The following is a 112,321-nucleotide window of genomic DNA, read 5'->3' on the forward strand; positions in this document are numbered from 1 at the left end:
TCATTATAAATGTATCAATTTTTTGTTTTAGTCGTCATTTTTTTTTTTTTTTTTACTTTTAGTCCTTTAGAAATTCTCCGTCACCACTTTTGGTCCATAATTTTAAGTCAATTCATGTGTAGTTTTTATATTTTTGAATATTTTTTTGGTTTACATGTGTCATTGGTCCCTGCACTTTCATCAGATTTTGGCATTGGTCCCTGCACTTTGTAAAAATATTGGTATTGGTCCCTCTGTTAATTTTCTGTTAAAAAAAAAAAACACAAAACCAACGGAGTGCCACGTGGCCCAATCATTTCGCGCCACGTGGCACCAATATCAATATTTTTACAAAGCGCAGGGACCAATACCAATATTTTTACAAAGTGCAGGGACCAATACCAATAGTTTTGTGTTTTTTTTAACAAAAAGTTAATAGAGGGACCAATACCAATATTTTTACAAAGTGCAGGGACCAATTCCAAACAAAAAAAAGTGTAGGGACCAATGCCAAAATCTGATGAAAGTGCAAGGACTAAATGCATATTTAAACCTATTTTTTTTAGAATATTATAAGATTCTATCATAAATTTTTTTTATAATTTTTTAACTGAACATGAATTTAAAGTAAAAAATTATATATATTTTTTAAAAAAATTCATATTTAATTCATGTTTTGTTAAAAAAAAATGGAGAGATTGTTATAATATTCCGCATCAAACTTTCATTATAAAATATGAAGGCTGCACATGAGTTGACTTAAAAGTATGGACCACAAGTGTTAAAAAAAACTTTTAGAAAAATAAAAGTTCAAGAAATTTTGAGGAGGGTCTAAAATGAAAAATCCTGTATTTTTTAAAACCAAAAACATATTTTTTAAAAGGAAATTTCACGGAATGTCAAATTCTCGTGCATTTTAAAATTTCTTATCCAAATACATTAGGTGAAAAAATTATTGTTAATAAGGAATATGTAAAAATGATTTCACATTAGGAATATTTTTCTTCATCTCACTTTTTTATTGTTATAGATTAATAAAAAAGAAGGATTGCAATCGACAATAATTGAGTTTAGTCGAATGTGTTAGACTCTCACAACATGGTGAATCAAGATTCAAATCTCAATTGAGATATCAATCTTAATGTTTGACACAAATAAGATTACATTAAGTAAAAGAATTTATGGAAAGAAAGAAAAAAAAAAAAGAGGATTACCTCAAAATATACTTGATTCTTTTGTCACGTTTCTCTACTTTTGTTAATTTGTTGCTACTCTAGACTCAAAGTCAATTATAAACATTATTCAACCTCTCAGAAATGAATGCACGTTATTTAATGCTATTATTCTCAAAATGTACTTTATGGAACAAGTTCTAATACGAATTTAAATGAAAAGAAATTATATTATAGGAAATGAAATTAACCATTATTCATATATGTGCATACTAAGATACTTTCACTTCGTCCCTGTGAGCTTAGTTGATCTTGCATACATCAATTGATCAATGCATTAACTTCTCTATCATATTGTCTTATAGTTTCCAGTATATTTTTAACTTGTGCAACACGCCAGCTACCACTCCCCAAAAAGTGATTTCTGCAAAGATGACATATAAGAGAGTTCCCACTCTCTCTGAGTGCCAAACATTGACAAACACATGCTTCTTAATCCAATGTACCTGATTTATATTTTCATGTACAAAACTAAAACATATTAGAAAAATATACTCTAAAACTATTATATAATTAAGACAGACTATATACATATCCAATGGAAATAAATTAAAAAAAAAAAAAAACGCTGCTTCTTACTAGTGAGTTATTTGGATTTTCATAATACCATCCATTTATAAATCCTGCAAAAATTCCCTCAGCTGCCATCACAAACACTAACATAGAATTCATTCCTATCCATTCCAAGAACAAGAATGGAGTACGAATCCCCCAAACATCAATCTGTGTTATTATAAAGAATATTTATTAAAGAACCACAAAGTGAAAAAAATAAAGAAAAAAATACTTGAATATATTTGGTGCTTTAATTACCAATATGTAGAGGGCAGAGAAGACAATTCCAGCTATTCCAGCTGTGAAACAAACATAGCTGATACTATACAGTTGCTTATTAATTGGGACAGCTGAAATATTCCATAAATATTTTTGTTAAGATTTATCTTGAACTCAAATTTTATCTTTTTTTAGATGGATTTTGACTTTTGAGAAGTGGTTGTCACACTAGCTTACCATTTGTAAAATGAAGGATAATTGCTATTGTGAGTAACACAAATCCCATTGAGACCCATTGTTTGAGCCTATCCCAATGACCCTGCCAAAGATTTCTTCTGTTTTAGGCCTTTCACTAGTAAAATTCAATTTATAAAATAAATGTTTGTTTTGTGTATTTGTATAATATAATATATGGTAAGATTTTGTAACCTTGAAATGAATCAAGACATGCCCATAATGGATGCCGATGGTTCCCGAGAGGATTGCCGATATGGAACTAGTTAAAAAACGAGTTATGTTGTTTAGATACACTAAAATCAACATCGTATCAGACACTATATAGATGCACATTGAATAAGTACTGATGTTGTGAAGAGATAAACTCAACTTCCATAGATGAAAGAATAGAGAAACTAATATGAACAAAGTATAGAATGATGAGAAGAATTAATATTCACAAATCTAAAATGTACATTGTGATCACACACATACTTATACTATCCATAGCTCTATACAAATCTAACTATGGTTAGTTAACCACCTATAACTAACTATGATAACTGTTTTAACTATCAAACCAGTTAGTTAGTTGTCTAACTACTCAGTTACTTATGAAGCAAGTAACTGCCTGATCTATCATATTTTCACACTTAACAGATGTTGGACCCGAAAAAGAGCTATATAGAAAGCGAAAACCGTATAAAAATATGACATTGATGTCAAATTGTGTGCGAAAGAAACTTTTCTCTATTACTATTTACTCTGCATATAGGATTTATTTATTTATTTATTTTTGTATGGAACATTTTGATGCATACTCTAGTACCAATAGGTAGAAAGGAAAGGAAACATGAAGGCAAACCTCAACAAGCCCTCTGGTTCAAATGGAGCACGACACCAACTTGGAGCATCTTCGCGAATTGGACCTTCGCCTGGAGAACTGAATGTGCATTCCTATAAAAGAAATATACGAAATATCTTTAGAAGGAAAACTGCAGGGTATTTTTGCCGAATTCATTTAGAACAATTAATACTTTTTTCTTTCTTTCTGTGATTGGTTTTATAATTGCGTAGTTTTTTATATTTTATTATTAGTCAGTCGAATTTACAACACTCACACACCAACCAATTGCGCTAGATCTCAACTGCTATTATGTAATAAAAGTTACAATTCGTTACTAGTTACCTTCAAGTGTCTCCAAACAGGATGTATATAAAAGTGGTTAACCCCCCAAACTTGCCTATCGACATATCCAACAGCGTTACATGCAGGGCCTCTGTGTCCTCTCATCCCACATATCACCTAATAAATGAAAAGAAGAACAAAATATAAAAAAGTTAAAAGCTTCAACTAACAATTTAGACATTGGAGAGTGAATATACCGTGTATCTTTTTGGTTCGTCACCGTTAGTATGATCTACGAAACTCCAATCAGGAACGTAGAGGGTGAAAGTTGTGATCATGTAAATGAGAAATGCCAAAAAGCCTCCAAACCTAGCTCATGTATATTATTGTACATTAGTAAATGAAAGTTCAGACTTTCAATTAGTATATTTGAAATTTGAAATTAAATGAGTGTTGTGTTATCTCACCATTGCCATTTATAGGCAGTGAAAATGGCTATGCGTCCAGGCCTCAAGGTAGTGGGTCTAAGCTTGGTGGTAAATGTCTCTATTAGAGCCACAATACAATATACTAGTGCTATTCTCTGCACACACAAATTCAAAAATGTGGTCAATCAAAACTGCGTTCAAATGTGATTATTTTGCATTAGGCCTCGCGTAACATTTTTCAATTCGTTTGATTTTTTACCTGTAGAATGCCACACCATCTAATAAATTTCATGTCGACTCCATATGAGAGCTTATCCTCTAGTGCATGAGAGTATCCACCTGTATTATGTTACATAATTAAATTTATCAATGAATTTAGGTAGTATTAATCTTGTTATTTATGCAACTCTTTTTTTGCTTGAAATTTGGAAGTGATTTCTACTTAGTATATCTAGAAGGATGCTTAAAAAAATGTATATATAGTGAGTTTGAGGAGTTTTGTTTACCTTGCAATAGTATACCCCAAAAGAGAAGCTTCAATGTCCTAAGTATTATCTTTTTCACAGCATATTTTATCTTGTGTATTCTCTGCATTATTACAATCAAATTTTGTTCATAATTTAAAGGACATAGAGGATACTATAGTACTGGTTCAGAATTGAAAATGTACCTTTAATGCAAGGGCTATGGCAACACCAACAATGAAAAGAAAGAAAGGCATTACAAAATCAGCCAAAGTACATCCATCCCACGGGGCATGATCAATGCGTGGATAAGCTCCACCAGCTTTGTCTACCAGTATCATTATCTACACATAAATATAGTAGCAGCCCAAAAAACACCATATAGGTTTTTCTTTAAGGAACCATATTGATTAATTAATTCAAGTAAAGGAATATATATTTTAGACGATTAATTTATTTAAATTGCAAACATTTGTATTTTGTACCACTTTTTTTTATAATGGTTTTTTTTTTTTTTTTGTCAAGTAGTCTACTAACCGGTACTCACACATTTTAGATGTGAAGAAGTGGGGAGTCTAAGTTCGAACTCCGACCCCTAAAAATATGTTTTGAAATTGGAAGACACTAACTAATTAATTACCACAATGGTGAGACCCCTAAATGCATCAAGTGTAGCAACCCTCTTTGTCTTTTGCTTAACCAGTTCAGGCTGCTGATCCACAGGCTTAGCCATTGTGTATGTGCCATGCTGATCAACATTTGAATCTACAATATTAATGGTTTCTTGCTCCTTCAACTCATCTTTAGCATCTTCATGATCCAATTGTAATTTGAGGCCTTCTTCCATTCTCTTAGCTTCATCCATGAATAGAATAGTGATGAATGATATTCAACAAATTTTTCAAACGTATATATCCTTTTTTCTCTCTCTCTCTCTCTCTCTCTCTCTCTCGGTTGGTATATATATATATATGAGAGTGAGAGAGTTCTAATTCTATATGAATGAACGACGAGACCGGCTGAGAGGTCAATATCTAGAAACATAGCAGCTACATTACAAATATAAGAGACATGTATTAAAAACTTTGGATAAATAGAGAGTGGTGATTAATTCCGCCAATTAGCTGTTTCTTGTTGCTCAATCAATATTAATACACTAAACTAATAATTTGAGTATGTAGAATTGTTTTGTCTGTCTTTGACAATTGACACCAATGTAACACTCCCCAATTGATGCCATAAATACGTATTGATGAGAGAATAAGATAACCCTTAAAAAGATAAAATTTTATTCAAAAAAATATGTATCCATCAACAGGGTCGATCCTAACATTTTAGACTCCTTAAGTGACCAAAAAAAAAAGATACTCTCAAATTTTTTATCTTAGTATTTTCTTTTTTTTAACACTTTCTATTACAAATGTGTTATCAAGTAGAATTTTGAAGGATAAAAGGACATGAAGCATTTGGGCACCACGACTGCCGCAAGAATGAAAAACAAACCCGTGGAAAAACTACAAACGGTGTTTATAAAAAGAAATTAGAGAGTAATTTGCAATTCAAAAATCAACAAAAATAAAATAAAATAAAATTGTGAGCATGTTTGAAATAGTTTTTGTTTTGAGTTTTTGAAATATATAAATCTTCTTCTCACAATAGTTATCCTTTTACATGTTTTAGTTTTAGTCCCTAAAATAAAAAAAAAATCAAAATAATTTCCAAATATGTAATTTTAAAAATAGTTTAGAAAAAAAGTTTTTAATTTTCAAATTTTTAAAAATTAAAAAAGAATTTTTGGGAAGTGTTTCAAACAGGCTCAATCTTCAAGTTCTAACGGAAAAAGGACTTTGGCAATTTAAAAGTCTGATCAAATATAATGCAAGCCCACTATTGATCTAGAGGGTGGAGTCACTTATGATCCATTTAAATTTAGAGTAAATTTTATTTGTAACCTCATCTCATAAGTTGAAATGAATTAGAATTGTTCTCTTAATGGGAGTGGTGAGCGAGTTAGATCTCATCTTTAACTTCTTTGATTAGAATTAATTGAATTTTATCAATGACATCCTTATTATGACAATTACACTTTGACTTATTAATCATTCATGGTTGTGGTGCTTCTTCATATCTGACTTTTTAAATATCTTGGTCCATTTTATATATAGATGTCACCAAAATACCTTTGGTTTATATTTGTGTCAAACTCCAACTTTTTATCTCACAGACCAATTCTTTTAAGCAAATAAGATGTAGAAAGATCAGCAGCATGCTAAGTAGATTGAAATAAAAAGGAAAAGTACAAAGATCGGGAACATAAAATCTAATCTAGTGTAATAAAAAAATAAAAAAAATGGGTGATACAAAATAACACTATAAATTAGCCACAAATTCTAATCAAGAGCAATCAAGCGAAGCCGCATACGAACCTAAAACCAAATTAAAAAAAAAATATAAAATAAGGTGTGAGAGCTGGCGAGCACCAGAGTTGAATCTTTGATAGCGACAATTGAACCCTACCGTTAACACGTTTACGAGTCCATACACCAACAATTCATTGTTACAACAGCAACAACAACAAAATAAAGGCCATTTCTAGCCAATCTATTCAAATTCAATCACAAAGGATTGAAACGGGTTTAAGATCATGCTCAAATTCTCCGATGCGGCGGACGCAAACCCATAAGCTTTGAAACCTGCTGATGTCAACATATATGAAATCGAATTAGGAAATCAAAACTAGAAAAGCAAACCAATAATAAAATCCAACACAATCTGACAGTGTGAGGGCTCAATCAAGTTATCACCAACGAAGCATATTAAATAAGTTTTTGGTCCATATAATTAAAATCAATTTTGTTTTTTGTCCACATAAAAAAAAGTGATATTCTTTGACCTTATAAAATGTTTCAACACACAGATTTAGTCCTTATTAAATTAAACTTTGTTTAATTATACTTAAACTTATAAATTTTTGAATGATTTTTTATAAATATGTTAAAAATATTATATAAATATTAATTTTTTTTAACATGTTATGAATTAAATTTGAATTTCAAGATAAAAGTAATGAAAATTTGAACCTAAAAAACAAATTTTGAGCTAATTTTTTGTGGAGGAACTTTGTATAATGTTCTAAATAAGTATGTAAATATTAACCATACATAGGACTTTAAATATCCCTCCGTTTTTTTTTTTTTTTTTGCAATATAAAATATCCCTCCATTACGAACAATGGATTGGTTCAAGCAGTAAGGGGCTTGAGCCCCTCAAGCATGTGGTCATTGGTTTGATTTTTGGTTCATGTGTATGGAAAAAATTCGGTTGGAGGAGAGAACTCGTCTTTTGTGTTCCACATATTTCCAGACGAATATTAGTCGAAGCTAAGCGATGGTGGAAACTTTGTACGAATATCATGATAACATAAGGAAAAAAAATATCCCTCCAATAATTTCAAGGGGAAGTAAATATTTAATATATGTATGTATCAAGACCATGAATCTGAGTTTGAGTTTTATTTCCAAACATTTTAAATTCATTCTTTTTTCGGTTAATATAGTATTGATACGAAGTTTTCACCACCGTTTAACATTGACTAATATCCGTCGGAGAGTCTGCAGGATACACATAGTGGATTCTTCCCTTTCATTCGGATTTTTTTCATACACATGCGCCAGAAATTGAACTCTTGACCACATGATTAAAGGATCAAGTCTTTTACCACTTGAACTAATTCATTGTTGGTCATTTTAATTTCATTCTATCTTTAAATATTATAGGCTTAATTGGACATTTGGTCCTCTAAATAATTATGCGTTTACATTTTGGTCCCATAAATTGTAAAACTCACATTTTGGTCCTCTTGGTTTTGCTCCGTCAATCAAAAAGGTCCTAACTGTTAACTTTAACCCCCAAATGTCTATGGTGGACCGACTTTAAAAATGGTCCACCATAGATCCTATTAATTATTCTAATTTAAACCGTTTGATATTTTTTTAAAAGGAGGGTCGTTGGATTACGCATATGTATTTTATCTTACGGTGAGTCAACAACACTTAATTATTTCTCCTTTCTTCATCTTCTTCCTCACTTTTCTTCATCATATTCATATCATTTTCACCAACATTCATGAACAAAAATCCAAAAGAAAAAAAAAAACATAATTTTTTCCTCTCTTTACAAAATCTACTCCACTCTTCTTTCATTTCCTTTTCTTTCTTCCTCTCTCTACAAAACAAAGTCATACTCTCCCTCTCCTCCTTTCCAACCGAATTTTCGGGCCATCCACCGTGGTGTTTCCGGCCATCTTTTGTCAAACAAAATACATAATCTACATACTCTCTTCTTTCTCTATCTCATTCTGAAATTTATTTTTCGATCGGAGACATATTTTAGTCTCCAAACCGTCACTTTCATTATTAGATCTAGACCACCACAAATTGTTTCATGACAAACCACCACCATAAACATACTCTCCTTCATATTCTCTACAAAACCCACAAAGAAAAACCACGAACCGGTGAATTTTCTCGGCGACCACCACACCGAAAAACGACCCCACCACCGCGCCGGACAATGGACAATAACAGATTTGGATTGGTTTTGTTTACCGCACCGGACAACGACCCCACCACCGCGCCGCACCGGAATTTTCTTAGATGTGTTGTGTTTTGTTTTGCTGGATTGGTTTTGTGAAATAGATTTGGATTTGATTTGAAGAAAGCTCAGATTGATGGAGAAATGGGAACTGATTGTTGTTGTGGTTTATTTCCAGAATCTGAAGAAGAAAAAAATAGATATGTGTGTTTCCAAGTTTTTATTAATTTTTTGGGTTTAAATTCTTCTTTTTTATGGGTTGTTGTGAATTGTGATGAATGTATGAATATTTGATGATGAACAAGAGTGAGGGAGAAGAAGAGAGAAGATGATAGTGCTGAAAAAATTAGGTGCCGATGGCTCACTATAGGTATAATGGACATGCAATCAAACGGTTAATATCACATCAAAAAATTTAAACATTAAAAATCTAACGGAGGGGATCAATTTGACTGACGGAGTAAAATCAAGGGGACCAAAATGTGAGTTTTACAATTTATAGGACCAAAATGTAAACTCATAATTATTTAGGGGACCAAATGTCCAATTAAGCCAATATTATATCATAACAATCATTAGGGATGACAAAGTGGGTCGGCCTTCCCCGTTTAGACCCGCCCCATTTAAACCCGCCTAAAATAGGATGAGATGGGCATAGTAAATTTAGGTGACCGAGTTCAAAATCTCACTCCGTCCCGCTTAACGGCGAGTTGGTGGGTTAACCCGCCAAACAAAAAATAATAATTTTTAATGAATTTTTTTGACAATTTGTTTTAATAAAAATAATATGGTGTTTTTATTTAAACAAATAAAATTGGCAGCAAATAAATTTGTTGTAAAAATAAAGTTTATGAGACAAATTTGAGTTATGATAGATTATTGGGTCGCTCCCATTTAAATTTTATCAAACGCGTTGAATGAAAAAAAATTAATAAATAACAAATTGACAAGTTAGGGGGCCAGCCCTCCCTGTCCATATCCGGAACAGTTTTTTAAACAAGCTAAACGGAGTGGACCAATTGAAAGAGACGAGTTCAAAACTTCAACTCAGTCCGTAAAAAATAACGGACTAAACGAACTGTCCCAACAGGTTGGACCCTTTTTCCAACCCTTAACAATCATTAACCCTGTTTAAAGAGACGTGACAGGAGTCAACAGCCAAAGACTACGAAGATCAATTTGTTGTAGGCCTCAAGCTCACATAAGTGGAGATATATGAACCATACATAGAACTTCTCTTATGAGTGGAGATATATCCCCACTTTTCCACTTTAGTACCTGATTGATAAACACCACGTAGTGCTCGTCATTTTCTCCATTCATATCATTGTACATGTTATATCATATGGCATGCGACTATGAAGCTATTTATTTTTAAAAAGATTTAGCGAAATTCACGCACACTAAACATTGAGAAGTTGCGATTTAGAGGTTTAAATCTATATTTCGATGTATCAAATGTCTTTGTAACTAACATATGATGAATTGTATTTACTATCACTATATTCACGCACACTAAATATTGAGAAGTTGCAATTTAGAGGTTTAAATCAATATTCGGATGCATCTATATTCTGATTGATAAACTATCACTTTTTTTTTTGGGTACAAATGACATTATTTTTCTATTCATGATATATTTGTCTGCAGTATTAAAAAAAATTGATTGATAATTCTTTCTAACTGCACTGGCCATGTTTTCCTTAACCATGGTGTTTGGATGTCAATTTTCACATGTATCTTGGGATGTATATTCACTAAAGAAACTACCCAATTCTAGAGGACAAGGGAGATAAAAATATTCTATGTAGAAACGGTGGGAAAAATTCCTCAAAAAATATTGTCTAAGGAATTCAAATAAAAAATGTTAGCAATGCATTTTCCTAAAAAATATATAAAACATTTCATTTATTCCCTCAAAAAAATTATAAATATATCATATACTATCTATCAGCATTTATAGGCTAAATTACATCGGATGTTTTTTTTTTTGTCTAATAGCCTAGTGGTTAAAGCTCACACAATTAAATGTGGAGAAGTGGGGTGTCCGGAATTCGAACCCCGACCCCTGCATAAATTATGCAATGTCCCTGCCAACTGAGCTAAGCTCACGGCTTTAAGTTATTTAATTGTAACAAGTTAGTAGTTTAAATATTTTTCATAGCACTTAGGTCTTTAAGTTATTTAATTATAACTTTTAGGTATCGAATAACTTCAATTTTTAGGATCTAGAATCCCCAAAATTGTTACGGTTAAATAACTTAAATGACCTCATTGGTACATGAAAAACTTAAAGAACCAACTTGTTATAATTTATTAACTTAAATGAGCTAGGTGGTACGAGAAAAACTTAAATGATCAATTTATTACAATTAAATAACTTAAATGACTTATGATATAATTTAGCCATATATATATATGGCTTTTCTATCATGTGCAAATTTGCACATGATAAGAAATTTAAAGTAGTAACTTTGACTTGGAACTTGTGCATTTTATATTAAATATGTAGGTTTTTAATGAAAAGTTACTATTTTTAGTAGCCTTAACATTTGCACAGGTTAGACAAACCCACACACACACACACATATATATATATATATATATATATATATATATATATATATATATATATATATATATATAAACCCTAAACCCCATATATATATATATATATGGCAAGTTTTATGGTACACCTAACAATTTGAGTGTATTGGTACACCAAATCCTTAAATCAATAGTTAAATGAGTTATTTTTTGTAGGAAAAAATTATTTTATATATATATATATATGTGTGACAATTTAACACGAAAAATATTAGCAATGCATTTCTTTCTCAAAAAAAAAAAACAATGCATTTCTTTCAACACCTTCAATAATTGAGTACAATTTATATTATCTCTCTAATTGTATGCATGGGTTTTTATTGCATTTGGAGAACCATTTCTGAAGTGACGTGACTCATCCAATAACAAATAATATTCGCATGACAAACAATTCATTGGTTGTAGTTATCTGTTTTCTCATTGCATAGATTTTGTCAGACGAAAAAAACGGAGAAAAAGATAACTACAACCATTACATAAACAATCTTATAATGAATGTTCCAAACATCTTTAAAGATTTTAAAATTCAAATATTTCAATTTACAATACAATAATTACACAATTACTTCAAAAAAAATAATACAATAATTACATAAATATTCATAAAAGTTACCTATTCAAAGGGTTTGAATGTCCTCAGAACATTTCGTTAGCATTTACAATACATAAAAGTGCAAGAAAATACAAAAATGGAAGAGACAGAAGAAAACATATTTACTGAAATATACAACCTAAAGAAAAAGCACTATAATATTAAATGAAGGTTTATGCTAACAAATATTACAAGGACACTTGTTAATGATCTAAAAAAGAAAATAATTTATAAATTTTATATAAATAAAGTTCTTTATTAAAGTTTCAAAATGTTAAATATACAATTCATTTAGAAGTGTTCCAAGAACACTTGCTATCATTTCCTTTAAATGAATACAAACTCGTTTCAATTCTTAAGAAAAAATTCTGAAATTCAACTTAGTTTACGTAGAAAACAAATATCCTGTGATACATTACTCCATTTGGCAAAAATAGTTTTAGGTATTCAATTTTAGAAGTTTAATTTTGATACATGGTTCCGATAAGAGTTTTATACCGTCAATAATTCACAACCAACTAATGTGTAATCTTTTTTTTGGGGTGCAATCTTAGAAGTAAATATGATGTCCAAACATTTTTAATAATTTAACGATTATAATTGATTGACGCAATAATTTTTTTACATTTGTGTATATAAATATAAGTCCAAAACTTATCATCTTAGACTAATATGTCTCAAATTGATAATTTTAAGAAGATATTAATTTCTATATACTAATGTAATGATGTATAAATATTACTCAAATAAGATAAAGAAATAAAACAAAAATATTCATAGATATTTATGATATGTTCCTTATGGTAACTGAGTTCATGAATTATGATCAACAAATAATCCGAGCTGCAAGATACATTGGTTATGTATAAACTTTTTTTTATTGTAAAGAAAATGTATAAACTTTTTCCTTTTTGTAATAAAAGGGGGTCAAAGATCCTTAAAAAAAAGAGAGGTCCATGACTTTATAAAAATAAAATAAAAGAAAGACGGTCAAGACCCAATTATATATAAACTTTTATTTTAAAAACTACTAATAGAGGTATGTTGATAAAAAATAATTAATGTATTTGAAAATACCAAAAGAGTTTTATAAAAAGGGATAAAAAAATTCTTTATAATTAGGGACGGAGTAGTTTAGATTTGTATTTTTCTCTCAAATACTACTTTTTACTCTAAATTAAAAATGATGAGTCTTATCCATAAAATCCATACTCATTTTCCCCCTATATACCCACACCACACACCCCATATATACACTGTCCTTCATATATAGTATCATCCCATTGAATCACTGATCCACAAAGTGTCAGAAACAGAACATAGTAGCAAAATGGTGGCTACAGATCACACCACCAATGGTGTCCTCAATAGTTGGAAAGGAACAAAAACCTTCACATATCAACTTCTCACAGGTCGTTGGTTCATGTTATTTGCATCATCATTAATCATGTCTGTAGCAGGTGCAACATACATGTTTGGTCTATACTCAAACCAAATCAAAACCTCTTTATCCTATGACCAAACAACTCTAAACCTCCTTAGTTTCTTCAAAGACCTCGGTGCCAACGTTGGCGTCATCTCCGGTTTAATCAATGAAATCACACCACCTTGGGTTGTTCTCTTAACCGGTACCATCATGAATTTCTTTGGTTACTTCATGATATGGCTTTCCGTTACTAAAAAAATTCATACACCTAAAGTTTGGCAAATGTGTCTTTATATTTGCATTGGTGCAAATTCTCAAACTTTTACTAACACAGGTGCTTTAGTTACTTGTGTTAAGAATTTCCCTAATAGTCGTGGTAGTGTTTTAGGTCTTTTAAAAGGTTATGTTGGTTTAAGTGGTGCTATTATTACACAAATTTATCATAGTTTATATTATGGTGATAGTAATAATACTCAATCTCTTATTTTACTTATTGCTTGGCTTCCTGCTGCTGTTTCTTTTCTTTTTCTTCCAACTATTAGAATTTTGAAATTGAACAACATACAACAACAAAAGGAATATAAAGTTTTCTATAATCTTCTTTATATTTCACTTGGTCTTGCTTGTTTTCTCATGGTTTTGATCATACTCCAAAACATGTTAACTTTCTCAAGGATTGAGTATATTGGTGATGGAGTTTTTGTAATTTTGTTACTACTTCTTCCACTTGTTGTGGTATTTAGAGAAGAAATCAAATTCAACACCCTTTTGAAGGATACTTCAATATCTCAATTGAAAGTAGTCACTGATGTCCCACTTCAGAACATGTCATCACACGAACAAGAAGCGGAAGTATCATCATCGTCAACAACTACAAATTCAGACAAGAAAAGTAGTTCTTGTTGGAGGACGATATTCAAACCTCCGAATAGAGGTGAAGACTACACAATTTTACAAGCTTTGTTTAGTATTGACATGTTAATTCTTTTCCTAGCAACAACTTTTGGTGTTGGTGGGACATTAACAGCGATCGATAATTTGGGACAAATTGGTCATTCATTAGGGTACCCAAATAAAAGTACTACAACTTTTGTGTCGCTGGTAAGTATATGGAACTATCTAGGACGGGTTGCGTCGGGTTATATCTCAGAGATTTTATTAACCAGATATAAAATCCCTCGTCCGTATCTGCTCACTTTTGTCATGCTTCTCTCTTGTGTTGGCCACATTCTAATCGCGCTAGGTATTTCAAACTCTCTTTACTTTGCATCGGTGATTATTGGTTTTTGTTTTGGAGCTCAATGGCCATTGATGTTTGCAATCATATCCGAAATTTTTGGATTGAAATACTATTCAACTTTGTACAATTTTGGAGCTGTGGCAAGTCCTGTGGGATCTTATATATTCAATGTGAGAGTGGCTGGTTATTTATATGATAAAGAAGCTTTGAAACAATTGGAGGCCAAGGGACTTAGAAGACAAAAAGGGAAGGACTTAACTTGTGTTGGAGTAGAGTGTTATAGGATGGCTTTTATTATAATTACAGCATCAACTTTAATTGGATGTTTTATTTCTTTTATTTTGGTGCTTAGGACTAGAAAATTTTACAAAGGGGATATATATGAAAAGTATAGGGAGGAATTTGAAGCAGCAGAGACTCAAATGAGGATTGTAAAAACTGGTGATGGTGTGTCTGAAAGTGAAGACCCCGGCAACGCAACGTTAGGCGCTGTCGGGGTTACTCGTAGTCTCCCAGGGTAAGGACATGTTAGTGTAAAGAATTGATCCGATCAAAGTTTAAAATATGGTTAAAGACATGTATGATTTGTCTCAATTTTGTGTTCGCCCCTTGCCTAGATCTGAAAGAGAAATGTACTTCGGTCGTAATATTTATACATTGGTGTATGCCCCTTTTTAAAAAACAATAGAATAAAGTGTGTTTTCTTGGATGATTGGTTTAATTTGCGATATATATAGTGAAATTATGATATATAGTCGGATGTCATGATCGGGGTTCGAACTCCGGTACCTTCATTTTGTGTGTGTGAGTTCGTCTATCTAAAAAAAATTATGATATATAGTTATGTGCTTTTTTTGTAAAAAAAAAGTTATTTGTATTTTTTATTTTTTTTTTACTGTTATGTGGTGATTGAATTAGTGTAACTTTTAGTGGCACCCAAGATATATAAGTATTTAAAATATTTTTTGAGGAAAAATATCGTATTTAGAAACTACTAAGAAATTATGGCTGAAGTTAAGTTATACCATTGTCTAAGAAACTCAATTATAGGCTTAAGAATCAACTCTCTTTTATTGAAGTCAAACATAATTCTTTGCAACGTGCAATCAAACAGATATTTAATCATGAGTTAAGATTCTCCATTTTCATTTTGAGATCAATAATGTCGATTAAGAAAGCTAAAAACATGTTAAAGTTGCGGTGAGGTCTATCTTACCCTCTCTTGTTTAGAGGGTAATTTATCCTCTCATGATATCAATCAATCAAAATGTAATATACATAGGTAATATTAAATGTCAAATAAATGAGTAGATTTTTTCTAAAAATAAAAGAGTTAATCTTAATTTTTTTTTTGAAGGAGAGTAAATCTTAATCATAAGGTAACTTTTAATACTTTTAATTTTTATTCAATTTTTTTTTTAAACAACAAATGATTTTTTTTTTATATTAAGGTGTTCAATCTTAATTAATTTACACTACAAGACTTATAACAATTAAAATTTTACATCAAATTTCTTTCATCTGGATGTCCTTAAATTTATCATTTACATTCATAAAATTTTTTTCCATTTCAGAACCCCAAACGTGAGAACAAAAACATCTCATTCTTTCAAATTTCTTGTTCTTTATTCTTCCATATTGATCAATTTTTGTTTCTTTTTCATTCTACTTCCCATTTTGATTGTTCAATTTTGTCGTTCAAAATTGCCGTAATTTCCAATTATCGTGAGAATTGTCGTTGTTTCTAGAACCGCGTCAGATATCGTGACTTATTTTTTTATTTAAGCAGCCAACCTAATAAAATCTGTTAACACGCATAGATCTGTCTCACTATCAACAAAAGCCTTTAAGTCAAAATAAAAGAACAAAAACCTCATCACATAACCATTTCAGCAACAACCAACAAAAAATGTTAGCAAACTCCCACAACATCACAGCGGCAACACCTGCTAGAAGCCCTCAAAGTACAACAGATGATTTACTCAATTGTTATAATTAACTACCTCACAACCAAGAAAAATCAAATCAAAAAGAAAAATCAAGTCATCATACCTGACGTTGTACTAGAAATAAAGACAATTCTCACGATATTTGAAATCATGACGATTCTCACGAAAATTGAAAAATGCGACAGTTGTAAACGACAAAATTGAACAATCAAAATGGGAGGAATAAATTTTATGAATATAACTGATAAATTTAAGGACATTCAGATGAAAGAAATTTGATGTGAAATTTTAATTGTTCTAAGCCAGTCTTGTAGTGTAAATTAATTAAGATTGAACACCTAAATATAATTAAGACAATATTACATTATGAGTCCTTTATCTTATTTATTTGTAACACTTTGGTCCTTTGTCTTTATTTTTTCCCATTTAGGTCCTTTATCTCTCTTAAAAGAACATATACATCTTTTTTCGCATTTTTTTTTATTAAAAAATACATAATTTTATTTTTAAAAATATATTTTTATTAAAACTGAAACAAAATCCAAAAATATGATGAAGATGTTCATCATCTTCATCTTCTTCCTTTGAATCTTCATCATCTTCTTTAAATAAAAAAAATTCTACTAAAATATATCTCCAAATATCGTGAATTAATGTTATATTCACCTCAAATCTTATTTTAAACACAAAAATCAAAACCTTAATTTCACAAATGTTGCAAGGCGGATGATGGAGGCTTAGTCTCTAGCGGAAGGGTTAGGCTTTACGAAAGTTAAGATTGTTCTGGAAACAACAAAATTGATGTGCAAATCTGCTATCAATTTTGGGGTAAGTTTTATGTCGGGCTTGAATATTGAGTTAGAAAATAATAATAATAATAATAATAATAATAATAATAATAATAATAATAATAATATACAGCGTGACAATTTATATAACTAATTTTTTTTTTATGAAACTAAATCTCTTTCTCTATAGGGGTTTGATTTTTGTGTTTAAAAGAAGATTTGAGGTGAATATAACATTAATTCATGATATTTGGAGATATATTTGTGTAGAAATTTTTTTGATTCAAAGGAAGAAGATGAAGATGATGAACATCTTCATCATATTTCTGGATTTGTTTCATTTTTAATAAAAAGATATTTTAAAAAATAAAATTATGTATTTTTTTTAATAAAAAAAAGGATGTATATGTGCTTTTATAAGAGATAAAAGACTTAAGCGGAAAAAAATAAAGATAAAGGACCCAAGTGTAACAAATAAATAAGATAAAGGATCTCTAATGTAATCATGTCTATAATTAAATAAAAATTAAAAGTTTTAAAAGTTACCTTATGATTATAATTGATTCTTTTTTTAGAAAAAATTGACTCATTTATGACATTTAATGTTGCTAATGTATATTACATTTTGATTGGTTGATATCATGAGAAGGTAAAATACCCTCTAAATAAGAGAGGGTAATCTAGAAAAAACCTTACATAAATATTTCAGAAGTCAATGAGAAATAACAAGCCAAAATTGTAATTCTACCAACTAAACAATTTTTTTTTTCACATGTGGCCAATGGTTAAGAATAAATGCAAGATCAACAATCTTTAATCTCATCTATATATAGAAAATGAAAAAGAAATTATAATATTTGTTGATTTTAGAACCATATAATGTGAAATTCGAGTTCGACCAATGAAGGAAATTAAAATTTGGCCAAATATTATTCCTACGCTATTAGCTATCAAACTTCTAACACATTTTTCACGTTCACACATGTTGAAATTTGCACAATGCGCAACAATGACATGAAAATTTTGCTGGACTTCTCTATAGATCTTAGTGGAATTGGAGAAGACATAACCGTTATTTGCAAACAAAAGTAGGTTGGTTCACAAGATCATTCATTCATAGAAAAAAAAATCCAAATTTTGACGACTTTGGGGCGTAATATGTCTAGCAACCTAAGGTGTTGTTTTTCAAGGCTTGGAAACAAGGTTAAAGATCTACATCAAGATCTAAGTTGTGACCAGATTCTTTTTCAAATAAATAAGATCAACATTTTTTAAAATATATTTGAGGCTTGAGCCCTCCCTCTTTGTGAAGATATTTTTTTTTTTAACAAACCAAAATGAAATTATATAACCAAATCAAAAAGCAGTTCACACGCATAAGGTGTGCCTAGGAATCTACTTCGGTACAACAGAGTATGCCAGTAATGAAAAGTAAAAACACAAGAGCTTAGTCAATGCCCAAACAAGTTAAAGAGCTTGACCACCACATATGCGTGCCAAAAACAAACATGACATTGTTGGCTTTCAGCCACCCTAGAGATAACAATTTAACCTTGTCTAACAGGCAAGGAACTAAAGTTACAACATTATTGAACAACCGGTTGTTTCGTTCGTTCCAGACAACCCAAATACACATAAGCCAAATTAGCTGTAGGAATGAACATTTAGCTTTACCAGGACCTGTCATCAAAGTAAATTGTAAAAAATGATCGGAAATATTATCAGAATCGACCCCCACAAAACCAATCCATTCACGCACATGCTGCCATAACGATGCAAAAGTTGTGCAATTAAGAAATATGTGTTCGGCCGTTTCAACGTGGTCACAACCTGAAACACAATAAGATGCTGATGTTGGTATAACTCCGCGAATAGCCAGGTTGGTTTTCATTGGTAAGCGATCCTGAATGAGCCGCCAAGCAAAAACCGATACCTTCAAAGGAACCTGATGATGTCACACCAACTCCAAATGTGTGTTCATACTGGGAGTAGCACCGTTTGTCAACAAATCATAAGCACCACTCACAGTGTAACCCCCACCAGGATCCGGGGTCCACACCCATTTATCTGAAACATGAGGAAAAACAGAGACATCAAATAGTAAAGTCCTACACTCCTCTAATAATTCCTCCTCCCACGCCCACAACCTGCATCGCCACCTCCACCCCTCCCCACCATGCATAAGACCAAGGGAGAACAAATTAGCCACTGTGGCATTTTTGTTCTCAACTAACGTAAATAACCGAGGAAACTGCACGCAAAGCAGGGAACCCCCAATCCACCTATGAGTCCAAAACAACGTTTCATCCCCATCTCCCACCCTCCTCAACACACTATTACCGAACCAGCCATCACCCATGTCGCCATCCCCATCACGAATCCTCCCTACCTCCTGCCAACAATAAGAACCACTTCGTCCCCCAACCTCCAAACCTCCAACCTCCCACCTACCTCGCCATATCGGGCGACTAAAACATGGTACCACAAACCTTCTCTATCCACTAACATCCTCCAACACCATTTCCCTAGTAAAGCAAAATTAAACTCCTTCAACTTCCTGACCCCAACCCTCCTTTCTCCTCTTTAGAACATACAGTATTCCAACCTATCCAAGTAATTTTTCTAAGGTCCTCACTCACCCCCCCCCCCCCCCAAAAAAAAAAAAAAATTATTAAATAAAGATTCAATGGAAGAGATTATACCTTACGAAGCTTTGAAGAAGGAAAGGGCATAGACATACAGAGAAGTCAGAACCGATTTAAGGAGGATCAAGCGACCACCAAAGGAGAGAAATCGGCTATTTCAACCCGACAATCTAGATTTAATGCGATTCACCAATATCTGTTGAATCTTAAAACTTGTTCCTCTAAAAGGAAATTTGATAAGCCGGGTTGATTGGTGCATGTTTAGAATCACGATAAATTTAATTTTTTTTAGAGAATGATAAGTTTAAAATTTAATTTTGTTCAAATAAGATTTTGTCAAGATCATTTATCACAATTTATGTTAAACTCACGGTCAATGCAAACAAACACTAATTTTCCTTTGTATTATCGTGGAAGCTGAATTTGATATTTATTTTTTATGTGTATCCACGTGAGGCACAATCAAAATTCCTCGCCATTACCTCAATTTAATTATTTAAACTTCCAGTAATGTGCTATTTGCACAAACCATGTGTGTGTCTGTGTATTGATTTGTTTTGTTAGATGGAGAATTGCTCTTCTCCCATCTGTTTTTGTTCATTTTTATTATATGTGAGTTAACTTACGCTGCTGAAATATACATATATGTGAGTTAACTCACGTGAAAAATACATTTACCTGAGTTAACTCACGTTCAACTATTTGATGGAAATGAGAAAAAACATGGGAGAAGAGCAATTACCTATCTGGTAAGTAATGGTTGGGAAAGAGGTCCGTACGTTGTCCAAACGAAAATGGTCGTAACTTGCTTCACATGGGGAACAAAACAAACACTATAACAGGACTGACAGACATGATGAAACACACCATCCAACCAAGTCCATATGTCATGTTCAGAAACAAACCCCTCGTTTCCACTTAGGAGTAGAAGTTGCATTCCATGACCATCGTGTACACCCCTCCAAGTATAACTAGGTTTGTTTCTTATAATGGCATTATTAAGAATATCTTTGTTTGCATATTATCTAGTCTCTAAATTTGCTTGGCCATTGGCCAACATATCTTTGTTGAAAGGCTCATTTACATGATAATATGACAATAGTTCTTATTAGATGACACTGTAAAATAGTTTCATGCCACGAGTATAAATTATAAAACTTATTTATAACCCGATAGTTATAATGTTCATTAAACTCATCCAAAGCATCAAGTTAATTAGGTGAGAGAATGAACCTAACATTTTAAGTTGGCAAAGATCAGTTTTAAGCCACATGAGAATATGGTAGTGATCAATTAGGATTTGTGCACAAGATATATATTTTGGTAGGGACCAAAATGTGAGTGTGATCATAATGATGTTGATAACTTATTTATGTCGTCTTCAAAACAAAGAACTCATTTATATCAAACCTTACGTGTTAAAAGTAGAATTCTAGTTCAATTTGGACATGCTCATATTTGGGTCAATTTGATATTGATCGCTTAGATTAGATTCAATTGGATCAAATTCATTTTCAAAAGAATGTACCGAAACAAAAGTTGCCTAATGCCCCGTATGAAAAATAATCTTAATAACATTAACTTGTTGAAAATAATTTATATATACAGGCTGTTACCAAAAAAAATAACAATATTTTGACCCTCTAAGAAAAAAAAATTGGCAAAAAACCAAAAATATACATAGGCAATCATATTTTCATTATTTTCAGAAATATATATTTCATATTTTCTCCATCATAATTATTCACTTGAAAAGACTCATATCTTTTTTTAAAGAAATGTTAACTTGTGCCCTAAGGCACATGTTAAGGTTCTAAAGATAAAAATTATATATCGTAAATTGTGCCAATTTATTTTTCACAAAATTGTAATTTAATGCTTGATCTTTATAAAAAATTAGAAACCCTAACATATCTCATAAATGCACAAGTTAGCATGACTTATCCTCTTAGGGCAATATAAATGAACATGCAGTAAATGAATCAATCTCATTTGTTTTACCTCTATTAAAGTGAGAAATAAATCAACTAATTAAAATAAGAAAAATGTGCATTCAATACGTTGTCAAATTTTCTATTTTGTGATACAAGCATTGAATCCTTTTTTCTTTTTTTCTTTTTTAAAACAATTCATAAAAAATTCACGGAGGTTCGAAAGAAAAAAAATGATTCATAAAAAATTTACGGAAAAAAGAAAATTCATTTGAGTAAAATTCACGTGAAAATAATACAGTTCTCTTTTATTTTAATTAGTTGAATTATTTAAAGGAAAAGAAATCATATTTTTAATAGGATAAGGAAGTAAAATCCGCGTGAAAAAAAAAGTACCAAAACTAAAATCACAAGAAAAATAAAGGAAAGAAAATTTGATATAATATTAAATACAACTCTCTTTTATTTTAATTAATTGACTTATTTATCACTTTAATTAAGATAAATTAAATGTAATATATTCATTTATTACTTCTTAACCAGTGCCCATGAGCACCGGTTAGCAGCACCCATCTTCTTATTAGCACGTTAAAATGAACATAAATCTTTGAAAATAAAACTAAAATGTTTTCGCAAAGTAAAGGAGAGTTAAAGGAATCTAATTTGGACAACTTAATGATCTTAAAATTTTAGTAAACTCTTTTTCGAGAAACTTGAATTCGGACAAATCGGTGATCTTGAACTTCATCAACCAAAAATCTAAATTTTTTAAGATTAACTTAAAACCATATACATCTTTAATGTGAAGACTTTCACGTGTATTATTTTATGTGATCATATGTGCCGCTGTAATGTAATGCATCCAATGCAAGAACAACAATTGAATACACCTCTTGGTGAATTGTCTTTATACTTAACTTCTTCTTGCCAAAAGTTAAAACAGAATGAAAATTATGTTACCACATCAACTAAGGTATCATTTAGTCAGACTTTTTTTCGGTCTAAAAACTACTTTAAAACAAAGTTAAAATAAAGCTCTTTAAGGAAAAAGCTAAAGTTGTTTTGTTTCTTTATTTTGTTTTAGTTCTAAAGTTATTTTTAAGTTAAATGTTGTTTGGCAAAATATTGTACAAAACTTTGAATTTATTATTTTTTTTTCTGGTGTCCGGGATTCGAACCCGCAACCTTGCATATATTTATACATTGTCTATATCAACTGAGCTAAGCTAAGGAATAGTTTGTTTTTTCTTTTCCAATTATACTGTATAACAAATTTTGTTATAAGAATATCATATTTTTGGTGTCATTTAAAAATATAAAAATTAATATTATATGATATTATATTTGTTACATTGTTGGTGTCATTGAAAAAGATATGTTTAGTTTTTTCAATAAGAAAAATATATGCATAGTTTGTTACAATATAAATGTGTAAAATATATATATAAGTATAATTTTTTTAGGCATCTATAGTAGTACTTTTAATTAGTACACATTGCGCAATACTGAAAAAATTATACGCATTAGCGTAACAAAAAAAACAGACATTCAGACATAAAATATTACTCTAAACGCTAATGTGTGTGTGTGTATTTGTGAGGTTGAAGAAAGGGAATAAAAATATTTGGTGTCATTCAATGACAACATGAATAAAAATATTTGTGAGGTTGTGATAATTAAACGATATTAAAATTAAATATATAAGTGATAAAAAGATAATAAAATTCCTTCAAAAATAGATAATAAAATTAAATTGATTCTCCTTTAAAAAAAATTATATGGACCGGTTAAAAAAATTAAATGGAAGAAAAAAAACAAATTGAAATATAATATTAAAAAATAAAAGATAAGGTTGCATGCGTGAGTTGAAGAGAAGTGCTTGTGAAATAAATCACAGAGAAGTAGTTTTTTGAAATAGCATTCAATAACTTTTGGTTAAAGCTCATTTCATTCAATTTTATGTATTTTAAAAAAAGTACTTTTATTCGAAGATACTTTATTGATATTGTGTTTGACCTAACTTCTCCTTAAAAATGTAAAAAAGCTGAAAAAAAGTCGGGTCAAACGATACCTAAGGAATGAAGTCGAATATCGTTGTAAAGTCCTAAAAGAGACTTCTTGAATGTATTTATGATGATGTGAAGAAATTAGTTCGCTTAACACTATTCTTGTACTTCGATTTTATGTGGCATAATAAAATAAAATAACCTGGTCATAATATATATGATTTTAAAAAGCTTGCCATTTTTTAAATTTTTCTTTAAAAAGTCAAAAAAATATCAAAGATGAGATGCATTCATTTAGCCCATTAACTTGGCTCATCCCTCGCATTTACCCAGTTGCATTATAATAAAATGGTTTAAATATAATAATCGTTCATATAATTTAATCCAGTTTTAATTTTCATCTTGTAAAAAAAAAATTGAAATTCATCCCTGTAAAAAAAAAAATTGTATGAAAAAGGTCTCTGGCTCTACTTCATGTATGACTTGGCAGTTGCTGTCTGTGCAACTTTTGCCATGTGGCGCTGACGTAACAGTCCACACAATTAAAAAAAAATTCTGAAAATTATTTTTTAAAATTTAGAAAATCTGTAAATAAATTTAAAAATTATAAAAAATTTCCGAAAAAAAACTTTGAAAATTAAAATTCTCGAAAACTTAACTTTTTGACAAAAAAAACTATTAAAATTAAAAATTGTGAAAATTAAATTTTTGAAAAATAGATTTTTTTAATTTGAAAATAATGACAATTATATTTTCAAAATTTATAATTTTTGATAATAAATTATAAATTTTAAAAAAAAATTCTAATTTCTTGTTCTTTTACCAAAATTTAATTTTTTTTTAAAAAAATATTCAGATAAAATCAAAGTACAACAATAGTGTTAAGCGAACTAATTTCTTTTGAAAAAATTAATTTTATTATGCCAGATAAAAATAGTGTTAAATGTACTTCAAAAAAATTAATTTTATTTTGAAAATTATACAAAAAAAAAATCAGAAAATTATTTTAATATTTCAAAATTTATTTTCAGAATTTTTATATTGTTTTTTAAATTTATTTTCATATTTTTTAAATTTAATATTATGTGGCACGCCACGTGGCCAAAACCATGCCAAATCAGCTGAATAGTGGGGCCAGAGACCTTTTTCAAACAAAAAAGATTTTTACAGGGATGTATTTAAAAAAAAATTAAGGGACGAAAATCAAAACTGGACCAAATTATAGGGACGATTATCATATTTAAGCCTAAAAAAATCATAAAATACAAAAATAGAAAAGAGGAAATGCACTCAAATCGGATTACTCATGGTCAAAATGTTTTACGTATTTACGCAAATCAATACGACCATGATCGTTGAATCGAGATCGAACAGTCCAAATTTTAATAAATATATATTTTATTAATAAAAAATACCAAACATAAAATATGATATGTTTGATCTCAGTCTAACAATGCGTTTTTACATTTTGAACATCCTCCAATTTATTCTTTCTCATTTGCTTTTTCAAGTTTCCATTTTTGCTTAAAACATCATCCATTGCATGCATCTCTACATTTTCTGCTATTACAAACCTTACAATTTTGGCACCACCACTGTAGTTCTGTATCAGAAGGCACAGTTTGTTGTTGACCACAATTTTGGCACCATCTCAACGATTTGTTATAAGTATAAATATGAACGCAGAAGAAGAGATGCACTTTAAAATTTATGGAGAAGGATGATAGATCATAAAGAAACACAAAATCTTGTTTTTTCACAATTACTCTATAGTCTCGTCATTTTTATCTCACATATATATCTTTCATCCATTTAACACCCTTCAACCTCACAACCCAAAAATAATACTCACAGCTATGAATAAATGGTCACTTGATTCCCTAAGCCTTCGTCCATCTTTCTCTATGCGAGGACAAAGGAAACAACACCTCTATTTTCTTGTTTTCTTTATGCTACGTATTGTTGATTGTTTTAGATCTTCTATATAAAAGATATTTCTATTTTATTAGTTTTTTTTAGCTAATTTGAGATTTAACGCCTGCCTACTTAATCTATATGTAGATGAGTTTATCATATGACGAATTTTGTTTTTTGTCCTTGTGGAAAAAAGCGACATGTTAATGGTTTTTCATTTTCTTTCTTATAAATAATGGGTTAAATTCGAATCACCAAAGGAAAAAAAGATAAATAAGTTTTTAATCCGTAAATATATTAAATTTTGTGTTTAGTACCTCTAAATTTTTTCTTTGAATAATGGTCCTGCAGATGTTTTTCTATCACTATTTTTCGTTCTTGTACTTTTTTTTCTTCTTCATAAAATGGAAAATAAAACACAAACAAGGGGACAAGAAAGAAAACTATATGTTTCGTAGACAAGCAACACCTATAACATCGTCCATCAACACGAGACCGAGTTGAGGAGGACAACTATTCCAAATCTACAAGGTATCATTTGAAGAAACTTTAGTCTTCGTAAGCCAATAATGGCACATTCACTGTCCTCTCTAAGAGTATGTTGAAAAGAGACGTACAATCCCCCTTGTGGAGATGACGAATTTGTTTCTTGGAGCCAATAGAGAACAGAGTGAGGAAGGAATTTGAACGCATGAGAGGATGAACGAAACAATGAGAAATCTAAATTGAGTCGAAGAGAGAATAACGATGCAACGAGAACTGATATTTAAGTCGAAGAGAGTGGATGTGGTTTTTCAAAAGGCAGTTCTTTGTCTTAGGAACGCAAGAGCGACAAATCCAAGAGCGACGAAAGGCAAGAAGTAATTTGTTTACAATTTAAAAATATAAGATTGGAAGGTCGAAATCAAGCTTCCAGTTGATATCATAATCAACGAGTTCATCTTTGCTTCATTTAGCAAGCCTCCATTTATCCCTGTTTATTTTGTAGATGTCTGACATGTGGCAAATATTAAATCAAGGGCTGAGATTAAAAAATTTAACATAAACACTTGTTTAATGAAAAATAAAACACACTCTTTTCTTCTTTCTCTGAATCAGCACTGCGCCTCCTTCTTCCCCCTTGTTCCTCATGTCATCATCACTGCCTCTCCCTCTGCTAGTGCCGTCGTCCCTCTCCCTTCATCCACCAGCGACCTTCTCCCTCTTCTATTCCACACACCGCCTTAGAACTCAATTTTGTCGCTCCTTCCTCCTTCAAATAACTGATTGATTGCAGATTTAAATCAAATTATGAGAAATATGTATTGATTTATAAAAGTTCAATTCATAGATGAATCGAAAGTTCGACGATGAGTTAATTGAAAAGGGTGTATTTAACCTCAATTATGTATCATTCATCTTCAATTTTTGTTTTTTTTTTTTCAATTTTATATTGTTCATGTACCATGTTTGGGTGAAAGAAAATATCTCATGTTCATGGCAATTTTAATTTTGTAAATGATGGTTGGGAGGGAAGAAGAAGATGGAAAAAGGGCGGCTCCGACGAGAGGAAGCAGATGGAACGACGTAGGATATTTGAGAGAAGAAGCGTTTTTCTTTTCTTTCTATTTTTTATCAAGTGGAGGAAGGAGTAAATGGAGTAAATCTACCTTAGCCATTAGATTTTTTTTTTCCACATGTCAAACATCCATACATTCAAAAGGATTAAATGGAGTAAGGTTAAATGAAGCAAAGATGAACTCATAATCAACATAGTCAAATTTATTCTACATATACATCGAAAAAAAACTAATTTTTTTAAACCTTTCACCTTTTAAAACATTATATAGAATTATGAATGTATATGTATCCATATGGAGGCAACCAAAAGATTATACTTCCAAAATTATGTATTATTGTGTAGAAATGTGTGAGATTTATAAAGTATTTCCTTGTTCGATTTATGTAAAATAAATTAATATCGTTCATTACGACATCAATTGCTATTTGATTTCCACTAAATTTCAATTCTATATTTTTTCTGCTTTAAATAAATTGTTTCTTTTCTTTCGTCTTTCTTACAATCCTAGCATGTTACATTGTTTTATTATAAATCACATTTGTTGTATTTGTCTTAAATACAAGACTCATTGTTTCGTTTCTCTCTCTTCGACTCATTTCTAATTGTGTGCTCCTTCTCATTTGCATTCAAATCTACTATGTTCTTTTCACTCCAACAGGAAACGAAAATACACCCTCACAGGAGTTGAACCAGAGTACACAAGTACAACATCTCCAAAATTTACCACTCGGGCACACCTTTAATTTTGTTAATGCTACAATGTTATCAGTATATATTATATTTTCAGTGCATTATATTATAAAAAAAAAATAAAAAAAAATTGGGCCCCAAAATTGGAGAGGTCCAGCTCAGTAAAAACAAAAGTATATTAAAAAAAGTTGATGTATTTGATTTAAATTTCAAACAAAAATATATCATTTTTTTTGGGTTAAATGTTGAAATAGTCTTATAATATATGCGAAGTCTAAAAATAACCATTCTAAAAAAATAAAAAACAACCAAGTCACACAAGATACACTCATGTGAGATAGAATCATATGATTTTTTGATGATGTGGCATTTTGTTGCCTCAAAATTTTCCTCCCGCAATTTTTTTCTAACATTAATTGAAGGGTTGAAATAAATAAATAAAAAAAAACCAATTTATTTTCTATAGATATAAAGTCTAGAAAAAGGCCCTAGAGGACGATTTTCATGATTTTATTTAGACATGTCTATGATGTTAAAATAAGGTCTTCCTCATAAAATTAAGATTTTTTAACATTGGACAGATTAATTATGATATTTTGAACCATCTAAAACTAAAACAACGAAAACTTTGACCTAGAAATCAAATTATGTTTTTCTGACATATTTATTTTTCGACCAAAACATACAAAATTGCAATTTTATTTCGAGTAAGCGTATATTTATAGGTCAAATTTTGTTCCTCAATTTTTTCCGGAAAGTTTATAACATCATACGAACCACCACCAAAGAATTTGGGAGTTTTTAAATGAGTGATGAATTAAAAATATCTTGTATTGTACATTTGAAAATTTAAATTTTATTTACATAATTATACTTTTAAACTTGGTCCCTCTCTAGGTTCAATTCCTGGCTATGTCCATGTTTACACTCGTTCACGAACTCAACATCCCAAACAAAAAAATACCTAACATTTTTTTTCACCAACTCAAACTACCTCCCTCAACACCAATGCCCAATACCATATAATGCACATTAACATATTTCTCCGTCGCTATATTAAACTACCTAAGAAAATGATCTTTTACCCAACTCCTTGTTGAACCACGAGTCTTAAGGGTACCCGCGGATAAAATCTATCATGAATATGAGACGGATAGCTAAACGAATATCCACAGGTATAATAGAGGGGTATTTAACTACTCGTTACTTTATGGATACAAACATAAATTTGATGATATTCGTGGTCGTGGGTACCTGTACCCGATAATAAATTAAATAAATTACTAAAATATTTTTGTGTATATATAAGAAACCTTAGTTTACTGTACAACAACCATTCTCTTCTAAGTTCTATCCAAAAAAACTCTTTTATTCAAAGTGAAATTATTGAAGCTTGGAATGCATATGAAATTTGGATGTTTTTATGATTTTATTTTACTTCAAGAATTTTAATGGATTAGGCAAGAATCCTAAATTTTATATGAATTATGGTATGATGAATTTGTATGGATTATGTAAGAATCATGAATTTCGTTTGGATTATGATATGATTTATGAAATGTGAATGAATTGTGTATGGATGTCTAAAAATTGAAGTTTTTTAGTAATTAAAAATTTGTTATTTTTTGTACCAAAAAAAAAATAAAATTAAAAACTCATCAGTATTCATTTATCCAAGAGGACATGGATATCCAAAGCGGACATAAGTATCATGTTTATCCAACAGAACGTGCATGGGTATCATACTACCCATATTCATGGATACTAATTAACATTCTTCGTGCCAAAACAACCGCTCACTCTCATTATCCAATCTCTTATAAACATTATCGAGAAACCGTCTCTCTCCACTCACCTCATCACTTCTTGCAATAGTAAAAATATGGAAAATGTTAACACGTGCCTTTAAGACACAAGTTAAGGAGTTAAATGTAGAAATTTTTTGTTAAAATTCGTGTATTGCATTTAATTTATTAACTTTTAATTAGTTGAATGCATAAATATTAATGAAATATTTTTATTTTTGATTTGCTTAACATATGCCCTTAGAGCACAAGTTAACATTACCTTAAAAATATATACCAAATTGAATCTATGCCACTCCCCAACCAGTTCGCCAATTATTAACTCATACTTTAAAAGTTAAAACTTGACAATTATTTGAAGACATAGAAAATATGTTAATGCCATAACATATGGTAGTTTTAGCAACTATCGGCAAAGTTCGCGTGTAAATATTTCATACAAATTATATAGCAATGGACTCTACAAAAAAGTGAGTATATTATTCCACCTATCATTTGTCAAAAAGTAAATAAAAAAAGTTGAAATTCATAATTTTTCCTAGTCGTAATTGTAAATTTATAATGCATTATCCATTGATATTGATATTATCCTTTGCACAAATATGCACCTCTTTAATCATCACCTCAATTTTACTCCAAAACACAAACACACCCTCTCTCTATAATTTACCACTCATTTCATCGCCGGAAAACACATCTCCGATCATTCACCACTCCGATCCACCGTTTTTTAACCTGAGATGCGACGTCGCAGCTTTCACCTTCCAAATTCATTAGCTTAGGGTTAGGGTTCTCAAAATGTTCAAGAAATTAATGAAAGGAGGGCAGAAGAAGCCCTCCAAATCCGATTCAACAGACGGATTTGGTCCACCGGCGAACACCACCGTTGATTCATCGGCGGTCGTCATACCACCACCGTCAGGAACAATCGAAGCGCTTCCATTGTTTCGCGACGTACCGGTATCCGAGAGACAGAATTTATTTCTCCGGAAGCTTCAGATTTGTTGCCACACTTTAGATTTCACCGATACGTTGAAATCGGTTCGAGAGAAAGAAATCAAGAGACAAACTTTGATGGAATTGGTTGAATTTATTCAATCTGGTTCGAGTAAGATATCGGAGATTTGTCAAGAAGAGATGATCAAAATGGTTTCGATGAATATTTTCCGGTGTCTTCCTCCGGCGTATCATGAGAATACTGGACAAGATGCTGCCGATCCAGAAGAGGAGGAGCCGTGTTTGGAACCGGCCTGGCCGCATTTGCAGCTTGTTTATGAGCTTCTGCTTAGATATGTGGTTTCATCTGATACTGATACGAAGGTAGCGAAACGTTACATTGATCATTCATTTGTGCTTAAATTGCTTGATTTGTTTGATTCTGAGGATCCCAGAGAGCGTGAATATGTTAAAACGATATTGCACCGTGTTTATGGAAAATTTATGGTTCATAGACCCTTTATTAGGAAGGCTATTAATAACATATTTTATCGGTTTATTTATGAAACTGAGCGACATAGTGGAATTATGGAGCTTCTTGAGATTCTTGGGAGTATAATTAATGGGTTTGCGTTGCCGATGAAGGAGGAGCACAAGTTGTTTCTTGTGCGAGCGTTGTTGCCTTTGCATAAACCGAAACCGGTTGCTGTGTACCATCAGCAGTTGTCTTACTGCATTTCGCAGTTTGTTGAGAAGGATTTTAAGCTGGCGGATACGGTTATTAGGGGTTTGTTGAAGTATTGGCCGGTGACTAATTGTCAAAAGGAAGTTCTTTTTCTCGGGGAACTGGAGGAAGTGCTGGAGGCTACCCAAGCTGCGGAGTTCCAACGCTGCATGGTTCTTCTTTTTAGACAGATTGCTCGCTGCCTCAATAGTCCACATTTCCAGGTTTGTCGAAAATGGTTTTTCATTATGTTGATTGAGTAGGATTAATACAAGTGTTTTTTTAATTACCATTTTCCTTTGAATATTGTGTTATAAATATGCATTGCTTCTTATTGAACTGTTACTCTCTTTGTAAGGTAGATCTATACTTGGCCCTTATTTGGTATAATATTTATAACCTGATGTTAATATAAGATATAAGGTTTGGTTGCCTAGTTAGTAAACTTCAACTGACATATCCTTCCAAGTACCAAACTCGGTAACCTAGGTTTTTCTAGTTTTGTGGACAGGTACCTAGGTTTTTTTGTTTTGTTTTGTGGATAGTTCATTTATTGTTTTGCATCTTAATGATGACGTCTTCGTCAATGGAGGAAAATAAAGAACTGTGTTTTATCATCACTATTAATGTGGGAAAATATTTAATGTTCTCTCATAATTGTCTTCAACCCTAACATCACATACATTTCTCACATACATGGATTGTCTATTCATTATTGTGTTTCTTTTGAAATAGTGTTGAACTGCCAAAGTTAAGCAAAACTAAAATTCGATTGACGGCTATTTTTTGACAATTTACTTTATGAAATTTATACATATGTATGCATCTGGTGTCAATTAAATGGACTACAATCCTTGTTAAAAAAAGATTCCATGGCTTACATAAGTGCTTGTATTGTAAATGTTATGTTCGATAACTGTAATGGTGAAGTGTGTGGTTTGGCCTTTACACTATTTAAACTATCTTTGTGATATAGATTTTCTTAATTACCATTATTGTTATTTACTTTTTTGGTGAGTAGCATGAGGTGCACCATGTAGGGATATTCTGATTTTAGCACAACTGATTATTGTTGGGGGTCAACTGCACATGCCTTGTGGTTTATTAAGTCACAGTAAATGCCCATTGTGATATAAGAAATCGAACACATTCTTATATACTTTAACATTATCATTTGCAATGTGCCACCTGACATCCCATCATGGGTTAAATTTGATTGTAAGGGAGTCAAGTGCAAGTTATGTGATGAATGGGCTAGGCCGAAAAAATCCTTAATGAACTCGTTTTCTGGAAATTCTTTACAATCTACGTTTATGTGTCAGCTAACATTTTCCTTAATTCCTTTATAGAAGGACTGGTCTTTCATGAGAACGATGACAGGGTCACAAATCAGTAAACTTTACGTACCTTACAATTAGTTAAATCCCAACTTATGACATGGCTGAGCATTTAATATTTTAGAATCTAGAGATTGCTGGTTTAGCAAATTTGAATCATTGAAAGCCAAGGGCTTATTTGGTATTAGAAACTGTCACCTTTCAATCTGTTTCATGTAAAAACCTTTTAAGACATGAAAATTGAAAACAAAAGGCAGTTTTGTAATAAAAAGTGAAAACAGGAAATGAAAATAGAGAACAAATTCTCAAACCAAATAGGCTGTATGCTTTCATTTCACCCAGTTAACTTTTATTATTTTCATCCATTTGGTAGTTTTGACGTTTGAGCAATCATTTTTCTCACAATACCTTTATTTTTTTGATAAGAAAAATGTTAGTTGTTAGTATGTTATGTTAGTAACCAGAGTTTGAACCTTGAACCTCAAACTAGCTCAATCACGTGAGCCACGCCTTGGGGACCCTCACTCCTTGTGCATCAATGCAGGCATGACTAGAGAGTTATAGTATGTTTTGATCTATAATTATTTATGTTGCTACAAATCATATAAACTGAGTGATTGAGCAACCCTTGCTCTGTTATCATTTGCCGAAATTCATTATGTTATGATGTTATCATGAAGTTAAAGCTGAATCATGTCTTATGTTATCATGAAGTTTATAATTATCTCAATGTTGAGATTTGAGAAATTCAGCCACCTAGGTATCTATACCTCACTTAAATCTTGAGTCAAGCCTAATCTGGCAGCTTTTCTTTGCTCTGGTGTGAAGCATGTCTTTCTGATTAGTGAAAATCACCGAAAACAATCCAGTGAATCTAATTTCGTGAGGAATTTTACTACTTAAGAGGTCTGATGACTTGGATCTTTTGAAGTAATTTTGTCTGATATATGAAAGTTGTTGGCTGGTTGGTCAGCAACATATGTTTCTGATAGTCCCAGTTCTACTTATACATCATCAAAACTTAAAATACTTGTCAATTAGCTGCCGAAGGTGTGCACTAGAGCAAGAAATTTAGCTCCATATTTGCAGTTATTTTAAACATGGAAAATATCTCAGAATTAATAATGGGATTTACCGAGACCTTGAATCTATCTGCAAGTTGTTGCTGTGAATTATTATAACTTTCAAGTTTGGGAAGCAAATAAAATTCTACAAGTTGAATCAGAATGGTGAAATTTGGAATCATACCTAAGCAAATTGAGAAACAAAATAGAAAATATGTTAACCTAAGTTGATTTAACAAATACTTCGTTTAAAGCTCATTGATCACCATGACCTCTATGTGAGCCCCGAACTGTCAGAACCAACCCTTGATTTGGATCATTAGTGACCATTGAAATATATGTTGTTAAACTGAGGGAAAATGCTTAATTTCTTGAATCAGGAGGGCATGCAATTGAGCCAATAATTCAGGACGCTAAGCGCTATTGAGTCATTGACCCTTCTTTCAACTCATCTCTTCCTTCACTTGCCTTGTTCTCGATAAGGTTCTTTTGGGTGTAATCAGTTTTCAACAATGTGTCTGCACTTCACATTCTATTTTGCATCGAATGTTGAAACTACTATTTCTTGGTTTCTCTTTAAGTGTTTGGTCGGTGTGTTGTTTTTGGCTTACATGTAAGTAAGTTCTGCTGTTAATTTGACCCTCTAGCCCACCCAAAACTTGAGATTTGGCAAAAGGTAAATATACCCAAATCTTGGAACTCGCTAATATGCCACAGTTTTAAATTACAATTGAAGATTTTGTCAAATCTCAGAACCAAAATATTGAGAAATTCTTCATAGGAGCACTCTTTTTTGAGTCAAAGCTGCAAACCCTAGCTGGATTGACTTTTCTTTCCATTTATAGGTAGGTTAATTGCAAAAACTACTTTGCTGGAGATGAGTTGAATCATGTGCTTGACAATTTTTGCCTATTTTTAATAATTTATCATGATTTTCATTTTAAAACTTTTTTAGTTGTCAGGTTCAAAATTCTTCCTTTTGATATTGATTCAATCTTAGTTTAAAGAATTGTTCCTTCTCTTTTTCATTCAGATCATTGAGCTGCAGTATCAGCTTGTGTTTTCATTTTGTCTTCCAGTTCAAAGCTATTGGTTAAGAATCTGGTCTCCTGTTAAAAGTTCCAGATAGTTTGTCCTGATATAATTTTTTTCTATATGTGTGAATGGTAACAAGACTTTTGCAGTTTAATGATGTACCACGGGCTGAACACTGATCCTTAGACATTAAAATATTTTTATTTGAAAAAAGGATAGATATGTTGTAGAAAAATGAAATGAGAAACCTAAGGGCAGGTTTACTTCCTGTGTTTCATGTTTTCATTTTCACTTCAACGTGTAAACATTAGAGATATAGATCCAATATTTTCATCACTATTTTCTTTTACAATTTTTGATAACAAATCTTAACATTTTTAGAAATTTTGAAAATGCCAAAAATACTGTTTTCATTGTTTCTGAAAATGCATTCTTTCTAGCTTGTCATCCATCTTCTGTCTTCACAAATGTTCACTACACAAGTCTTCCGTCGCAAATATTTTTGAAGTGTGCGTGTGTGTGTGTTTGCAGTTTTCACCACAGCCTTAAAAAAATCTGGAAACTGAATGAAAACTAATCAAACATGCTCTAAAAATACAAATTCTGAAAACAAAAAAGAAAGAAAGAGAAACGCATAATCAAATCTTCACACGCCCAACGCACAAACCCTTTGTTTTGCACCTCTTTGGAATTGAGTGAGAAAATGGAAATAAGATTGGAGGTGTATTATGCCATGGAATCTAAAGTCCAAACCTTGCCTAGACTTCAAATATTTACATTGCATGTATAAAATGGGAAATTTGTTTTCCTTAATGAATTGATTACTCTTGGTTAGAGTGCTAAACTAAGTGCCCGTCCAATTCATAGGAGAAATCTGTTTGAATAGAATTTCTATAAATACATCTTCAATGCCATTGTCGCACTGTAGCTTGGCAATATGTAGTCAATGTTCCCAGAAAGCTAGCAGAGAATCATGAGGTGTTTATTATCCAAAACTTCTATGAAGTTTCATTATTTCGTCCTTGAACAGAAAAGTATGGTGATGCTTTTCAAAAGTGAAGGAAGAAAGGGAGGAGTAAATTGGTTCCCCTATTTCAAGATTTCAAAGTTCAGCATCACTTGATTCCTTCCTTTTTCTATCTTTACCAAATCTTATATTGATCATCAACTGTAGTTTGAGCTTAAGCTCATCAGAGATGGAAAATTTAAAGGTTGGCAGGGTCAAAAAGTAGTGTGGAAACAAAAATAGTGTGCAAATGAGTTTCTCTACTTGGTGATATTTAAGGTGATGTTCAGTATGATCTTTAGTCATTACGAGATTGAGGATTTTCAACAGGTTATTACTTTTTTAATTTGAAAAATCTGAACTGATTTTGTGATTATCTATACTCTCCTTGGCCTTTTGGGTCAGTGTTCAGATCCATAAACCCAGATAGTCCAGAAACATTTAGACTATGACTGACCTCTTGGCTTGCTCTTGAACTTGAATGGTAATTATTCCAGATCAGGTTGACCTAATGCAGGACTAGCGGCATTTTGAGGAAGGATAATAGATGTCCTTGCTCCTTAATGGAGAATTTCCTTTCTTATAACGATTAGTCTTGAGGGTCAAAAAGTGTTTTTAATCATTCCATAGAGTAAGGTCGAGTCTGGAAGTTCCTTGTGCAAACATTGTTTTTAGGAAATCTTATCTCTCAAGTGATAATTAGCATACTGAATTGGATTGGGAATCCTGATTGCTTAGAATTGACTTGTTTTTTCTTTATTTTAAAAATAAAATACACTCTATTTCATTTGTTGTTTCTAGTTAAATTATCCCTTGTATGCTTATTCACATCTATATTGTAGGTCGCAGAACGAGCCCTCTTTTTGTGGAATAACGAGCACATCGTCAGTTTAATTGCCCAAAACAGGACTGTAGTATTGCCCATAATATTTGAAGCATTGGAGAAAAATGTCCAGAGTCATTGGAACCCAGCTGTAAATGGGTTGACTGTGAATGTTAGGAAAATGTTCCTTGAAATGGATGCTGAATTGTTTGAAGAGTGCCAGAGGCAGTATTTGGAAAGAGAGGCTAAAGCCAAAGAGGTGGAAGAGCTGCGGGAATTGAATTGGAAGAGACTGGCAGATGCGGCTGCACAGAATGGGGCGGATATGATCACAGCTTAGCCAAATTAAAATTATTTTACTGCCCTAAATGGGATCGTTCATTGGATAGGCGGAGGATTATATTTTATATGCACTCCTTGCCATTTTGGTGCCATTATTGATTGGTTTCTTTCTCCCCTCTGTAATTTATTTTTGCTCTCCATTTTCTTCGTTGGATAATCAGAAAGTTAAAGAAAGCAGTGATTATTGTAAGATAAAAATGTATTAGACGTAAGCAATGTCTGCAGATTAAGAATGTTTTGTGAAATACTTGTATTTATTTCCCGTACAGAAAGATACGGAAATTTTCTTTTCATTGTTACAACAAATATGCATTTTTTTTAGGTGCGACAAGTTCTTCCCACCTTTTTGTGCTTGATCTGTACTTTGATTGGAGTCGTTTTGCAATAAAGCTAAGGTTGGTTACTGGATGGACTGGACATATGTCGCCTTTGCAAAGTGGCATGAATTGCAATCTATTAACAACAGAGACTTCATATGATCTCGTAGATAGACATGATAGATGATTTTCTCTCATTGACACAATGCAGATGAAGTCTAAGGATGAATCAATTTTGTCTCAAGGCACCAGCTGGTTGCAGTTCTTTGTTTGTTGTTACTACACATGATTGGGTTGATTTAGACTTCTTACTTAGTTTAGACTGGGGCCCTTTATGTTATCTGTAATAAGTAGCATGCTAATTGCTAAGCACACCCTCTCATTACTAGAAAATCTACGGGTTTTTACCTTCAATTTTAACCATCTCTTGATATCTCTGGATGTATACCCCCAGATAGTCTTATCTTTTTCATGCAAACAAAATATTTTCAAATAGATTATATATATGAAAATGGTGGATTCTTGGATGAGGGATCAATTAAGTCCCTCACCGATGGACCATGAATAAAATATGGTTGGATTAAATTAATGAATCAGATTGGTTAAGAGTAAAATTGAGACTATCTGCACTTTTTTGCACACAATCTTCTCCCACCCCCTTCTTCCTCGTGTGAAACGCCACCGACACTTCAAATAGGCGTTCCTCTTACCGTCACCAGAGCATCATTCTTCCCCTATTCCACCAATTCACCCCCTTAATCCAATATGTGCTTCTTTCGTCATTTATATTAAAATTCAAGATCTGCAATATCTTAAATCACTTTTGCAATCACTAAAAATAAACATATTTTATATAATAGAAGATATTCTTTGTTCGGCAATTCTACAGTTTCTCAATGTGAAAGCGGCCCCAAGTGATAAATTGCAAATTGATTCACATAGATTTGTGATGCAATCTAATGAAATGAGATCACATGTGGATGAAACAATTGGGAAGATTGACAGCGGCACTCTTCAAATACGGCGTACAAAAGACGGTTTCCGGCAAGATCAGTGTGACACGAGGAAGGAGAGGGAAGAGGTCGGTGGGATTTGATTGTGTGTAAAAAAGTGTAGATAGCTCAATTTTACTCTTAACAAATATGATCCCTCACCCCAATTTTACTCTTATTCATGGTCCACTGGTGATGGACTTAATTGATCCCTCACCCTAGAATCCACCTATGAAAATTTAAAGAAAATGTTGATTGATAAAAAAAAAAAAAAAAAAAAAAAAACTTTTCTTCTTACCATAACATCTAACATTTATAATAAACAGAGTCGGAGTTCTCTCTCTTTTTTTTCTTTGAAGAAGGGAGTTCTCTCTATTTCATAGTTTGATTCGTGTAAATTGGCATTTTACAAGATTTCTTTTTGAAGGAACACATTAAAAATTGGTAATGTAATTTTTTTTGACGAAAAAATTGGCGTAATTAGATGTGTTTATTCAAAATTATAGTGATATATTTTATTTCTCTTGAGAACAGAATCACACTCAAAAATTAGTGTCTCATATAAATTTTGTAAGTGGATTTTTTTCTTTTGAGGGGGGAGCAAATGGATTTATTTGTATAACTTTTTTTCAGGGGAAACTGTTTTCTTTTTGATAGTGTACTTGTAACTATTAATATCATGCATAAAAAAAAAAAACTATTAACATCAATAAAAAACTAACTTGTTAACTTTAGGAACTTTTTTTTCCCATGGCTTCCCTCCACTTTAGGATCTTTACTTGGTAAGATTTTTTTTTGGACTTGATTTCTCGATTAGACCTCAATGTACTTTTTATCTTGTGACTAACTGATTATTTGAAATCACAGTAGATTTGAAAAAAATTACAATAGCATCGTGATTTTGGTAAATCTCTAATGACATGTTTGGTTTGGCGTCTAAGTGGCCTTTCGTACATTTTCAAATACTTATGCATGGTAAAGCAGAAGTTAGGAATAGTTGCTTCTAGTTGGACGCAAGTTTATTGTAGTTTCACCGCATAAACAAATATACCATAAAGTGTTTACAAAATTACGCTAGCTCACAAAAAAGGTACTAATTGGATTGGTCATTCGGTCAAACTTAAAGTTTCACAGATCCTTCCAAAGGTGTGTTTCGGTAAGAGATTGAATCATCTACTGCAACACAAAGAGTATGTTTGGTTTCACATTTGTAAAAGGCAAAATTAATTCTAAAGATGTATAATTGATTTTGACATGTTTAATTTCTTCAAGTAGAATTGATTTTAACTTCATAATTGATTTTTCTTGAAGTTAGAAATTATAAATTCCAATCCTATAATTGATCTTTACATTAAAATTTATTATTCAACACATTTTTACATAAATGTAGTATTTAAAAATAAATCAATTTAGCTTTCGACTAAATTTTTATTGCATTCAATATTACAAAATCAATTAATCTCATTGGCTATTCAAACACACACAAGAAATAAGATTGTGTGAAAAATAAGAGGATATTATGAAGAGAGAGAAGAGAAATTGAAAAGTGGCAGAGAACTCTCTTCTCTTCATCTATGATGATGATATGCTGATTGTGAACTGAAGTGTGTAGAAGAACAAGAAAGAATAATAGATTAGGAACTAGATAGATAGATAAATAAAAATAAAAATAAATTGAAAATGTCGAAGAGTTCGTTTCAAAACGACGTGCCATGGAGAGCTTCATCTTCTTCAACAAAGCCAATACCCAAAATTCATCACTCTCCAATTCTTCGCGTTTCTCAGAATCCCTTTTCCGATTATGCAATTTCCATCATGAGGGTATCTCTCTTTTTCACTTTTCATTCATTATCTTCGTTCAAGTTTTCATTTTTAACTTTTTTTTTTATTTTTTATTTTTTGCAGCATCCAGACCCAATAGGGGATGGTTTGGGTGATGACGCTATAGTTGAAGCAGCTGGTCCTGAATGCATCATACCTGGTCAAGTTACTCCCATTAAACTACTTGGCCTTAAGGTACCTATTTCTTGTTTCAATTTTTGTATTAGAAATCAAATTAAATTATGTTAACTAAGCCTGTTTCAACTATGAAGCACGGACACATACAATACGGACATGTGGACACTGATATTAATTTGAGAAAATAACATAATTCAATGTAACTGTATGTGTCGGACACTGGAACACCTTCAATCAAAAGTGTCGTGCTACATATTTGTTTAATGTTTTTTGGATCATGGTTTTATCACATAGTTTTCCTAAATGCTTCATGGTTTTAGTAATGAACCATTGAGAAGATAAAAAATCACCATAAGAATATTTTGAATCTTTTTGCAATTTGGAAGTCTAACTGTGCACCTAAACTAATTAGTCTATGAAAACCATGAAGAAGGTTGCACATATGATTGAGCATTGCCTAGCAAAACCCTTGCTTGTTCGTACTAATAACATATTCACATTTGGGGAATGTTTGGTGGCGGCTTATGACACCTAATTCTCGACCGCTGCTAATATTTCTTCGATAAAAGTAGGAGTTTGTTATCTTTGAGTTTTTGAATTCATTTCTGTTTAAATAGTTTATTTTTTATTTGGTGTTTGTGATTGCTGGATATATTTTTCTTCTCTTGATGCTGTTTATGTTTAAACTGCTTTTTCCCCTGATAATTGAACAACGGAAATGGCATCGAGTTGCTCATCTCATGAGTTGTAACCTCAATATTAATTCCATCAAGCACAATAATCATACAACTCAAAAACTTTGAATACTCTGCGAATGTTGTTTTGCAATTTGTCCTCGAAGTTGTGGCATATTCTTCTCAATCTACCTTATCAATCTCAGGACCTATTTGGTTTAAGAAATTGTTTTATGTTTCTGTTTCTTATTTTCACTAAAAATTACAAAATTGCCATCTTCTTTCACTTTGTTTCTTGTTATGAAAGATTTGACGAAAACAACGAAACAACTTTTTATTGTATAAGTTTTCTTGCTATCTAAAATCTCACATACAAGATTCAAAAGGGTGGTCATTTTTGTAACAGGGGACTTTGTTCTGTTGTGTAATTTAAAAGTGTGTTATGTTCATCAATTCTCTTTTTCCTCCCTCTATTATCACGTCTTTTCATGTTTTCCCCCATTGTATTTTATGTTTAAGTTTTCTCTAATATTAATGCTTCACTTTTGGGGTGATGCTCTTTAGAAATACTTTGTTTTGGCAAAGAGATGCAATTCAACATTTTTCATTTTGGCTTCTTATTGGAACAGGTTTGGCCTATCGAAGTTGACCTGAAATTTTTGGAACCAATTGGCCGAGAACTTAAGCAGCTTGGGAAGGTAAAGTCCTTTTTATATCTTTCCTACATACAGGGTAATATTGACACACTTCTGGCAGTTGAACATAATGAGTTTTTTGCACTTGATATTGATGAACTTTGGAATAGAGAACAGAAATACTTGTGTATTTTTCTCTCAATATAACTTGCATAGAAAATCAGCAACAAAGCAATCAATATTGCTACTAGGCATATATATGTGCCCTTATACTGTTGGAAATGGAGATGAGATGATAATAATTTAAACTGCGCCTTGTGATAACAAAGTAGCCAATCATTATTATAGCACTGAAACAGATGTCTGTGCTGTGTATCATACAAAATACCATGTTTACCTTGAATGAAAAACCAACAGCATTGTAGCGAATTGAATTTTTAAGTTTCAGTATGCTATATAAATCACGATGTTGTTAAAGGTCAGCTTCACGTATCTTTTACCATAGTGTTATGCAGACTTTGCCAGATGCTTTGCTCATAAATCCACACTTTTATTTTAGAAATTCAGTGTGCTGTTGCTGCGTATTTTTCTTGAAATTTAGTGTGCAGTGAATTTGAAAATATGTTGGATATGAATGCTTAGTGTTAGTTCAATCCCGTTGTTTTATGCTTTTGTTGATCTAGTTGAATAGAAAATCAATGAATCATTTCTTACGACTTATCTTAAATATTGCAGTTGCTTGTGTTTGGATTTATTTGTTTTGCCTGGCCTGTTTGGTTGTATTTCAGTTATATAATCAGCCGCTCATCTTTTGATATTAATGGCGACATGCGGACATCTCCAGTTGAGACATGCAATTCTAAATATGCAATGACCTTTCATGATTAATGTAGTTATTTTTGTGCATGCAGGTCATGGATGACGCTGTGGAACTTATGAACAAATCATTCATAGATCGTTGATACGGTGGCCTTTGTGAAAGATGAAGATTTGGCTCGTTTTGTGTCCAGTCTCACATACATTTTTCCAAGAGTAATACAAGACAGTTTTGTTCTGTACTCGTTCCCCAGCCCCATCTTTCTTCTGTACGTCATTTGTTTTAATCTCTTATTTAACTTTTTCATTATAGTCTATAAATTTGAGAAGACTTTTTTTTTAATAATTAATCATAATGCTTACTTAAATTGAAAGACTCATGAGTTAACTTGAGCATTTTCTTCTTCTAGCCTGCACCCCTTGTAACATTGTATTGAATTTGCAAAATGATAGTACTTTCAAATAGGAGTAGACCCTTTTCATTCCAATTCCAATCAAGAGAAATACAAATACAGTGTCCCATTACATTGGTAACAACATTCCTGAATCGTCATTGAATAATTGTTAATGGTAGCACTCTATAAGACAACAAGAAGCACATCACAATAGTAAAAGAAGACGGCAACACTCGCGCACTCCCTGACATATCATCTGTGTAATCCGGGCCAGAATCTAAAACGCCGTCACTGTTGCTGCTTGGTCCTCTGCTCCACATTCCCAAGTTATTGTCTCTGTTTATTCATCACAACACACACTTCAGTCATTCCAACTCAACTCAATTCATAGAAGAGTCTAATGACTTGAAACTGATGCACAATATATTGATTTGAAGATAAAACATAATATAGCACTAATTATGGGGAAAAAAATGAAGTAATAATGAATTAGACATTGGTACCTTGCATTACCAAGAACACCAGAGTTCATGGTAAGAAGAACAATCCGATCAGCAGACTGAGGTTCAACACTATAAGCCTTCTCATACTTAACCTCTAGAGTGTCACCAGATGTAACAAAAAATGCACCATTAACCATAACATCACCCTCAGACCTCCAATTCCACCCTTTCCACTTATTTTGCTCAGTTTCAACCCTCTTAGTAACCTCTTTAGCAAAAGGATTAATCGGCGCAAAGTAACGGTTCCCTTGACTGTTAATAGTTGGTTCACCACTCCCCCCAATGGCATACATTTCCCACTCAGTGAAATCATTGTTGACCACATGGATGTATCCTCTTCTGCATCGCGGCATCCTTTGTACAAGTTTCTCGCCAAAATGGTTGAATGCGATTGTGACTTGCATTCCCGAGTCTGGGAGGTAGTCATCGCTGTGTCCAAGAAGCATGACTTCGTTGTGGTGTGACATGAAGTTGTTGGATATCGTTATTCCTGTTGATCCCATTACTGCGTCTATTAGTCCATCTTTGCAATGTGAGAGTGTGCAATGGTCGACCCATATGTCTTTTGAACCGAATATGGATATTCCATCTCCGTCTGACATTGTTCTGTAGCCAAAGTGTTCAGGACTTGATCTCACATTTGTGTTCCCTGCAATATATCAGACTCCTAATTTTCATCATTTATGCTTGCTTGCTAGTTGCTTCGAAAATAAAACTTATAATATAGACAGCAATTTAACTATAAGTTTAGTTTTAGGGTGACATAAATGATTTTGTGATCTTAAAGTAAAGTAATTTACATTTAGACATGTTCATGTGAAAATCAGTTGAACAATAAATTTGAAGGTGAAAATCACATTCAGAGACAACAACCATAAATTCTTGAGGCGAAATAAATTTTGATTAGGTATCACAAAAGCATACCAAAATCAATTTTAATTCTTCATAATCACTTTTAGCTCTTCTAAAATTGAATCTAAGCATATTACCAAAAAAAAATTTGAATCTAAGCATATGCATACATCTTCCAAATCGTATATTAGGAATGCAATGTGATGTATATGAAATAAAATGGTTGTGTTTTCTTTGGGATTTCTGTTCTTTTTTCTTACGGCTAAAATATGGTTTTAATCTCTACAAATATGTCTCGTTTTGGTTTTAGTCCCTGTGAAAAAAATAATTTGTTTTTGGTCCTGCAAAATTTTTTGTTTTTGAGAAAATAGTCCATCCAGAGACTATTTTCAAAAACAAAAAATTTTGCAGGGACCAAAACTACAAAATGGGTTCAGTCATCATGTGCCATGTATGCAAATCATCACAAAAATTGGGTGGGACTATTTTAAAAAACAAAAAATTTTGCAAGGACCAAAAACAATTTTTTTTTTTACAGAAACTAAAACCAAAACGAGGCATATTTGCGGGAACTAAAACCATATTTTAGCGTTTTCTTATTGTTGGTACTTTTACAAGGGTTAGACAGCTTTTTCAACAATTACTTTTTTGTTTTTGAAATCACATCTCCACTTCTTGCAACTTGTTTTAGATTTTATTTTTTTATCTTTTATCTTTCATCTTTCTGTCATAACACTCATTGTTCATCTCTTTTCTCTGTTTTCTTTCTCCATATCTCTATTTAGAAGAGACTTTTGAGGAATAGTTTAGTACTAGTCAATTTTCTTTTTATGAGATGGTACAAAATAGGCCCCACATAGTATCTTTTTTTTTTTTTACAGAATACTATTTTTTAATAATAACAGAAAACAGACCCCACAAAATGACCAATGTTGTACCGCGCGGCGTAATTTCTAATTTCAATACAGTATATTAATAAAAAAAATCATTTTCTTAAACTTTATCCAAAATAAACACAACTTTTCCATTCTTCAAAACAAAACATGTGCACAGTGCAGTTATGTTTTGTCATATCCTTCAAAGCAGAATAGTATAATAAAGTTTAGGAAAAAAAATTGTTAATTACCTGAGGGGTGACAATGGTGAATATGAATGTTATGTATTATAACATTACTAATAAACTGCAAAGTAATGCATCCTCCTCCCACAATGTGAACATCAGCTCCACGTCCGTCAATAGTCTTATAACTATTAAATATAAGCTCTTGCTTCAGCTTAATCATCATGTTACTAGGGAACACTATCCACAATGGTTCATTTTTTATCACACCATATCTTAATGTACCTGGTTTTGGGGTAACAGCATCATCATCTGATGAATCTGTTACAACGTAAAATTCACCACCTTTTCCTCCTTTAGCATACTGACCAAACCCGATTGCACAATCAGCTAACCTTTGACGATTGTTGGGCCATTCTGGATCGCATTTCCAACAATCGTCAATCGGGTTACCAGTCATGCATGCAGATCCAGATAGCATTTCCCTTCTTGCTATTGAAGCATTCACCTTCCTAAACACAACAAACAAAACATTCATTTATATATTAAACTAGAAGTTGATATCAGATCAGATGCACACGATTTCGGAGACTAATTTTTTGAACTAGATAGAATCATATAAGTTAAAAAAATTCATGTAGAGAGAAAAAGCGAAATTCCTTTCTAATTATCTGCCACTAAATCAAAGAAAAAAATTCATTTTATCGTCACTAATTTTCTTTACTTTTTCTACTAGTTTATTAAATAGTCAGGAGATGCAAGGATGGTCTGGTGGTTAGAGTGAGAAGTTATAGATTGGAACGATAAGGAGATTAAAGTTCGATCTCTCCACCCTCAACAAAAACTAATAATATTAACCTTTCTCAATTCAAATAAAAAATAGTGTTTTAAGTTTGATTTTGAACTATGGAAACATTAAGCTATAAAAAAGGCCCATATTCTTTTTTTGAAGAAAGAAGAATATATAGAGATAAATGATAAAGTAGGTAAAGAAAAAAGACATGCCTATAATTTTCTTTTAAGGAAAGACATGCCTATAATGAATTTTTAAATGTTTTAAGTGTATATATAAAATATAAATATATATTTTCCTTCAAAAAAAATATAAATATATTAATTTTAGTCTATACAAAAAAAAATCATCAATGATAGTCCTAGTTTGGTAATTTTGATAAATAAATAAATGTTTATAAAAATTCTGAAAATAGCCAAATTGATGATTATATATATATATATATATAAATGCTTATAAATTTTGTTTTTTTTTTGTGGTTATAAAAACTAAACTTTATTACACAAATTTGAAATATATTTAGCTTACAAAAAAATCTATAAAATGAACAAAAAATCATCTCATCTCACTTGAATATAGTCTAGGGTATGAACAAGAACTAGTAAGCTGAAATATGGGGAAAACAAGAAACAACATAGTGGAAAATGACACTGGTGTCCAGATCTGCTATTTTTTTCTAAATTAATACAATGTATGAAGGTACATTGAAATGAAACAAGGGAGAGAGTACCTATGAACTTCGTGGGCAACAGCATCAGGGTCAGGGTGTGTTCCAGGAAGAGTTAAGTTCAGCATTGCTGTTCCAAGTTGTGAAAATGAACTTAGAACAGAGATAATTAGCAATATGCATATTGTTTTGAACATTGTTGATGAAATTTCAGGAGTAAGACTGTGAGTTAGTGTTACAGTGTCATGGTTTGGCTGGTTTTTCAAAAAGTGTTAGACAGTGTTGGGTAAGGTGAGTTAATAAGCATGGAAAAAAAAACCAATGATTAACCAACGAGGTTGAGTATGAAAAGAGATAGAAGAGTTTTGTTTTTGTGCTACTTTGTTGTAATAATAATAAGGGTCATGCTATACAACTTCAAATTTTACTATATTTGATGCTTTAACAAGTTATAAGGTCATTTGTTAGTATTTTTTTAATAAATATTTTTTTTTTAAAGGTTAAACTAGTCCACTTAAATTGGAGCCCTTCATGGGTTGGGGTGGGCCACGGTTCACCCGGAAAAATTAAAAAATCAATATTATAGGTCTAATTTGCGAGATTTTATGCAATTTTGTATCGATTTTATATTTTGGTTGATCCAAATTTCTACAAAGTGGTGTAGTGGTCCATCCGAAAATTTAAATAATTCAGTTATAGGTCTATTTTGTGAGATTTTATACAAATTTATGTCGGTTTTAGGTTTTAGTTGATCCAAATTTCCGCAAATTGGTGTAGTGATCCACCCGAAAAATTTAAATAATTCAATTATAGATCTAATTTGTGAGACTTTAAACAATTTTTTAATAGTTAATTTTAGTGGCCCACCCTAACATTTTTTTATGCCTCCACCACTGACTCAAATCGGTATTGAAGATAATCGAACCTTCAAGTAATTTTAGTAGGTTTTTAATAATAATATTAATAATATATGATATAAAACTCATCAAGTACATTTATATAGTTTTATGATAAAATTGGAGAGAATAATATATATAGTTTATTCTTGTTAAAGTTGATTTGTATTATGGTCCATAATTTATGGATGCTCCTTTGTATTCGTAGTCCAATTTTCGGTGCTTGTTTGTTGATAATGATGGTAAAGAGAAATTAATTTTATTAATAATGAGAAAAAGAAAAAGAGGAAATGGTGAGAAAGAGGAGAAGAAAAGTGGTGAAATAGTCAAGGAATCACACTGCTCTCGAGGAAATGGTCTCTTCATTTGTTTGCGGGACACACAGATAGTGTCACTCTGTCCTCCCACATATCAAGGCCCCTCTCCCCTGCAGCTATGTTGAATTTATGCATGCAGTTGCACCATACTAATACTAAGTTCTGGATTATGATTTGATTTTAATGAAGAAATAGTTTTGTATTTTTACCTAATTTTTATTTTTTTTGTCAATATTTTTACCTAAATTATTACACTCTTTAAATTTTAAAATAATATGTAAATATAAATCAGCATGATCTCAATGGAGTTATAATGTTATATGCTATTCGTAAACATCTTTTTACAAAACATAACAATTAACTCAATACAGACTCGTTCTTGGGGTCGATGGAGTAGCCTTTTGACTTTTAAACCTATGGCTTGCCTATGCATATAGTATATTAGTAGTATTAGCACCAATCACGACATATTCGCATCGCAATAGCTCATTATTTTAACAAAAAAAATAAAAATAAGTTTGTTGAAATGGTTCAAAGATAAGCTAATGAGTTTCCTCACACTCTTGCTCTTGCAAGGATGATCCTATTTTTCATGCTACAACAAACTTTTTTTTTATTTTGTGAGGAGTCAATCAAGGTCTTTGACATAGTCAACAAAAATGAAGTTATCAAAGTATAGCAAGCTCTGCTCATACTGCTTTTCATTAGTTAGTTGGTCTCCATAAATTCAACATCGCTTCCTGCCTGTTCTTTAATACACTTTGTTTACATCTAGGTCCCCATACTTTTGCTGATGTAAAACCAAAAAAACAAATTAACTCAAGATGGAAATACAACCGTAATTCCATAAGTTCTACATGTGATAAACGATTTCTTTAACTTCTATAATGCCCAACAAAAGTTTCTTCAATGAATTAAGTAAAGTAAGCAAACGCCACATAACATGTCAACTCTGTTGAAGTAACACCAACAACGGTAGTATGTGTTTGTTTGTTTGTTTGTTTTGTATGTGTTGTCGAGCATCAATACAATAGGAACCATGCTCAACAACTTGATGGAATACAGATGCATCCAAAATAATTCCCTCGTAACTTATGAGTTTTCACGTCTTCTACTTTAACACACATACTTCCCATGTTTCATGAATGAATGACCATGCAATGTGTGAGGTACTTACGGTAAGGTAACTCTCGGTTGTTAGGTCCAGACATCACTTAAATTGATCCTCCAATCACATCCTTCAATGATTTTCACATTCTTTTCATAGTCCAGTTCTAATTTTGTCTTCCTTTCTTTTCGTCACATTTTGATGAAATGAACCATTCAATCTTTGTACCCAACCTCTCTCGCCCGCTGCTCGCAAAACATTTTCTCGTGTATCAAGCTTTTGATATGTTGTAAACGCGTTTGTCAAATCTTCATGTATCTGTTCATTGTTGCATATCATATTGTTTTAAAAAGAAATCATAAGTTTCAAAATTTTGAAAATTTAAATAGATTATTTTGAAATTTTCAATCATGCAAATTAGACATTTTATCTTCTAAAACTTCCAGTTTGAATATTCAAACGACATCTTTCAAAATACCAAGACTTCTAACAACTTTTGACATTTAATTTTCTTACACATCAAGATGGGGGTGCGTGATTTTTGTAAAAAGAAAATATTTATTTTATTTTATTTGATAAAAGCAAGGGTTTAATGAAAATATCAACTGTTTGGGGGTAATAGTTATAAAATGGAGGGTATGAAATATAATTTTCTAAAGAGGGCCCAATAATATAAAACAAGAAAGAAAAAAAAAAGGCAAACGAAAGGATGGTAGAGGCGCTCGCGGTGGTCGGCGAGAGGTGCATAGACGGTGGTGCAGACTGCAGAGGCGTGCCAAGAATTTTCCTTATAAGGTAAAGTTGTCTGTATCTAAACCATGTTGATGAAGAATGTGAATATTTGATTTCAATTTATTTGATACATTCATGTGATTTAAATTGAACTTCATCACTTACTCTAAATAGAGTAGAAGTGAGTTATCATAAAAACTATTAGTGTTTCTCATTATTGTGTTTCAATCAAACATATATAACTCTTGTTTGTTAATAGATATGATATGATACTAAAACTTTAAGTTTCTTAAAAGAGAAAAAAAAAAAATACATTTTTAAAGGAATGTCATACTTATCTTTGAATGTTGTTTTTACAATGATTGGTTTTGGCATCTAAAAAGGCCTAGCGGCGCAACCTGTTGCCCGAATGTGTAATGTATATAACATACCTAAGCATCTTATCTTATAGTCAACTAATTAATAACATTGTCAAGGAATGGCCAAGATTCTTTCACCTTTCCCTCTATGTCCAAGATTCATAGTTAAGATTCGTAAAAGCCGTGATCCAAGGTTATTTGTTGGGACTCTCATAGTTGTAATTTCTAGAAGAGATGATCAAACTTTAATTCTGAGGAAGGAGGATTGTATAAGAAGGGTTAAGCCGCGGCGAAGAGAAACCCTAGATCGCTATGGAAAACCCTAGTTTGCTCGGTGAGGGAGAGGGATATGTCAGCGATGTTGATGAAGCTATTGAAAATATCTCTGTTCCAAAAAAGGTTGAAAAAAAACATCTCCGTTCCCCGATTTGCTTGATGATTGGGCATGAGTTGAGTGGCAAAACTGCACTGCTGGATTGTATTCGAGGTACCAAAAGTGATAATAATGATTTTCAACATTATAGGGCTACATATGTTCCTGCTAAGAATATACGTGAAAGAACTAGGAAATTGAAATCTTATGAAAAAATCAAAGTTCCTGGTTTACTGTTTATTGATACTCCGGGTTTCATATCAATCCCCAGCTTAAAGTATCGAGGTTTAGCTCTATGTGATATTGCAATCTTGGTTGTTGACATTAATATTGGGTTACGGCCACAGACAATTGAAACACTAAATCTTTTAAATATGTGCAAGACAAAGTTCATTGTTGTCTTGAATCAGGTCACTATTTTCTTCCTTTTTTATCACCATTGCTTTCAATATTTTTTGTTTACATGGTTCTCAATTATGTCGCACTGTTCTTGCACATTGTAGGTTGACAGGATTTATGGATGGAAAACATGTCGCAATGCTTCATTCCCCAATGCATATATGAAGCAGTCTCGTGATGCTGAAATAGGATTTTGTTCTATGCTCAATAGGGTAGTATACGATGTTTATTTTGTATCTGTCAGTTATGGTAGATAATTTTGGTTATTATTTGCCACCTTAGTTTTAATTTCCTTTCATGGCTAGACTATTTGGCAGTTCAGACAACATGGTATAGTTACAAAGATATGTTATCAAAACAAGGAAATGAGAGAAACGGTCAGCATTGTGCCAACAAGTGCTATAAGGTAAAACTCTTTCACCCCCTCTTTTATGCTAAACACAAATTTTGATTGTTAGTTGCGCCTTGACTGATTTTGGAGCCCAGTATTAGTTGGGTTTTTACCTATCTTGTTATATGGTGAAGCTTGCATTGAAATGAAGTTAGTTTTTGGTATGATGAATATTTCCTTTATCATTGCGAGCCACCAAAATCGACAAGTCATTTGAAGGGGGGATTTCAATAGAGAGAAAGACTAATTTACCTTTATGTTTCATTTTGTTTAATGATATTTTAATCAACACATTTAAATTTTTTATAAACCTATGTTTTCTCCCCTCAAAATCCCTTCCATATTAGAGAGCCAAAATGTAGTCAAAAGTAGGGGTGAACAACAGGTCAGTCTCGGTTGAAAAATGCACATCCGTTCATAACCACAGTTGATATATCAACATCCATCACCGTTTGTTTGGGACCATCCCCCAACACATATCTATCAGTAGAGTCCTTCTCTTGCACTTTTGACCACCAAATCAAGAAAGGAATAATATAAAAGTGATAAGAAGGTTGAGTGAGTAATGCAGATTGTGAGGATATGTGTTGGGGGGGTGGGCGAAGGTTCATAGAGAAACAAGGGAACTTTTGAAGACAAGATGTGAGGAAATGTTAGTGAAATGAAAAGCTAAAAATGTTGGTAAATGGAAGAAAAAAAGTTAAGTTTAATTAAGTAGAAAGAATTGTATCCCACCCACAATTCAACCAAACATTGTTTATTAGTTGTATATTACTTCCAATTTGAATGAAGTTGTGCAATGCATAGTTAGCTTGTCAGCCTTGTCTTGCTTTATCACAGAAAAGGAGCTAACATGGCACTGGTATGGTCAAATCACAGAAATTTTTCACTACTTGCATCATATATCCGGTCGGATTCTGTTTGTCTTGGGTGAATTTTCCATATCCGATTCCGCCCATGCTTAGGGGCATGGGTCCGTTTCACTGGCCCGCGGACCCGACTCATCCATTTGAACCCGACCGCATGCCAAAATTTTGTGCAGTTAGTGCGGTTTTGGGCCGGGTTAAGTTCTTTTGTCCAGCCCTAGTCAAAATTGATTTCATTTCCCTCCCTCCCAGAAAGTTGAATCCAATCATCTCTATTTATATTTGGGATCTTCCAAAATCTTGTTCAGTCTGTTTGAGCTCTACCTGCCTGTTTGAGATCTACCTAAAAGTATGGTGAATTGGTTCGAGCAATCTTCTCGGGTGGGTGTGTGAAAAGAGGAGACCCATCTCCATTTATCTTGGATTCTAGCTTGGTTAGAAATTTGCCAAATATAAACTTCTCTGTGATTCTTTCTCTATTGATGATATTTTTGAACTTATATTGCAGTGGTGAAGGAATCTCAGATATGTTATTACAATTGGTTATGTGGACCCAAAAAACAATGGTTGAAAAACTTACATACAGGGAAGAATTGCAGGTAGACTATATTGTCACGTCATTGAAGTTGGTCGAATACTTTTTGATTGTTAACTGCATAGACTCAATTGTTATTTGTTTGTGGATACCAGTGTATTATTTTGGATGTCAATGATTTTGAAGACTGTGGAACCACTCTTAATGTTGTTTTAGTTAATGGTGTTCTACATGAAGGAGATCAAATAGCTGTATGTGGAAGGCAGGCAAGCATCTCTGATTCTAACTGCATCATCTTTTATTAATACTTACACTCTGCTTCTGCCTAACGAACTTTCTATTATAGGGTACAACAATTGTTACTTCAATTCAAGCTTTACTGAAAACTCCTCCATTGATGGAACTAGGTGCTAAGGTACATTTACATCTTCTGTATTTTATTTATTTCAGTATCATATTTGTTGCTTGATTGGAAAATTGTAACTTAGGTGCATTATTTTCTAGTATATATGTGAACAAGAGACTCTCTTGGGTCCGAGTTAATATATTTGTGTTTATTTGGTATTAAAGGATGGTTTTGGATGGTAAAATTTGAGTGAGTTCTAATGAATGCTTAACTATTGGAAGTTAAGTAAATAACATTGAGATTTTTAACATTGTGCTTAGCATGAAGGAGTGGAGCTTAAAAACCAGAAGCCCAATAATTTGATGGGTGATTCTTAATGTTAATTTTATCAATTCTAGCTCAAATGATTGAGTAGAAATGTTTTCTTTGTTAAAGGGATCTAACTCTAGAACTTAAAGCCATTGCTGAGTGGTTTTAAAATGGTAGTAAATTTGAAAGTTTAGATGAACGCAACTAGTAGGCTTGTAAGAGTTACATTCTTTAAAGACATTGGTTAGAATATTACTTCTAACCAATAATATTCTAGCATGTCCTCATCTAAGTTTTATTTTATACTTACTCCGCAGTTATGATATTCTGTAGCTTAACATGTTCGACCTTTACCTTGAGCTTCAAGGCTAAAACCTTGCCGAAATCTAGTCTCCTAAAAACGGAAATTCACTAGCAGGATCGAGTTTTAACATAAGATAGTTTAGCTTGAAATTCAGTACAAGTTTGACAATTAGTGTTTTTGCATGTGATTTAACTCACTTGTGTGATGTACGATATTAAAACTATGTTTGACACGACAATGCATGTATTGTAGCCTGTGTCTAGCTCTTCTAGTGTGTGAGAGTGAATGCTGACATGCTTCAGAGTTCAGGCTATGAAAAAGTACTTTAGTTTTCATGATGTGTTAAAACTTTGAAATCAACATTTAAGACTTCCTCATAATGTTAAGACTTGCTATAAGCCAGAAATGCTCCAGCAAGTATAGTTGTTCATACTTCATATTATGAAGGGTTTTTCAAAGTCAGAAACTATATCAATCAAGGGGATGGGAATCACCTTGTTTGAAAGGGTCTTTGATGACTAGTTTCTTATACGCCACAAATTGTAAATTACCGGGATGAATGAATGAACTCCTCGTCGATGTATGTTATTTTATTGTCAAATGCCAATTATTTGTTTGCTGTAATATATTCTAAAACAATGAATTAGATTTCAGATTTGTGGTCTAATTTCAGGGAGACTATATCCACTGCAAAAAAGTCAAAGGTGCGAAGGCCATCAAGATCATTGCTCAGGTACTTCTTTGGGATATTGACTTCTTTGTGCCTTTTTAACTATGTCTTTCTTCATTCTAATGTTTTTAAATGTTTCAGAGAATCGGAGTTTTGGTATGATATTTGTATAATATTTCAGGGACTTCAAGATGCTGTTGTTGGCTCTAATGTATATATGGCGAAGCCTGATGAAGATTTCAAAGAAGGAGAATTGGTGAAGGGCGAGACAATGAGAATTATTGGACTCCAAAACTATATTATATTTTTGGGTCTGATAGCTGTTGTGATGTTGTTGTTGCCTTGGTTATATCTAATGTGCTAATGCTTGTTGATTTAAACGCGAAAGGTTGTCTTTAGCTTTTTAGTATACTTACTTGCAGAACAAATTAAGTATGGTTTGGGATGTTGATTTTGGAGAGTCCATGTTTTGTGATTATCATTAAGAGTTTTGTAATCAAAGTCTGTTGTGATAGTGTTGGGGTTGCCATGTGATTGTGTTCTCTTTTCATATGTGACAGTTCAATTCAAGTTTTTTTTTTTTTACTTTTGACTGAATGACAGTTCAATTCTGCTCGAAGATCTTACATATGATTGCTGATAGATTTGAGCAGTTCTATTAGAGAAAGATAATTAGGTAGGACAATTGCGCGAAATAAGGCTGTGATGGAAATTTTATCCGGATGTAGTAGGACATTTCATGTATGTTTGGATGAGTGACGAGATTCTGAAAATCACGGTGAGAGCTTCACAAAGTGAGAGTGGGTCACTATGATTTTCAATCCCACCACTCATTCATTCAAACACGCAGACACTTTTACAATATTAAAAAATTATGCAAAAATAATAATTATTAATCGTATTGTATTTGTTTCCGCCCACGGAAACACATTATTACACATGCTAATGGAATGGAAATAATTACATAATCAAATTAATTCAAAAGAATAACAGATACAACATACATCAATATTTTACTTCAAAAAAAAAAAGAACAATATGCATCAATAGTTTGGTATATTCTTTGCTTTTGGGTCGTACAGTTCAATTTCTCGCTGATTTAGGATCTGCACCGGCCTTGCATTCCTTTTTGCATACTGTGGTGAATGAAGCACATAATAAGGATTAGTTAAAGTTGAAGTTCAACCAAAAAAAATCTACCAATAAAAGTCTCTTTTTTATAATCACCACAGTTCAATGAAAACACTTCATTGATTATTCCTATACACTAATAATCACAGTAAAACTTACATATTTAAGTACGGAATTCTTCAGTAACTTTACTTGTCCTCTTGAAACCGTTCTTATCTAATGAGGAAAAATGGATTCTAATTAAAAGATAATCATATGATATGATTAATAACGAACAAAGAAAATTGGAAGGCACATCATTAATAATCAATAAAAATGGATTATTTGTAGAGAGATAAAAATATATATATGTATATATAGTATCACCATACCTTGTTATTAATGGTCCAAATGATACCTTCAGTGCAAGGGGGAGCAGTGAGTGATCCCATGTATCTGTAATACATCTTTGCACTCTTGAATATTTTTGAAGGATCAATAACCCCTATGCTTTTCTCTTCTTCTTCATCAGGAACTTCTATTATGTAATTTACCAGCTGACATATATGTAAATATACAAGATTATGAATGTATAAAAATTAAAAAATAGATTTAGGATTATATATTTTTGAACCATATTTTTTATATAATAATAATTTTTTATTCGTACCTTGGAGAGAAATGGATCAGGTGAACCATACTTGTACAAAACACCAACAACAGCAGTCTTGTTTGTTCCATCTGGCTGAGTGCTAACATGAACCATGTGTAACTCTAAGTCATACCTAATGTTTAAAGACCAAAGTTAGAGTTTGTGATGAGCAACAAATATGATTATTATTGTTGAGCAAAAACAAAATGATGTTTATAGAGAATAAAGTTGGTTTCTTTTTAGTCATGATTTTTTTTATAAATTATTTTTGAAAGAAAAGGAATGTGAAGTAAAATTTAGTTGCTTAACTTTTTAACAATGTTATGTTTCTCTCAGCAATTGATCATATTGATGAAGTGAAATAAATTAATTTTCCTTAAAGAAACTCTTTTCAAATTTTTTTCATAATAGCCAGGTCAATTTCCTTTACAAAGAATCAACCAAATTGTTTTAAACCTTCTTCTACTCAAAACTCATCAATCAAAATAATAATGATAATGATAATAATAACAACTCCATATTCAAAATTTAGTCTTAAACTTTTAAAATCAGCTATATTTTGTCAAAATTTCACCAAATCTCCAACTACTAAACTTTAATTAAAAATAATTTTATACCTCAAATTCATTGTACACTCCCAAATATTTTAATAAAAAAAGAGAACTCAATAGATTTAGTTGGAAAAAAGAAACTTCAATAAAACCATATCTGTTTGATTTTTAAAGTAGAGAGAATTGGTTGATTAAAAATAACAAAATCAGTGATAAAAAATCACGTTGTTGAAAAATAGAGAGATCATGTAAAACTAATGAAGCATGTGATGTATAAAAAGAAATGGCTAAGAAGAAAGGAAAGTAACCTCCTGCCATTGATGGTATGTTCAGATGGCCAGTGCCAATGGCTTTGTTGAAGGAAATAATGTGTTCCATTGATGTCTATGTACCCAACATCCCCTTCCCAAGTAACCTACAATCATTAATTGCTTATATAATCAGGGTAGTGTTAAGAACAATAATAACAGAAAATATTTATTGATAAAAATAAATTGACAAAATTTCTAAGACAAAATTTCCACGTTGAGGTTTTACATGTTACCATTTCCCATATAATAATAATAACCAACCATGCATAATAACAAATATGAGTGTTCAATAAATAATGTTTATGTACTTACTGCAACATCATGACCCCTGTTGGATATAGTAGCATGTTGAGGCTTGTAGTTCCTCTTTAGATCCCCAAACTCTGGGATCATCACACTCACTCTGTCACTCGACAAATCAATTGGAGATTGCATCTCCCCTTTACAAGCTGCCCATTCTCTTTTGAGATCACCCCAATGTCTAGGTCCCTTTGCACTTTTTTCATTATACCCGTATTCTGCATTGCACCAATATAGGTATATGAGTTGCGTCTTATATATTGAATATTTAGATCATTCGTAGTTGATGTCAGATAAATCACCCACACTTGAACTCAACAATTATCTCTTAATATGATCTTTATGTTGCTTTGGACCAAATTTATTCTTAGGGAAGTTCATATTTTATTGGTTAGTTATGTTTTTTTTTTCCTTATTGAATAAAAAAAAACTGTAGCATGCATACAATTAGAAGTACTTACAAATTTGCACGAATTGAAACTAAGCTTAAGATTAATTAACCTATAACACCTTAAATTTATTCTTATCATAAATAAATTCATAACATTCAATTAAAGCAATATCGCTTAAGATTAAACTTAAAATATCATGTCAAACATAATGAAATTGTTAAATGCATAATATATATATATATATATATATATATATATATATATATATATATATGGGTTTTTGCTAGAAGCCACCCATGAAGGTGTCTTTTAGCAACCCACACCTCAAGGTGTGATTTCCACTTTTTAGTTATAACTTTGCTAAAAGACACCTTCATAAAAATTAATTGGTGTCTTTTAGCAAATGTTCATAGAATAACTTGCTAAAAAACACCTTAATAAAAAGTGTCTTCTAGCAAAACCATGTATATAATGAAAATAATTTTATATAAGAAAGCACCCGAAAAATGAGTGTGAGAGAAAGAGATTATATTAATACCAGGGTCATCACTAGCTCTAGTTAATGTCGAATAAAATAGGATGGTTATTGATAATAACACAATTGAAAACAAAAAGTGGTTTTGGCGGTTCATGTTTGAGATTCAAAGATTGATTTTTGTTTATAGAACTTCAGTGGAATATTAGCTTTTGGATATGATGAAATGTGATTGTCGAAATATTTAGTACACGTTCTATGGTTTTTATAGATTGCTAGCCTCCAAGTACCGTAAGATTTGGTCAAGAAGAAACAAGGGGGAAACTTTCTAATGAGACCAACATTTTATCTTAAATAATTTAATATGAAAAAATTACATAGTCCTTCAATTCAATATAAAGTTTTAAAGAGATATGAGAAAAACATAAAAAAAATATATTTAAAATCATCAATTGTAAAACTTTCAAAGAGAGCTTAAAATGACAAAAGACAAAAACATTAATACGATAGAGAACAAGTTTAAACTCACATTATATTTTTATTTTTCAACATCAATTAGTGCATGTTTGGTATTGTGATGGATTCATTAAAATCACGATAATTCATCATAATTTTACAGAAGTTAACGTGTAAGTTTCTTTGCTCTTTAATTTTTTTTAGTGGGTTTGGTATTTTTAGTTTATTACGTCTCCGTTGTCGTGGACATGGTCATTATGATCTCAAGAGTGCGGGTTAAAAGATTTTGACTTTGATTATGGTGAGTACAAAATCAAAAGCTTTAGGTATTGATGTAATGCAAAGGTAAGAACATGTTAATGAACAAATCGATGTAATGCATATATTGAAGGTTTCAGATTGTTTAACGAGTATAAATAAATATATATCTTGATTAATTAGTATGGATGAAGATATTATACATTCGATATTAGAACGAGTATGTGTGTATTATTATATTATTCACAATTTTTTTGTTTAAAATCGTCTTCATGTCTCTCCAGATTTTACCATATACGTTGCACTTAGGAGATATATTATTATTAGCAATTTGAACGGGACAAAAACAAAATAGTTAAACATTTAAATTCTCATTCAAAGAGACGTAACTACTCATATCACCAAATGTGGTAGAAATTATCTACCATATATACTTCCGCAGACTCTAACTACTAACTACCTCAAGAATATTTCTTACGCGGCTAATGAGATTGAGAGCCAGCATGTTTGAGAAAATCAATACTTTTATCTCCACCAGTTACATACATAGAGAGTTTAGAAAGAAAAGAAAAAAAAAAACAAAAATAGAGATAAAAAAAATAAAATAAAATAAAAAGAATAAGAGTTTAGAAAGAAAAACAAAAATAGAGATTAAGGGCCTGTTTGATTAACTTCTGCTTTTTAGTTTTCTAAAACTATTTTATAAATCGATTTTCAAAAACAGGTTTTTAGAAGTAAATAAAAAAAAAACTTGTTTGGTAGTTCTATTTTTAAAAACTGTTCTAGAGAAGAGAAAATTAAAAAAAAAAATTGTTTGATGAGTTTGTTTTTGCAAATCCCCATTTTTGGAGTTAAATTTTTGAAATAAGACTCTAATTGCAATAAATGTGATATATGATAGACCAAAAAAAGTTTGATCGTAAAAAAAACTATTTTTATGTATATGATAAATTAAAGGACCAAAAATATAATTAAGTTTTATAATTAAACAAAAAATTATGTTCACAAATTCTACCTTAATTGACAAAAATGTCAAAATTGTTAGTTTGGATGTTGTGCTCGACTCCTTTACTTATATGTGTGAGTTCTAAATTTTACGTGATTGATGTCGTTTCGTCTATCTAAATAAATTAGGGTTAATAGTGTTTCACCCTTGTAATATAGGTCATTTCCGGTTTTACCCCCTGTAAAATATATTTTTTTTGGATTTCGTTCTTGTAAGTTGAAGATTTTTTGTTTTGGACCTTCATGAATTTTGACATTACAAAATCGAAAATATGGCATGGGTTAAACCGAAAATCGCTCAAATTAACAGGGGGTAAACCGAAATTTGCTCAAATTACAACGGAATAAACCGAAATTTGGTCAAATTACAGGGAGTGAAATTTTCATGAAGGTTCAAAAGCAAAAAATCTTCAAATTACAAGGATGAAATTCAAAAAAAAAAAAAATTACAGGGGAAAACGAAAACGACCTATATTACAGGGGGTAAAACACTATTAACCCAAAAAATTATTAACTAAAAGAACAGTCGAAAAAATTACAATAAAAATAAATTACGACAATAATATGCAATCCCAGTAATTCAAATTATTACGTTGACACTTTTTAGCATAATATATATAATATAGAAAGAAAGTTAACGTATTCTCGTAAGTTTAACTCAGTTGGTATAGATATTGCATATTATATTTAGAGGTTGGGGTTCGAACCCTGGACACCCCACTTCTCCATAATTAAATTGTGTGAGTTAGGCTACTTAACAAAAAAAATTAAAGTAAAAAATAAAAAAGAATATTAAGTTGGTACATTACAATTTACAAAGCGTCAAAGCCATATCACACTGTTCAACTTTTTTACTTTAGCAAAGCAATTTTTTCAATTATATTGTATTCTATCATGCATTGCCAAAATTACAATACTGCCATTAATGAAAATTGTTACTTATCTCCATGTTTTCCCTTTTCTCTAAAGAATATAAAATTGAAAATAGAAATCGGAAACATCTTTTAGCAGTTTTGCTTTTTCAGTTTTTTTTTTTTTTGGTACAAAAAGTTAAATGAGTATTTTGTAGCTTTTTCAGTTTTAAAAACCATTAAAATGAAAATAGTTTTCTAAAAAAGTTTTTAAAAACATGTCAATCAAACAAGTTTTTTTATTCTATATTTTTAAAAACAAAAAAACTGTTTTTGAAAACTGAATCCAACAGGCTCTAAAAGTCTTAATAATTTTCCTTTGTTAGGCAAATTATATGGTACACCAAACAATTTGAGTGTATTGGTACATCAAATCTTTAAAGTAATAGTTAAATGAGTTATTTTTTGTAGAAAAAAAATATTTTCTATCACCTATAATTATAATAATTAAATCTTATCTACCAAAAACGTCAACACAATAAAATTTGATTTTTCTGAATTCCTATTACTCATAATTGAGAATTTTGATTATTTTTTACTATAAAATGTAGAAAAATTTAGTATGATTTTTCTAAAAAATAAAATGATGTTTTTTCTTATAAAATATATATGTCAACAAAGACCTATTTTCTTTCATAAAAAATGATAGTTAATTTATAAAAATTGTAAGCAAAAGTACCGGTGCACATTAATTTACGGGTGTACCGTAGAAGTTTCCCCTTTGTTATGCTATCTAGATGCTTAGTCATTAGTGTTGAATAACATTATGCTTCTTAGTGCACTTGTAGTGTTTACGGCTGTTAGGTTATTTTGCTTGTGTTTGTAATTTGTAACTATGGGTGTGCAAAGTCCGATATCAAATCATATCTATTTATAAATAATTTATATGAATTTGGATTTATAACCATAATTTATTTAAATTATTTTTATAAAGCCAACTTATAAATAAGTATGGTTTGGTTTATAAAAATATCCATATTAAAATATTGGTTTAACAACCAGTTATTCGTCATTCAAAATTGATTTTTAAGACCAAATTTTACATTAAAAATCTAATTTCAACATTATAAGTGTGTAGTGACTGAGATTTAGTGTTTCCGTACCGTCAACATTAAAAACAGTAGAGCATTGCTATATATCTAGATAGATATTGTCCCGAACATATTTTAGCCAATAAAATTTGTTTTTTGGTGGAATTCAAGGGAGGAAAAGTGTATATATTAGGAAAGGCATATAGGAAATACACAATCGTGATATCCTCGTGAGGATATGTCTTGCGATAAGTATCATTCCCCAAAACAGTATGAAATAGAATGAGCAAAAAAAAAAAAGGATAATGCTAAAGTTAGTAAAACGCTTATAAAAAAAACATAGTTAGTAAAATCAGATAAAAATGATCCAATAAATAATAGTTGTAGTGTGTGTGGAATATCTCACTGTCGAGCATAAATGAAGGAGGTTTGAAAGGATGCTCTGATGGCAACTGAATCCTTCCATGATATCCCTATCAAACATGATAAAATTATAAGACAAAATAAACTAATGATACTATTCAATTATCAAATCCCAAAGTTCCAAATAAATCAGTAAAAAAGATTATTCAGCCAAGAAAAAAATTAGATACATAAAAATTAGATACTACTAATTGAGATTCTGACTCTTTTTTCTTCTCATAATTGATATTTTTATTAATATCACCTAGCTCAACATCATCACTATACACTCTTCCATCTTCTATATAAGATTTCAGTGGATACTCCAAAATTTAGTGGATTATATATGGGTTGGTGATAGTTTGGAGGGAGTATTTTTACCATCTTACATAAGATAATCACTTAAAGATTTTGATCAACGTGAATTCAGATAATTCATGGATAATGAAAATACTCATATTTCCCAATTTTAATTTATTATATCCATAAGTTGAGGTTGTATATGCACACCAACCGCAAAGGAAATAAAAGTGGGGATGAGATTGCAAACTTCAACATTCATATGAATCATTTAAATTTGATTGTTTTGAAAACTCCTTCTACCATCTTCGACTATACTATTTTGGATTGATAAAGAAATACTTCAAAAATTTACTTTCTTTTGGCTAATACATATGAATAAAAACTTTACTTTATAAATTAATTTTATGTTTTTTTTAAAGGAAAATTAATTTTATCTTTTTTTTTTAAGAAATATTTTTTATTACATATACTTTTTCTTTTACATAATATCTATATATTTATAGAAGGGAAAATTACATTTGTCATCCCTTAACTTAATTTCAGATAAAAATTTTGTCTTTTATCATATTTCACGCCGTTTACGTCCTTTTAGTCAATTCTCAATTTACATATGAATTTTTAATATTCAAATATATGATTTTAGTTTGAATTTTTTTTTAATGTTCAAATCTATTATTTTTTATTTTCATATATGAATTATAGATTTGATATTTGAAAATTCATATACAAACGGATTAAAAAGAGAAAAATGATATAAAAAAATAAAGATGAAATCGTTATACGAAACTAAGATACGATACAACGAATGTAACAATGTCTTTATATAATAATTATTATACACTAGCGAAAAGGCGAACACTCTTTCCGCTCTTTTTATTGCGTAAACATTTAAAAATTATAAACGGTGTTTTTTATGAAATTTTTATTTTAATTAAAAGTAAAATTATAAATGGTTGTTGCATTCAAATTATAGCAAATTAAATTAACCATGTTTACTATTTCAATGACATCAACAGTATAAAAAATAATATAATCTAAATTCTTATCTTTGTAATGACATCAACAACAATCATTATTATATAAAAAGTTGTTTAATTTTTTCATATTTTCTTTATACTCATCTAGTTTGTTACATTTTTCAAAGGATAAAGAAACAACAATCTTAATAAAGCAAGTATAGATATACTCATCTAGTTTGTTACATTTTTTAAAAGATAAAGAAACAAAAATTGTACATATAAGGCTTAAATATGTAAATGGTCCTTGTAAGTTCGCGCATTTTTTGTTTTGGTCCCTGTAAGTTTTTTTGTTTTAAAACAAACCCTGTATTTTGATAACCTTTTGGAAAAGGTTCTTGCCGTCAGCTTTCGTCATCAAAAATGTTTTGGTGGCTAACGGAGGCCTACGTGGCAGGCTCTAAGTTGGCAAACGTTGATGAAATGGCATGAGAGGGACTAAAACCAAAAACGAAAATTGACATAGGGATGAATTTAAAAAAAATAAACATCAAATTCTGAATTTTAAAAATCAAACTTTCCATCTTCTTCCTCTCACTATTCTTTGTTTCTTCTTCCTTCTTCCTCTGAATATTTTCCCAATCTCCCATTTTCTTGCGCCCTTGAAGGAAAAACTTATTTCCTCCAACAAGATAAAATATGATCAGATTTTAAGACTAATAAAGCTTCTCCATACTGCAACATCCTAAAAAGTATCATTACTTTTAAACTGTGTCATGTTATTAAAACCTTGATTATAACATTGCAAACAAGCCTTTTGATTCATGTTAAGCTGCTGAAATATTACAGTATACAAAGCTACAAAGCATATACGCAACAAAGGCCAGGAACTCTTAATAAAACAGCCAAATTTACAAATACCTATATTTAAAAAAGTCTCATATTAGATACAGTTCTTAGCTTCAACTTCTGCATAATTTACAAATATTTATGTTTAAAAAAGTCCTATACTAGACACAATGCTTAGTTCCAACTTCTGCATAATTCTAGCCTTTTATCCACATGCAATAGCCAGGATAGATATCTCATGAATTGTGGCCAATTCATTCCCATGGAGTTCCAATTCATGTCAATTCAATCCAGAATTCCAATTAATTTAATTGCAATCCATGCTAATTTATCAAATTCACATTCCAATTTATATATTGTTGTTTTGTGTGTCTCCTTATGTGTTCTCATCCTTCTCGAAGCCAACACATCTCGCATGAGCACCATCGACACTACACATCGCCATATGTACCCTTGAAATGATTACTCTTCCAATTATTCATCGCCGGAGTACCATTCCAATTTATAACTACTAGCAGCCTGAGATGAAAACAAACATATTCAGCTAATTAAAAAGTGAAAAAAATAAGAGAGCAACAAAGTATTACAACAGCAAACTCACAATATAGGTTGGGTATTTCCAATATCTCCTTTTAGGGTTGTCAAGTGAATTGGATATGAACATTCTCATAATTTTGTTGCAACCACACATAGGTAACTCATTGGATGATGATTGAGTAATGGAATTAGAAGACATTGTTGAAGGAGATGAGTTTTGGTTCAAGGGAGCAAGGTATGAGAGAGATTGGGGAAAGTTTGAGAGGAAGAAGAAGGCTGATATTTGAGAGGAAGAAGAAGACTGAAAGTTTGGTTTTTAATTCAAATTTTGATGTTTTCGTTTTTTAATTTCATCCCTGTGTCAATTTATGTTTTTTATTTTAGTCCTAGTACTCTCACAACTTATCATCTCTCATGTTATCTCATCAATTTTTCCAACTCATGACCTGCCACGTGGGCTCCGTTAGCCACCATGACATTTTTGTTGACGGAAGCTGACGGCAAGGACCTTTTCCAAAAGGTTATCAAAATACAGTGTTTGTTTTAAAACAAAAAAAAACTTACAGGGACCAAAACAAAAAATGCGCGAACTTACAGGGACCATTTACATATTTAAGCCTACATATAATCATATATTGTTTGTTACACTTTTATTTTAATATTGAATTTATATATATATATTTGTTATATGTGTTATTTGTATTAAAAGTTGATGGTAATTTTGAAAAGATAAAAAGTCAATCAAAATAAGCTATTTTGAATTTTCTTTATATAGATAGTATAGATTTTTTAGGACATATGATAAAATCTTCTATTTTGTTTTTTGAAGAAACACATATGATAAAATGTTGAATATCCATATTGAGCTTATTTGTGTTTACAAAAACACTGAACAACAAACGTGGGCAACTACATTAAATTAAAATAAAACAAAGCAACAAAACGCTACCACTACCGCTTCACACTTGTAGCATCAGAAACAACAAGTTGTAGTCGCATTGATTTCAACTCGCCGGTAAACGCCACCGGACTTCGTCGTCGGCCGCTACAAACATCACAACGGCACTCCAGGTTGTTTTCCTTTTCTCTCCACAATTGATTCAAAAATTAGTGTTAATTTTTTCAACCAATGCAAAAGCTATTGTTTTTTTTTTTTTTTTTTTTACTAAATTCATTCATAGACTAATTAAATCTGTGGTTCGATATTTGACTTTCACATTGATTCATTTTTATATCAATCTAATGTAATAATAATAATAATAATATTTTGGTGTTTTTTCAGTAGTATTGGGAAGTTTTTATGGCCATTGCATTCAAGTCATCTTGTTTTTTGCAATTCAACAAACCCAATACCGGTTTTGGGCTCAGCTTTTCGTCGAGAAAACCTGTCATAATCTCTGTAAAGAGATACACTTCGGTGGCTGCTATCAAGACTATGGAAACAGTTGGGATCTCTGAAACATTCAACAGGCTCAAGAAACAAGGAAAGGTGAGTTCTTATATTCATTACATTTTCTATGCTGATTCGAATCCATCATTTTCTTGAAGTGATTTGTTTACGTTCATGCAAAAGTGAGTTGAATTATAAATTTGTGTGTAAATATCAATTCTAGAATTAAAAGCTACAAATCCTAGCTTCAAGTAGAATCAATTCTGAAGGTGAAATCAATTATACTCGAAAGCAATCAAACATGTCAGAATCAATTTTTGCCGTTCTAGAAGTGAAACTAAACATATTGCCTGGTTATAATAGATTAGTAATTATGATTGTATATATTTTGTACCATGCCAACTTAAAATACTGTTAATTCTTGACTTGAAATGATTATTTTTTAAGAAGAAAATGTGTTTGTGTAAAGGTGGCTTTGATCCCATTCATCACAGCCGGTGATCCCGACCTTTCAACCACAGCAGAAGCACTGAAAGTTCTCGATTCCTGTGGATCTGATATTATTGAGCTTGGCGTTCCATATTCTGATCCTTTGGCAGATGGTCCTGTTATTCAGGTTTCATTCTTTCTTCTTTTCTACTGATATTTAGAATGATTCGCGAATCAAACTGACATGTCTTTCTGTTCAGGCTGCTGCTACACGAGCTTTAGCAAGGGGGAGCAATTTTGATTCAATTATTTCTATGTTGAATGAGGTAATTTCTATGAAACCATTTGCCATTTTCTAAGTCATAAACTATATCTACTTTGTTGGAAATTCCGCCTAATTGTGACATTTGGGTTGCCTTCATTGCAACCTCCAACACCTTCATTGTGTTAGGTATGAAGGGGTGGGTTTAGTCCCACATTGCCTTGACATATGAACTATGTAGTGCTTATAAAATTTGGGTAGCCTTCACCTTACAAGCCTGTTCTGTAAGGTTTAATTAGACCCAACACAAATTCTAAGATACTTGGATGCGGCTCTGCTGCAACCATTGATTTTCATTCACTAGGATGAGGCTCTGCTGCAACCACTGATTTTCATTCACAAATCATTTATTATTCTTTCCTCTTATATTTAGTATTTGATAAATTAGTTGCCTAAATATCAAAATTTGTTAATTTACGAAGATTGAATCACTGATTTCTATCCTCCACCCTTGTTCTTGAAGTTGAAGAGGAAGGAGAGACTTATAAGCCCTCACACTTATAATTATCATGGGAAAAATCACTTGAACAAACCCTATTTTTGCAAGCAGTGATGCTCTTGTGTTTTGTAAACATATTCAAACCCTGTTAGGTTTTTGTAATACAAGATAATAGGTAAATAGTTAATATCTAATGCTTATTGTTCATAAGTAGGGTGCACACTACAAACATATTTGAAGTTTTAACGATATTTTCTTGTTTTTGAATAAGAGAGAAAAGGGAGACATATGATGAAATACCGTGCGTCTGAATAGCACAACGGAAGATTTATTATAAAGGAGTAAAGTAGCTTAGAGACTAAGCTATGATATGTTTACAGAATGGATATTCAACATAATATTCTATCCTAAGTAACTTAGAGAGTAAGCTAAAATATATTTACTATTTATTTATATATCAACACTTGTGTCTCAATTTCATTTCATCTGTTCATTTAATCTCATTCATCTTATTTGAACTCATAAAACCATGATGTACTCCACCATTTTGAACCTTTGGCAAGATATCTTTTTGTGTGCATTGTTATCTAGTTAAAACCATTGGTCTAAGTGTCTAACTAGGAGGAGGAGTTCTGAAACATTCTCTTATGAATCATGGACTGATTATCATTTTCCAATGGTTGATATGGCAGGTTATTCCACAAATATCTACTCCGATTGCACTGTTTACTTATTACAACCCAATCCTGAAGCGTGGTACTGGAAAATTTATGTCCATCGTAAGAGACACTGGCGTTCATGGTGAGACTCAACTGATGTGATGGTTTGACTGACAAATAACATAGCATATTAAAATGACATTGTGCATAACTTCGTTTGGTTTATTTTCTAAACACGTTCTTTGATAAACAATGTCATAAAATGTGTCGGCAAGATCAGGAAACTGTTTAAAATTCTTATGCTATGTGGTATACTAAAAATCAGATTTCTGGGTTTTGCTAAATGAATATCATTATAAAAAAGAAAGCGTCTTAACGCTCTTCTGTCAAGGTTTCTATATCAGCCCAGTCTACTTAGAAATTGCTTATGAAATAATTTTTTTTTGTTTTATTTTCACTTTTTCTTCTAGTTTGGTAGTCGGGATAATATTCTTTTCTTTATACCCTATGTATGCAGGGCTTGTAGTCCCCGATGTTCCTCTGGAAGAGACGAAAACTTTAAGGGAAGAAGCTAAGAAGCATGGAATTGAACTGGTGTGTGCCTACCTTTGAAATTCTCTTTTACTTGGTTTTTGTATTTCATGTGGATATCCTTATATTGTTGATCATGATGATAGAGAAATAATTGTGTGCTTCATTTTATTTGTTTGTGTTGGAAATTTCACCTTCATTGCGGTCTGCCCGTAGCCGACTAATTGCGGCCTTTGATTGTCTTCATTGCAGCCATCAACACCTTCATTGTGTTAGGTGTGAAGGGGTGGATTTAGTCCCACATTGCTTAGAGATATAGCCTGTGTAGTATTTATAAAGCTTGTTACAAGCCGGGTTTTTTAAGGATGAGTTAGGCCCAATATAAAAACACGAGAGTTTGTACTATGAAAATTTGAATTTATATATGAATCCAGAAGTTATGCATGATGGTGATTGGACCAATGAAATTTTGTTTTGAAACATAATTGTATCCTCTTGTGTTATACTTTTTGCAATGTTGTATAAATTTGACGGTGCTGTATTTTGTCCAACATTTTCTAATATGTTTATTTTTTGTGTGGCTAAATAAATCTATGTGCACATGGCTATAGTTAGTTAATTTGGTGTATTTGCTTCTTTGATGTCATCAAGGTACTCCTCACGACTCCCACCACTCCGACAGACCGGATGAAAGCCATTGTTGATGCTGCAGAAGGATTTGTGTATCTTGTAAGAGCTTTTGTCAATCATGCCATCTTCTTTTTTGCCGTCTATTTCTTAGATCTATAAAAAAATAAAAAAAAACACTATTTCCAAAACAAATAAAAATTGCTATATGTTTATCTGTGTTTCTCTTATTTTTAGCAGTTTATTAGTTTAATTGTTTGTAAGATGAGATGTTCACCCACTGACTGCCATCCTGCTCTAGGAAACATATTTTCTCCTGCTACTAAGCTGATGAAATCTGAATAATTTTGAGCTTCTCTATTCATTCTAGAGCATTGAGAACACTCTAAGATATGGTTGTCTCATTTCTATTGGTGCCATCATCAAAGCAAAAATGCTAATGGTTTTCAGTTATGCATCTTTATTCATTCTAGAGCATTAAACACACTCCAAGAATTCTATACTTGTTATGGTTGTCTCATTTCTATTGGTGCCATCATCAAAGCAAAAATACTAATGGTTTTTAGTTGCACACTAAGGAGACAACTGTCTTTCGCTCTGAATTAATACATTTTCCTCTGGCAATATCGATTTCTATTTTATTTGTATGATTTCACAATTTTACACGATTTCCTGCAATCAAGATATGAATATCTCAGCAAAAGCTGTGAGGACTATTTATTTTTTCTTAAACAATGAAGGTTGCTCTTTGTAGCATTTACTAGGCTGGAATAGGACAAAATTTGATGTGGTAGCCAGCCATGGAAATGAACTGACATTTTTACATTCTTTTGTGAAATGGTCATACTTTGGTGTCATCTAAATAGTTTAGGTTTCTTTAAATAATCCTTCATAACGTTGTTCAACTTCGGTTATTTTACTGCATGTTGAAGTCTTCAAATATTTACTTTAAATTTTTTAGGCTAGACAAAGAGATTTATTTTCAAACAATTTTTTTAGCTCACTTGTCCAATAGGGCTAGGAAGTTGACAGTGATAATAAGTCGCTTAGAGTTGAGAAATAGAATACACTGAAAAACAAAAATATCTTGCATAACTATCTCAGTTCAATGTGCACCGGCGGTAATTGTTGTTACCCATTTGTTGATTTAAATTATAGGTGAGCTCTGTTGGGGTCACTGGAGCCCGAGCGTCAGTTAGTGGTAAAGTTCAGGCCCTTCTGCAGGACATCAAAGAGGTTTGTCTCTGTTCATTCCAAAAATGAATTTGGATCGACAGCTGCCAAAATATGATGCAGTTGCTGCAGTCATGAGATTGAAATCATTAGATGAAGCATAAATGGCTCAAATTCTGAATTTATATTTTAAGTCTAATTTGCCAAGTTAAAATACTCTTTTGATCTTAATCCAACGAATCTGAATCTTATGACAGTAGATTGCAGGGGACGCAAATCCAGTTCAAATTTGTTTCCCCTTCTATTTCAACACCTCCTCATTCTTTATTGTTTCAAGAGCTGAAAACTGGTCAACTAAGATTGATACAGCAGTATACCATAGAACTTGGTGAATCTTGATATCCATGCTCTTCATTGACTTTTTTTTGTTTTGTTTTATAAATGAAGGCAACAACTAAGCCTGTGGCAGTTGGTTTTGGGATATCAACACCTGAGCATGTGAAGCAGGCAAGTACTTTGTCCATATTACTTTAGTATGCTTCTACTTAAATTTGGTTGAATAATTAATCGAATCAATCAAATAAATTGTTACAGATAGTGGGATGGGGAGCTGATGGCGTGATTGTTGGCAGTGCTATGGTGAGGTTGCTTGGTGAAGCCAAATCTCCTGAAGAGGGACTGAAAGAACTGGAAAAATTCACCCGCTCCTTAAAATCAGCACTTGATTGAAATTATGTATGAATTATTACAAACTTCCAGTAGTTTTTTGTTGTCGATCCATTCTAGTAGTTGTGGTCTTCATAAATGATGGATTGAATAGGATCTGTTCCATTTTTTTATACAATTTTGAATATGGCCAAGTTTTTGTACATTTTCAATTATGAAAGGATATTTTCGTTACTGAGATTGATGTTTAATGTTAGATTTATCTCCTTTCTTTGCTGAGTTGTGCCTAGCCAACTGGTTCCCAATCCCATAAGCATTTTGCATTTTTTTTTACAAAAGTTCTGAGATTGATCAGTTGAACACTGATTGGATCAGCTACATCAGCATCTTTGATAAATTTGGGCAAGCGCATTATGATAATTGTGCTGTCAACAACCTACATTGAAAAGACAGAGATATTGTGCAACATTGCGACAAACTCGAGAGAAATTATATTTTCACGCACTTTTGACTTATGCATTTACAAAATCAATATTTTTTTTCCTTAAAATCTTTCACACGTGACTGTTAATCAAAAGAGTTTAAAACTCTGAAAATAAATGTTCTCAACTCAGTTTTGTAGGGTTAGAAACTTCTCCCCCTTCTTTTAAAGATAGTTGATAATGATGTACTCGTCTATTCCTTTTAAGAAGCTACTTTTATCCCACTGATTTTTTAAAAGCTGCACCCTTCGAATCTACCAATTTAGACGGGAAAAAACCTTGTTTTTTTCCTAGTCCGGATGCTACATGCGGACAAGAGTGTTTATTTTATTTTTCTTCACTGTTTGGTTGAATAAAGGAGAAGGAGAGCCAAAGATCCATATATTATTCTGACAAATACATTTGTTTAAAATCTTTATCAAATCTAATAGTTTGTCTAGGTCTTGAAATAAGAAAACTCTCCATCTTAATTTTTCTATATCAAAAAAATACGTTTCCACAAACACAGCACGTTACTCCCGATCCATATTGTCTATTTCTCTAGGGTAGAGAACACTATTGCAATTGCAATATCTTCCCTTGTGTACTCTTTGAATGCAACTTGAATCTGTTCGAAGTTGTTTCTAAACATAACAATCCAAAAGAAGAAGAAGAAAGAACAGTATCAACATGACTCCCAATTGACTTTGACTATAAAAGTAATAAACAGAGATACAACTTTAAAAGAAATTATGCAAGAAATTATTGGTTGCTAACCTCTGCTGAGAGAGGAGGTTGAGAATATCATCAATACTTTACAAAAAATATAAAAGGAACAACATTCAAGAAGGCAGGGAATCCCTATATTAGCCTTACAATTGCCACATCACCACAATTTGAATTTGGTTAAGTACATAAAGCTTGACCTAAATCCGCAGTCACCTATGTACTTAGCATTTGTCTAATAAATGATAACCTTGCAATTGCTTACATACATGTTTAACAATTAGCATTCATCTCTGCTGTATATATGATGAGAGCAGGTTATTCTGCACGACTTCTATTGTTCCGGCCTGAAGTTTAATTAAATTGAAATATTCAACGACTGTTTCAAATAAGCATCTTCAACTTGACCTTAAGAATCATTCATCTAACCATCTCTTCTATTCTTGACAAGCATGATGCAGCTTGTGTCTTTCTGGTGTTGTAGGACTTGCAACTAAGGCACTTGTGTGCCACAATATGAAATCTTACTTCGGATGTTTCTCCGCAGTCGTTACATAGAATCCAAACCTGTTTACATATAACAAAATTTTAAGGGTTTTGGAATCTAACCGTTTTTGCAGCAACACGCAAATATTAATTTCAAATTTCATATACCATTTTGTTTTGATACATTTCAGGCATAGGCATTGATGCAACCTGAAATTTTGTGGTGCAAATAGATTAAAGGCTATGTTCATCCAACTAATGAATCAACTAACTACTTAGAAATGAAACTATTGTAAACCATAATAACTAGGTTGTGCACAAATAGAGTTACCTCCTCATCCATTTTCTCCCACACACGCGACATGTCACAGAATGATTTCGAGCAAACAGGGCATGAATATCTGCAAAAGTGCGAATATTTAAATAAATATAGAGAAGACAATTCTCAACACATGTACAGCCATTGAAGACCCTTTAGTTGTGTATAACACTAACTGGAGATGTTGTTGCATTTCTCTCACACATCCCAAATGTATGGTATGACCACACGGCAATACAGTGATGTCTTTAGTAGTATCGAAAAGAAACTGCACAGATGAAAAGATTAGATCAACTGATTTGTACAGTCTGAAAAAGAAATCTACATAGAGGTATGCTGGCTATTACCCTGCAAATATTACCTCAAAGCAAACTGGGCAATTTTGATGCATTGCTTTTTCAATACAATGGTGTGAGTCCTTCATCAACGTTGAATAACAACATTCTACAAAAAATAAGAGAGCATGACAGGGCATTTAGTTAGAGAAATACTCAGTTTGAATACTGAATTGACACAGTTAAAAGATTTTGTTACTTTTGGGAAGCAATGTTCAATAAAAAAACTTACCACATTTGTTACAGTGGAAAAAGTTCTCTTCACCTCCAGTTCTGTGAGCATTATAAAATATAGACCGTCAAAATACAAATGATAAAATGTAAGAATTAACATTAAAGGAATGTGAAAATTTCAGACCTGCATATGCCACATTCATCGCAATGATATTGATTTTTTGATACCTGGAATACAAATAATTTTTGAGTTATCCAAAACATAGAGAGAAAGACAAAAGATGTTGGGAATAAAGTGAGAGACAAAAGAAGCTAACATCGTCATCAAAGAACTTGCATTTGGAGCAGAAGTATCTACCCATGCAAACACCACATTGAATGCAAACCTGTTGAACCTACAAAGTACAGATATAAGAAGTAAAAAATGGCATTACTACAGTAAATCCATTACTAGAATTTTAATTAGGCCATGTATTACACTTACATCTTGCTCAGTGCTACACAATGAACAGATGACCTGGAAATGAATTGCAGAAACAATATATTAATCAATGCTGAATAAATGTTAGCTTTTCCATTTGAGATCAAATGCACCCATAAAATTAAAGAAGACAAAAATGTTAAAGAAAGGATAAAATCAAGCAGGTAGAATTGATTCAAAGTAGTAACTTGTGCATTTGCTTACACTTCAATAAGCAAAACCATGAAATAAATACCATATATATTATAGATTACGGCATAGTGTAGAATTGAAAATTAAACCACATTTAGAGCATGTTTGAGTTGACTTATTTGAACTGTTTTGAGCTTATTTTCATAAGCTCTCTAAGGTACGTTATGAAAATAGCTTATACACGAGTGTTTATGCGAAAAGAATAATTAATTACAGATGAATTTAATGTTGTTGATAGGTACATACCCTCTTAACATGATGGCGAGGAATGTCGTGGCGGTGTTGAGGATCAACTTGAATCGAATTCTGTGAAAACAACAACAACATCGTGCGGGAATTATTACATTATGGTTGCGGTAAAAGGTAAGAATAATAATAATACGAAGTTAGAAGTAGTAATTAAGAACCTTGGATTCGTTATGGCAATGTCTGCAATCGAAAATTTCATTGCAACAGGGTGATATGATCTTGCATCTCCTTTTATAATGTGAGCACCTTCGGTAAATGAATAAATTCCCAGCAATTAATAACAAGAACTTATAAAAAAAAATAAAAAATGAATGACTTAGATTGTTATGAAAGAAAAGAGAAATACCCGAAATGTCCATATCCGATTTCCGAAGGAGAGACATCATCAACGTGGTGGTTATTATGAGGTTCCATTTATTTTGGTCTTGATAATATGGGTGAGAAGATTTTATATATGAGTAGAAGAAATAATGTGACCAGAGATAGACTTACTTCTATTTATTAATGACAAAGGTCAAAGTAGATAAACTAAACTATGGGTATCGCCGTCGGATTAATTAATGAAAACAAAAAACAAGGACTTCAAAATAGTATCTTTTCCATCTTTCCTCAAAAAAACAAAAAATCTTTGGTCACGTGTAATGATAATCACACTAATCCCTTGAAATAATCAATGAGTATGCCCTTCCTTAATCAAAACAGTATTTGACGTTAAAAAATTTCGTTAATATTGTCATATTAATCATTCAATATACTCCTTCCGATCCTTATTATAAGAAACAATTAACTTTTTTAATTCATTGTATAAGTGATGTATCTAGTCTATATTTATAATAAGATATATTAATTATTCTATGAATCTAAAAAGTCAACTTTTTCTTATAATAAGAACCGAAGGAAGTATTTATTTATTATCATATCAGTCCTTATACATAATTATATATTGTCATTTTAGTTCTTGTATAAAAATAATTATTCTGAGTATTGAATGATTATTTTAGCGTTAGACTAAAATAATAATCAACTTATAATAACCTCTACCACTTTTTTTTTTCTTCAAGACTTTAATTTTAATGAGTTTTATTTTAATTGCAAGATACGGAAAAAGAAAAAGGAACAAGGAAAAAATAAAATATGCATTTGCCAAAAGCGGTGAGAGGTTCCGAGAATCATGAAGCATAATAAACGGGTTGAAACCTACAACCCCTAATTTTTATTTTTATTTTAGATAATACAACTTCCAATTTAATTTTTTTTTTATAAGGCAAGAGCAAGTGACATAAAAAAGAGTGTATCGCAACTAAGTTGGTACCAACTCTAATCTTATGTTAAATGTTCATAAATATATTATTAAAATAAGGAAAAAAAATATATAATAAAGTTGATGGACATAAACCTAACCAGTTTATCCATAGAATTGAGGTCTACCCAAAGGGGCAATATAAAAATTAAAAGCAACACAAATGGATTATAGCAGCCTCTTAAGCAAAGGTCTAGACCGCGGTGAATGGATCAACCGTCAACACGGAGCAAATCCACGTACCATCCTCTCCCTGCAAAACACAGCAAGATACACACTCTTTCGAGCCCCAAAGTACAGACCAAATAAGACCCTCTTTCGCAACCACCATCCAGAAACATCTGGATCAACACAGCAGTGCGTCCCTTATTAGACCTTGAAGAACGACGAAAACCTTGAGGATGACGACGACGGTAGGTTGGGAATCCGAGCTGAAGCTTGATCGCTGGAGAGGAAAACGTCTAATTTGACACGTATACCCAATTTAATTAGTTTTAGAATACATTCACACGTGTTACTCTCCAAAGAAGACAGTATTGTATTAACATAAAAAATATATAAATGTGACAATCATCAAGTTTTAAATCATAAAAGTTTTTTTTTTAAGGGTTAAACCATCAAGCATATCGTTCCATCGTAGAGCAGCTACCACATTCGACATATACGATGTTGAGAAAATGATTTCGGCAAATTGCAAGTGTTATTTGAACAAATATTTAGTTGACAACTTATGTGACAAACATAATTTATACAGGAAAAAAATAGGTATTTACACGAAAATCAAAACAACGTAGAGATAAAGTAAAAAATAATACAAATATGAAAGAGAAAATTGTCGCAAAAGTTATCGCAAAATAGATATTCAAATATCATTTCTCCTCCTCTAAGACCTCCCAAACAAGACTTTTCCCGTGTCAGTGATGTGACAGTTAACAAAGGAGAACCCATTTTTATTTGTTAATGACTCTTGTCCTTGGGCTCTGATATACCCTCCATCCCCGGTCAACTTTGGATTTGATATAGAATTTATGAAACAACCCTGCATGTTACAAATATCAAAGTCACGTTAATTACTCGTCTTTATTTTTAAATTTTTTTGTTTGGGTAAAAATTAATTTTGGGTTACTTTCCAAAAAAATTAAATTTTTGTCAACTTTTTTTAAAATAGTGGCCAGTTTGCAAAATTAAGTGGCCAAATTGTAATTTTTAAAAATTTAGTGGTCAAATTGTAATTTTCCAATAAATAATTATGGCCAATTTGCAAATTTAAAGGGGCCAAATTTTAATTTTGGTTAATTTTGTGTGTGCGCGCGCGTGCATTTTGAAAATAATATTTAATATAGACATTATTTACCAATTGTTAGAGATCATAAAATAACAAAATAATATTGAAATCATACAAATATAAATTAATGTTTAACTTTTACAAAATTTGGTTACACACTACTTGTCTTAATATATTTAGAACAACCGACATCGAATTAGATTGATAGGAATCTGAAGGCAAAAAGAATTTAAGTATGGTTCATGTAACCAATAAAATAGCTAGCATTGAAATCGAACTTTCAACATGAATTATGACTCCTTCTTTACATACGACTTGAGCTTCGAGTGAACATGTTTTGCAAAATTTGACGTACGAAAATATTTTCAAAGACAAAAATATGGGGCCTAATATGCTAAAAAAATTTGGGGGCCTATAGCTCTTGCTTTAGTGGCAGCCCCCTTGAACCGACTCTGGATCCAAAATAAAAATCACGTGCAGTTTGGTTCATTTGAATGATTATTCTAAAAAAATCCGATTCGATCCAAATAAATTACAGACCATGAAAATTATTAAACAAAAAAAAGTCACCAAATTAAACAGCCACCCAAAATGAAGCAAGCACCACATCATGGAATCACCACCAACTTGTTACTCCAAAAAGGCACCATCATCCTCTTCATATGTGTAGCTTTCTTTCATCACCTTAATCTCATTGTTATAATTGATGTTAACAATGTTGAAGATGATCTGTTCTCCTTTCACCAACTTGCTTGTTGCAGCAAACTCCTTTCATCCATCTTTAATCTTCACATGCCATGGATAATCTTCATACCAAATTAAACACCTCTCGTTCTCCCCTACTGATCCACGAAGGATGACCTCATGCCAAAGAGTTTTCCTCATGTAGTGATCCATCTCTTGAGGCACCGTCTATATGAAACAAACAAACACATGATCATGTTAAAACCAATAAATAGAGGTTACAAATCAAATAACCTAAAAACACTAAAAAAGGGTTATGATACTTAACAATTTCTAAGGCCTGTGTTGGATCCTCAGTCAATGTCATGGTGTAGGCAACTGATTTTTTTTGGTCTAAGCTTTCGCTATGCCATGTGGGGAATGACGGAGGGAAGATCTCATGGCGCAGATAATCAATGTGAAACACATTGTGTCCCTGATAACTTAAGAAGATGCAGTGGCTCCCAACCAATTCATAAACCTCCCTTGAACGCATCCATCCATCTATTAAGAGCAGGTCGTCATAATCTTGGTTGCAGCGAACTACAAAAGTGTTTCCACTTTTGTCCACGAAAGTCTTAAACATATAGAAATTAGGGAATTTGTACCCCAAAAAAAGGAAATTAGGGAATTAAATAAAAAATAAATGAAATTATCCTCTAAAAAAATAAATGTAAATATAGCAATTAATTACGGTCCCCTAAAAAAAAGCAATTAATTATAGACCTTTGTACATAGTGACCATCAAGCATATCGATATATACGATGTCGTTCCATCGTGGAGCAGCTACCACATTCGACATATACGATGTTGAGAAAATGACTTTAGCATATGAGGAGTGTTATTTAAACAACCATTTAATTTATAATTTATTTGACAACCAAAATTTACAAAGAAAAAATAAGTATTTACACGAAAACCAAAACAATAGAGAGATAAAGTAAAAAATAATATGAGTATGAGAGATAAAGTTATCACAAAATAGATGTTCAAATACCATTTCTCCTCCTCCAAGGCCTCCCAAGCAAGACTTTTTCCACACCAGTGATGTGACAGTAAATAAAGGAGAACCCGATTTTATCAGTTAATGACTCTTGTCCTTGGGCTGTGATTAGGGTTGGGAATAGGCCAGGCCGGCCTACAGGGGCCTATGGCCTGGCCTGTTTAAGCCTGGCCTGGCCTGACCTGTTTATTAAAAAGGCTAGGCTTAGGCTTTTTAAAAAGCCTATTTAAGTAAATAGGCCAGGCTTAGGCTATCAAAAAAGCCTATGAAGCCTAATAGGCCGGCCTGTTTATGCATGTTAGGCTTCATAGTGGACTTTTTTAATAGGTTTTAAAGCTTTATAGTGAAATAGGCTTTTAAGGCCTTATAGTAGTGATAGACAAGTCCTACACTGAAATAGGCTTGGAGGCCTATTAAGCCTATTTAAAAGTAGCTAAAATGGAATGTTTAGTGACTTTAATAGTAAGTAGGCCTGTAAATAGGCTTTCAGGCCAGGCCAGGCCAAAAAAATAGGCCTATGAAAGACCATAGGCCAGGCTTAGGCCTGCAAAATTTTTCGTAGGCCAGGCTCAGGCCTATCAAAGCCGGCCTGGCCTGGCCTATTCCCAACCCTAGCTGTGATATACCCTCCATCCCCGGTCCACTTTGGATTTCATGTAGAATTTATGGAACAATCCTGCATGTTACAAATAGAAAAGTTACATTAATTACTCTTGTCTTTATTTTTAAATGTTTTTGTTTGGACAAAAATTAATTATGGGCTACTTTTTTAAAATTTTAAATTTTTGTCAACTTTTTTAAAACAGTGGCCAGTTTGCAAAATTCATGGGACCAAACTATAATTTTTTAAAATTTAAAGGTCAAATTGTAATTTTCCAAAAAAAAATTCTGACCAATTTGCAAATTTAAAGGGGCCAAATTGTAATTTTGGTTAAATTTATGGGTCAACTTAAAAATTTCAACAAAATTAGAGGTCAATTTGAATTTTTAGACTAAAATGCAAGATTTGAAAAAAAAATATTTCAAAAAATGAGACTAAAATGCAAGATTTTGAAAATATATATACCTCAAAAAATGACCTAGCATTTCCGAATATAAAGTCAATCGATCCTTCAATAAAACGTTCCTTATAGTAATGCCTCCCAAGGTATCTTGCGCACCATAAATTCCACATCCGTAGAATGCTGCTTGGGCTCCACCAACTCTCAGTGCCACCGCTTGTGCCCCAACATCTCCTTGCTTTGTAGGAGAAAAAAAAATGAATTAATTAAATATATGAAGAAAAAAAAGAATAGGATATTAATATTATTTTTACCTTAAAACTTATTTTGTAAGCGGTGAACTTTGACGCAAAAACCGCAAAGGAGCGGCTATGAGAAGTCCCTCCGTAGGAAGGAATTTGCAGTGTCGTTCTATTCTATAGTCGTACTTAGGTGTCTTTGACCTTGAAGAATTAAGTTGGTTTTGCCGTTCCATTCAACACATGCACGCTCGCGCGCGCGCACATATATATATAAAAGGCCACACACTAACAAAGTTTATTATAACGAAAAATGATATACTCTCACAATGTGACAAACTAAAATTTGATTTCTAACTAACAAAATACTCGTATTTAATTAGTGTATGACACACATTATATATAATTACTTTTCTTTGAGGGAATTTATGGAATTTGTTTCTTAATTTTGTCTTATTTTCTCTAAACACACTTAAAAAGCTTTTATTTAAATTTCGCTTTAGGCCTAAAAATACATTTACTCGGCTCTATTTACTACCAAATTAATCTACTCACTAGGAACCTCTAACACGTTTTTCTTTCCTTTCCTTCAAGTTCAAGACTTTAAAAAGGAACAACGAAAAAAGAAAAACCAAGTCTTAAAAAAGGGAGTTAAGATCCTTTCCAAAATAAATGGAGACTGTCATTTAGAAAGAAATACATACATAAAAAAGTTGTGGGTCATACTATTGAGTAAGTCCCATCATCATTAATTATTATTTTACTTTCTATGTGTCTATATCTGTTCAAGTAGAACAAATGGAGAAATATATAAATGGAGAGTATCTTAACTCTAAAAAAGGACACCATAATGCATTTTCAGATGTGCAAAGAATGATAAGTTGTCACAAATAAAATTAACTCGCATAAACTTTTATTATACAACGATATTAAACCCTCTTTAACTAAAATGCATGAAAAAAATGATAAGTTGTCACTAATAAAGTTAAACTTCATACGACAGACATGTTTTTGTTAGGAGCAAATACGCTAAACGAGTTGTCACTTATAAAATCTTAAAAATAACTCAAATGTACGGGATAAGTTTTCACAAATGAAATTAACTCTGATAAACTTTTATTATACAACGGTATTAAACTCTCTTTAACTAAAATGCATGAAAAATGTGACAAGTTATCACTACTAAAATTAAATTTCATAAGATTAGAACTTTTTTTTTGGAGCAAATACGATAAACAAGTTGTCACTTATAAAGTCTTATAAATAACTCAAATATACGGGATAAGTTGTCACAAATGAAATTAACTGTAATAAAAAGATAAACTGTCACTGATAAAATAATATTTTTTATTGATATATTAAATAAGATTCAATGTAGAGTATATTTTTTATCCGCAAGTGGTGTAATCCACATTTAAATTTGTTCATTAATGAAGTTGCATTTTACTTTGTGTTACCATTAATTACCTATTTAAAATTATATATCCAATACTACTAATCTTGCTTAATGCTAAGTACCATGTTGACTCGGAAATATATTTTATAAGACCTCCCATCTACTTTGTCAAAACTTACGATGGGAACATTGCTTCCTATTACTTCCTCACCAAGCTACCATTTATATGAATTTATGATAATTATACATTAGCCAAATCTTACTTATTTCAAAACAAAATAGAATTACTGACAAAGAAAATTATTTTCAAAAAAGTTAGCTTTTTTAAAAAACTCCCGAATTAAATTATAAACATTGGCAAAAAAACATGCGCCAACGGCGCAACCTGTGCGAACGCACGAGTACAGCACTAATGATCATGAAGCTGATATAATCACCGGGTCGAAACCTACAACTCCCATTTTTATTTTTTTTGGGATAATACAACTCTCAGTTTAGTTAGAATACATGCACAAGTGCTACCTTACCCAATAGTGTGACAAAGGTTCACAAGTCACAACTTAACTAGTTAAGTACGGCGTTAAGATGTAGGGGAGTCTATCAAAATCAGCAATTATGCACAAAGAGAATTGAAAAAGACGATTTTTAAAGAGAAATGATATTTGAATATCCATTTAGTGACAACTTTTGCAACAACTTTCTCTCTCATACTCATATTATTTTTTTTCTTTGTCTCTCTATTGCTATGGTTTCCGTGCCAATACCACTTTTTTCTTTGTAAAATATGGTTGTTAAATAAGTTGTCACCAAATTAGTTGTTCAAATAACACTTCTCATTTTTAAATCCCCTCCCAACAAATTTCAGTACCAACAAAAAGAGTTTGGATATCTGCACGTAGTATGTTTGACATGCCTACATTTTCATAGAAGCCAACTGAAAATGTTCCATCATAATTTGTACATAAATCGCAATGAATTAAATCATTTTGATATTATGTTCTAAAGTAAATAGTAAATCGCAACCAATCATATATGTCAGCGGTTTCTCGTTTTTAATAATTTATAGCATGTTGATAATGCATACGTATTTACGCCAATATATATGAATTACATCATTTTGATATTATGTTTCACAATAAATAAATCGCAACCAGCCATGTACGCTAAAAGTAGTTATAATTCTTTTTTTTTAAGCTAAAATAAATTATAGAAACCGAACAACCTTGTCTTCCAAACACAAAAAGGGTCATAAAAAAAAACCAAGGAAAAGAAGAATGAGTTGCATCAAAATAACAATAACACGGAAGAATGAAAAGCCAAAAACGATCGTTTCAAAGCACCACACAACAAGCAAAAGGGGATTAAGCTATCACATATGATATTGAAAAGCAAAATTAATTTATTTCACCTTCAACCACCAAAAAGTTTGCAGCTTAATTTTATCAAATAAATGTTGCAATGTATCCTCCTTCTACTGGAAAAATCGAGCATTTTTCTCTCGTCATATAACCCACATGTTTGACATCAAATCAAGCGAATAACTGATCATTTTTTTAGAAGCTTCCCAACACGCCGAACTGAAGTAAATGATCTGGTAGACACGCCGAATTGATCGTAATAATGCCTAATTATTTAGATAACTTAAGTTATTTATATTTTAAACGGAAAGACGAGTGCAAACATTTTCGTCTATTCTATTTTATATTTTATTTAATCGTAGATAAAAATGGAATAAAATATTTGTATTAAATAAGATTAAAACAAGCTTTTTTTAAGGGAAAAATAAGGTTTTTATAATGATCAATATTATTCATATTGTTGATGATTGTCATTTCTTTTGTTATGGAGTATTTCAATTTTTAGCTAATTTTTTAATTGATAATTTTGATAATATTATAATAATGCTAAAATAGTTTAAATGAAGGGGTAAAATTGAAAATGAGAAAATCGAGTTCAAAATGATGCATCCCGTCTGATATATTGTTCTAGATAAATTAACAAAAACAAGATATTGCTAACAAACATCATTATGACAAATGTTTAAGAAATTAAAAAGTTGTTTTTTTATTTTATTTTATAAAAAATGATGTAGTAGTTATTACTTTGACGATATTTACAAAACAAAATTTCATATGATATATTTTTTTAAATAATACATCCTCCGGTCACTATTATAAGCAAAAATTATCATTTTAGATTCATTCATTAAATGATGTATCTGGTCTAAAATAAAGACCAGAGTTAAAAAAAAGTATAAACATTTGTTTGGATATGCATGGAAACTTACAAAATCACGGAAAAATATCACATTTACGTTGAAGCTATAAATAGTAGATTCTGGTATTCGCAGTCAAAAGACCTTCAATCGTGTGGCTGCAATGAAATGATGTGTATGAAAGTAGGAATCAGACCCTATAAGACATGTTTGATAGATTACGAGTCAATTAGAGTCATTTTTGGCATGTGCTCTACTCGCAAGCAATTGTGTTCCTTGACTTCCTTCTAAGTCGATTGAACAGAAACCATATGAAATATGTGCATGCCAAAGGTCCAATGTGATGTTCGTGAAGATTTAAGGTTGTGATTGTGGTATATGTTTACGTGAACCGTCTCTGGTCAGATAAACTATGAGAAGGAATGAATGCATCTTCAAAAGACTTCTCTAATAAAAATTGAGGGAGTATTTTTGGTTGGTTATACAAATTGTGTGGACTTCCAAAATTCGAGTTTTATCTAGCTAGGCAAGTTTTATTTTGCTTGCAATTGTAAAATCTAATTATTTTGAGTAAGATAAAAGCACACAGGTAACAGAAAAGAGCTCACTGAAATTTTAACAGTTACGTTCTCCATTTCTAAAGCTCGAAGATGGAACGTGAAAAAAAATCTGTAATGTGTGCAATAGAATAGTCCTCCTCGTCACCACAAATTGTGCTAAATGTCTCGTGTCACTTTATCTTGATCTAAATAGTGTTTCATTTGACTTAAGCAACGTGTCACAATGAGATGAACTATAAATTGCCAATTTTTGTTGAAAAGGGGACAAAATAGATATTTAGCAACTGTGACCCATGATGAAAAACGACACATTTTATTTTAATTTGGATTGTTTCAGTTTTTTGTTTTGTTTTGACTCTCAAGTTAAAACGACACATGACTTTCTATTTGGGATACAATGTGTCAGTTTAGTTGGCCATGGCGTAATCACTTCGTGCATGATGATCCTTCCTTCTTTTGGCTCTTTAAAGCGTGGTTTAGGATTCTTTAGAACATCATACATTACATGCACGCTTCTTCTATTGTAGCTCATGCTCATGTTGTGTTCCGAGAGTTATCGTTGATGCTTACCGGAAGCTACCTAATATCAACACTTCATTTGTTGGTTGTAGACATTTAGGTTGCGCAAACTTCTTTTGAGATTGAATTATAGGCTGTTTTTGAAGGCAAGCTTTTCAAGATAGATAGACACAAAAGTTAAATAGTTGATTCATCACCAAATTATCTCACCATCACTATTTTTCTCGTTTTTTTTCTCTCTCTTTAAATAAAACCTTTCATTTGCTTAATTTGAAAAATAAAAAGATCCTCACCTGTTATTGTTAGAGGTTACAAAATGGTTGTTTTGTGCTTGGATTCTTCTCTGGTGGGTTAGTTGACCAGGATATGTTATTTGAATAATAATTTTTTAGGACAACCAAAATATATAAAAAAATGTAGATATTTGTAAAAAAAACCAAAACAATAAAGAGATAGTAAGAATAGGATATAAATATAAGAGAGAAAATTGTCTCAAAAAATGCGAGGTTGTACATATATTATTTCTCTTGCCTCAAAGACAAAAGAGATGATGATGCTAGTGGGTTTCATTTAAGGAAAATGCTATTTCTAGCGAGAGATAGGCTTAGCGAAATTTTCCTGACACACCTGCCAAGTGTTTATTGCCCACTTACTATTTTTCAACCATACCTCCTTGTATTGTGGCAAATAGTGCATTGTGACCGACTCCTCTTTATTCTTGAAGAGATCGTGATATTCCTTTTCTAGAGATATATCAATGCTATTCATTTAATTATGTGTTTGCAGAGGTTTTTTCTACATTACCCTCTCTTGTTTAGGGGGTATTTATCCCTTCAAGATATCAACCAATCAAAATGTAATATACAAATGTAACATTAAATGTCAAATAAATGAGTCAATTTTTCTATAAAAAAATCAATTTTAATAAGGTAACTTTTAATTTTTATTTAATTATATTTAGGTATACAATCTTAATTAATTTATACTATAGGGCTTGTAACAATTAAAATTTCACATCAAATTCAACCCATCATGGCTGTGTTTGGTAACACGAATAAGCTAGCTTATAGCTTATTGGACTATCTTATAAGCTTGTTTTGATTTAATAAGATGTGTTTGGTGAAAAGCTTTTTTCACTAGCTTATAAAGTTTTTTGAGAAGCTATTTCAAGTAGCTTTTGAGCTTATAGCTGGTAGTTTTTTTTTTTTTTTTTATTTTCTTTCAATTTTAACCATATTAATTTAATTTAATTTAATTATTTTTTAATAAAACAACATGTTCATGGCTTAAAAAATAACGGCAAAATTCATAATTTATTTTTTAATAAAACAACTGTCATGCTTTATTTTATTTTTTAATGAACGCTTTATATATATTTCTTAAAAGAAATGCTTTATATTTAACTATAACTAGCCTATGGTATGTTGTAAAATTTTATATACTCTTGCTTGCATTTTTTTTCCACCTTCCTCTTATTTTTTGGATTCATAAAAAGTAGAGATCAATGAGCTTTTGCCCTCTTTTGTACAACAACAAAAAAAAAAAAACAGAGATCAAAATTATCGGTAAAATTTTATTGGAGACTAAAACCAAAAGTTTAAATATTTATAGGGATCCAAAACATAGTTAACCATAAATTTAAATATTAAAAAATAAATACATTAGAAAAATGTCAAAAAGAGGAAGATGAATTGAAGGAAAAAAAGAAAAAGAAAAAAAAGATAAACGGAGTGGGAGAGAAAGGTGAAGAGCATATGAAAGATCACATGGAACGTGCACATTTAAGCGAAAAAAGATCTGAACCGTTAATTTTAATCAAATGCCTGTCAATTCTTCCTCTCACCCTCTCATTATAAAATGTCATCTCATTTGATACATCCCTTTTATATATATATATATATATATATAGTACTGCTGTTTAATGCGAATTCAGTTTGACGAAATCCAACGAACCGCTTGCCAACATGGGGTAGTGTTGTAATTTTAAAAATATTTGGAGGACAAAATTGGCAACATCAAACAATATAAGGTAATTTGTACATGTTCGTTGTTTTTCGTTGAAAAGATATCGTACTACAAAGCAATTTCCACACACACACACACACACACATATATATATATATATATATATATATATATATATATATATATGTATGTATGTATGAGGTTTGCTAGAACACACCTATTAGTTTTTATGTGGGAGTGTTTTAGCAAGCTACACATTAAGGTGTATTTAACTACTTTTTAGTTATAACTTGCTAAAACACACTTTCTAAAAAATAAGTGGGTGTATTCTAGCAAATGCCTATAGGAGTTGCTAACATACACCCACTTATATTTTAGAAGGTGTGTTTTAGCAACATTTACCTTAAGGTGTATATAACAACTTTTTAGTTGTATATTTGCTAAAACACACCTTAATAAAAACTAGTGGGTGTTTCCTAGCAAACCCTTATATATATATATATATATATATATATATATATATATATATATATATATTAAAAAAAAAATGTCATTTTATACCTATCAGCCACTTCAACAGTCAATTTTACCAAACACTTCAATTTTAATAAACCATCTTTTCAGTTATAAGCTATCATTTATAAGACATGAACTATAAGCTAGTTTTTCAGCTTTTAGCTAACTTATAGTTTATTTTTACCAAACATACCCCACATACGTTCATAGATTTTGTTCCATTCCAAAATCTAGAACACACATAACGTGCAATTTCTTCTTCCCATCTTGATTGTTCAATTCTCTCGTTCCAAGATGGGAAGAAGAATGAAGAAGAAATTGCACGTTACATGTGTTCTAGGTTTTTTAATGGAACAAAATTTATGAACATATATGATGGGTTGAATTTGATGTGAAATTTTAATTGTTACAAGCCCTATAGTGTAAATTAATTAAGATTGTATACCTAAATATAATTAAATAAAAAATAAAAGTTATCATATTAAAATTGATTTTTTTTATAGAAAGATTGACTCATTTATTTGACATTTAATATTACATTTGTATATTACATTTTGATTGGTTGATATATTGAAAGGATAAACACCCTCTAAACAAGAGAGGGTAGTTTATGCCTCACCGTTTGCAGAAAATTACTCAATAATTTTGTCTTGGTGAAATTTCAATATTCTTTCGAAAAGCGAAGTCGTGTGAATCATGTCATTAATTAGGGTTGTGATTAGATTAAACCCACAATTCAACCATTTTTTAGGGAATTATGACCAACCATCTTATTCTCTTTGTTTTTCACTTATGTTTGATTATTATTTTTAGTTTCTTTTGGATATTTTGCCTCCTTTATTTATTAGAAGTCAATTTTGATATAAAAAATTTACACATTCATGCAAACTTTTTGGTTAGGGAACAACTCATACACACTAAACACTAAACATTTGTGTTAGACCATCTGGTGTTGCCCTTTTTGTATTCAAAATAAATAAAAATATGTTTAAAGACCAGCTCAGTTGACATTAGCAAGATTGTTAGGGTGGACGTCTTCTTCGACATTTAAATTTAAACCTCGTAGTTATATATATAAATTTTGGTGGTGTTTATAAATTCCGTAGATAAAAAAATAAAATAAAAATAAAAAATTGTACAAAGAAAAAACAAGTACTATCTCCATTCATTTTTAATTGTCACTTTTTATCATTTTACACAAATCAAGACAATTAATAAATGTTATTAATTTTGATACAATTGTTTTTAGAGTAAATAGTCAATTTCCCCCTGAAATTGTAAGTTTCATCAATTACCCCCCTGAAATTAACAAAACTTCAATTACCCCCCTGAAATTTCACAACGTTAGTCAATTTACCCCCTCCGTCAAATTTTTCTGTTAGTGAACATGACGTTTTGCAAATACCCCCCTGAAGTTTTGCACTTATGTGCAAAATGCCCCCCAAACTAAAAAAATTATATTATTTTTTTCTTAAAAACAAACAATTAATAGTTAAATATTAAAACTAACTATTAATTTTGAAATTTGGGAAAACTACATGCATATATACATCAAAATAGGCTCCAAAATGGGAAAAAATATGTATTTTTTAAAGTGACAATAATGGGATGATTTGTGAATTAATATTGGGGGTTGTGTAGTTTAAATGGTTTGAGCAAATTGTTGAAGGAGTTGGAGGAGTTAAAAGACTAAGATGGTGAAGGAGAAAATATAAATTTAAATATGATTATTAATTTGTTTACAAACCTCTAAAAATAATAATTTGTCTATTAGAAATAACCATTATTGTCACTTTAAAAATACACATTTTCCCTATTTTGATGTATATATGGATGTAGTTTTTCCAAACTCCAAAATTAATAGTTAGCTTTAATATTTAACTATTAATTGTTTGTTTTTAAGAAAAAAATAATATAAATTTTTATGTTTGGGGGGCATTTTGCACATAAGTGTAAAACTTCAGGGGGGGTATTTGCAAAACGTCATGTTCACTAACAGAAAAATTTGACGGAGGGGGTAAATTGACTAACGTTGTGAAATTTCAGGGGGGTAATTGAAGTTTTGTTAATTTCAGGGGGGTAATTGATGAAACTTACAATTTTAGGGGGAAAATTGACTATTTACTCATTGTTTTTACTTTTACTATAATGGCCTTATTAATTTAATATTTCATTTCATGCATCTCTATGTAATAATTATAATATTGGTAAAACAACATTTAATGTTGCGTTGAACTTTGAAAGTTATAATTAAACAGGAAGGGAGGGAGCAACAAAAAAAAAACAAGTACTATCTCCATTCATTCTTAATTGTCACTTTTTATCATTTTACACAAATCAAGACAATTAATAAATGTTATTAATTTTGATACAATTGTTTTTACTTTTATTATAATGGCCTTATTAATTTAATATTTCATTTTATACATCTCTCTACAATAATTATAATATTGGTATAAATGTTGCGTTGAACTTTAAAAGTTATAATTAAACAGGAAGGGAGGGAGCAAAAAAAAAAAAAAAAACAAGTAGTCCGTGGTGGTAAAAAGAGTCACACTCTCTCACTCTCCACCACCCACCAAACACAAAAACAAAAAGCTGATCCAGAACTCGTTACTTCCAACCCACAAGCTTCCAACTTCCAACAATCATCCATGGCGGTAACTTCAACATCACTCGTTTCCCAACTCTCCATTGGCCTTCGTCGCCACCCTTCCCCCAAGCTCGATTCTTTCACTTCCACCAACCCCTTCTTCGATGCCATTCATCCCAATCTTCGTTTATCCATCTCCTCCCCCAAACCCTCTCGCACCGTCATCGCCATGGCTGGCTCTGGCAAGGTTCTCTTTCCTTTCATTTTTCTTCTTCTTTATATATTATATTATTCGTTTTTCCTCTATTTTTTGTTATTCCCATTTCAAATCATATATTTTTTTAATACATTTTATGTTTTTTTCTTTGTTTGTGGTTTCAGTTCTTTGTTGGTGGCAACTGGAAGTGTGTAAGTATTTTTCTCACACAGCTCTTTACTCATTTGATTCAAATATGAATTGTTTAATTCATGTTTACATTCTTATTCTAACATTACAATCTTACTCTCTCATTACCACACTATTGGAATGTGAATTACACATCATAGCTAGCTTCATTGGAGTAAACAGTCATTTTGGCTATTGAAAGGTGTTAGACACCGTCACTATAATCTCCGAATGCATCAAAGTTACAAAACATCACTGCCGTGTTTTTCCTTAGTTACTTTGCTCTCGAATGTGTCTTTCGTTAGTTAGTTGGTTTTGAATTTGTCTTTTGTTAGTCAATATGGTCAATAAAACTACTAACAAAAGACACACTCGGGGATGTTTTGTAACTTTAATACATTGGGGAACTATAATGACAATGCGTTATAAATCTAGGACCAGAATTTCTGTTTACTCAAGCTTCATGTCACATGATAATTCGCTGTATGATCAACTTTCTTAATCGTTCTTTGTTTAAGTTTTCCAGTTAGCTTGTGAAAATTAACAAAATCACTGTCTCTTACAATCTTACAATTCTTACCAAGTATTTTAACAGAGACACTTGCTTTTTGGTTTGTTCAGTAGTTGTTGTCTTTTTGTTTCACGCTCTAAAGACTAAATCACTTGTAATACAGATGAAGCATTTGATTTTATTAGCTTAGCAATTGATTTTCTTAGTTCTATCAATTCCCATTTCAATTAGAAACAGCATTACATGCAACTTTATTTTCTTCTTTGAAACTCTCTAATATTGAGTTTTATTGCGTTTTTGTTATCTCTAGAATGGAACAAAAGACTCCATCAGTAAGCTTATCTCTGACTTGAACAATGCAAAGTTGGAGCCTGACGTTGGTAAGACATATTCAATCTCTGATCCTATGTGTTTTTAGTTACAAGCTTTAGCAGACACCGAAATTTTATATTATGCATCTTCCGAACTCCTAAAATCTAAAATGAACTGCCAAGATCGATAATATATTTGGTGTAGCAAAAGGCTGATGAAATGTACTCCAATTCCAAATGGTTTTAAATGTTCGATTCATTAAATTAACTTAGTATTGGACTAGTGATCATTCACTCCGGTACAAAAAATAGGAAGAAAAATGAAAGGAACTGCTTCCAGGATCCATCTATGGGTCATGTGCAGAGAACTCCCCTGTGCTTTCAACATGACTCATTGAACTTACCAGACCCTACATTTTTTCTCCCTTTGGTATTTTCTGTTGCACGCACAATGTGGTCAACATGCAATCATGTTCATTTTCTGGTTAGCTCAAGGAGTTTTGTTGATTATACACAATTGAGAGGGGTTCCTTATATCATGTCCCAGAAAAGTATAACATGTTTTTGGTAAAAAAAAAAGTCTAACATTAAGTATGTGGTTTATGGTAGAATCCTTTTTCTTAATTACCTCTTTGATGTATTTGTTATTTGGTTTTCATTAGCTTTTCCATTTTGTGAGAAGTACAGATGTCGTTGTTGCACCCCCCTTTGTGTACATCGATCAGGTGAAAACCTCAATTACAGACAGGATTGAAATATCCGGTCAGAATTCTTGGGTGGGAAAAGGTGGTGCTTTCACCGGAGAAATCAGGTTAGCTTTCTCTTCCCTGTCAAAAGTTTTGGTGTTTCTTTTCCTAATGCTTAGAGTTAGGCCTGTTGGATGCTTACGGATACTATTCTTTTGTATTTTCAGTCACAGTTGTGCTTCCTGCTTTCTTGACGTTTCTTTATGTTTAAGCAGTTTATATTATTATTTTCTGGTGCTCTTCTACTATGCTGCAATTTAACAAGTTAACTTAGCCACTCAATAAATATCCTTTGACTCTTGCAGTGTGGAACAACTGAAAGATCTTGGATGCAAGTGGGTTATTCTTGGGCATTCTGAGCGAAGGCATGTTATTGGAGAAAAAGATGAGGTAAAACAAATTTAGAAATCATTTTACAGTGGCTTTCCTAGAGAATGTGGTCAGTATCTTTGCTAGGGATGCATAATATATTGTCCCGCTGGACTTAAATACAAGCAAAAAAAGTATATATCTCTGGTCCACATTTGGACCAGATACATATGTACTTTTTGCTCATATTTAAGATATGAACCAAATACATGTATTTTCTTCTTCTTGTTATATTTAAGTCTAGAGTAGTAAGATAATAGCTGAAAATTGTCAACTCCAGTTTATAGGAAAGAAAGCTGCATATGCTTTGAGCGAGGGTCTTGGAGTGATTGCATGCATTGGTGAATTGTTGGAAGAAAGGGAAGCTGGGAAAACTTTTGATGTCTGTTTCCAGCAATTGAAGGCTTATGCAGGTGAAAACTATGTTTCTTCATGATCAATTTTCTTTTGGGAAGATCACAAGAAGAGAGAGTAGGCGTTGGTTTTGCTGATTGCTTCCATACCATCCATTATAATTTATATCCGTTATGTACAGATGCGGTGCCTAGTTGGGATAATATTGTTATTGCATATGAACCTGTATGGGCCATCGGGACCGGCAAAGTGGCCTCTCCCGAGCAAGCTCAGGAAGTACACGTAGCTCTTCGAGACTGGCTTAAAAATAATGTCTCGGCTGAAGTTGCTTCTAAAACACGTATCATTTATGGAGGTAAATTTTTTACTGTACCTTTGGTTGCATTTTTATAAGTGGAAATTTAAGATGATGCATGATAAAGTTGCACTCTTTATTCAATATCACGAATGCTTGTGCTGAGAAAACAATTTTGCTGTTGCACCCATTATTTTTCTGTCTACCCTTTCCTAAAATGCATTCTGTATGTACCAAGCGAGTTCATTCCTCATCCTTGTAGGCCATTTATGAATTTAATCGAAAATAGACTAACCAAAGGAAAAATGTATAATTTCTATCAATAAACTGCCTGGCATTTGTTTATAGGTGATATACATATCTGTAAAGTTCTACATGCATAAATCTCGCATAGATATTAGATTTGCCCTGACCTTGTCGATTGCATAAAGTTGGTTTAAGTTCAGTCTATCTGAGATTAATAGAAAATACTGTTTTCATTTGAATGTAATTTTTTTCCAGCACAGCAGCATGTGGGTATATATTAACATTACATTAATCTGGTTTTAGGATCTGTTAATGGAGGCAACAGTGCTGATCTTGCAAAGAAAGAAGATATTGATGGATTTCTTGTTGGAGGTGCTTCATTAAAGGTATATATATGGTTTATGCAAAATTTCTTTGACCAAAGTGACCATACCATTATCACTTACAAGTTGATCTTGTTGAGATGCAGGGTCCTGAGTTTGCCACCATTGTCAATTCAGTCACATCCAAGAAAGTCACGGCTTGATTACTTATCGTGGTTTTGGCAATATGAGAGCATTAAGGAATGCGACAATAATATCATGTGTACTATAACAGCCTGGTCTTGACCATCCTATTATTATTTTCTTTGCAATCAATAGGAGAAGCATCCTCTCAGTTTTCCAAAGAACCTGTGTTTTTATGGTAGCAATTAGAGATACAAAGATTGTTAAAGGCAATAAATGTTTCTGAATTATTGTTGTTTTTCATACATCACGTCAATATTAAGAAATCTTGGTTTTATTTTCCCTTTTGTTGGCAATTGGCATCACGCATTATCAATAAACTCGACCAAAAAATATATGAAGAAAAAGCCTAAAAAACATTAATTAAATAGTGATTTGATTTGGTTTGTCATTAAAACCCCATTGTCACTAGCAATTTAGCATGATGGGTAGCAGGAAGCAAATTGTACGTCTCAGTTGATGTACACCACATGATAATACAACTATCTACTTTCAATTCAAAATCAAAATCAAAACTTTCTCGTGAAACAACAACAAAGCGGAACCATAGTAATATCAATCAGTCAAAATAATAAGGTGAAAATGATGGCTACGTAATAAGGTGAAAAGGGAAGCCATAAATATTTTTTTGATGCTTGTTACAAGTTTATAGATATTTGTGTAGAAGTTAAACGAGACAGATTTTGACAAAATTGAGATGCATAAGCTAATTTCAATTATTACAATAAGTTTATCCAATTCCTTTTCATATTTCTTTTTCTACATATGTTTTTGGAAAAGTTTATCCAAACTAGGTCTATGTCTTGTTTATTTATCTGCAGTGTGATAATTTGTGGTCTGTATGTACAAATGTTGTCTAGATATATACATCTACAGACTGCAGGGAGGTAATGAGTTTCGATTTTTGTGGCGATTGCTACCGAACCAGCTCCAAACATTCTGGCTGATTTAATCAACATCTCTATTCACAATTTCAAGCACGGATACATACACGACACGGACACTGACACCACTAATAATTTGAGAAAATAGTGTAATTACAAGTGTCGGTGTCGTATCGATGTCGTACACTATACATATCCGACAACGGGGCACGCCTAATTCAAAGAGTGTCCATGTTTCATAGCTGCAAATTGAAAGGGTCGCTCTGGCCTACTATAAAAATTGAACCATGTTGAATCTATGATCATAGCAATCTGTTAATACAAATCATGGCGCGGAGATCCATTTTTTCTTAACTGTCAAAATTGACAGTTAAATTGTGCATAGCCGACTCTATTGTAAAGAGTGGGGAGTCCACACAATTTATTTTTTTTGTGCCGTCTTTGCTTTGTGTATTTATTGATCTCTGGTTATTAGATAAATAAGTTTTATACCTCAAAAAAAAAAAAGATAAATAAGTTTTATAGAATTAAATATAGGTAAAAAATTTGATAATCATACTCATATGTTGAATCAGTCATATCACGTTCAAATCGGATTTTCATATTTAAAAAATTTCTAAAAAAAATTTGAACCACAAATTTGATGCTATGAGATGACATAACCTTTCATTGTTGATTCGTACCACTCGATCATATACCATGAAAAATTTGTAGTATTGTTTTTGGTTCTACATGTGATAATCACTCTTACATGTTGCACTAGTTTGTTCACTCTTAAGACCAGATAACCACATTTTTAAGATTTGTCGAACCCCCGAATTTGACACTATGACATGACATGCAACCTTTCATTGTTAAGTCCAAGGTTATTAAAAAGCTTAATTGCAGTTTTGGTCACCTAAGTATCACAATCTTGCGATTTTGGCCCCTTATAAAAAACAATAACAAATTAGCCCCTTAAAGTTTACCCCCTTTTGCACTTTTGGCCCACAGATCAATTTTGACTAAGTCAATGCATACGTGGCACCCACATCATTTAAAGTGAGGTGCCATGTGTGACTTTCTATTTTTTTTAGAGGGCCAAAATCGCAAGATTGTGATACTTAAGAGGCCAAAACTGCAATTAGACCTAATAAACATAGTGATATGGGTGCCACGTATGCATTGACTTGGTTATTGTTACAAGATTGATTTGTTATTATTTTTTTATAGAAGCCAAAATTACAAGATTGTGATACTTAAAAGATCAAAACTGTAATTAAACCTTATTAAAACTGCGTCGATTAAAAAACTTTGTCATAAAGGGTTAGCAGTTTTTACATGTTCCCATGTTTTCACTTTTCACCCAAGTGTTCCGAAAATAAATGTGCTATAATATTTTACTTTCTTTTGAAAATAACTGGCAAAATGAAGTATTTTAGCTTATATGAGGGTAAAACGAGCAATTCATACTAAATGTAGAAATAAGGATACGATCATTAAAGCGAGCGCGGAGCTTCTTCGAATTTTTATTTTTTTTCATTAAGGTATAAGATAAATTTTTCAGAACAACTCATATTCTCTACTTATTCTTTTAAAAGGGAATTTTTATCCACTAAGTTACCTCAAAACAACAATTCTTAATAAAATCGCTGACACAAAAATAGTATGGCAAGGACCATTACATAAAGTGAAAGGCACATTTAGTTTGGAAATTAGTCTTCTTTCATTTTCTTTCACATGCTGTGTAACCACACACATTATTTGTTCGGCATACATACTAGCCCATGCCATGAATTAATTCAATCTTCTTCTCTCTGTCGATATCACTACTTTTGCTGCCCATTTCTTACATAATTTCTCAATCCGTCCTTTAAGTTTATCGAAAGCACAGACGGAAGCATGTTTATGAAAAATTTGATTATTATATGTGGAGTTCTAATTTCTTTCGCTGGATCCCAAACAGACACAAGCCTCTAGGAAAAGGAAAGCTTTTACTATAATTAACTACTCTACTATCAAATCACCGTTTTGATTTCTTTTCTTTTAAAGAAGATTACTATTTAGATTTAGAATCACCAAGTTAGATTTATTTGACAATAACACAAAGGAGGCGTATAATAAGTAAATTATCTTATTTTAAATATAAATTTTATTTTTTTGTCATTTTACTTTTGAAAATAATTGTGCATCATTTACAACAAAATTAACCGTTTATTACGTATATTAATATTATTGTATATATTGTGATGGACTAGCGATCATTTGGATGCTTGAGATATATGTAGTTCAAAAGATACTACCAAAAAAAATATGTAGTTGAAAAGAAAAATATAAGAAATTAGAATAAGAGGATGTAACAAAATAAAAAAAGAGATGCCTAGGGGATTATACTCCATTCTCTAACAACTCCACATTCATTCTCCTACATTAATGTACAAAAAAGGTCAATATTTTACTCTTCCAAAATGTCGTACTATAACATCATTAATTAGTTTTTTTTTTTTTGGTCAAGTAGTCTAATGGCTAAAAATTCACTTTTAAAGTGAATAAGTGGGGTGTCTGGGGTTCGAACCCCGACCCCTGCATATAATGATGCACTGTTCCTGCCAACTGAGCTATGCTCACGGGGACAATTAGCTCTTTTTATCCTTCTACAAAGTTTCATTTCCACTATTATTAGAAAGAGTTAAATCAAACAAAAAAAAGGACAATCATTTTAATCAATTCCAAGAGAAGTTGCAAGAAAAAAAAGTAAAGTTTATCTTTTTTGTTTTGAAGGGAGAAAAAACAAAGAAGTTGAATCAATCATACAACGAAGCAGAGGCGAAATTATAACATTGATTGAGTGGTGGACCTGCTGACTAAGAACCTGCTAGGCCAAGCATGTACAAAATAATTTAACCATTCCAACATCACTTCACTAACCAACGTACAACCAAAGATCAACGGGCACCATTTTTCAACAGAAAAGAAACAATCCACCCTCAATAATTAAAAAAGGACACAAGAAAGGAAATTAACATTCACATAAAATAAAAAGAAAGAAATCATCGAGGAATTCAATAATACAGAATTTCAAATTTCATTTCCCATCTAGTAGTCAGTAGTTGGGAGCTGCTCGTGGGTGCTGTTGATGAAGAGAACCTCATAGACAAGTCCAGCAATTCCACCACCGATAAGTGGGCCAGCCCAGTAGACCCAGTGGTTGGACCAGCTCCAGCTCACAACAGCAGGCCCGAATGACACTGCTGGGTTCATGGATGCTCCGGTGAAGGCTCCACCAACCAAAATGTTAGCACCAACGATGAAACCAATAGCAATTGGTGCAATAATTCCAATGTTACCCTTCTTTGGGTCAACGGCTGTAGCATACACTGTGTACACCAATCCAAAGGTCATCACAATCTCCAACACCAAAGCTGGTCCAACTCCAACTCCCTCTGATAGTCCGAATGCTGGAACAGACTGCAAACAAACATTTTTTATATCATCAAATTCAAATATATTTCATTTTGATCATATATAATTACTTGCTAAGAGGGTAACACTCACTCACTCCGGTTCTATATATGTATAAAATCCAATGAAATATTAAACTTACCGAAGCGGTGACAAAGACAAGGAGGGCGGAAGCAACAATGGATCCGAGGAGTTGAGCGATGATGTAAACGATACCACGGAGGAGGGTGATGTTACCACCAACGAAGGCACCGAAGGTGACAGCGGGGTTGACATGTCCACCGGAGATGTTAGCACCAACGGAGACAGCAACAAAGAGAGCGAATGCATGGGCGATGGAGGCAGAGATGAGACCGGCAGGGGTGGCAGCACCGTCGTTGGTAAGCTTGTTGTATGCGATACCGGAACCTGAACCGGCAAAGACAAAGATGAAGGTTGAGATGAACTCAGCCAAACCTGCTTTCAAGGTGTCTGGGTGAGTTGCCTCTTGAGGTGTTCCTACGGCGATGTTTCTGATAGGCATGTTGAAATAATCGCTTTTGTTAACAAACACTCACTCTTTTTTTTTAGTTACTGTGAAAGCGCTTTCTGGTTTTCGCTTCTGCTTGTTTTCGTTTCCTATCTTGTGTGTTACTTATATGGAGAACGACCGGCCTTTTGGTTCACCGGTAGTAACGGGTTACCGGTTGAAATATTTCAATATTAGAATTTTTTTTCATGATACCTCCAAAATTGGGAGGAATCAACATTTTAATAAAAACCAAGCCAGAAAAGAAACAATGTTATTTGATGACAGCCTGTGTGACATGTATGTTATTCTTTTCCTTCTTTTTTGTGTGAATCAATATTATTTTTTAACTCACTAAAAGATTGAATGTGATCGATTTTTGAGGTTGAATTGAATCACAATATCTTTGATTAATTTGAAAAAGACTACAATTATTTGTTTGCATATAATCTGGTAAGAACCACTAAAACTCGCATTCAAATGTGAGGTTTTTGAAGTCTATTAGTGAAGATGTTCAACTAACAATTTCGATATTGTTTGTTGAGTTAGGATTAAAAGAACATTTAATTCCATTTATTTATATTAGGTAATATAGTAGATAAATTCACACACATCATATGTGGAGAAGTTAGAAATACCTCTGCTAACTATCATTCGATTGATCTACACTTACAAGTTGATTTTGTTATAAGTGAAGAAATAAAAATGCAAGGTTCATACTCCAACCCGTACATATAATGTCCCTTGATAAATAACAACCGAGCTACATTCACGGGACTGATTCCACTTTCACTTGATTGTGTTATTTATTTATTTCAAATATTTTGGATTTGGATATATCCTCATCACCTATGTTGTGTTGCTCTCAAATACAGCGAAGCAATACGGGGATCCACCATCCTTGAACTGACACGTGTCTGAGATGGATAAGAGCCACGTCATACAGCTTATTAGTGGTAATTATTTCTAGTCTTTTTTATGTCTAGATTGTTCCAAGAGCAATAGCACCTACTACACATTTCATTTACTTTCTTTTTTAAGGAATTTCATTTACTTTTAAGACGTAGTACATGATTATAGCAATAGAATTGTTATGATTATCTTGCGAGCATAAAATAAAATGTAGTAATTGTGAATTGTTGTAGTGCATAATGCAACAAATTTAATAATCTTCTATAGCTCCAATGACTTAATTAATCACTAATCACTAATATAATAAATCGGATAAGATTATTAGGAGATTAGCATTGCCTACCGGAAAAATAAGGTATTATTAGCAGACGGTGACTGACACGTTGATGAATTATATTTGTTATTTTATTATTAAAAAATAAAATAAAATGTGATATGTAGGTATGTGACTTTTCTTATAATATGGTATTTTTTGTGTAACGTTACCTTTATAGGAAAAAAAAAAAAAGTACCTTTCGGTAATTGAATTTGATTTCCCTCCAATCCATGTCCTACGATTGGAGTGGCTCAGTTTTTTTTTTTTCCTCAAAGCTATTAGCTAAGTTGGTCCCCTCAATTATTTGTACAAGCAAACAGGTGAACCCTGTGCCCCTTGAATCACGTAAATATTCTGTTTCGAGGCATTTTACTTAATCAAAAATTTATTTTAGTTTTTTCCATATTTTATGTTTCTTTTGTTAAAAAATAAACTTATGATACTTAATATGTTTGGTTTTTATTTCTAAAATGGAAAACTGTAATATTTTAAAAGTATTAAAATGCCGCAAAAAAAAAATATTGATAAATGTTTCCTCACTTGGCATGACAACTTCAATAATCCCAACCGTTTTATCAAGTTCTTTAAGCATATTTCCTTCACCAAGTAGTTCAAATGAATGTGGTGTGCCTTTGTTTTAATTTTAAGAATGTGCTGTACCTATTATCATTATTTTGCCAAAAATAATGGACCAAACAGCGACAAATAAATGTGTAACGGGTGAGAAAAGTATACCGTCCCAAATTTGGAGTGAGAGTTACATTTACAAATAAAGAGAACTCCTAATGAGTATTCAATGGATTAATTCGATTGTGTATTCGATGGATTAATTCAATGTGTTTGTTTTGGATTAAATATTATGAACATGATTTGCCAACTCAGTCGCAATCACTGGTTGTTAATCATTGCATTATCATCTATTTAAATACGTTATCATCGAAGTATTTTATAAACCATGCCAAAGTACTGCTCAGTTTTATTTCTTATTTATAATTGGAGTCTTTTTTTTTTTTTTTTTTTAGGAATTATACTTGGGAGGGTTGAAACTAATCCAACGCAACACTTGCATCCTAAATTAACTAGATATGTTGTCTCAATTGGTTTTAGGCTATGTTTGGATTAGGAAGGAAAGTTTGAGGAAAGAATGTATGGAAATAATGTTGTAGGAATGAAAGTGAAAATAAATCAAAAGGAAAGTAATGGTTGTTTGGTATTAATGAAAGAGGAAGGAAAGAAAAATACTTTTATTACTAAATGACTTAAATATCCCTAATCATAAATTGATTATTAATTATATAGTATATTAGAGTTAAACACAAAATTAATATATTAATACAGGTCTTGTTCAAAAAATATATATTAATACAGGTAACATGTTTTTTTTGAATATAATACAGGATGTTAATATATACATGAATATAGACATTAATTTATTTGTAGATATGCTATATAAATATAATATGTTATATAACTATAGTATTTATTTGTATATATGTGGGGGGTAAAATTGGAACAAACAAAAAAATGATACACTTTTTCAACTTTCTGCGGTGTGTATAGGTCGGAAACAATTTTGTGGGTCGGACCCACTTATCTTTCTTTCCTTGATCATTGTTCTCTCGAAACAAACAGCGGAAGGATTTTTGATTTGCTTGCTTTCCATCCTTAACCAATATTTTCTTCCACATTCTTGTGTTCCAAACACACCCTTAGGGTTTGACGGAGATGGTCTCAATTTCTTAAAATATGTTGACGGTTAAATTTTTCTTATCTCAACTTTTGCACAAAGAATAAAAACAAAAAAAAACATAATTGAAGGTAAGTGAACGACAAGTTGTGCTGTTAGATCTTTTTGAATATATTACTAATATTTTAATTGAAATATATTTAATTTATTTATACAAAATACATGCCCCCTGTTACTTGATATGTTGTTTCAAAGGGTCGTGTGCTTTCAAAAGAATTAATTTACATTTGTCTTTCATTCATGTATAAATGTTTCTAGAAAACAAATTTATTCATTAAAAATATAGTGATAAGATTTTCAATTTCATTTGAGAAATTAAGATGATAATGTTAAACGTAATGTTTCTTGCAAAAAAACTTAATTTAGCACCAAATTTTCTAAAGCTCCTCTTTTGGTGGATCCTGCTTATATATGTTTGTTTCCCTCGCGATAAAAATTAATTTAGTCTCTTGAATTCTTCCCCCTTGGTTATTATTATAAAATATGTAAAAATTTATAGGTAAAATAATAACAATAGAAATGTATTGAATTAATTATTCTCATAAATCGCTCTATGAATGAGTCAATCCTCAAATTTGTCCCAAATATTAACAGTTAGGTTCAGTATAATTTGGATCTATGGAAAAATTGGTCCAACATGAACCTGTTTTTTTAACCCTCAAATTAGATGGTTCCACCAAATCTTATTATAGTCCATCAACACCAAATCAAACCTACAATACTTTCTCATGTTCTTCTCTCTTGTGTGTTGTCTGTCTCTTCCAGCCACCGAAACCATCTTGTTCCTCACAATTACAACAGTATAGTTTGTAAATTTTTTAAAAACCAAAATTCAATTATGAACACATGACACTTGCATTAATTAGCCGTTAATTAATGAGAATAAAAAACAAGGAAAGGAAAAGCGATTTTAAAAAAAGAATTGGTGTGCTTATTGTAAGATATTTTGTAGTATCACTTTCCTTTGAGTACACAAAGAAGAAGAGAGAAAAGGAAAATTGTGCAACAAATATCAGAAGATTTGAATTTGATGAATCTTTGATGCCAAATAACAATGGGTTTGTTTCCAAGATATGGCCGTTCAGAAGAAAGTTCATGAATTGAGCTCAAAGTTTTAAACCTATTCTTTACAAATTGTGGGAATTTATGATGATGATATTGCTTCTGTTTTGTGTATATTTGTTGAACTGCAGCAAACGAGGAAAAGAGTTTGCAGCACCTCCCTGTTGGAGAGAGGAAGAGGGAGAAAAAAAAAAGAATAAAAAAAAAAATTTGATGGGTGGAATAAGATACAGTGAAGTGAATGCATGATAGAATCTATAAGCTTGTTTAATCTAATGGATAAAAATGTTGGTTCAGTATAGACCAATACATCTATGAGTCCATGCTAAATGGCACCTAAAAGTCATTGTTTCACTAGTTATTGAAAATGAGATAAATTTCAAAGGAAACTTTAAAATCGTAATTCATCATGCTAAATAATTTAAATGAAGTCGGTTTGGCAGATTATGAGTACAAAAAAGGTTATCAAAAGTGTTAATTAATATTTAATTGGATCAAACAAAATATTGTTCATCGAGATTGTGATGTCTAATGATTCCATTGGATCTGTTCAAGCTTATTATAATACAATATCCTCTAATACAGCTCTTCATATAGTGGATTAGGCCTCGAGACGGGGCCCAGGATGGTATTTTTATGTAATAGTAGAGTTATTTTTTTTGTTAATACGTACTAGTAGAACTACTACAGTAGTGTTTTTTTTTTGAAAGATTAGAACTACTACAGTTGTAAGTAAAACTTTGCCACATTAGTATATTTTGTAATATGCGAGTCATCACAGTCTTAACTCTTAATGTGTTAAAAACAATTTAGGTAATGGACCAAAGTTTATTTAGATAATATAAAATGAAATATGAAAGGATATTATGTGGCATATGCCAACTTCAATTTTCTGTTCACAAGCTTATAGTGCCCTCTACTCTGAATATATTGAGTTATGATACATAGACATCATTAGATGGTAATACACCTCTTGACACTTACACAAAAATCTGACATGTGGTCACGTAGATCCCGTACAAGCATATTTTCTCTTTCATCTCCTCTTCTCTCTTCCTAGTGCATGGGGTGTACAAAGGTGTATGAGAATAAAGGGTGTTTATGTAACATTTTCCGAATATATTAAATTGAAACCAAATAAATTTAGAGCCAAATGGCCCCACTCATAAGATTCAAAGAGAGGAAGTTTTATTTTTTACTCATGGCGTAAGGCTCAAAATAAAACCAACACCATATTCTCTTATTTTGTCAGAGGCGCTTATATTGTTAATTTTTTTGAGTAGTTTGTCAATGATTAGGTATATGCATGTGAAGTTGTGAGGCTGGGATTGATTTAACGGTTGCCTAAACAGCTAGCAATTTGTAATTATTTGAGTCAACAAACAAGTAGTTTCGTTCTTAACCAAAAAAATAAAAAATAGTCTTTTTGGATTTAGGCCGGTAGTTTAATATAGCTAACCATGAGTTTGATTTGATTTTTGAGAGAAATTTGATTCAAATGAAAAATAAAATTCATAAAGTCGATTTTGTAAAGATGGGAGAGACCTAATATTAAAAATCTAATATGATATCACATATAATCAATCGAGTAACCTATTATATCCAAGCAACAACATTTATAGTGTTGACGTGAGCCAACCTCTGACCTAAATATCACAACACTGTTCGTTAGTCGGGTTCAAAATTGTGAGTGTTGTTTGTAAACTGTCATTAACCATGATTTCAAACAAATGTGAAAACTATAAAAACATGTTAATTTTACAAATCAACAAATCCATTATAATGACTTGAAACTTTAAAGTATGTTCTGTTCAATGTCTCGTGTTTAATTCTTCTCGGTTTCAATTTCAATGAACTAGTTTTGCTTTTTAAAAGAATATTTCAAATTAACATAATTAATTGAAAAAGAATAGCATGATAAGGACTAAATAATAAAAAATTCCGCCTCCCCGCAGCACATGAAATTTAAAACAATGAGGTGAAGAGGACCACCACAACGTGACGCCCTTGCTGTGTGTTTGGACGGAGTGGTAGTGCAGCATTTGTCTTTGTCTGTGTTGTGTTTATAATTATCAAAACCGTCCAAAAAGCACCACAAAACCATTCACATCATTTATCAATCACCATCACTAACCTTATTCTCCTTCTTAAACCCAAATAAATACTACGAATACGCTATGTCTGCTACTATTTAAGCTTAGTTAATCATACTACATTTCATAACCACATAATATTATTCTAATATTCCTATAATTTTTTCTTACAATGATGTCATACAAAGTTTCTTACAGCAAAAGTAAACCGAAGTCGCAACTCAAGATTCACACAATGGTACGATAATGCTAACGACTTTTCTTAATATTGTAGATAAAAAAAGGATATATTTCTCATTATAATTTATTTAATACTTGTTCTAGGCTCACTACCAAAAAGCCCTTAATTCCTTGCATATATAAAATCCAAAACGTCACCGTGAACATAGCTCAGTTAATAGAGATAATGCATAATATATGCAATGTATGAGGTTCAAATCTCAAACATAAAAAAAAATATATATATAAAACTCGAACACATTTTTATTAGACCAAGTCTAACCAATATTGGATTATTTATTCCATCTTATCATTGCCCCAACGACTAACTAAAATTTTCTCGGCCCGCCACTGATAACATTTTCTTATCAACCTTCATCTCTAACACAAGGGATGCAACATCTAACCTTTCAATACTTCTCACTCTTACTCTTATATTAAGTCGATCGTTAGAGTTTTTACATGTATCCTAACTTGTATCTCTAGGGTCGCTACTTGGCAAAGGACTCTTAGGTACCGTTTGGCCCGGTTTTTTTTTCCAGCTTTTCTACGTTTTTAAGGAGAAGTTAGGCCAAACACAATATCAATAAAGTACCTTCGAAAAAAAGTACTTTTTTTAGAATGCATAAAATTGAATGGAATGAGCTTTAACCAAAAGTTGTTGAATGCTACTTCAAAAAACTATTTCTCCTCCAATTTATTTCACAAGCACCTCTCTTCAACTCCCGCCGGCAACCTTTTGTTTTATTTTTTCAATATGCTTTTTTCTTCCATTTTATTTTATTTTATTTTTTTTACCGGTCCATTTAATTTTTTAATGAGGTTCCATTTAAGTTTATTATCTATTTTTTTAAGGAATTTTATTATCTTTTTATCACTTATATATTAATTTCAATATCTTTTGATCATCACAACCACGCAAATATTTGTATTCACGCTGTCAATGAATGACACCGAATATTTTTATTCCCTTTCTTCAACCACGGAAATACACAAACACATTAGTGTTTAGAGTAATACTTTATGTTCCTCTTTCTGTTTTTTTTTTGTTATGCTAATGCGTATAATTTTTGTTGGTGTTGTGTAATGCGTATAATTATTTTTTATAAAATTTTGATTTTAATTAAAAGTACAAGTGTAGTTGCCTAAAAAAATTATACTTATATATAATTTACACATTTGTATTGTAATAAACTATGCATATCTTTTTCTTATTAAAAAAACTAAACATATTTTTTTCAATGACACCAGCAATGTAACAAATATAATATTATATATATATAAATTCTTATCTTTTTGACCAACATTAAAAATATGGTATTCTTATAACAAAATTTGTTATAGAGTATAATTGGAAAAGAAAAAACCAATTATTCTCATTATATATACACACATATACATATTATAGATATGATTGAGCGTGACGAAGAAAGCAATATAAATGAAGAAATCAGTTCATATAATCCAGGAAGAGTGCAAGATGGAGGCTACATGAATAAAGTTAGAAATCAAATAGGAGTTGCGTTGATGGAGAGTAGAAATGTTTGAGTTTGTGATGATTTATGTCTTTAAAAAAAAATGATTATTGTTTTTAATTTTCCAAACTACTTTGATATTATTTATGTTATTATTTGAGCCTCCTTAAATTATTTCTCCTATTCAAATATTTAACAAGTCGTTTATATGATGATACAAATTTGTATTCATGTTACACAAAATAAACGTCATTGAGTAAATATAGTATTGGTAAAAATATATCTTTTATATTTTAAATATTTTTTCACTTCAAAAAATATTTTAGACATTTATTTATTTATTATGTTAATTCATAATGAATTCAAAATTTTTTTATTTATAGACAATGCATAAATATATACAAGGTCCCGGGTTCGAACCCCAGACACCACCAAAAAATAATAAATTCAAAGTTTTGTACAATATTTTGCCAAACAGCTTTTAACTCAAAAATAACTTTAGAACTACAAAAAAATAAAGAAACCAAACAGCTTTAACTTTTTTCTTAAAGAATTTATTTTAACTTTGTTTTAAAGTAGCTTTTAGACCGAAAAAAAGCCTGGTCAAACGGTACCTTATACTATTCCTTTTAATTTTATTATATGTCAAGTTTTTCTAATATATATATGGAAGCGGATTATCCAAAACCCGGTGGCATACATTTTTAGTTTGAAACAATGATCAGATAGAAGGAAGAATAGAGCGTGGCATTGACGTGGAAATGGGCCAGTGCATGTTAGTTTACAGGCTAATACTGATTGGTCAATTCAATATTGAAATTGAGTTGCAGCAATTACAGCTGTATTGAGTGGGACCATCACGTAACAAATAAGATTTTAGATTGGGAGAATATCATATCATACATGGATCTATATTATATATATCACTGGTGAGAAGGTGCGGCGGACAAGCTTATAAAAAAATAATATATTTGCAATATAAGTGCTTATTTTAGAAGTCATTTTAGGCATTGTAGATAGACATAAATTGACCATTTCCATTTTTATGAAATTATTTCTTGTCTTGGTTCAAAAACAACCCCTTCACGTATTTATTCCACTGAGCTATGTAACACGTTACTCCCTCCGTCTCTAAATAAATGGTCTATTTGATCATTTCACACAGATTAAAAAAAGTGTAAAGATGAAAGAAAGAGAGTAATACTTTTATTGAATTGCCCTTGTCATTATTTTGAAACTTTTTCACTTTTAAGTAATGATTACTTTCTTTGTTTCACTACAAACTTTAACATGGGGACCACAAAAAGTATTTATAAGGGGTAAATCTGTCAAATTTTGCTTAGAAATCTGAGAAGATCAAATATTGTGGGACAAATATTTTTTACAAATAGGTCACTTATTTAAGGACGGAGGGAGTATTATTATTGGGCATTGTTTGTTACAGTTTCGCATCGTGTCAGCATAGTGTTCCATGTTCTTATGAATTTAGTTAAGTGTCTTAGGGCAAAAATACAATGGAGGGGACAATCATTGCTTGCCATGTGCAGGGAACCAAAAGGGAAAAAGGGAAAAAGTATGTGAGAAAAAGTTGAGCTATTTTTGGAGGGTAATAATTATTAATTAACTTGTTCAATCAATTTTAATTGACACCATAAATCACCAAGAAAATTATTCTATAAATAAAATTAGGAAAATGCTTAATCAGCAAAAAAAATATCATAACGAGAACATCACGAAGGGGTATTATTGTTATGAATTGAAATTCCACTACCCCACCAATCCGTTTTTTCCGGCCAACATGTTATGTGATTGGTTGCAAGGACGAGATCTAGACAAAAAGCCTTGCGAGAAATAGCAACGCTAATAAAATTATTTTTAAAATTTTCAAAACTAAGTGATTTTTCCATATTTATCATTCTAATATTTTGTGTTTATTTACTATGAATTATACATGTCGATTAATATTTGAAAGAAATAGAGTCCATTATATTACACTCTACAAACATAAAATTCAGTTAAAATTGTGTTTGGTAAGTGAGTTTCCAAAGTTTGATAGACAAATGTTGTTGTTATTTTTACAAGACAAATTGTTATTACTCTCCTTAAATTGTAAGCAGACAAGTTTATAGCAAGGATACAAAGCTGCAAACCAGTTAGCTAAAAAAATCAATACGATTTGCATTTTTGGTTGATAATGAAATTTTTATTCTGAAGAAAACATAAAGGGTCCCATACCCACCGGCCGGAAAACAGAAAAAGACAAAATGGCGCAAGCATATGTTAAAATGACTTATTGTATTTTAGTCATTCAACTATAGAATCTTAGCCCCATCCTCGTTGTTTTTATTTTTATTTTTTCAAATTTTGAAAAGTACATTGAATTTCAGTTTATTTTTTTGTGGTAGCATATATACCTAATCTATTTATATTAGTTTTGTGGCGCAAGCATATATTAGTTTTGAATTTTTGAAATGCATACCACACTCTATTTACCTAATCTTTTTTTTGGTTACAACTCTATTTACCTAATCTCATCATGAATGATGAAGTCATCCAATATGAAAAATATTAACATATATTAGTGTAAAATAGAGTGGTATACATTTCAAATAAATAATTATTAAATGCGTTTCAATGATTGTTTTAATGTAAAATATTATTTTTCATAATAAACTGGTTTGTTTCAATGATTTGATAAAATAAAAAATATACGATCCATCTGAAAATCATATTTAAACCAAATTAGCTTCTTTTTTTACTCAAAATCATATGAATAATGAAAATTCATATGTCAAAAAATCAAAAGAACGAAAATAAGATGGAAAACTGGTTCGTAATTCTATCAAAAAAAAAAAAACAAAAAAAAACTGGTTCGTAATTAATTGGGCAAATCCAACCTGATCTATAATATAGTGACCCGTCAGTGATCACCCAAATGCATTGAGTTGTTACAAATTGACAGTTTTAATGATAGAATGTTTGAGTTTTCCTGTAAAGACGAGTTATATTTTTAGCTTCCACTCTATATCGATCAACAATACTGATTGTGCTTCGTTGTGGTTAACTGGTTATTGATTATAGAGGTAGATATGTATGACAATATTTAAGGTTTGGACAAGGAGGTAATTATAGTACTCATCATCATTCTCATTCTCATTCTCATTCTCATTCTAGAAGGTAGACAGTATTCGTATGTGGGTGGCAGCTTCAAATTTGTACACATACATGTTTGATACAAGGTACATATACTTGTACACTACTTACTTTAACTGAAATAAATAGGTTAGCAACAAATACAACTGTTACATCTTCATAATATTTTTCAATTAGAGTGATGATATGATTTGAGCCTCTAAGCATTTTAAAAAAATATAATCTTGAAAATACCAAGCTACTGATTTAATTTTTTATTTTTTTTTTAAACAAAGAGGGACTACGAAAATGTAATATCCCAACAGAATCAGGAAAAAGTAATGAGTTAATATATGAGCCGGAGGGTGCTCATAAAGAGCAATGTTATTTGAACATCAATGTGATTGACAACCACATGGACAACCATCTTTTTACAAAGAAAATCATATATTGACACGAAAACCAAAGCAATAGAGAGATAAAGTAAAAATATAATGTGAGTATAAGAGAGAAAGTTGTCACAAAAGTTGTTAGAAAATGGTTGTCCATATATCATTTCTCGCTCATAAATATCCACACAAAAGTTAGCTTTGCGGTACGTTTAACACACCTTAACCTCCCAATCTAATTCCAGCAATTAGCGAAATTTTTGAACTAACTGGAACCCTGCAACTCCAACAACACCATCTCTAGTTAAGTTTTTCACAACCACCTTACAATCCGCATGCACCTCTACCTTGCTAAAGCCATATCTTTGTGTCAACCTCAAACTCTTCAAAAATTTAGAAAAACCACATAGCCACTCTCCTCCATCTCCTCAAATCAAACCACCACACCCTGCTCGCAAACTACCTTGACACATTCCATCTGAGTTGATTTTATCCCAGTCTGATTGTGGTAGAGTCCAACTAACCGTAATTTGTTGTTTTGCATTCACATCGTTATCATTAACATAACTAGTTGTCTTGTATCTCATAACATAATTTATAACTTGCTGCCACAACTTTTTAGGTCTCTAAAAGCCTGTACAATGCTCCTCTTTATTCCTCCACATTCCAAAAGAGTGGCACGTTATAGACCAAAGCTCTCAATGTATCATCTTTAAAATATTTATTTATTAATTGTCATTTTATTTTATTTTAGAAAAATTTAGATAAGTTCGACCTAGTGTCTCATCAGAGTAAGGGAAGCTCTCGATGTTTAAAAAACTCCGACAAATGTTCTTATTGTAGTGTAGCAAGTGTGAGTTACAAGACCCACATCGTTTAGAAAAGGTCTCAATGTTTAAAAAACACTGACAAATGTTCAACTTGCTTGTGTGATTGCTATTGGCCAATGTGAATGTTCCCCTAAGTCCTCATCATGACCCAACAATGATATTTGAACCGAATCCTTGTATCGAAATTTTTCTAACAATGGCGATCAGATGGTGTGTCAAATGGTAAGTTTTTATGAAAATATGAGTAATCAATACATTAGAAATTGAAATATTTAATTTTTTTAAAAAAATAATTTCTTAATTTAAAATGCTTAAAGAGTTTTTCGGATGCACTCATTTGCATTTGCATTTCCAAATGATGGATGGTGTAACATGAAAAGAAAAATAGTTAAATGTAGTTGGTGTAAAACAAAGTCTATGGCCAATAAACTCAATAAAGATTTTACCGACAGCGAAATCTCCGGAGGAAGTCAATTTCGGCGTGTATAGATAGATAAGTAAATACACTAGTCGCAATATCACCAAGAAAGTGAAAGAATTAGAGAAACATGTCTTCAATGAATGGAGAGTTATGGAGCCTATCAATTCATTTGAGGGAAATACAAATATCTCTGGTTATTAGGGCCCATTTTTATGGACGGAGATGATTTTGAGCCACACATGTTCCATCATTCATCAGACATACAGCAAGATTATAGGATGGAAAATATGTCTAAAAAATGGTGGTGCGTAATGCAAGTGTTTCAACAAGGTTTTTTTCTTCTTACTAGCAGCTATTACATCAGAGTCAGAGTGTGGGCGCATGTCATGGTCGTGAACATGGTCATGGATGAAAGGTCGGTCGGCAAGGACAGCTACAGATACATATACATTATGAATCTTAAGCAACAAAGCTCAATGTCGAGACTACTACATATTTTCAAGATATTGTTCCGATTTGTGGGTCTTTTTTCCCTTCGTCTTATTCGCTTTGTTTCTGCATTGTTTGAAAGGTGTTAATCATTTATGAGACCTATTTGTGTAAGATTTCATCATTGATTCGTTATTTTGATTGAGTTTAGTTTATTTTATTAGAATTTAGTTCATTCCACTATACTCAACTAGGTCATTTTATTATATTTAGTTCATTCTATTAGACCCAAGATATGTAAGTCTCAATATTTATTAAACACTTTTAACATTTTATTTAATATATTACTAAAAAAAACATTTCATTTAATATACTCTTTATGGTTAATTGAGATTCATATAATCTATATAGGGCTAACTTTTTTTTTTTTTGACGTAATATACGGGGCTTACTAGATTAGTGAAATGTGTGAGTGTAGTAATATTTTCTTAAAACAAGTTGATGAAGATTCAATTCATATCTTACAAGATATGTATTTGAATATCTCTACCAATATTAAAAGGTACACTAATTTTATTTTATTTTTAAGAAGTTAAACTAATACACTTAAAATTATTTTTTGGTTACAATGGCAAAGAAAACAACAAAAAACATAAACAAGAAAAACTAAGATCTCAGGAACCAAAGTTCCAATAACATCGTTCCTCAGTAACGGAAGCAGGTCATCAGGGGTGGAGGGTGTGGGGGTGGGGGTGGGTGGTG

General features: G+C 31.6%; 11 protein-coding genes and 1 long non-coding RNA gene across 18 annotated transcripts; 6 read left to right on the forward strand and 6 right to left on the reverse strand.

Moving 5' to 3' along the window:
- Positions 1 to 1,449: 1,449 nt before the first annotated feature.
- Positions 1,450 to 5,087, reverse strand: LOC25499331 (heparan-alpha-glucosaminide N-acetyltransferase). Its single transcript, XM_013594558.3, has 13 exons — positions 4,863 to 5,087; positions 4,429 to 4,566; positions 4,265 to 4,346; positions 4,018 to 4,097; positions 3,798 to 3,913; positions 3,588 to 3,699; positions 3,391 to 3,507; positions 3,067 to 3,158; positions 2,415 to 2,481; positions 2,223 to 2,304; positions 2,025 to 2,116; positions 1,791 to 1,934; positions 1,450 to 1,657 (listed from the first exon to the last, which is right to left on the reverse strand). Exons 1-13 carry the CDS (start codon positions 5,085 to 5,087, stop codon positions 1,511 to 1,513), a joined length of 1,494 nt encoding a protein of 497 aa, XP_013450012.1. The 3' UTR covers positions 1,450 to 1,510.
- Positions 5,088 to 13,231: 8,144 nt separating this feature from the next.
- On the forward strand, positions 13,232 to 15,333 carry LOC25499332 (uncharacterized). Its single transcript, XM_013594559.3, has one exon. It carries the CDS (start codon positions 13,345 to 13,347, stop codon positions 15,199 to 15,201), a length of 1,857 nt encoding a protein of 618 aa, XP_013450013.1. The 5' UTR covers positions 13,232 to 13,344; the 3' UTR covers positions 15,202 to 15,333.
- A 3,399-nt stretch (positions 15,334 to 18,732) lies between these two features.
- Positions 18,733 to 19,856, reverse strand: LOC120577119 (uncharacterized). Its single transcript, XR_005643167.1, has 2 exons — positions 19,351 to 19,856; positions 18,733 to 19,247 (listed from the first exon to the last, which is right to left on the reverse strand). It is a non-coding gene; the product is annotated as an uncharacterized lncRNA (long non-coding RNA).
- A 10,696-nt stretch (positions 19,857 to 30,552) lies between these two features.
- LOC25499334 (serine/threonine protein phosphatase 2A 57 kDa regulatory subunit B' beta isoform) lies at positions 30,553 to 37,639 on the forward strand. Its single transcript, XM_013594561.3, has 2 exons — positions 30,553 to 31,853; positions 36,914 to 37,639. Exons 1-2 carry the CDS (start codon positions 30,768 to 30,770, stop codon positions 37,232 to 37,234), a joined length of 1,407 nt encoding a protein of 468 aa, XP_013450015.2. The 5' UTR covers positions 30,553 to 30,767; the 3' UTR covers positions 37,235 to 37,639.
- Positions 37,640 to 40,059: 2,420 nt separating this feature from the next.
- LOC25499337 (uncharacterized) lies at positions 40,060 to 43,025 on the forward strand. Its single transcript, XM_013594564.3, has 4 exons — positions 40,060 to 40,366; positions 40,451 to 40,561; positions 41,808 to 41,876; positions 42,725 to 43,025. The coding sequence occupies exons 1-4, from the start codon at positions 40,226 to 40,228 to the stop codon at positions 42,773 to 42,775; spliced, it is 372 nt and encodes a 123-aa protein (XP_013450018.1). The 5' UTR covers positions 40,060 to 40,225; the 3' UTR covers positions 42,776 to 43,025.
- A 42-nt stretch (positions 43,026 to 43,067) lies between these two features.
- On the reverse strand, positions 43,068 to 47,290 carry LOC25499338 (probable pectate lyase 12). Its single transcript, XM_013594565.3, has 4 exons — positions 46,963 to 47,290; positions 45,506 to 45,951; positions 43,528 to 44,176; positions 43,068 to 43,360 (listed from the first exon to the last, which is right to left on the reverse strand). The coding sequence occupies exons 1-4, from the start codon at positions 47,094 to 47,096 to the stop codon at positions 43,180 to 43,182; spliced, it is 1,410 nt and encodes a 469-aa protein (XP_013450019.1). The 5' UTR covers positions 47,097 to 47,290; the 3' UTR covers positions 43,068 to 43,179.
- A 2,579-nt stretch (positions 47,291 to 49,869) lies between these two features.
- On the forward strand, positions 49,870 to 55,086 carry LOC25499339 (eukaryotic translation initiation factor 5B). Of its 5 annotated transcripts, none has more exons than XM_024769529.2 (9): positions 49,870 to 50,015; positions 50,429 to 51,094; positions 51,188 to 51,295; positions 51,389 to 51,489; positions 52,849 to 52,939; positions 53,031 to 53,141; positions 53,222 to 53,290; positions 54,508 to 54,567; positions 54,686 to 55,086. In XM_024769529.2, exons 2-9 carry the CDS (start codon positions 50,624 to 50,626, stop codon positions 54,866 to 54,868), a joined length of 1,194 nt encoding a protein of 397 aa, XP_024625297.1. In that variant the 5' UTR covers positions 49,870 to 50,015; positions 50,429 to 50,623; the 3' UTR covers positions 54,869 to 55,086. The 5 variants fall into 5 exon arrangements, with proteins under 5 accessions (XP_024625297.1, XP_024625298.1, XP_013450020.1 ...); XM_024769530.2 differs by having other exon boundaries at positions 49,873 to 50,015; positions 50,956 to 51,094; XM_024769531.2 differs by lacking the exon at positions 49,870 to 50,015 and having other exon boundaries at positions 50,658 to 50,798; positions 50,956 to 51,094.
- Positions 55,087 to 55,180: 94 nt separating this feature from the next.
- On the reverse strand, positions 55,181 to 58,516 carry LOC25499340 (alpha carbonic anhydrase 7). Its single transcript, XM_013594568.3, has 7 exons — positions 58,359 to 58,516; positions 57,441 to 57,646; positions 57,126 to 57,232; positions 56,285 to 56,399; positions 56,007 to 56,171; positions 55,795 to 55,851; positions 55,181 to 55,640 (listed from the first exon to the last, which is right to left on the reverse strand). The coding sequence occupies exons 1-7, from the start codon at positions 58,450 to 58,452 to the stop codon at positions 55,548 to 55,550; spliced, it is 837 nt and encodes a 278-aa protein (XP_013450022.1). The 5' UTR covers positions 58,453 to 58,516; the 3' UTR covers positions 55,181 to 55,547.
- Positions 58,517 to 65,895: 7,379 nt separating this feature from the next.
- On the forward strand, positions 65,896 to 71,479 carry LOC25499341 (tryptophan synthase alpha chain). Of its 2 annotated transcripts, none has more exons than XM_024771449.2 (10): positions 65,896 to 66,074; positions 66,289 to 66,492; positions 66,863 to 67,009; positions 67,083 to 67,148; positions 68,276 to 68,384; positions 68,760 to 68,836; positions 69,425 to 69,502; positions 70,559 to 70,636; positions 71,021 to 71,080; positions 71,168 to 71,479. In XM_024771449.2, the coding sequence occupies exons 2-10, from the start codon at positions 66,304 to 66,306 to the stop codon at positions 71,300 to 71,302; spliced, it is 939 nt and encodes a 312-aa protein (XP_024627217.1). In that variant the 5' UTR covers positions 65,896 to 66,074; positions 66,289 to 66,303; the 3' UTR covers positions 71,303 to 71,479. The 2 variants fall into 2 exon arrangements, with proteins under 2 accessions (XP_024627217.1, XP_013450023.1); XM_013594569.3 differs by having other exon boundaries at positions 65,897 to 66,074; positions 66,286 to 66,492.
- Positions 71,480 to 72,439: 960 nt separating this feature from the next.
- On the reverse strand, positions 72,440 to 75,170 carry LOC25499342 (E3 ubiquitin-protein ligase RZFP34). Of its 2 annotated transcripts, XM_024770628.2 has the most exons (12): positions 75,009 to 75,170; positions 74,821 to 74,908; positions 74,660 to 74,719; positions 74,225 to 74,257; positions 74,058 to 74,135; positions 73,925 to 73,968; positions 73,799 to 73,839; positions 73,593 to 73,675; positions 73,408 to 73,499; positions 73,244 to 73,313; positions 73,081 to 73,122; positions 72,440 to 72,993 (listed from the first exon to the last, which is right to left on the reverse strand). In XM_024770628.2, exons 1-12 carry the CDS (start codon positions 75,074 to 75,076, stop codon positions 72,847 to 72,849), a joined length of 846 nt encoding a protein of 281 aa, XP_024626396.1. In that variant the 5' UTR covers positions 75,077 to 75,170; the 3' UTR covers positions 72,440 to 72,846. The 2 variants fall into 2 exon arrangements, with proteins under 2 accessions (XP_024626396.1, XP_024626398.1); XM_024770630.2 differs by lacking the exon at positions 73,081 to 73,122.
- Positions 75,171 to 89,942: 14,772 nt separating this feature from the next.
- On the forward strand, positions 89,943 to 93,978 carry LOC25499344 (triosephosphate isomerase, chloroplastic). The gene is made up of 9 exons (XM_013594575.3): positions 89,943 to 90,225; positions 90,360 to 90,386; positions 91,185 to 91,254; positions 91,873 to 91,996; positions 92,237 to 92,321; positions 92,581 to 92,713; positions 92,836 to 93,009; positions 93,499 to 93,581; positions 93,665 to 93,978. Exons 1-9 carry the CDS (start codon positions 90,040 to 90,042, stop codon positions 93,719 to 93,721), a joined length of 939 nt encoding a protein of 312 aa, XP_013450029.1. The 5' UTR covers positions 89,943 to 90,039; the 3' UTR covers positions 93,722 to 93,978.
- Positions 93,979 to 97,363: 3,385 nt separating this feature from the next.
- LOC25499345 (probable aquaporin TIP-type) lies at positions 97,364 to 98,644 on the reverse strand. Its single transcript, XM_013594576.3, has 2 exons — positions 98,169 to 98,644; positions 97,364 to 98,032 (listed from the first exon to the last, which is right to left on the reverse strand). The coding sequence occupies exons 1-2, from the start codon at positions 98,547 to 98,549 to the stop codon at positions 97,661 to 97,663; spliced, it is 753 nt and encodes a 250-aa protein (XP_013450030.1). The 5' UTR covers positions 98,550 to 98,644; the 3' UTR covers positions 97,364 to 97,660.
- Positions 98,645 to 112,321: the final 13,677 nt, after the last annotated feature.

Source organism: Medicago truncatula, chromosome 7, assembly GCF_003473485.1.
Source record: "Medicago truncatula cultivar Jemalong A17 chromosome 7, MtrunA17r5.0-ANR, whole genome shotgun sequence".
NCBI lineage: Eukaryota > Viridiplantae > Streptophyta > Magnoliopsida > Fabales > Fabaceae > Medicago > Medicago truncatula.

Excerpts from the sequence above, each read along its gene's own strand:
- LOC25499331 (XM_013594558.3), bottom strand. The coding sequence starts at position 5,087 with ATGGATGAAGCTAAGAGAATGGAAGAAGGCCTCAAATTACAATTGGAT. Across the intron at positions 3,508-3,587 it reads ACGAACCAAAAAGATACACG|GTGATATGTGGGATGAGAGG; the intron begins GTATATTCACTC and ends TTCATTTATTAG. Across the intron at positions 3,159-3,390 it reads CTGTTTGGAGACACTTGAAG|GAATGCACATTCAGTTCTCC; the intron begins GTAACTAGTAAC and ends TTTCTTTTATAG.
- LOC25499332 (XM_013594559.3), top strand. The coding sequence starts at position 13,345 with ATGGTGGCTACAGATCACACCACCAATGGTGTCCTCAATAGTTGGAAA.
- LOC25499334 (XM_013594561.3), top strand. The coding sequence starts at position 30,768 with ATGTTCAAGAAATTAATGAAAGGAGGGCAGAAGAAGCCCTCCAAATCC. Across the intron at positions 31,854-36,913 it reads TCAATAGTCCACATTTCCAG|GTCGCAGAACGAGCCCTCTT; the intron begins GTTTGTCGAAAA and ends TCTATATTGTAG.
- LOC25499337 (XM_013594564.3), top strand. The coding sequence starts at position 40,226 with ATGTCGAAGAGTTCGTTTCAAAACGACGTGCCATGGAGAGCTTCATCT. Across the intron at positions 40,367-40,450 it reads ATGCAATTTCCATCATGAGG|CATCCAGACCCAATAGGGGA; the intron begins GTATCTCTCTTT and ends TATTTTTTGCAG. Across the intron at positions 41,877-42,724 it reads AACTTAAGCAGCTTGGGAAG|GTCATGGATGACGCTGTGGA; the intron begins GTAAAGTCCTTT and ends TTGTGCATGCAG.
- LOC25499338 (XM_013594565.3), bottom strand. The coding sequence starts at position 47,096 with ATGTTCAAAACAATATGCATATTGCTAATTATCTCTGTTCTAAGTTCA. Across the intron at positions 44,177-45,505 it reads TCACCATTGTCACCCCTCAG|GGAACACAAATGTGAGATCA; the intron begins GTAATTAACAAT and ends GATATATTGCAG. Across the intron at positions 43,361-43,527 it reads GGTGTTCTTGGTAATGCAAG|AGACAATAACTTGGGAATGT; the intron begins GTACCAATGTCT and ends ATGAATAAACAG.
- LOC25499339 (XM_024769529.2), top strand. The coding sequence starts at position 50,624 with ATGGAAAACCCTAGTTTGCTCGGTGAGGGAGAGGGATATGTCAGCGAT. Across the intron at positions 51,296-51,388 it reads TTTGTTCTATGCTCAATAGG|ACTATTTGGCAGTTCAGACA; the intron begins GTAGTATACGAT and ends TTTCATGGCTAG. Across the intron at positions 52,940-53,030 it reads CATACAGGGAAGAATTGCAG|TGTATTATTTTGGATGTCAA; the intron begins GTAGACTATATT and ends TGTGGATACCAG.
- LOC25499340 (XM_013594568.3), bottom strand. The coding sequence starts at position 58,452 with ATGAACCGCCAAAACCACTTTTTGTTTTCAATTGTGTTATTATCAATA. Across the intron at positions 57,233-57,440 it reads ACAGGGGTCATGATGTTGCA|GTTACTTGGGAAGGGGATGT; the intron begins GTAAGTACATAA and ends TAATGATTGTAG. Across the intron at positions 55,852-56,006 it reads TTTGGACCATTAATAACAAG|ATAAGAACGGTTTCAAGAGG; the intron begins GTATGGTGATAC and ends TTTCCTCATTAG.
- LOC25499341 (XM_024771449.2), top strand. The coding sequence starts at position 66,304 with ATGGCCATTGCATTCAAGTCATCTTGTTTTTTGCAATTCAACAAACCC. Across the intron at positions 68,837-69,424 it reads AGAAGCATGGAATTGAACTG|GTACTCCTCACGACTCCCAC; the intron begins GTGTGTGCCTAC and ends GATGTCATCAAG. Across the intron at positions 69,503-70,558 it reads CAGAAGGATTTGTGTATCTT|GTGAGCTCTGTTGGGGTCAC; the intron begins GTAAGAGCTTTT and ends TTTAAATTATAG.
- LOC25499342 (XM_024770628.2), bottom strand. The coding sequence starts at position 75,076 with ATGGAACCTCATAATAACCACCACGTTGATGATGTCTCTCCTTCGGAA. Across the intron at positions 74,136-74,224 it reads TGTGTAGCACTGAGCAAGAT|GTTCAACAGGTTTGCATTCA; the intron begins GTAAGTGTAATA and ends TGTACTTTGTAG. Across the intron at positions 73,314-73,407 it reads GAAATGCAACAACATCTCCA|ATATTCATGCCCTGTTTGCT; the intron begins GTTAGTGTTATA and ends GCACTTTTGCAG.
- LOC25499344 (XM_013594575.3), top strand. The coding sequence starts at position 90,040 with ATGGCGGTAACTTCAACATCACTCGTTTCCCAACTCTCCATTGGCCTT. Across the intron at positions 90,387-91,184 it reads TTGGTGGCAACTGGAAGTGT|AATGGAACAAAAGACTCCAT; the intron begins GTAAGTATTTTT and ends TGTTATCTCTAG. Across the intron at positions 92,322-92,580 it reads TTATTGGAGAAAAAGATGAG|TTTATAGGAAAGAAAGCTGC; the intron begins GTAAAACAAATT and ends TGTCAACTCCAG.
- LOC25499345 (XM_013594576.3), bottom strand. The coding sequence starts at position 98,549 with ATGCCTATCAGAAACATCGCCGTAGGAACACCTCAAGAGGCAACTCAC. Across the intron at positions 98,033-98,168 it reads TTGTCTTTGTCACCGCTTCG|TCTGTTCCAGCATTCGGACT; the intron begins GTAAGTTTAATA and ends GTTTGTTTGCAG.